This window comes from Podarcis pityusensis (assembly GCF_964106645.2).
Source record: "Podarcis pityusensis genome assembly, chromosome: 6".
NCBI lineage: Eukaryota > Metazoa > Chordata > Lepidosauria > Squamata > Lacertidae > Podarcis > Podarcis pityusensis.
In genome coordinates, this window is record NC_138030.1 from 82,340,112 (window position 1) to 82,482,505 (window position 142,394).

Consider the following 142,394-nt stretch of genomic DNA (forward strand, 5'->3'; position numbering starts at 1 on the left):
ATACCAGCAACTGGCAAATTTCATATTACCAGAAGCATGATACAAACTGTAAATTGGAATGGCGTTGCTATTTTCCAAGATACTAACGGTATAGATAATACTGAGGAAGAAGAGGAAGAAGCAGCAGCAGCAGCAGGAAATGGTGCTTCTGAATTAATGGGAAAAGACGAAAAGCCTGTTGAATCTGATAATTTGTTTGATGATTTAAAGTCACAGCCACCCGAGGGGAGGTTAGATTCTCTTGAGTTTTCTGTCCGTGAGCTTAGCCTACAGGCATCTCTTCAGTCTGACAATGGTGATTTACAACCTGAAACTAGTAGTTCACTTAGTCCCATTAAGTCTGAGGAGTCTGACTCTCCTTCCGGACTGAGACGTTCAGATAGAAAGAGACAGAAGTCACAATGTTTTGCAGATGAACATTTTAATACTGTGTATGCCAATAAGGCGGTTTTTGAGCCAAAAAGCTACAATGATGTTCAGAATTTACCTAAACACCAAGCTGTAAATTGGTACAAAGCTATGAACTCTGAGATAGCTTCTTTAAATGAGCATAACACTTGGTCTCTTGTACCACAAACCCCAGATATGAGACTTATTGATTCAAAATGGGTTTATAGAGTTAAAATGAATGACAAAAATGCAAATGGGAAGCAAACGCCTATGGTGTGTGGTTTCACCTTTACAGGTGAATAAGCCATTTCCTAACAAAACTTTGTATCGTTCTGCTATAGGCAAGCTGAATTTCATTCAAAGAATCTCAAGACCAGATATAACTTATGCCTTTCACTTTCTGGCAAAATTTGTGGAAAAGCCCACTACACAATGTTTCTCTGCTCTTAAGAGAGTGGCAATGTACCTTAAACATACCAAACATTATAGGTTGCAGTTTACATCAAGTATTGACAAAGGTTTTGAAATTTTCTGCGATGCATCTCATGCAGTGGAACAAAATAATTGCAGGGGTGTGTCTGGTATGGTGTTTTGTTATAACGGTTGTCCATTTGAATGGAAGTCCCAGACACAAACCATTATTTGTCTCTCCACAACAGAGAGTGAATTATGTGCATGCATTCAGGCCACTCGTGATGTAGAATGGTATCTGCAAGTATCTGCAGACCTACAGATGCAAGTAACACTACCAGTAAAAGTTTACCTTGATTCCCAGAGTGGACTCGCTGTCCTATCTTCAGGAACCAATACGCAGCACACTAGAGTCTTAAGATTACGTTTGCAGTTTGTAAAGAAACTAATTGCTGATGAAATGATTGTATTTCAATATGTTCCAGGTGACTATCAAATTGCGGACATTTTTACAAAAGCACTTCCAAAGGTTACACATGAAAGACATGTACAAAATATGCTTTATGTTTTTGTTCCACAATGATGAACCGCAGGGGAAATGTTGAATGGTTTCTTTAAATGTAAAGGTTCATCACTGTTCCACCCGATGTGTATGTCTTTAAGGGGCCAGAGCAAGGGCCAGAGCAAGATAACGAGACCCAGCTTTACAGCTGTGAAACATAGCAGGTGCTGCTGAGTTGTATTGATTAAGCTGTGTTGGCAATTGGGTGTCGTATATAAGGAGCAGCACCTAGCTCTCCCATTACCCTGGGGGATGGGTTGGTGGTTGGGTCTGGTTTGTTGTTGATGTATTTAGTGTTTAAGGAGTTTTTGTTTTTGTAATTAAAAACTTGTTTAAGCTATTCTTGAGTCCCTTTTTAATGCATGGTCTCCCCAGCAAGCTCTCTGCAGCGCTGCCATACTGCAAAAAGCCAACAGGCTTCAGTGCTGGTGTTGCTTCTCTGCCACTGGTGGAGCTGAGCTAGCTCTGCCTAGTAGTGCACATTGCTGTTTTGTTGTTGTTTAGTCGTTTAGTCGTTTCCGACTCTTTGTGACCCCATAGACCAGAGCACGCCAGGCACTCCTGTATTCCACTGCCTCCCGCAGTTTGGTCAAATTCATGCTGGTAGCTTCGAGAACCCTATCCAACCATCTCATCCTCTGTCGTCCCCTTCTCCTTGTGCCCTCCATCTTTCCCAACATCAGGGTCTTTTCCAGGGAGTCATCTCTTCTCATGAGGTGGCCAAAGTATTGGAGCCTCAGCTTCACGATCTGTCCTTCCAGTGAGCACTCAGGGCTGATTTCCTTAAGAATGGATACGTTTGAACTTCTTGCAGTCCATGGGACTCTCAAGAGTCTCCTCCAACACCATAATTCAAAAGCATCAATTCTTCGGTGATCAGCCTTCTTTTTGTTCTAGCTCTCACGTCCATACATCACTACTGGGAAAACCATAGCTTTAACTATACGGACCTTTGTTGGCAAGGTGATGTCTCTGCTTTTTAAGATGCTGTCTAGGTTTGTCATTGCTTTTCTCCCAAGAAGCAGGCATCTTTTAATTTCGTGGCTGCTGTACAGCTAAAAGGGCTTTCTCAGAAGTTTGCAACTTGGTAAGAAAGGTTTGTTGCTGTTCCGCCTAGCTGCCATCATCACACCAAGTGCTGTGCCAATGCAAATCTTTCGCAAACACTCCTTGTTGGTTTAAAAGTTCATGTTCCCCATTCCAGTAATCCTTCCTCCTCTCATGGCACAGAGCCATGAACCACCAGTGATTTTTTTTTGCAAGGACAGTCATTAGAAAAATTAGTTGTAGAAAGTGAGCATTCTGTGGTCCAGAGCAACAAGCAACGCTATGGAAAGCTGGCTGTTCTTCCATTTCTTCTGTGGACATGCTGTACTTCCCAAAATGGTGAGCCCACACTTTTTAATGTATGAAAAGCTCAACAGTATACTTAGCAGTAATGATTTTATTAATATACCAACTTGTAAATGCCCTCACATCAGATGTCCAAGGGATAAACAACTATCTGACACTTAGAAGACATCTGAAGGCAGCCCTGTTTAGGGAAGTTTTTAATGTGTGACATTTTAATGTATTTTTAATCTTTAATGGAAGCTGCCCAGAGTGGCTGGGGAAACCCAGCCAGATGGGCAGGGTACAAATAATAAATGATGATGATGATGATGATGATTATATTGTAAATGGTAGAGCATTTCAGCCTTATAAATGCTTATACTTGAAGATTACCAATATAGACAGTTATTTTGAAAAATATTGGATTTCAGATGCATTTATTTAACACATTTTTAATGTGTCTTTCAGAGTTCCAACCTTCAAAATGTGTTTTACCAGTTATAGTTAGTTCAAAAACTATAAGGCTATAACAGATAAATATTTTTTAAAAACTAAACGTTAACCTAACATTAAAATGATAGCATCAGCTTACCTTTTTTAAAAAAATAATGGAAAATATTTGACTTGTGTTTGGTTTCAAAGTACAGCTTTATTTATTTACTGTCAGGCTTCAGGGAATTGGCTTCCTTTCCCGTAGCCGTAGATAAGCAGAACAAAGGAAAAGAATTCTTCTTACTAGTTAGAAACTTTAGTAATCACAGAAAGAGAACTAAGAACCCATCTCTTAGTAATAGCGGTGCTCCCAATTAAATAGCCCACCCCCTTCGGTCCCTATGAACATAAGTCACTTCTACGTCTCGTAATCTGAGCTTGTCCCCTCTGTGCTTTCTGTTCTGTGACTTTCTGAGTCCTTCTAGCTTTGGGGAGGGCAGTGGAGGAATGCTGTCTAGAGACTGCGAATCTGTTAACCCTCTCCCTTCCAGTGTTTCTTCTTCTAGGTGTTCACCATCCAGTATATCCCAGCTTCTGCCTTCTGAACTTTGCCCCTCTGCAAACCACTGTTCCCAATCTATACTGTCCTCCTGGGAAAATTCAGGATCTGGATCAGGAGCGGGGGGCGGGGGGCAGGAGGAGGCTCCCACCATTCCTCCTCAGTGCAGTCCTCCACAGCATGGTCCCTGATATTTACTGTGCTTTCAGGAAAATGTGAGAATGTTGATATTGATGGTAAATATAATTGCAGTTTGTCTAGAACCACCTGACATTGATTTTGGGGAAATGATAAGTGATGAGAAGGCCAGATACTTGGAGGGTGACAGAACACAATACAAATGCAACCCTGGATATGTCTTGGAAGGCACTGAATGGATAACATGTCATGGGCAAAAGTGGACATCTGCACCCAGGTGCTTGGGTAAGGAGGCATCTTGACTTTCAATATTGCAAACTCTAAATCAAAATGTGGGGTGTCCAACATAGCCTCTGGAAACTCATCTGCATGCAAAGTTGCTTTCTCCATGTTTGAGGACTCAAACACTCTGTCAAGAATTGGGAACTGCTGGCCTTCTGGATTGTTGTTGGACAGCAACTCCCATCATGATATGAGGTATAATTCAATAATATTTGAGGGATCACAGATCCCTCTTCTTTACACTGTATGGCTACTTTAATTCTGCTAATATGGATCAATGGATTTGCATAATTGGGCAGAATGCTGTAATTTGAGGAAACTAGAGAATTCACATTCTGGATCAGAGTTATTTAGTGCAAACATCGATAGCCAGAGTTGCCATATTGTTTGAGAATTGGACCGGATCTGAATTCACATCCTACCTCCAGCATGGAATCAAGGTGTCACTTTGGGCCAGTTTGCATCTTGGAGCTTTTGTTCCTTTTCTCAAGACTGTGAGGGGGGAAAAAAGAAAAGAAGGGTCACAATCCAATGACATACAGGCCTGTAATCCTATACCCCATCCCAAGGATTAAGCCCATTGCACTGAATGGGAGTTACTTCTGAAGTGCATCTATAGGGTGGTGCTATTAAATACATCCCCATACATTTCAGTGGGTGGGAAGTTAGAGACTATTTTTACTCCCATGTTGACCTTAATGGGTTTTTTCAGGCCTTAAATGGAAGTTGACAGAAACCACAATGAATGACTAAGTGGGTGCAGCAAATGAGTCTGTCCCTATTGTGTGAGGTGATATGAGGTAACAGGTATGAGTTAACCTTGAAGCACAAAGAGGGCAAATGGAATAGGACACACAGAGAAATGAGTCCCAGTGATGATCCCCGCCTCCCTTCCCTTTCTTTCTTTTAGCACCTTGTGGTATCACAAAACAACAGCTAGATGCACAAGACCTGCTCCTGCCTGGGAAGCGAAGACGGTCCCAGGCGATTCAGCATAACCAGTTCCTGCAGTTCCTGTGCAAGGAAGGACATGTCATCACAGCTCCTTCAGTCAGGAAGTGTATTGATGGGCACATGGATTTGCCGTTGTGTATCTCTGGTAAACATGCTGTTCATATTGAAAAATTCCTCAGTGGTTATTTAAATGTTCAAATGGTCTATAACTACCTTGCTTTCCAGTTCAAAAGTGAACGCTTCCAGTGCTGTCTTTCTCATTGGTTCAGAGAGTCTCCAAATTATCTGAGTTGCTGCAGGGTCCCAGTGCTTGTTCTCTGTCCAGTGGACCATAGCTTGATTCTGCTAGAAATCTAGTTTTTATTCATATGACACTTGCACACAAGAACCATGTTCATCTGGGACCAGAGGTGGTGTGTCCAATTTTGCCACCTGAGGTGAAAAGGGAATGTGTAGTCCCTAGACCACCCACTGCACTGCACCCCTAACTTCCGCTGCTGTCAAAATGCCCCCCTCTTGCAAACGTAGCGAGAGCCATAGGTTTCCACAAGATATCCCCACTCATCTTCTCCACCCCAGGGTAAGGAAGACAAGCAGCAGTGCTGTCTGCAAGAACTCAGCCAGAGTCAGGGCACTGTGCAAGGTGTTGCCACTAGTCTTTTCCAACCATAGAGTGGAGAAGACAAAGGGCAACACCACGTCTTGAAATTCTTCCTTCAAAGCTTTGTATTCTGAGGGAATCAACTTGCAGCCAGGAGCTGATTACCTTGGTTGCATTATTTAGATGCCATGCTATTGCATCTGAGTTGGAACTGGCTTTTCCTCTGTTTCAAATAGAGTGGTACCTCAGCTTACAACCACCTTGGATTACAAACACTTTGGGTTGCAGACTCCGCTACACCGGAAGTAGTACCTCGGGTTAAGAACTTTATCTCAGGATGAGAACAGAAATTGCACAGTGGCACGCGGTGGCAGTGGTAGGCCCCATTAGCTAAAGTGGTACCTCCGGTTAAGAACAGTTTCAGGTTAAGAACAGACCTCCGGAACGAATTAAGTTCGTAACCCGAGGTACCACTGTATCTCAAGAGAGAGAGAAATACTCCATCTCGACATGCCTGATTTGAACAAAGGGATTTCAAAGTCCTTCATTTTTGACCTTTGGTAACTGTACTAAGTCACTGTTCTTATTACTTTATTATTTACCAGAAATGGGGAAAAACTGTAGTCACACACCCACTATTGAGAATGGAGACATTATCACCTTATCACAGAAGCAATATGCATCTGGCTCTTCAGTGGAATTCAAATGCCAAAAATATTATGCCATGGAAGGAGAAAATAGAACTTTTTGTAACAATGGGAACTGGACAAAAGTGCCCATTTGTCTAGGTAAGAACTTTCCCCCCTCTGTTTTGATAGAAATTCCATCTTCTGGCATGCACATAGGGTTGCTTCATTAATTTCTTTTATATGTGATATATTTGGGAAAGGTTCAAATAATTGTTTCTCCTTAGTAAAGCACCACCATGAAGCATGTGAGATATGGAGAGGGACAATCCTAGTTCATATCTTGCCTTCAGGCATTATCTTTAGCATGCCAGTATCCTCTCAGCTTCAGTCCCCATTCTGTAAAATATAGGTACTAATCATATGAAAATTAGTTGCTGGAACAACGTTTCCAAGCACAATTCAAAGTGTTGGTGTTGACCTTTAAAGTCCTAAACAGCATCAGCCCAGTATACATAAAGGAGTGCCTCCACCCCAATAATTTAGCCTGGACACTGAGGTCCAGCTCTGAGGGCCTTCTGGTGGTTCCCTCACTGTGAGAAGCAAAGCTACAGGGAGAGGGCCTTCTTGGTAATGGCACCTGCCCTGTGGACCGCCCTCCCATCTGATTCAAGGAAATGAACAGCTATCTGACTTTTAGAAAACATCTGAAGGCAGCCCTGTTTAGGGAACTTTTTAATATCTGATGTTTTATCGTGTTTTTAATATTCTGTTGGGAGCCACCCAGAGTGGCTGGGGGAACCCAGCTGGATGGGTGGGGTATAAATATTAAACTGTTGTTGTTATCTATTTGAAGTACTTTGGAAACTTAACAAGCACAGTGTCTGTGATTGGGAGAACCTGTGGCCTTCCAGATGTTGTTTGACTCCAACTCCCATCATCTCTAGTCAACACGGTCAAGGATGATGGGAGTTGTAGTCCAACAATATCTGCAAAGAGGCACCTTAGCAGAAGCAGAAGAGGAGTTTTACTTGGCCAGGCCTGGTAGACTACTTGCAATAGCCTGGCAGACCAGATTCTGCCTGCAGGCCATAGCTTCTCACATGACTTTAATGATAATTCTGCAAATGCTGTTTGTGTGTGTGAGAGAGAATTTGTTGCTTTTTTCAAATGCAATGGTATGTCAAAAAAATTGACTTGTGTTCCCAAGACTGATGTATATAAAATCTTCCTTTTTGTTTAAGTTTTCCAATATGGCAAATACATACTCTGGTTGCCTTCATGAACAGAATCTATTTGCATCTCATCACAGAGCCCTGTGCAATCTCACTGGCTGAAATGGAAAGCAAGAAAGTTGAGGTGGTGGGGCAATCGGATGAGCATCGTTTTCAAAACTTATATGTACAACGTGGTACTTCTGTTGAGCTTGCCTGTAAACCCGGGCATGCTCCTGCTGCAAATTATTCCCCGTCTGCTTTTGTAATCCGGTGCAATGGAGAAGCAATTGTGTATCCTGAATGTGAAGGTAATTCAATATGGCATTATTTTTTAAATAACAAAATTTATATACTGCTTGATTGTAAACAGAATAATCTCAATAATCACTGGTTAAAGAATACACCAAGTTCTCATTGGGCTGTTTTGTGTTATGTTTGCTTCCTTAGTTTGTTCTTCTAAATCTTTTTTTCCTGCTTCTGAAAACGTGGTGTTCTGTAGCCCTGCAATGGTTATGTGGGCTTCATAACTCAATCCCTGAAATTAAAATCATCATGCATGATGACCTGCGGTTTCTCTTTCCAACTTCTTCAGAACTCATGTCTTCAGTGAAACCTTTGTCTGAACTCCACACCCCTCATCCTTCGTCGAAACAATGACCACATAATAGGTGCATTTTCTCATATTCCTCTCCAGTGACACTTGTCTCTCCATTCCACTTCTTCCTTGTGTCATTGCTATCTTTGCCTTTCTTCTTTCTATCCTGTGCCCCTGTTGAAATTTAAATTGTCTGATTTGTCTTTTTTGCCCTGATACTACTAGATAAATAGATTGGCTTAAAACAACAACAGCTACAACTCTTCATATACAGAGAGAAAGCAGCGCTTCTAATCCAGGTGGTTTTGCCACTTGTTTTTCTGTTTCCATGTCACATGTTTACTTCATTGTTTTTTTAAATAGAAATTACATGTAACCCTCCAAAGGTGGCTCATGGCACTTTTAGACCTCGAAGGAATATATACCATGGTGAGGATCTAATTCAAATTCAGTGTGACAGTGGATTTCATCTAGCTGATGGACAAAATATAGCAGAATGCACAAGGAATGGATGGTCACCTCTACCACAGTGCAGCAGTAAGTGGAATCTGTAGGTCTTAGCACAATTATTGAAGGGTTGATGTACATTATAGTTGCTGGGTTTTTTAGTGGTCTGCATCAGTATGTATGTATATACATATGTATATACAGAGTGGCTTATCCACACCTCCCCTTGTTCTGCTGTTTCTGTCACCCCCTGGAAAGAAACTGCTCTTTAGTGCTCAATCGGAGCTAACAGGATTCTGGGTTTCCCCCAGATTGCCATTTGTTCTGATATATCACTAAAGAGTGGGTTTTCCCTTGGAAGGGAGGGGGGCGAGGGGAAAACTCCTTGGACCCATGCTTAGAAAGTGTGAGTCAACTGGGAAACTGCCAGGACTTGTGCTTTGTAGGCACAGCGTATGTGGATGAGCCATACACACACACACACACACACACACACACACACACACACACACAAAGGTAAAGGGACCCCTGACTATTAGGTCCAGTCGTGACCAACTCTGGGGTTGCGGTGCTCATCTCGCTTTATTGGCCGAGGAAGCCGGCGTACAGCTTCCGGGTCATGTAGCCAGCATGACAAAGCCGCTTCTGGCGAACCAGAGCAGCGCACAGAAACGCCGTTTACCTTCCTGCCAGAGTGGTATCTATTTATCTACTTGCACTTTGACATGCTTTCGAACTGCTAGGTTGGCAGGAGCAGGGACCGAGCAACAGGAGCTCACCCCGTCATGGGGATTTGAACTGCCGATCTTCTGATTGGCAAGTCCTAGGCTCTGTGGTTTAGCCCACAGCGCCACCCGTGTCCCATATATAAATATATATATTTTTAAATTAAATAATTGAGCTGAATTATAGAAATACTTGTGTGGACAGCCATATGTGTAATCCTAGTAAGTGCCATGTAATAGATTCCTTTTTCTGTTTCAATGCATCACGACAGATGCTGCGGGAAAATGTGGTCCTCCACCTCGTATTGAAAATGGAGACTTTCTGGGCACGGCAACTTCGGAATATATGCCAGGGGCGCAAGTACAGTATAAGTGTCAAGCTTTCCACAATATGCAAGGAAATCAATATGTACAATGTGTCAACGGGCATTGGACAGATACACCAACATGCATAGGTACAGGAAATTTCTGTAAATCTTTGCTTTTGCTGTTTCATTGAAGGATATTCTCTAAGTTCAAAAACCTGTGACTTGGTGGCACAAGTGTGATGTCAGCTGGCATTGTTCCATCCCAGATCCTCCCAGGAACTACAGATAGCATTCCCATAAGGCAAAATGATTGGAGTCATGAGTTCCAATTCCTCATTTAGTAATAATAATAATAATAATAATAATAATAATAATAATTTTATTATTTGTATGCTGCCCATCTGACTGGGTTTCCCCAACCACTCTGGGCTGCTCCCAACAGAATATTAAAAACACGATAAAATATCAAACATTAAAAACTTCCTTAAACAGGGCTGCCTTCAGATGTCTTCTAAAAGTCAGATAGTTGTTCATTTCCTTGACCTCTGAAGGGAGGGCGCTCCACAGGGCGAACGCCACTACCGAAAAGACCCTCTGCCACTTCCAGCCACCAGTCTGCATCCCACTAGATGCCAAGGAAATAAACAACTATCTGACTTTTAGAAGACATCTGAAGGCAGTCCTTTTTAGGGAAGTTTTTAATGTTTGATGCTTTATCATGTTTTAATATTCTGTTGGGAGCTGCCCAGAGTGGCTGGGGAAACCCAGCCAGATGGTTGTTTATTATTATTATTATTATTATTATTATTATTATTATTATAGCAAGGGGTTGGACTAGAAACAATTTCCAAGTCCCTTCCACCTCTGTATTTCTGCATCTCCAGTTCACTCTCTGGATCTGTGCACACAGCCAGGCAAATTAGAGTTGCTCTTTTGAGAATGGTCAGTGGCAATGAACATAATATGCCCGCAGAAGGGTCTGGTTTCAGTTAAAATAATCTCTGTGTGCATGGCTTGTAAAGACTTTAGCCTGAGAAGTTGAAGAAATAGTTCTTGGCCAAATGGATGAATAATATAAAAATCCTGCATATGTAGTCTGTCAATTTATTAGTCCATTTCATCACAAGCCATTCATACCCTACAAGCAAAGCATTGTATTCAACTAACTTTCACTTACCATATTTTTCGCTCTATAGGATGCACCAGACCACAAGATGCACTAGTTTTTGGAGGAGGAAAACAAGAAAAAAAAATATTCTGAATCTCAGAAGCCAGAACAGCAAGAGGGATCGCTGCGCAGTGAAAGCAGCAATCCCTCTTGCTGTTCTGGCTTCTGGGATAGTTGTGCAGCCTGCATTCGCTCCATAAGACGCACACACATTTCCCCTTACTTTTTAGGAGGGAAAAAGTGAGTCTTATAGAGCAAAAAGTACGGTAATAAAGATGCTTATTCAATAGATCAGTGGTTCCCAAACTCTGCTCCATGGAGCAGAGCTCCACAAAGCATCTCCAAGTGCTCTACGAAGAGATTGGAAAGGAAAATAAATAAATAAATATTTTTCTTTGGTATAAGGGTGGAGATAGTGCTCCATGGTGAATTTCTCTCCAAGAAGTTTGGGAGCTGCTGCAATAGAATGGCAGGAATTAGATGTAACACGAATGGCAGCTGATACCATAAGTAGCAACCAAGTGTCTGTTGTCCCCTACACAGCTGATGAAGCAAAATATATGATGTGATCTGATCTGATTGATTGATTGACTGTATATCCCACTCTTCTTTGCATACCCAGGCAGAATAATAAATAAATAAATAAATAAATAAATAAATTTCTTGTTTTTACCATGCCCATCTGGCTGGGTTTCCCTAGCCACTCTAGGCAACTTCCAAGAGAATATTGAAAACACGATAAATTATCAAACATTAAAAACTTCCCTAAACAGGGCTGCCTTCAGATGTCTTTTAAAAATCAGATAGCTATTTATTTCCTTGACATCTGATGGGAGGGCCTTCCATAGTCCGAACGCCACTACCAAGAAGGCCTTCTGCCTGGTTCCCTGTAATCTCACATATCAAAGCAATACTATAAGCCTCCAAATTTCTTTCTTCCCTGCCTCACTTTGTAAAGTGTGTTCTCCCGAAAATGAGAGCACGTGTTGCGGTGGGGTCTGCCAGGCCAACCCTCTGTTGCCAGGCAGGTAAAATGATGATGGCCTGGGGCGATGATTGGATGGTTGGGTTGCTGGGGCAAATTGCATGTAGCAAGTTGGTGGGTGGGACCAAAGGCTTTAAATATTGGGGCACTCAGCTTTTGCTTTCTCTTTTGCTGAGTGCATCGGATCACCCGCCCGACCGCCCTGGTTTCCAGTTCACCTTGCTAATGGCGGTGTGGAAGGGAATTCCGTTAAAGGAATCCTGGGACTTGCCACAATTTCGTCCAATCCCTGAAATGGGACCAGGGCCCGCAAGCCTTGGGGAGCAGATTGGGTGAGCGGTGAGGGACTGTCGCTCAGCTCAACTGATCCCCAATATTGTTTTCCCTTCACTGGCTTCCGAGGGAGTTCGGAAAGTCAGTTCTGTCCCAGGCGGGGGGACAGATAGTCATAACCAATGCCTAAGCAACCACTCACAGATTATGTATTTTAATAAAGCTGTGGCCAAAATTATGCCAAAAACCTTAAACAAAAATTATGTGTGATTTGTGAATTATTTTGAGGGGTGGCTTGGGGACCTCCACACGCAAACCGACTTTGAATTGGCTGCCTCTGAAACTTTCTACCAGATGAAAAAGGAGGGAGCAGTTCTGCATATAAAACACTCTGGAAATGTTTTTATGCCATTTAATTGTATTCATGAAGACCGCATGTTATATAACTCCCTTTCCAGATTCAAGATGTGGAGATCCCCCTGCAATTGCCCATGGTGAGGTAAATAATAGATCCCAGAGAAAGTATCTTTCTGGTGAAAGTGTGGAGTATCATTGCCATGAAGGTTTTGAACTTGGGGAATCAAGTACTTCAACATGCGAAAATAGGGAGTGGTCCCCACCGCCAACTTGCAGAGGTAAGAAAATACATTTATGATATAATAATAATAATTTATTATTTATACTCCACCCATCTGGCTGTGTTTCCCCAGCCACTCTGGGCAGCTCTCAACAGAATATTAAAAACACAATAAAACATCAAACATTAAAAACTTCCCTAAACAGGGTTGCCTTCAGATGTCTTCTAAAAGTCAGATAGTTGTTTATTTCCTAGACCCTCAGAGCTCGACCTCAGCTTCCATTCAAAAGTGGAGGGTAACTATATACCTTTCAACTGTGCACCAGGTCATGCTACAGAAGGACCACGGAATATTACATGCCACAAAGGAAAATGGTCGGAAGCTTCAACCTGTGAATGTATGTTGCATGTTTTGCCTGGGTAACAATTCTAAAGGTAGTTTGCTTCTGGGAACAGAGCAATTCAAGCACTGGTTTGAACAGCAAGGGGCATAGTGAACAAGAAAGTTCATCTCTGTAGATGTTTAGGCTCAGAAATGTGATTCTGCTTAAATCCTTTACAACTCCAGTTAAAATGATCTGGGGTAGAAAGGCTTGGAATGAACTCTGGCGATACCTTGGAGAGTTCTGCTGATCAGCTATGTCAATACAGTGCTACATCGGTTTACGAACTTAATCCGTTCTGGAAGTCCGTTCTTAAACCAAAGTGTTCTTAAACCAAGGTGTGCTTTCCCATAGAAAGTAATGGAAAATGGATTAATCTGTTCCAGACGATGATAAACAACCCGTAAAACAGCAATTGAACATGAATTTTACTATCTAACGAGACCACTGATCCATAAAATGAAGGCAATAATCAATGTACTGTACTATAAAATAAAATAAATAAGACAGTATTGTAGATGATAATTTTTTTTAAAAAAAAAATCCTTACCTACACTGATGATAGTCAATGTTTGGAGGGGGGGCTTTTATCCATGTCTGCAGTCACACAATCAACCAAGACCTGTACTGGGTTCCACACAGTCACAAAAATGAAGGCACCAGCCACAGTCACAAAAACAAAGTCACAAGCCACAGTCACAAGTCAGTCCCATAAAACGAAGAACAACAAGTCACAGTCAAAAAAATGTAAAAGCCACATAAACAAAAACGCAGAAATATAGCAAAAACAAAAGCTCCAAATGTCACCTCTGTATTGTGTGGGTGCTGGGGACTCAACAGGCAGCTTTACCTGCAGCAATTGCATGTTGATTGCCCTCTTAAAAGACAAAGTCCAGCAACTGGAGGAACGTGTAGCTACGCTCCAAAGAATTAGAGAGCTGGAGCTCTTCTTGGAAGCAACAGAGCACACCGTCTCCACCAAGGAGGAGACAGGGGACTCCCCTGAGAAGGACACTAGTTCACCAACACAGGAGCCAGATATATGGAGAAACGTGACTCAAAGAAGTAGGAGGCCCAGGGTTCGCTCTGATTGTTTAGAAATACACAATCGCTTTGAGGTCCTCTCCCCTAGCATGGAAGACGAAGAGCAGACTCCATTTGAGGATCTCTCCCTCATTACAGTTGATCAGGTATATGAAGACGAGCAGCAAAGTCAGTCCTCAGGGAATGTGCAGGCGACCTTGGAGCGGACAGCTCACGGAAGAACCCCGACCAAACCTAAGAGGAGGCGTGTAGTGGTGATAGGGGATTCCCTACTGAGGGGAACAGAAGCAGTGATCTGTGGGCCTGACAAGATGTCTCGGGAAGTGTGCTGTCTCCCCGGGGCTAAGATCCAAGATGTAACTGAACGACTGCAAGGAATCATAAAACCCACTGACAAATACCCCTTCCTCTTGGTTCATGTGGGAACCAATGACACTGCAAGCAATAGCCTCCAGAAGATCAAAAGAGACTACGAGGCTCTGGGCAGGAAATTGAAGCAATTAAATGCACAAATTGTGATCTCATCTGTCCTCCCAGTTGAACGACGTGGCCCAGGGAGAGAGGGGAAAATAGTGGAAGTGAACAGCTGGCTTCGCAAATGGTGTAAACAGGAACGGTTTGGATTCTTAGATCACGGACTGCAGTTTCTTGAAGATGGACTTCTGGCAAGCGATGGGCTGCACCTCACAATGGCTGGGAGAAATGTTTTTGCCAAAAATCTCAGAAACCTCATCAGGAGGGCTTTAAACTGACTAATGTGGGGGAGGAAGACAGTGCTCCTGAAGGTAGGAGTCTATCAATTGATGAAGATGATCATCCAAATGTCATAGACCAAATGGAGCAAACAGCACACAGACCTAGTGGTGGGAGGAAAAAATCCTTAAATAAGAGTCATGGGGGAATGATTAATGGACTTCAATGTCTGTACACTAATGCGCAAAGCATGGGAAATAAACAAGATGAGCTTGAGCTCTTGGTACAGCAAACTAAATATGACATAATAGGCATCACTGAAACCTGGTGGGATAAGTCCCACGATTGGAATGTAATAATGGGGGGATACAATCTATTTCAGAGAAACAGACCAGACAAGAAAGGAGGAGGAGTGGCGTTATATGTCAGGGATGTGTATACCTGTGAAGAGATCCAAGATTTAGAACCCCAAAGCCAAAGTGAGAGCATTTGGGTCAAAATTAAGGGAGAGAAGAATAACAGTGACCTCATTGTGGGAGTTTACTATAGATCCCCAAGCCAAACGGAGGACATAGATGATGCCTTCCTGGAACAGATGGCCAAGCATGCAAAAGGAAGGGAGATAGTAGTAATGGGAGACTTCAATTACCCGGATATTTGTTGGATGTCAAACTCAGCCAAGAGCATAAGGTCAAACAGATTCCTCACTGGCCTTGCAGACAACTTCATTGTCCAGAAAGTGGGAGAAGCAACAAGATGAACAGCCATTTTAGATCTGGTCCTAACCAATGTTGATGACCTGGTTAGTGGGGTAGAAGTGGAAGGATCATTAGGCGCGAGTGATCATGCTCTTCTGAAGTTTACTATACAGCGGAAAGGAGCAGCCAAGCATACTAGGACTCAATTTCTTGACTTTAAGAAAGCTGACTTCATAAAACTTAGGGAAGTGCTGGGTGAGATCCCATGGACAGTAATACTAAAAGGAAAGGGAGTTCATGATGGCTGGGAGTTTGTTAAGAGGGAGATACTAAAAGCACAACATCAGGCAATACCAATGAGACAGAAACATGGAAGGTGCCTAAAGAAGCCAGGGTGGCTATCTAAAGAACTTTTAACTGAGTTAAGATTAAAAAAGGATGTGTACAAAAAATGGAAAAGGGGGGAAACCACCAAAGAGGAATTCAAACAAATAGCCAGCACGTGTAGACACAAAGTCAGAAAAGCTAAAGCACAGAATGAACTCAGGCTTGCTAGAGAGGTTAAAAGCAACAAAAAAAGGCTTTTATGGGTATGTCCGTAGCAAAAGGAAGAACAAAGAAACAGTGGGGTCACTCAGAGGAGAAGATGGTGAAATGCAAACAGGGGACACAGAAAGAGCTGAACTCCTCAATGCCTTCTTTGCCTCAGTCTTCTCCGATAAAGAAAACAATGCCCGACCTGAAGAATTTGGAGCAAATGATTCAGCAAAGGAAACACAGCCCAGAATAACTAAGGAGATAGTACAAGAATACTTGGCTAGTTTAGATGTATTCAAGTCTCCAGGGCCAGATGAACTGCATCCAAGAGTATTAAAAGAACTGGCAGATGTGATCTCAGAACCACTGGCAGTCATCTTTGAGAATTCCTGGAGAACAGGCGAAGTCCCGGCAGACTGGAGGAGGGCAAATGTTGTCCCTATTTTCAAAAAGGGGAAAAGAGAGGACCCAAATAATTACCGCCCAGTCAGTCTGACATCAATAGCAGGGAAGATTCTGGAGCAGATCATTAAGCAAACAGTCTGTGAGCACCTAGAAAGGAATGCTGTGATCACCAATAGTCAGCATGGATTTCTGAAAAATAAGTCATGTCAGACTAACCTGATCTCGTTTTTTGACACAATTACAAGCCTGGTAGATGAAGGGAACGCAGTGGATGTAGCCTACCTTGATTTCAGCAAGGCATTTGACAAGGTGCCTCATGATATTCTTGTAAAGAAGCTGGTAAAATGTGGTCTTGACTATGCTACCACTCAGTGGATTTGTAACTGGCTGACTGACCGAACCCAAAGGGTGCTCATCAATGGTTCCTCTTCATCCTAGAGAAGAGTGACTAGTGGGGTGCCACAGGGTTCTGTCTTGGGCCCGGTCTTATTCAACATCTTTATCAACGACTTGGATGATGGACTCAAGGGCATCCTGATCAAATTTGCAGATGATACCAAATTGGGAGGGGTGGCTAACACCCCAGAGGACAGGATCACACTTCAAAACGACCTTGACAGATTAGAGAACTGGGCCAAAACAAACAAGATGAATTTTAACAGGGAGAAATGTAAAGTATTGCACTTGGGCATGAAAAAATGGTATCCCAAGTGTTAAGACATGCCTCTTTCCAGTCAGCCTCAGATGGGGAAGGGCAGCAATAGAGCATGGAAACTGTCTCTCAGACTGTGCATTTTGGGCTCAAAGAAGACTTGAATTGTATAGGAGAATTTCAATATTGTAATGTACTAGCAGGGATCGAAGATGGGTTTTGTATGCACAATGCGCCACGTTCAATCCCTGGCATCTCCAGGTGGAGGCTAGGACAAACCACTGCCTGAACTCCTGGAGAGCCTCTACCAATCCATATGGACCAGGGATGGGGAACTTGTGCCCCCCCGATGTTGTTGCACTTCCCATCATCTCTGACCATCAATCTTGCTGGCTGGGGATGATGGGAGATGTAGTCCAACAACATCTGGAGAGCCACAGGATCCCTGACACAGATAAAATTGATCTAGGTGGACCTCAGTGCTTTTTGTGTTCCAGGCAGCAGGGAAAAAGAGTTGCCATATGCACCTTCACTTACCCTTAAATGACCCAATACAGCTGCCATTTTCAGGGACTTTTCTTCCTGGAGTCATTTACAAAAGTGTAGCGTAGGTGGTTTCCCACGAGGCAAGACACAGTGATAACAACAAGAACCTTTATTGAACTAACGGAACTGGACAACAGGGGCAAAGGAACTGCTTATGTACATTTCTGAAGGTCTGGGCCACTCCCACTCCCAACGTGATTGGCTGCCTAAACTTCCAAGCTGTGAATTATGACTCAGAGTTTAAGGGCCAATGGCAGAGGCCTAAATCCTGAAATGTTCTGTGATTGGATATCATGTATTGAATCAGAACATAGGGGCTCAGAATTCTTAGTCCAGACTCAAGCTCAGGTAAACACAGACCACTGAATACATAACAGAAAGCACACACTTTTGACCTCTAACTTTTATAGCTAAGAATGACAGCACTGGGGTTGCAAATAGCCATAGCTGTCAACTTACAAATTTGAAAATAAGGGACCAGCAGTCTTGAAAATAAGGGACCAGCAGCCAAAATAAGGGACCTGCAGCTCACCTGTTCCAGGCACTCCAGTCTTCCTGTCCTCCTGCAGTCTGGTCAAACTCATGCTGGTAGAACACTGGAGAACGCTGTCCAACCAACTTTGTAACCAGAGGTTCAACTGAATAGAATCTGAATCCCATGCACCACAAGGCCTATGCAGCCTCAACTTAAGATGGCTCCCCAGACTGGCTTTGCACTGCAAAGTCTGCAGCAGCACGTGCAACAAAATGGTGTCCAGCATTCAAAAACCTCCTCAGCTTGCATTAACTAGCCACACACAAGGCATGCAAGCTCCACCCCCCATTCATTCTTAAACTTTTTATCGGGTGAGCAACACAGCCAAGCAACACAGTTGGAGCCTCCCTCCTCCCTGGCCGGCAGGGAGGGAGGGAGGGAGAGGAGCTGCTTCCTTTGAAATTTAAGGGACATCATTTAAGGGACATTTAAGGGACATCCATCAATAAGGGACAGCAGCAGGACATGGCGCTGGAATAAGGGACTGTCCCTTCAAATAAGGGACACTTGACAGCTATGCAAATAGCAGGCTTGAGGTTGCAAGCCCACAAGCATGTGCTCTTTTCTCAGCTTCCCCCGGTGCAGGTTTATTCTGCGTCAAACAGGGCTCTTTCCTAAGTCCACGTGTTTATGGTTACAGCTGGGTAGCTAGGAGCCTACACCCTCGATGGGGGTTGGAGACCAGCAATTCTCACAGTTAGGACAGTATCCTCTCTTATGACATCTTTTGTCCACTCTCAGAATGTTGGAACAAACTGGTAGGTGCTATTTTGTGGGAATAGAATGCATTTTCAAGGACTGAAGTTTTATCTATCATTTCAGATGTAACATGCCCTCCCCCACCCCGGGTTTCTAATGGTCAGATTATGACTGCTCTCAAGGAAAGGTACTTGCCTCTTGAGAAGGTGCGGTATCGCTGTCGCCAAGGGTACAGCCTTTTTGGAGCTTTTACAGTAAAGTGTGTGAACAAAGAATGGACAGAATCACCAAGATGCATAGGTATTTGGTGTCCAATTTTAAAAATACAGTGGTACCTCGGGTTACAGACATCTCGGGTTACAGAAACTTCAGGGTCCAGACTCCACTAACCCAGAAGTAGTACCTTGGGTTTTTGAACTTTTCCTTAGGATGAGAAGAGAAATTGCGTGGTGGTGGCAGTGGCAGTGGCAGTGTGGCAGCAGCGGGAGGCCCCATTAGCTAAAGTGGTACCTCAGGTTAAGAACAGTTTCAGGTTAAGAATGGACCACTGGAATGAATTAAGTTTGTGACCAGAGGTACCACTGTATTCTAAAAGAGAGGAATATAACATCCTTCCTTTTAAAAATAAAGTTGTATGTTAAATTTTGCACTGTGCGGATTCTTGCATAGGCTTGGACTGTCATTTATTATTTACCTTCTGCTAATCTCTGGGCTATGAGGAATATACCAGAGGAAGTCAAGACTGAAGTGTATACTATGGGAAAACGAAGTCGCGCAGCTCTCCCACTGCTAGCGGAGCGCTGCGCGAAGCCCAAAGCTTGGGGCGTGCTGAGCTCAGTGCGCCCCAAGCTTCTGGGTGCCGGCAATCTCTCCGCTAGCCGTGGGAGAGCTGCGTCTCCCACGCTAGCGGATAGCTTCCTGAAGCCTGGGGAGCCAGAGGGGTCGGTGCGCACCAACCCCCCTCGCTCTCCAGGCTTCAGCGAAAGCCTGCATTCACCCCATAGGACGCACACACATTTCCCCTTCATTTTTGGAGGGGGAAAAGTGTGTCCTACAGTGTGTGTTCTGCTCCCAACAGAATATTAAAAACACGATAAAATATCAAACATTAAAAGCTTCCTTAAACAGGGCTGCCTTCAGATGTCTTCTAAAAGTCAGATAGTTGTTCATTTCCTTGACCTCTGAAGGGAGGGTGCTCCACAGGGCGAACGCCACTACCGAAAAGACCCTCTGCCACTTCCAGCCACCAGTCTGCATCCCACTAGATGCCAAGGAAATAAACAACTATCTGACTTTTAGAAGACATCTGAAGGCAGTCCTTTTTAGGGAAGTTTTTAATGTTTGATGCTTTATCATGTTTTAATATTCTGTTGGGAGCTGCCCAGAGTGGCTGGGGAAACCCAGCCAGATGGTTGTTGTTGTTTTTTTTTATTATTATTATTATTATTATTATTATTATTATTATTATTATAGCAAGGGGTTGGACTAGAAACAATTTCCAAGTCCCTTCCACCTCTGTATTTCTGCATCTCCAGTTCACTCTCTGGATCTGTGCACACAGCCAGGCAAATTAGAGTTGCTCTTTTGAGAATGGTCAGTGGCAATGAACATAATATGCCCGCAGAAGGGTCTGGTTTCAGTTAAAATAATCTCTGTGTGCTTGGCTTGTAAAGACTTTAGCCTGAGAAGTTGAAGAAATAGTTCTTGGCCAAATGGATGAATAATATAAAAATCCTGCATATGTAGTCTGTCAATTTATTAGTCCATTTCATCACAAGCCATTCATACCCTACAAGCAAAGCATTGTATTCAACTAACTTTCACTTACCATATTTTTCGCTCTATAGGATGCATCAGACCACAAGATGCACCTAGTTTTTGGAGGAGGAAAACAAGAAAAAAAAATATTCTGAATCTCAGAAGCCAGAACAGCAAGAGGGATCGCTGCGCAGTGAAAGCAGCAATCCCTCTTGCTGTTCTGGCTTCTGGGATAGTTGTGCAGCCTGCATTCGCTCCATTGCTACCGTGGAGGGGCGAGGGAGGTATGGCGGTGGGGGCAGATGTTATAGGCGAAGGGGATCGAGATACGGATATGCTCGTACCCCTTCCAATCTGCGCCCCATCCCGAGAGACGAGGGTAGGGTGAGCAAGGAGTACTCACCTCCTTCACTGGTGCTGTGCAATGCCAGGTCTATAGGCAACAAAACCGCTACCCTGCGAGATTTCTTCACCTCGCAGGGGGTCGACCTGGCTTGTGTGACGGAGACCTGGGTGCGCGAAGGGGTAACTGTTACCTTACGAGAGATGGCGCCCCCGGGTTTCTCCGTCCTCCACCAGTCACGGACTGTGGGCCGGGGGGGAGGGGTGGCAGTATTAATCCGGGAAGATTGTTCTTTCAGGGCTCTACCTTCGCCATCGATCCCCGGCATTGAATGTGTTGGCCTAGTGTGGGGCTCCGAGGAGAGCTTGGCTGTCTGGCTGGTGTACCGGCCACCTAGCGCACCATCAGCCACCCTGTCAGGCCTGCTGGAGGCAGTGGCCGGCTGGGCCTTGGAGTTCCCTAACCTATTGGTATTGGGAGACTTCAACTTCCACGCTGATGCCACTCCCTCCTCACAGGCTCTGGACCTGGTGTCTTCCATGGCGACACTAGGGCTCTCCCAGTTTGTTTCGGGCCCCACACATCAAGCAGGCCACACGCTGGATTTGATCTTTGGCGCCGGTATAGATGTGATCATGTCTCCTTCGATGAAGGTGCCATGGTATGATCACTACGCTCTGAAAGCCAGGATTGACTTTCCACCCCCACCCTGCTTAGGTGGCGAGCCGATTTGGGCTCGCCCGCAGAGGCTGATGGACCCTGATAGATTCCGTCAAGCCTTGCGGGACCTTGCTCCCCCTGGCGACTCATTGACTGAGCTTGTTGAGGGCTGGAATACCCAGCTCCTGGCAGCCATCGATGAGATCGCACCTAAGCGCCCTCTGCGACCCCGCAGAAACCGGGCTCCCTGGTTTACCGAGGAGCTTCGGAAAATGAAGCGGGACCTCAGACGGCTAGAGCGAGTATGGCGGGGTGCCCGTGACGGAGCCTCAAGAACATCTTATAGGGTTTTTATGAAAACCTATGAGATGGCAGTGAAGGCCGCTAAGAAGTCTTACTTCTCGGCCTCCATTGCATCCGCTAGCTCTCGCCCGGCGCAATTATTTAGTATAATTCGGTCTTTAACGTCCCTTGAAGGACAGCCAAATTTAAATAACAATCTGACACACAGCTGTGAGGCATTTGTGAGCTTTTTTGAGGAAAAGGTCCTGTTGCTCCGCCATGACCTCCCTGCCAATTTGGACACAATAAAGGAACTGGAGGCCCCTCGACTGTCCTCGGGTCCAGTATTGGACCACTTTGACCGGATATCTCCAGCCGATGTGGACAGATTCCTCCAAGCTGGAAAGCCCACCACCTGTCCTCTTGACCCGTGCCCGTCATGGCTGATTAGAGCGTGTCCAGACGAGGTGCGGGCCCCCCTGGGGGATATTATCAATTTGTCCCTTGGCACCGGGACATTCCCAGGGGAACTGAAGGAGGCAGTGGTGCGTCCGCTCTTAAAGAAAACATCATTAGATCCCTCAGATCTATCCAATTACCGCCCGGTCTCGAATCTTCCATTCCTGGGTAAGGTGATTGAGAGAGCGGTTGCTGAACAGCTTGGTAGGTTTCTGGATGAAACATCTGCTTTGGATCCATTCCAGTCCGGCTTCCGCGCTGGTCATGGGACCGAGACGGCTCTGGTCGCCCTAACAGATGATCTCCGCAGGCAGCTGGATCGAGGTGGGTCGGGGCTGCTGATTCTTCTAGATCTGTCAGCAGCCTTTGACATGGTCGATCACGAACTCCTGGACCACCGCCTTGCCGACGTGGGGATCCAGGGCACAGTCCTTCAATGGCTGCGCTCGTTTCTCTCTGGTCGGGGACAGAGGGTGGCGCTTGGGGGGGAATTGTCATCGCGCCACTCCTTGGTGTGTGGAGTGCCTCAGGGTGCGATTCTCTCTCCGATGCTTTTTAACATCTTTATGCGCCCCCTCGCCCAGCTTGTCCGGAGTTTTGGGCTGGGTTGCCATCAGTATGCTGATGACACCCAACTCTATCTGTTGATGGATGGCCATCCTGACTCGGCCCCAGACACACTGACCAGATGTCTGGAAGCTGTGGCTGGATGGTTACGTGGGAGCCGGTTGAAGTTAAATCCTTCGAAGACAGAGGTCCTCTGGCTGGGTCGGGACGATATGGGATTGAGGGGGCAACTCCCATCTCTTGCGGGGGTGCAATTAGTGCCAGCACCGTCCGTTAAGAGTTTGGGTGTAATCTTCGATACCTCCCTTTCTATGGAGGCGCAGATTACAGCTATAACAAAGGCGGCATTTTTTCTCCGCCAAGCTAAGCAGTTGGCCCCTTATCTCTCTCGCCCTGACCTAGCCACTGTGATCCATGCGACGGTCACCTCCAGACTGGATTATTGTAACTCGCTCTACGTGGGGCTGCCCTTGAGACTGACCCAGAAACTCCAGCGGGTGCAGAATGCCGCGGCGAGACTCCTTATGGGGTCTTCGCTGCGAGATCACATTCATCCGGTACTATACCAGCTGCACTGGCTCCCGGTGGAGTACAGGATCAGGTTTAAGGTGCTGGTTTTAACCTTTAAAGCCCTATACGGCCTAGGACCCTCGTACCTACGGGACCGCCTCTCCTGGTATGCCCCACAGAGAAACCTACGGTCTGCAAATAATAACATCCTCAAGGTCCCAGGCCTCAGAGAGGTTAGGCTGGCCTCAACTAGAGCCAGGGCCTTCTCGGCTGCGGCTCCAATCTGGTGGAATGCTCTGTCACAAGAGACTAGGGCCCTGCGGGACTTGACATCTTTCCGCAGGGCCTGCAAGACAGAGTTGTTCCGCCAGGCCTTTGATCAGGGCGCAGCCTGACTCCCTCCTCTGGCAACCTGCACAGAACTTTGCTTAATTGGTTGCCATCAATTTGATTTAATTAATTTTTATAATGAAATATTTTTAGATTGTGTGATTATTTGATTTTTTGATTATTTGATTGTTGTTAGCCGCCCTGAGCCCGGCTTCGGCTGGGGAGGGCGGGATATAAATAAAATTTATTATTATTATTATTATTATAAGACGCACACACATTTCCCCTTACTTTTTAGGAGGGAAAAAGTGAGTCTTATAGAGCAAAAAGTACGGTAGTTTTTCTCAGAGGAGACTGATGGATGGGACTACATTATGAACCTCAATTGATTTCAATGGGTATGACTAACTTTGGGCACAACCCAAAAGTTTTATTTGTCAAGTGAACTCCTCATTGTCAAATTAATCTCTATGATGACATGATTTGTGCTTTTTTGCAGCTCCTTGTATAGGAACTGAAGAAGATATGAATCAGAACAATATCCGACTGAAGTGGAGATACAGTGCAAAATTATATACAGTATCTGGAGACGTGACAGAGTTTGCCTGCAAATTGGGCTTTTGGCCAGATCCAGCGTCTCCTCCCTTCAGAGCCTTATGCAGAGAGGGCAAATTGGACTATCCAAGATGTATCCCTCTACGTTAATTGCAGTTAAAGCACAATAACAAAAAATTCAGCACTCATAGGTGAGATTTTTGTCAATCTAGAGAAAGCACTGTGTATTACAAAAGAAGGTCTATACCAGTATTTAATGAATATTTTCAGTCCTGGCTCTGACCTTAAGTTGTATCATGGAAATCACTTTTCAATGTTTAACCATATATGTATTTTCCCCCCAAACGCTTTTTACTGAGATTTAAGAACACCAACACCAACCAACAAAAACATCACATCTTATTACATATATCCTACTTTATGCTCCATAGAGCCATTGACTTCCGTCCTTCCCTTCCACAAGTTTTCTTATTCCAATCTATAATTCACAGTTTCATGGGTTAAAAATTACACCGTGACATAAGATTTAATTCAATCCTGCCAACGTTTTCATATTTCTACAATTCTCACTTATATAAACCATAAATTTACTCCATTCTTTTTGGTACTTCGTCTCCTCCTGATTGCGAATTCTGTGTGTCAATTTTGCCATTTCAGCGTTTTCGACCAACTTTATCTGCCATTCCCTTACAGTCGGAATCTCCTGTGACTTCCACTTTTGGGCTATCAAAACTCTAGCTGCTGTTGTTGCATACAAATATAGTCTTTGGTCTGTCTTCTTAATATTTTCTCCCACCAAGCCTAGCAAAAATTCTTCCGGCTTTTTTGGAAAAGTATATGTAAACATCTTTTTTTAACTCATTATAGATCGATTCCCAAAACTCTTTTATTTTGTTACATGACCACCACATGTGGTGAAAATCACCGTCCTTTTCCTTGCCTTTCCAGCAAGTTTTGCTACTTGTCCTATAGATTTTTGCCAGTTTGGTGGGAGTGAGATACCAATGATAGACCATTTTCATAACATTCTCTTTTAAAGCAGAGCATGCAGTGAATTTTAGACTCTCGTTCCAAAGTTTAGTGTTTAACCATATATGTATGTTCATTTTTCTCATTTCCTCCCTGTGTTTTCCCCTCTGTTTTTTACCATCTCTTATTTTCTTCTACTCACTCTCTATCCTTTCACTCTTTTCATCTTCCTCTTTTAAAGTCCCCAACAGAATTAAAAAGATAAAAAGTGGTTCTGGTGACGCTAGTAAAACCCAGATTAAGCCATGGCACAGCACACCTAGGGGTTTTAACTCACAAGCAGGAAAAAAAATCTGATTCCTCACTCAGCCGTTGGAATAAATTCACCAGATCCATTTAAATTTCAGTGCTGCTAAGCACCAGTCATCACAACATGATTTTTTATATATATACCAAAATATTTGAAGCCTCCTAAAAGTGATGTCACTGCCACCAACCTGTCCAGTGTGGGAGTATGTCTGTGAGGTCAGGATTGCATTAGTGCACCCTCACAGCCCTGTTTCTTGCCACCTCCCTGGTCCCATACCAACCAGGTAAGCATCAGTGATGCTCCTATTGGAAGAGCAACTTTGCAACCCTGCTCCACTACCTAGCCACTCTTGCATATGAGTACATTTGGGAAACTGGCCTTAAGTTTTCATTATGTCAAATGCTAATGATAACTCCTATAAAATGATAGCTGGTATATGGACCCTGAAAGAATTCAAAAGACAACTGGAAACTTAGCTAATAAATGCTGGAAATGTAGAACGATCCACATTGGAAACTTTATTTATAGTGGCTTCGTCACAAAGCAAAGGGATTTTGGTCTCAAATAAGAAACAGAATAGGGAGATTAATATGCACACAATTAGATCTGGATCCTGTCTTTCTTTTTATTAAGCCATATTAAAAAGCTCCCAGTGCAACAAAGAGGATTAATATGCTATACACAGTAAGATTGTTTTATGCTAGATGCCAGGGAAAGGCGCAAATCAGAATGAGCAGAGAGGCTGTACAATTGTGCTGTTGTGGCAAAGCTTGCAAGGTATTTAAGAGGGAAAGGAGGAAGGCAGAACAAGCTGCATGACTACTTCCTGGACAACAAAGCACCACCCTCAGCACCTCTGCCTTATCAGGATAAAGCCTCTCTTTATTGTAGGGTTGCCATATTTTGAAGAGCAAAAAAAGAGGACACATTTAACTATGGCTCTCTCTGGAGAGTCTCATCATGAAAAAGAGGACTTGTCCTGGAAAAAGAGGACATATGGCAGCCCTACTATTGGCACCCATCCTGCCCATCAGTCAAACACTTTCCCAACATCTCTTGATTCTGATGGAATGGAATATGAGAGTTATCTGTATTCTGCATGAGACCATGCACCAAAATCCTGGATTGGTATCTCCCTGCAGTCTCATGGATGTTGACTATCATAGGGATACAGAATGGATTCTTACAGGACCTCACAGCGTAAAAGCCACAGAACAACGCAACCATCTCCTAGTACTGCATTTCGGTAGCAACCAGGCAGTTAAGAGCAGAACCATGTAATAATACCTGCTCAGCCATGCCCCCTCAGCAAGTTTTAGTAAGCTGTGAGCACCAAGGTTTGAGCAGACATGTTGCTATCTGCATCTCCATGAGGACCTTGTCTATGTCATTAAAGGTAAAGGTAAAGGGACCCCTGACCATTAGGTCCAGTCATGACTGACTCTGGGGTTGCGGTGCTCATCTCACTTTATTGGCCGAGGGAGCAGGCGTACAGCTTCTGGGTCATGTGGCCAGCATGACTAAGCCGCTTCTGGCAAACCAGAGCAGCGCATGGAAACACCGTTTACTTTCCCGCTGGAGCGGTGCCTATTTATCTACTTGCACTTTGATGTGCTTTTGAACTGCTAGGTTGGCAGGAGCAGGGACCGAGTGACGGGAGCTCACCCCGTCGCGGGGATTCGAACCGCCAACCTTCTGATCGGCAAGTCCTAAGCTCTGTGGTTTAACCCACAGCACCACCCGCATCCCTGTCTATGTCATTAGGCTGCATCAACTGAAAATGTCCCCAAGAAGTTGAAGCAGCATCTGGGCACCTCACTGGGGACTGTAGCAGGTGGGGATGTGGCACTGGGATTGCTAGAAAGCAGGTGGCACCTCCAGTTCTGGCACCTCGCAGGTGGATACCATTGCCATTAAAAGGGAGGCGTTCATGGTAGAAAAACAGTACTGCTAGAAAGGCAAGGGACTTTGCCCTCAAGTGCCTTGCAAACAATTCACAGTGGGTTTCCAAAAAGTCTTTAGTAAAAGAAATGGATACAGGAACAGTGTGCCACGTGACTATGATCTAACGTTCTTGTTTACGTTCTCCTTCCATTCTTCAGGACTGGCTTCTAGAATGCAGGTGGTTTGCTACTTAGTCTTCATTCTCTCTCTCTTTAGCTCCTGCAGCTCCTGCTCAAGCACAGCCATGCGCCTCTCGAGTGATCTTACTGTATAAAAAAACCAAAGGCGTATGAAATGGCAGCCGACCTGATGTGCATTTGTAAACCACAATCCTATGCTTTAGGGCTGCTAACTTACCTGCGGCATGGATAGTGTGTAAGAAATCTAAAAGGTCTCTGCTGCTAATGCCATCACTTGTCGCAGGAATGGGGTTGCTCTGGCTTCCAGGAGCAATGGGAAAGTCTGTGCTGTGCTGCCCGGTGACAGTTGATACATCTACAATGCAAAAACATGAAAATGGATGAAAATGCCAGTGCCTGTGCTCCTCTTACAAGGGATGCCAAATCTGGCATTGAACTTGGAAATATGGCCATACTGTGTTGCTTGCTTTATTTGGCGCTCTTTGCATGCCGAAGACTGTGTCCGCGGTTTGACTTTACTCTGAGCAGTGAGTGTGCCGTTAAAGCAAACACACAGAGATGGCCCCTTTGTTGCAAGCTGGTACTGATGCCAGTGTGCGCCAGTCAAGCATTCTGGAACCCAATGCCACATACAAAGCAAATGGCATCTATAAATCAGTCATTAAGCACCCTTGGCGAGTGAAATAAAGTCAAGTAACACAAAGGATGTCTTTGTTATGTTTTACATGGGTTGAAGCTTCTCACTTCCTCAATTGGAAGGGGCAGCCGCTGCCACAGTTTCATTGTTAGGAGAGAAAACGGGGGGATGGTGGCGGCATTTGTCTTTTGTTGCAGATACACATACTCAACATAAAAGACACACACCTAGACTGAGTAATGGTAAGGTAAGGTAAAGAAGCCCTGGACAGTTAAGTCTAGTCAAAGGCGACTATGGAGTTGCAGCGCTCATCTCGCTTTGAGGCTGAGGGAGCCAGCGTTTGTCCACAGACAGCTTTCTGGGTCATGTGGCCAGCAGGACTAAGCCGCTTCTGGTGCAACGGAACACCATGACGGAAACCAGAGCGCACGGAAACGCAGGTTACTTTCCCGCCGCAGCAGTACCTACCGTATTTTTTGCTCCATAAGGCGCACCTGACCATAAGGCGCACCTACTTTTGGGGGGGGGGTAATTCAAGGGAAAAAAATATATATTTAAAGGGAGCGCTGAGTGGAGCCTGTATGCATTCCAGGCTCTGCTCAGCGCTCCCTTTCGTGAGCTGCCTGGAGCGTGTGTGCGGCGTTTGCAGGCTTTTCCCCAAGCCCTCAAGAGCCACACACATGCTCTGCGCGGCTTTTTAAAGGGAGTGTGGCTCTTGGGGGCTTTTGCGGGAGGTGGGGGAAGTGAGAGAGCCTCACTCTGTGCCTCCCCCCACCTCCCGCAAAAGCCAGGGATAGCTGTGGGAAGTCTCCCCAGGGCTGCAGGATGAAGGCTCCCCGCTCCCCTGTGGAGGCTTCATGGGCTACCCCAGAGCTGCTCAGGAGCTTGGTGGGGCTGGCGGGGGAAGCCCGGGTCCCCCCCCAGCCCCAAAAAGCAGCTCAGGGAGCGGCTCCCAGAGCTTGTGGGGCTGGCGGGGGAAGTCTGGGTCCCCCCCCAGCTCCAAAGAGCAGCTTGTGGGGCTGGCAGTGGGGGAAGCCTGGCTCCCCCCCCCCCCAGCCCCAGGGACCACACATTCGCTCCATAAGACGCACAGACATTTCCCCTTAGATTTTAAGAGGAAAAAAGTGCGTCTTATGGAGCAAAAAATACGGTATTTATCTACTTGCACTGTGTGCTTTCGAACGGCTAGGTTGGCAGGAGCTGGGACAGAGCAACAGGAACTCACCCCGCCGCGGGGATTTGAACCACCGACCTTCCGATCAGCAAGCCCAAGAGGCTCAGTGGTTTAGACCACAGCGCTACCCGCGTCCCTGCAGTGTTGCTTTGGCAAAACAGAATGTAGCATGTGTGGCGATCACCGTCTATTGATCCCTGTGCCACCACTTTATTTCTCACTGCCACCACCCAGGCCCTATCTGGTACAATACTGAGTCCAGTCAGGGTTAAATTGGAACATAAACTTCTGTTTATTTATTGCAGTTTAACAAGCATGTGGTTTCATAAACGGTATCGGTCAATTACAATCATGGGGTACCTATCCAGTCCTATTACTTCCGCTACCTGCTCTCACGCACTAAACCACCTCTCAGTACATAGCCTATGTATTGTACACAGTACAATAGGCTATGTATTGTGGGCTATGTATTGTGAGTACTTATCTACTTTAAAAAATTTTCACTTATGATCTTTTTCTTTTACTTCTTTATTCTTTCTTTGTTCTTTTTCTGATATCTTATCTTTCATTTTACTGCTTTATTGTGAATAGCATTTTATAGAGGTATAAAAAACTGTAAATATGAAAAGAGACAAAATATTCTCTAATTCATTTTCCTTGGTTAGATGTATTTTCTTTTTCCTTTGCATTTTCTTTTGTTGCGAATATGTATGTTTTCTAATTTGTATTTAATAAAAATATTATATAATAAATTTTTTTAAAAATAAACCACCTCTCAGATATTTACTTGTCTTCCTAGCCCCCAACTATTTCTGACGCAGCTTATTTCACTACACTAACTCACCCTACCCACAAACTCTATCCCAATTCACTCCCACTCCAACCAACCACTCAGCTCCCAAATAACTCCTCCCTTTGCCCCTCCCAGAGCTGGTTTTATAGTCCCTCTGACTCCACCCCCCTGGGTCCTGATTGGGTAACCTGTTTAACTATTTCACCTCCAGCACTCTCATGTGTTAACATCACAGCATGCATCTTCATTTAATTTCCCCAAAGGCAAAATATTCAAGTAAGAGCATACTAACCAACACAGCGCGGGGGCAATTGCCACTTGCCATCCTCGCACGATATGTTCTGTGGCCCTTGAAGCACAAACAGCTTCTCACACAGGAAATTTATCTGTTCACCACTTTCGTAGGTTCTCGGCTCAGCTACATCAATGGCATTAGGAATCTGGGGTGGAGGCGGGCAGAGGTCTACAACGACAATGACAACAACAACATATCAAACATATGCTATTATTATTGTATTCATTTTATTGCTTTTTCCTCCAAGGAGCTCCCAGTGGTGGACATGGTTCTTCCCCACCTCATTTAATCACCACAACAACTCTGTGAGTTAGGTTAGTACCGTACTTTTTGCACCATAACACTCAGTTTCCCCCCCCTAAAAGGTAAAGGGAAATGTGTGTGCGCGTTATGGAGTGAATGCAGGCAGGAGGAGCCGCTCTGGCTGTTCGGCAGCCTCTCTTCCTCCGCTTGGCTCGCTGGGAAGCCGGCAACAGCTGAGCAACAGTTGAGTGTTGGGAGACAGCCTCTCTTCCTCCTGTCTGCCTGCTCTATGGCTTTTTGGCGAGGTGGGCGCTCGGAAGCCGGCAAGAGCTGCGCGCAGCGTGTAAAAGCCAAGGTGGGGAAAGGGAGACAGCCTCTCTTTCTCAGTGTCTGCCTGCTCTATGGCTCTCCCTTACACAAATGTAAGCGGCTCTTACTCTGCTTTCTTTACAATGAGCTGGAAGGAGGGACAAAGAGGGCATCCCCTTCCGTCCCTCCCCCAGCACCTCACCGGTAAATTCAAACAAAGCGGCTTACAAGGCTCGTGTCCCTGAGTCTCCTCCTCCTCTTTTTGCTCAGGTTCGAGGCAAGGCAGCTGCACAAATGTGAGTTCCCCCTCTCTCTTCCCTCCCTCCCTCCCTCCCTCTTCCAACTTCAAAAAATATTAGGGGGACAGCCGGGTAAGCCCCACTCACATACCACAATGGGGGGGGTGGGGGATGACTCCCTCAAATATTTAATGGGGGGGGTGAAGGCACCTAGGCCCATAGGAGTTGGCTGCTTTGCCTAGGACAAATGTGAGCTCTCCATCTCTCTTCCCTCCCTCCCTCCCTCCCTCTTCCAACTTCAATAAAATATTGGGGGGGGGGCAGGTACAGGTAAGCCCCATCTCACAGACTGCAATGATCTCAAGACAAAGTGCATGCACACTGGTACCTTATATGAACGGCAATGCCCATCAGCATGGGGGGAGGATGACTCCCTCAAATATTTAATGGGGGGGTGAAGGCACCTAGGCCTATAGGAGTTGGCTGCTTTGCCTAGGACAAGTGTGAGCTCCCCCCCTCTTCCTTCATCACTGTATTGGAGATACCATACATTACTGACAGTTCCTTCATTCACGTGGTTACAAAGCACGGATCCACATGGATCCTCAGGATTTTTACACTGGGTCACCCCAAATTCACCATCAGATCACATAGCATGTCCATGGCTACAGCTTGCACCAAAAAAATCACGCACCCACTGTTGCCTGGGGCCGCAGTGGTGCAAAAACGTGGTTACAAAGCACGGATCCACACGGATCCTCAGGATTTTTGCATTGGGCTACCCCAAACTCACCGTCAGATCACATGTTTGTGGCCACAGCATGAACCACAAAAATCATACATCCATTGTTTCGTTTAGAATATTTTTTTTCTTGTTTTCCTCCTCTAAAAACTATGTGCGTGTTATGGTTGGGAGCGTGTTATAGAGTGAAAAATACGGTATCCGACTCTCGAACTGCTATACCGCAATGTCTCTACTAAAGATTCAGAATAACACATTATTAAAATCGTTTTGTGTCATCGACATGAACGGGTTCACATTTATAAGTATAATTAGTTAATTGCACTTGCCACAATCCAAGAAATCATTCTATGGATTCCTGTATGCATTGGAGAACATTTTACGCCTTTTCCCGTGAGTTCCCCATGTTGCCTGAGAAATTCTCTCAAAACTCAATGTACCATAAGGGCGTCTAATGCAGTGCAATGAACTCCTGATGGAATGAATTTCCTCATTTTGTTTATTATGGAAATTATATTGTGCATATCAGTTTAGGGTTACCTCACAACCAAATGAAACTCTTTTTGAAAGAATAAAATAAATACAGAAACAGCAGGGCTGTTGCACCTAGAACACTGGTTCCAAACAGCCTGGACCAGTTCCAACCAGTCTGAACTGGTTCCAAGCGCCTTGGACCTGTTCCAACTGGTCGGGAGTGGTTCCAACCGGCTTCAACCTGTTCCAACCGGTTTGGACAGGTTCAAACCGGCTTGAACTAGTTCCAACCAGCTTGGGCCTGTTCCAACAGGTATGAAACAATACAAAGCAGTCTGGGTTGGTTCCAACAAGCCTGAACCTGTTTTTAACCGGCTTGAGCTGGTTCCAACTAGTTTAAACAGGTTCAAACCTGTCTGGACCAGTTCAAACAGGTCTGGGCCAGTTGGAACCGGCCTGGACCTGTCCCAACTGGTCTGGGCTGGTTCCAACCAGTTTCAACCAGTTAAAACTGGCTTGGACTGGTTCAAACTGGAGTGGAACAGTTCCAACTGGCTTGGACCTGTTCCAACCGGTCTGAGCTGGTTCCAACTGGTCTGGGCTGGTTCCAACCGGTCTGGTTCCAACTGGTCTGGGCTGGTTCCAACTGAGCTGGTTCCAACTGGTCTGGGCTGGTTCCAACTGGCCTAGACCTGCTCCAACTGACCTGGACAAGGTCCAACTGGCTTGGACCTGAGCCAGTTCCAACTGGTGTGGGCAGGTTCCAACCGGTTTGGACTGGTTCAAACCAGCTTGGACTAGTTCCAACCAGCTTGGACCTGTTCGAACCGGTATGAAATGGTTCGACTTGGTCTGGGCGGGTTCCAACAGGCATGAACCAGGCATGAATCGGCTTGAGCGGGTTCCAAGCAGCTTGAACAGGTTCCAACTGGCTTGGACAGGTTCCAACTGGCTTGGACAGGTTCCAGCCGGCTTGGACCGGTTCAAACCGGCTTGGACTAGTCCCAACCAACCAGTCTGAACCGGTTCCAACTAGTCTGAACCGGTTCCAACCAGGTTGGACTGGTTTCAACCGGGTTGGACCAATTCCAACCGGTCTGAAGACTTCCGGGTTGGCGCCATCGCCGAATGGCGGACTCCCTCCGAGCTCCGGAGGGAGTCGGCTCGGCAGGGGCTGGGTCCTACCGCGCCGGCGACGCGGGGACCCTTAAAAACCACGGGCACGGGGCCCGTGGACATGGGGACTCGGCTGGTACCGTCAGCGCCCTCCCGACTCGTGAAGGAGCCTTTTTAAAGGCTACGGATCGGGTGCCTGGGAGTGGCGTGGTACTTTGAGTCTATCGCTTCCCCTGCCGAGTGCAGCCGCATGCCATTCGTCGGAGAGCGCTGGCTTCTTCCATTTGAAATTCGGACATTTAACAAAAACCCGTGAGTAATTGGGTAACCGGGTACAAAAGGAGGGAAAAAAAAGGAATTTTTTTTTCGGATTCGGCACGAGCGGGGGGGATCTAAAAAGGAAGTCAGTCCCCTCCCTGATTGTAAACATGCTAAAACAAGGACTGAGAAACCAAGATCAATTCAGAAGTTTATTGCTGATTAAAAATACCAAATTCCACGATGGAATCATTACAAGAATTGTGCTGGAGGAGAGTCGAGGGTGAGAGGGAAAAGGCAACCCCCCCCCCCGGGAACCGGGGCGATTCAGAGAACCTGGCGGAGAGAGATGGAGAGTTTGACAGCTGTCAAAGTAGCTGTCAAATCTTGAGAATATAAAGAGGACTTTGCTACAAGTATTTTGCTGGTTAATTTTGATACAATTGGATATAAATATGGATACAAAATGTCGGGTGGAAAAAGAAACAACAATTTGACTTTTGGATGAGAGGACACAAAGTTATTGCAATCCCTCTAGAGGGGCTTTGGGACATTACAAGCGGCGTATATGGAAAACTACTCTGGGATGTGTACTACTGGTCTTAGCTCCTGGGAAAGTAGCAAAACTGAAATATTTGTTTTGTCTACAGAGGTGACAACACAATAGAATCTTTCTATTTAAGTAAGCTCCTGAATAACAAACCTCTGTAGAGATACTAGATTTCAGAATAAGAATGGTTTTGCAGCTGAACAAGACAGAAACCTGAGAAAGTAAGAAACAAAAGAGTAAAGGACCAACTACGCCACGGCAAGAACAATGGGAGGAGTAACAATGATCAAGGGAAATTAAAGGCCTCGATTAGACTGGACTTTTGAAATTAAACATCATCAAAACAAGTAAATTTAAAGAAAACCGGCAAGATGAATTGAGAAAGTTTGGCTGTGGACTTGAGACCTCCAGGCCGACAACATGCAGACTGATGGACATAGGGAATCTAAACCGGGGAAGGGAGGGGGAATTCTAGAATCCAAAGGCTATGTAATCAACTTCTGGAACCTTCTTCTATTTTCTATCTTTTAAATTTTTTTTTATATATAACTTTGGTATTTTGATTTAACAAGTTTTTGAAAAAAAAAGAAAAGGGGGAATTCGTGGAAGGAAGCGGGGTAGATTTTGGGGAAAAAAATCTTTGTTCTATTTTGTTAAAGGTGAGGAGTGATGTTAAGATTGTAATTTAAATTGGCTATTAGGCATAACATATTAGGTTAAATTGGGAATGAGAACTTGTGGAACCAACGTAGGGAAAGGGGAATACAGTCGGGAGGGGAAGGAGGGAGTCCCAGAAAGAAGGTTATGAAAATAAGGGTTTAAAATTGGTCTTTTTTCTTTCTTTTCTTTCTTTATCTTTTCTATCTTCTTTATTCTGTTATTATTGGAAATTTTAATAAATATGATTAAAAAAAAAAAAAAATTCCAACCGGTCTGAACTGGTTCCAACTGACATAGACCAGTTCAAACCAGCCTAGACTGGTTCAAACCAGCTTGGACCAGTTCTAACCGGTTTGAACTGGCTCCAACCAGCTTTGTCTGGTTCAAACCGGCTTGGACTAGTTCCAACCAGCATTAACCGGTTCCAACCAGCCTTAACCGCTTCCAACCAGTCTGAACTGGTTCCAACCAGGTTGGACCGGTTTCAACCGGGTTGGACCAATTCCAACCGGTCTGAACTGGTTCCAACTGCCATAGACCAGTTCAAACCGGCCTAGACCGGTTCAAACCAGCTTGGACCAGTTCTAACCGGTTTGAACTGGCTCCAACCGGCTTTGTCTGGTTCAAACTGGCTTGGAATAGTTTCAAACAGTCTGAACCGGTTCCAAACAGCCTGAACCAGTTCCAACCAGCCTGAACCGGTTCCAACCGGCTTGAACCAGTTCAAACTGGTTTGGACCGGTTCCAACCGCTCTGAACTGCTTCCAACCGGCTTGAACCGGTTCCAACCAGATTGGACCGGTTCCAACCGGATTGGACAAGTTCAAACTGGTCTGAACTGGTTCCAACCAGTCTGAATTGATTCCAACCAGTTTGAACCGGTTCCAACCAGTCTGAAACGGTTCCAACTAGCCTGAACCAGTTCCAAACAGTCTGAATCAGTTCCAAGCAGTCTGAACTGGTTCCAGCTGGCTTGGAACATTTCAAACCGGCTTGGACCGGTTCAAACAGGTCTGAACTGGTTCCAACCAGTCTGAATCGATTCCAACCAGTCTCAACTGGTTCCAACCGGCTTGGACCAGTTCAAACTGGCTTGCACCGGTTCAAACCAGTCTGAACTGGTTCCAACCGGCTTGGTCTGGTTCACACCAGTCTGAACCGGTTCTAACTGACATAGACCAGTTCAAACCGGTCTAGACCGGTTCAAACCGGCTTGGACCGGTTCCAACCAGTCTGAAACGGTTCCAACCAGCTTGAACAGTTTGGACCAGTTCTAACCGGTTTGAACTGGCTCTAACCGGCTTTGTCTGGTTCAAACTGGCTTGGACTAGTTTCAAACAGTCTGAACCGGTTCCAAACAGCCTGAACCGGTTCCAACCAGCCTGAACCGGTTCCAACCGGCTTGAACCAGTTCAAACTGGTTTGGACCGGTTCCAACCGCTCTGAACTGGTTCCAACCGGCTTGGACTGTTTCAAACCAGTCTGAACTGGTTCCCACCGGCTTGAACCGGTTCCAACCAGATTGGACCGGTTCCAACCGGATTGGACCGGTTCAAACCGGTCTGAACTGGTTCCAACCAGTCTGAATAGATTCCAACCAGTTTGAACCGGTTCCAACCATCGGAACCGGTTCCAACCAGCCTGAACCAGTTCCAAACAGTCTGAACTGGTTCCAGCTGGCTTGGAACATTTCAAACCGGCTTGGACCAGTTCAAACCGGTCTGAACTGGTTCCAACCAGTCTGAATCGATTCCAACCAGTCTGAACTGGTTCCAACCAGCTTGGACCAGTTCAAACTGGCTTGCACCGGTTCAAACCAGTCTGAACTGGTTCCAACCGGCTTGGACCGGTTCAAACCAGTCTGAACCGGTTCTAACTGACACAGACCAGTTCAAACCGCTCTAGACCGGTTCAAACCGGCTTGGACCGGTTCCAACCAGTCTGAAACGGTTCCAACCAGCTTGAACCGGTTCCAACCAGCCTGAACCGGTTCCAGCCGGTTTGAACCCGTTCCAACCAGTCTGAACTGGTTCCAACCGGCTTGGACCCGGTTCAGGCAGTTCAAAGTGGTTTGGACCGGTCCCGACCACTTTGAACCGGTTCCAACCAGTCTGAACCGGTTCCAACCAGTCTGAACCGGTTCCAAACAGGTTGGACCGGTTTCAACTGGGTTGGACCAATTCCAACCGGTCTGAACTGGTTCCAACTGACATAGACTAGTTAAAACCGGCCTAGACTGGTTCAAACCAGCTTGGACCAGTTCTAACTGGTTTGAACTGGCTCCAACCGGCTTTGTCTGGTTCAAACGGGCTTGGACTAGTTTCAAACAGTCTGAACCGGTTCCAAACAGCCTGAACTAGTTCCAACCAGCCTGAACCGGTTCCAACCGGCTTGAACCAGTTCAAACTGGTTTGGACCGGTTCCAACCGCTCTGAACTGGTTCCAACCGGCTTGAACCGGTTCCAACCAGATTGGACCGGTTCTAACTGGTCTGAACTGGTTCCAACCGGCTTGGACTGGTTCCAACTGGCTTGGACTAGTTCCAACCAGTCTGAACTGGTTCCAACTGGCTTGGACCAGTTCCAACCAGTCTGAAATGGTTCCAACCAGCTTGAACCCGTTCCAACCAGCCTGAACCGGTTCCAACCGGTTTGAACCCGTTCCAACCAGTCTGAACTGGTTCCAACCGGCTTGGACCCGGTTCAGGCAGTTCAAAGTGGTTTGGACCGGTCCAAACCACTTTGAACCGGTTCCAACCAGTCTGAACCGGTTCCAACCAGGTAGGACCGGTTTCAACTGGGTTGGACCAATTCCAACCGGTCTGAACTGGTTCCAAGTGACATAGACCAGTTAAAACCGGCCTAGACTGGTTCAAACCAGTTTGGACCAGTTCTCACCAGTTTGAACTGACTCTAACCAGCTTTGTCTGGTTCAAACTGGCTTGGACTAGTTTCAAACAGTCCGGTTCCAAACTGCCTGAACCCGATTCCAACCAGCCTGAACCGGTTCCAACCGGCTTGAACCAGTTCAAACTGGTTTGGACCGGTTCCAACCGCTCTGAACTGGTTCCAACCGGCTTGGACTGGTTCCAACCAGATTGGACCGGTTCCAACCGGATTGGACCGGTTCAAGCTGGTCTGAACTGGTTCCAACCAGTCTGCATCGATTCCAACCAGTTTGAACCGGTTCCAACCAGTCTGAACCGGTTCCAACCAGCCTGAACCAGTTCCAAACAGTCTGAATCAGTTCCAAACAGTCTGAACTGGTTCCAGCTGGCTTGGAACATTTCAAACCGGCTTGGACCGGTTCAAACCGGTCTGAATCGGTTCCAACCAGTCTCAACTGGTTCCAACCGGCTTGGACCAGTTCAAACTGGCTTGCACCGGTTCAAACCGGTTGGAACCGGTTCAGGCTGGTTGGAATGGGTTCAATCTGGTTGGAACCGTTTCAGACTGGTTGGAACTAGTCCAAGCCAGTTGGAACCAGGCTTGGACCGGTTCACACCAGTCTGAACCGGTTCTAACTGACATAGACCAGTTCAAACCGGTCTAGACCGGTTCCAACCGGCTTGGACTGGTTCCAACTGGCTTGGACTAGTTCCAACCAGTCTGAAACGGTTCCAACCAGCTTGAACCCGTTCCAACCAGCCTGAACCGGTTCCAACCGGCTAGGACCCGGTTCAGGCAGTTCAAAGTGGTTTGGACCGGTCCCAACCACTTTGAACCGGTTCCAACCAGTCTGAACCGGTTCCAACCAGGTTGGGCCGGTTTCAACTGGGTTGGACCAATTGCAGCCGGTCTGAACTGGTTCCAACTGACATAGACCAGTTAAAACCGACCTAGACTGGTTCAAACCAGTTTGGACCAGTTCTAAACGGTTTGAACTGGCTCTAACCGGCTTTGTCTGGTTCAAACGGGCTTGGACTAGTTTCAAACAGTCTGAACCGGTTCCAAACAGCCTGAACCGGTTCCAACCAGCCTGAACCGGTTCCAACCTGCTTGAACCAGTTCAAACTGGTTTGGACCGGTTCCAACCGCTCTGAACTGGTTCCAACCGGCTTGGACTGGTTCAAACCAGTCTGAACTGGTTCCAACCGGCTTGAACCGGTTCCAACCAGATTGGACCGGTTCCAACCGGATTGGACCGGTTCAAACCGGTCTGAACTGGTTCCAACCAGTCTGAATTGATTCCAACCAGTTTGAACCGGTTCCAACCAGTTCGGAACCGGTTCCAACCAGCCTGAACCAGTTCCAAACAGTCTGAAATGGTTCCAGCTGGCTTGGAACATTTCAAACCGGCTTGGACCAGTTCAAACCGGTCTGAACTGGTTCCAACCAGCTTGGACCAGTTCAAACTGGCTTGCACCGGTTCAAACCAGTCTGAACTGGTTCCAACCGGCTTGGACCGGTTCAAACCAGTCTGAACCGGTTCTAACTGACATAGACCAGTTCAAACCACTCTAGACCGGTTCAAACCGGCTTGGACCGGTTCTAACTGGTCTGAACTGGTTCCAACCGACTTGGACCGGTTCCAACCGGCTTGGACTAGTTCCAACCAGTCTGAACTGGTTCCAACTGGCTTGGACCGGTTCCAACCAGTCTGAAACGGTTCCAACCAGCTTGGACCGGTTCCAACCGGCTTGGACTAGTTCCAACTGGTTTGAACCCGTTCCAACCAGTCTGAACTGGTTCCAACCGGCTTGGACCCGGTTCAGGCAGTTCAAAGTGGTTTGGACCGGTCCCAACCACTTTGAACAGGTTCCAACCAGTCTGAACTGGTTCCAACCAGGTTGGACCGGTTTCAACTGGGTTGGACCAATTCCAACCGGTCTGAACTGGTTCCAAGTGACATAGACCAGTTCAAACCGGCCTAGACTGGTTCAAACCAGTTTGGACCAGTTCTCACCGGTTTGAACTGGCTCCAACCCGCTTTGTCTGGTTCAAACCGGCTTGGACTAGATTCAAACAGTCTGAACCGGTTCCAAACAGCCTTAACCGGTTCCCACCAGCCTGAACCGGTTCCAACCGGCTTGAACCAGTTCAAACTGGTTTGGACCGGTTCCAACCGCTCTAAACTGGTTCCAACCGGCTTGGACTGTTTCAAACCAGTCAGAACTGGTTCCAACCGGCTTGTACCGGTTCCAACTGGATTGACCAGTTCAAACCGGTCTGAACTGGTTCCAACCAGTCTGAATCGATTCCAACCAGTTTGAACCGGTTCCAACCAGCCTGAACCAGTTCCAAACAGTCTGAACTGGTTCCAGCTGGCTTGGAACATTTCAAACCGGCTTGGACCGGTTCAAACCGGTCTGAACTGGTTCCAACCAGTCTGAATCGATTCCAACCAGTCTGAACTGGTTCCAACCGGCTTGGACCGGTTCAAACCAGTCTGAACTGGTTCTAACTGACACAGACCAGTTCAAACCGGTCTAGACCGGTTCAAACCGGCTTGGACCGGTTCTAACCGGTCTGAACTGGTTCCAACCGGCTTGGACCGGTTCCAACCGGCTTGGACTAGTTCCAACCAGTCTGAACTGGTTCCAACTGGCTTGGACCGGTTCCAACCAGTCTGAATCGGTTCCAACCAGTCTGAAATGATTCCAACCAGTCTGAATCGGTTCCAACCAGTCTGAACTGGTTCCAACTGGCTTGGAACATTTCAAACTGGCTTGGACCAGTTCAAACCAGTCTGAACTGGTTCCAACTGACATAGACAAGTTCAAACCGGCCTAGATCGGTTCAAACTGGATTGTACCGGTCCAAGCCAGTTTGAAATGTTCCAAGCCGGTTGGAACCAGTTCCAACCAGTCTGAATCGGTTCCAGCCAGTCTGAACTGGTTCCAACCGGCTTTGAACATTTCAAACCGGCTTGGACAGGTTCTAACCGGTCTGAGCTGGTTCCAATCGGCTTGGACTAGTTCCAACCAGTTTGAACCTGTTCCAACCAGTCTGAACTAGTTCCAACCAGCCCAAACCGGTTCCAACCGCTTTGAACTGGTTCCAATAGGCCTGGACCGTTTCAAACCAGCTTGGACTAGTTCCAACAAGTCTGAACCGGTTCCAACCGGCTTGGAACAGTTCCAACCGGTCTGAACCGGTTCAAACTGGCAAACCGGTTCCAACAGACATCGACCAGTTCAAACCGGCCTAGACCGGTTCAAACCATCCTAGACCAGCTCAAACCGGCCTAAACCAGTTCCTTCTGGTCTAAACTGGTTCCAACCGGCTTGAACCTGTTCCAACCAGTCTGAACTGTTTCCAACTGGCTTGGACCTGTTCCAACCAGCTTGGACCGGTTCAAACCAGCCTAGACCTGTTCCAACCGGCTTGGACTGGAACGAATCGGCCTAGACTGGTTCAAACTGGCCTAGACCTCCTCAAACTGGCCTAGATCAGTTCAAACCAGTCTAGAACAGTTCAAACTGGCCTAGACCTGTTCAAACCAGCTTGGACCGGTTCAAACCGGCCTAGACCGGTTCAAACCAGCCTGGTCCTATTACAACCCGCTTAAACTGGTTCCAACCGACCAGCAACTGCTCCAAGTGGCCTGGATCTGTTACAACCAGTCTGGGCTGGTGTGAGGAAAGAGCCAGCTCCCAGTGAAGGTTTGCAGCCAGCTCCCAGTAAAGGGTTACAGCCAGCTCTCAGTGAAGGTTGCAGACAACTGAAGGAAGCAGCCAGGAATGGAAAGGGTTAACTTTCAAGCAGGATGAACAGTGGAGAGATCAGGAGGGAACAAAGACGGAAGTAGTTTGTCAGAAAGGGAGGAGGGGGGAGCTGATCCAATCCCTTCTCAGAGTCAACTCAGGGAAGGGCTGTTAGACAGGAAGCCATTATTCAAGAGGCTGGGTTCTATAGCCTCTCTCTGTAATATTGAAATAAAAAATTAGAGGCTATTAGTCACACAGCTCAAGCCTCACCAGGAGAGCCAATTCCGTCCCTAAATTAAGATATCAAAGAAGAAATAAAAATAATCTATGTTGTGGTTTCACTTGGTGGTGGTTTGTTTTTACAGCTGCTTTTGAGCCTCTGTTGTTGAGTTTTGTCTCGGCTTTGCGAAAGAAGCACGACCAACCTACAAATGCATTTGCAAACTGTTATTCTTCGGTATTTCCCCTCGTGAGTACATCAGTCAGGAGTAAGGGCTGGAGAAGTGAATAGGCGGAAATCTCACTCCCCTCAAAAGGAAACAAAATTCAAAATGGAAATACCTCCTTTCTGAGGATGCAACATGCCCCAATGTATATTGTATTTGCATTTTTCCTTCAGTTTTTGACTGCCAGCTATGTCAGTTACCTAAGTTAAGAAAGCAACGGAAAAAAGAACGTACCTTTACATTCCGGTTTGGGTAACCATTCTCCCTCAACACACTTAGCTTCACGAAGCCTGGAATCACAGATATAGCTGAGGACATCATTGTTGTCATACTGACTTTTCAGAGGAACAGCTGATGCAAAAGTTGCATTCTTAGGCATATTTGGACGTGCACATTTTGTTGAAAAATCTAATAATTCAAATATTGTTCAAGTGAGGTGGCTTAATAGCTAAGGCATACACATTTACATGAATTAATAAGCCTGAAAATGTCTGGATAAGTTCTCAAACTCTCTCTCTCTCTCTCTCTATATATATACATGTGGGATGCAGGTGGCACTGTGGGTTAAACCACAGAGCCTAGGACTTGCCGATCAGAAGGTCGGTGGTTCGAATCCCCATGATGGGGTGAGCTCCCATTGCTCAGTCCCTGCTCCTGCCAACCTAGCAGTTTGAAAGCACGTCAAAGTGCAAGTAGATAAATAGGTACCGCTCCGGCGGGAAGGTAAACGGCATTTCCGTGCACTGCTCTGGTTCGCCAGAAGTGGCTTAGTCATGCTGGCCACATGACCCGGAAACTGTATGCCAGCTCCCTCAGCCAATAAAGTGAGATGAGCACCGCAACCCTAGAGTCGTCCGCGACTGGACCTAATGGTCAGGAGTCCCTCTACCTTTACCTTTATATATATACACAGAGAGAGAGAATTTATGGAAATTAATCTTTGCGGCAAAGAGATCAAAATTATTCTCAATTTTACAGACAGCAAACTGAGGCTGAGATGCAATGACTTGCTCAAGGCTACATAGAATGTACTTGGAGGAGCATCATGTTGTTACTCTTCCATAGTCACAAAAATAAAATAAAATCCCATAATAAGTGCATTCACATATTGGGCCACTTTGTTGTGAAGGTTATTTTGCTTTATTGACCAACAAAAAATAATAATGTACAGTGGTACCTCGGGTTACATACGCTTCAGGTTACAGACTCCACTAACCCAGAAATAGTGCTTCAGGTTAAGAACTTTGCTTCAGGATAAGAACAGAAATTGGGCTCCGGCGGCGCGGCAGCAGCAGGAGGCCCCATTAGCTAAAGTGGTGCTTCAGGTTAAGAACAGTTTCAGGTTAAGAATGGACCTCCAGAACGAATTAAGTACTTAACCCAAGGTACCACTGTATGGGCTTCTTAGATATTGTATGGATTTATTTCAACCAAGACCAAGATGAGATGAATTTTGTAATTTGGGACATCCCTACACAAGTATGAGTTTTGGACACTTCATAATAGCGCAACCCCATAGATACTACGGTGAGAATCACAGCTTAGTAAACTATGAGCTCTGCTTACCTGCACATCTAGGTAATTCCCAAAGTCCATGAAGACACCTGGCTAAGCTGGTCTGAACGATGACAAAGTTTTCTTCACATTCATATTCCACATCCTCACCGTGAATATATTCTTCTCTGAGTGTTCCAGCTGCATGTCCATTTGGAATACTGGGTGGTGGACCACATTTCTTTTCCTCTACTGCAAAAGGCATAAAGGAATGTGAAAGAAAATACTCCAGATTGTGTTTAGACCCTGATCGGAAGGCAACTTTATTAATTGAAATAGGATCTTACTTAGTGTAGCAAATCCATTGTTCTCAGAAGTCAAGGACAGCTCTCTGTTCCTAACTCATATTCCAGGCACAAAGCGTTCACTGGCAGTGTCAGGTGAAAGGGTCAGTATATAAACTTTCAGGGTTCACCTTTTCATTGGAAATTAATTTGCCACATGCCATTGCAATTACTTAATGTGGTGCAAGAAATATCTGGTTGTTTTAAACCCGGTTGATACGTTTATGTTAGTATTATTGAAGCTGGGGAAAGGAGCCTGTACACAACATTTAAGATAATTTCAGAGCAGAGAAATCAGAAGAGAATATTTAAGATGTTCTCTTCCGCTTTCTCGGATACAGGAATCATTGGACTACATAGAATCATGGAAAATGATTACACACACAGAGTACACTGTGTACACACTTATTTTATACGGATTGCAACCATGGCTTACCTGTACAAGAAGGTACAGGTGTCCATTTCCCATCAACACACTCTATTATCTTTGATCCAGTCATCACAAATTTGATGTTACACTCATATTCCACTTGGTCACCATGGTGGTATTCTTCAAGAAGATCATCAATAATACTGCCATTCCTAATGTTGGCTGGTGCCTTACAGTGCTTGACTTGTTCTAGAAGTAAGCAAACATAATTCCTCACCTAATAAGGTTTGCACAACACTATTCACAGGTGACACAGATGGCACTGTGGTCTAAACCACTGATAGGAAAGGTCAGCGGTTTGAATCCCCATGGCGGAGTGAGCTCCTGTTGCTCTGTCCCAGCTCCTGCCAACCTAGCAGTTCGAAAGCATGCCAGTGCAAGTAGATAAATAGGTACCACTGCAGAGGGAAGGTAAATGGCGTTTCTGTGCGCTCTGGCTTCCATCACAGTGTTGCACCAGAAGTGGTTTAGTCCTGCTGGCCACATGACCAGGAAAGCTGTATGCAGACAAACGGCGGCTCCGTCAGCCTGAAAGAGAGGTGAGCTCTGCAACCCCATAGTCGCCTTTGACTGGACTTAACCATCCAGGTGCCCTTTATCTTTACCTTTACTATAGACAGGTATTTACACTAACAACATCATCAACAACAACAGATTTATTAGCCACTTGTTACCAAGATCTCCAGATGGCTTACATTTAAAACTGAATTACAGCCTAATGCCCAGTTTTCACAACTATTCCAGGCACTGCAGCTGCTCAGTTCCCTGAGTTTCAGCTAGGAGGGATGAGACAGTTGGGAGGAAAGGACCCAGCACCAACTATGGGTTCTAATCTCATCATTTTCATGAGCCTACTCATCCATTGGCATCAACTGGAGAGTCCCTTCTTCACACACCACAATAAATTATTGTTATTATTATTTATTTATCATAATTAATTTATACTTATACGGCTTAATTGGTAAGGTGGCTTCAAAGTGGTTTACAACTATAAAACCAATTATAAAATAGTACAAATTAAAATACACAAGAAAACAAATTTATCAAAACATGGAGGTAAACGGCCACAACGAAAAGGCTGTTGTCATCTTCCCTAGGATGAGCACTTTGCCTCCTCTCTGACTAACAAAGAACACAGGACAATGGTGCCTGACCAAATAAGGTACGCACACTTATAAGAACACAAAGCACATTTGTGACGGAACTTCCTTTAATAGTCTGTGGAGAAATAGGTACCTTTACAGCGGGGAGGCAGTGGAGACCAGCCAAAGGGATAACACTGGGCAGAAGCAGGACCAACTATTGTGAATCCTTCATGACAGAAAAATTGCAAAACATCGTTGGGTTGATACTGGTCTTTTCTCGGCTGAATATCCCCATGCTCCAACAGGAGACCTTCACATATTGCTGGACGAAATGTTGAGGAAAAGAGATTAATATAACTAAACACAGCTATTATTATTTTTAGCATCTTAGTTTTACTATGTTAGCTTGAAACTAATGTACTGGAGAGAGACTTGAAACCGAGGTACCACTGTATCGTGTCATTTGAAATGGAAAGAGATGTTTTATGAAAGAAAAGAAGGTGTCAGCATCAAATTATTAGAATGGTTTTGCTAGAGCAAATCCATCACTCTGTCTTGAGGACTGGCCATCCAGTTTTTGCTGAGGACCTTTTCAGTTGGTGCTCACAGGCAGTGCTGTATATCCACTCTGCATATAAAATCGCTGATCAAGAGCATTAGGTGCAATTCATCAACAATAATGTCAGCCCATTTATTGATTTACACAGTGTGACCAGATGTGGTCATGTTGTCTTTACACATATACCCAACCTCCCTTTTATAAACACTGCTGCCCAGGTTGGCTCCTACATTGTAATATAGTGTGGGAAGAGAAGGATTACATTTAACCCCACCCCCAATACAGGGATGCAAATCACAGCATTTACATTTAAACCCATAACGCTTCTAAGGAGAAAAGCTTTACTGGCCTCCTGGTAAACTACAAATAACAAGGACAAGCTGGCTAAGAAGACAGCAAGCAGAGGCAGGATAGAAAGCCTTGGAAACCCTATAGATTGGTGGACTGCAACATTTCAGTGCTTGATTGCACCAGCTATGAGACTGCAAAGCCCCCTTTTTTTCTGAACCTCGGTAGCTTCCTGGATTTTGACCATAGTTTCCTAGAGCCTCAAAAACCATCCTTCTGCCACTTGTGTTGCAACTATTCTTGTATTAATTCAAAAGGCCTTTAGCAACTTGGGCCCAGGATAGCTTAAGAACTGCCTGATTCATTCTATGTTTGCCCAATCACAGAGGTCTTCTATAGATTCACTGGCTGTGGTCCCCCATGGCTCAGATTCCACCACAGGAACAGTGTGTGCAGTTTTGTGGACACACTTTTATGGAACTCCCAGTTGAGGTCAGAGAGGGTTGACCTAAATATTGGATGGGGTGGACCTCTACTGAAGACTTGACCTACTGAAGACTTTTACTTCACTGGGCATTTTAACTGAATACTGATTTTATAGTTTTAACTCTCTTTTTTTTACCTTTACTCTTTTGAGTTACTTGTGCTTAGAGATGATTATAATTAAGCAGTATATAAATTGTACTCTGGAGCTGGGCCCAAGACAAAGGGCAACCAACTACAGTGGTACCTTGGGTTACATACGCTTCAGGTTACAGACTCCGCTAACCCAAAAATAGTACCTCGGGTTAAGAACTTTGCTTCAGGATGAGAAGAGAAATCGTGTGGTGGCGGTGCAGCAGCAGCAGCAGCAGGAGGTCCCATTAGCTAAAGTGGTGCTTCAGGTTAAGAACAGTTTCAGGTTAAGAACGGACCTCCGGAATGAATTAAGTACGTAACCAGAGGTACCACTGTACACTTTTCTACACTTCTTTCTCTGGGCTAGTGGTAGCAGCAACAAAAATGTCAAGAGGGATAGAGAGATTCTAAAGCAGGCATAGGCAAACTTGGCCCTCCAGATGTTTTGGGACTATAATTCCCATCATGCCTGATCACTGGTCCTGTTAGCTAGGGATCATGGGAGTTGTAGGCCAAAAACATCTGGAGGGCCGAGTTTGCCTATGCCTGTTCTAAAGAGCTGCAAGTTCTCCCAAGTTCAGCTCAATCCACCACGTGTGTGGTGCATACCCAGAGTGCTAGTGGTTGTTTTACCCTGTGAAGAGGATATAGAAGGGGTGGCTGCTGCCAATGCCTTCTTTCCTCTGCCACACATGGGATTTGTAAACATGCACAGTTTAAGCTTTAAGAAGTCAAAGAAAACCATGTAACCTGCTGTTTACAGCAGAACAGTTCCTCGGGTTCTATATTCTCAGATAAGATACCGCGAATAACACTCACTTTTCGTGTCGCAACGTGGAGCAGGCGACCAGCCATTTTTTGTGCACGTGGCTGTTCCTTTTGCATTTGGAGCATCATCGCCCTCATCACAAGAAAATGAAATTTCTTCACCTTCTCTGAAGGTCTGCTGATTTAGGAAAATGAATCTACCATGTGCAAATGGTAGTGAAGGGTCACATTGCTCTAGAGGCAAAAAGAGTAGTTAAGACAGCTTTGTCAGTAATGGGGCCCTGTCTCTGGAATGCTTTCCTCAAGGAAGCTTGTCTGGTGCCCACACGGATAACTTTTCTTGGCTACTACAGTGTGGTGCCTTTCTGGGGTTTACACAAAAAAGGGGGATGAAGAGGGATGGATAGTAACAAAAATACAGGATGGGTAGTTTTATTACTCCATCCTAGTGAAAAATTTGATTACATTTTTTAAATGTATTCCAAATTCAATTAATTTCAAAGGTGGGACTCCCCGTGTGCTGGATTAAAGGAGATAATGTCTTTTCTTTGTTTTCTGCTTTCTTGCTTGTTGATTTCCAGTTTCCTAATTCTGATTAGCTATCCTCATCTTTTCAGTCAACCAATCACCGGTATGTGACTCCCAATCTTGTTTTAACAGGTCTATAAGTCTGATTAGCACACGGGGGGCTTTTATTTCAATATTTTCTTTTGTTAAGTTATTTTAAAAGACAGTCCTGGAGGAAGTATGGTTGCAGTGGCAGAACCTCCTGTAAGCCATTACGCATGCACACTATTCCTAGCATGCACAGAAATCCAGAAATGCTACAAGTCAGTCAGTTGCTAGTTGCTAAAGAAAAACTCAGAAAACATACGTTATTGACCAGTACAGTCATACCTCTTGTTACGTTTGCTTCAAGTTAACTCCTTTCAAGTTGTGTCCCGCGGCGACCCGGAAGTAACAGAGTGGGTTACTTCCAGGTTTCACTGCTTGCATGTGTGCAGACGCTCAAAATGACGTCATGCGCATGCGCAGAAGTGGCGAATCGTGCCCCGCGCACACGCAGACATGGGTTGCATTCTGCTCAGGTTGCGAACGGGGCTCCGTAACAGATCCCATTCGCAACCAGAGGTACCACTGTAATTTCATCAATCTCACGTCATACCAGCTTTTAAAATACTTGTACCTGGTGCAACCCCATCTCATGTGGAGGTATGCACCAACTGTGCCACACCCTCTCCAAAACATACAAGAAAGATTAGGTTTTATCAGGGATAACTTCCTTGGTGTCAATTACTATCTATAGATGCAATATTTTCAGTAACAGCTCTCTAGCAATGATGGGTGTTGTTTTACGTAGTGTCTTTAATCACAGAGCACAATAAAAGATCACTGGAAACACAATAAAAGATCGAAGTTGTGTCTGTAGCATCCGACTGTGCTTTATATATTCTTACCAGTCTCACAAGGCCTCCACAGTTAATTTTTCTATTAGACTTATATTTCTATTTCTGAGCCAAGAGGAGAATGCAATAAACATCTACTTACTGAGGCATTTCGGTTCTGGATTCCATCCAAATTTGGTGCATGTAATTCTAGGCCATTCTTCTTTATTTGGGGTCAGGAAACCAGGATGGCAACTGTAGGAAATCACTTGTCCAATGCTGCTTGGAAAATAGTTGTTTTTAGAGTGTTCGTACTTGCTAGCTAGGAATCCATTCTCTATTCGGACGTAGGCACAGTTCTTTGCTTTGGAAAAGATAAAATAAAAAGGTAAGCCCAAAAAACCAAACCAGAATGTTCCACTCACTGCAAAGGGCAAAGGCTCAGATTCAGTCCCTGTGCCCATGTTGAAAGCACATCCAGACAAACACAAAGAGTTGGTAAGCGTTCAACTGCAGCATCTTGAAAAGCTGCTCTGTGGTTTCTCTGGCTTTCAGGAGGAGCTTTTCAGGGATATGGGGGCAGCAGTTGCTGCGAGAACAAGAGAGAGGGATGGGCAGGAGAAAACTGTGAGGAGACACCTAGTAAAAACTCAAGCAATTCTGCAGTACTTTGAGTCTCAGTCAAGATCTGTAGAGGTCCACTTACCTTCACAACGAGGGACCTCATTGCTCCATCCATCTGCACGACAATCACGGAAGTCTGTAGGACTGAGCATCTGAAACCTGCAAGTTTTTTTTTAAAATGAAACCGAAACATTTTAAAACCAAATAATTACATGACAGGAGCAGCTTTGGAATAACGTTGAAACACATTGAGACTCAAACAAATACTTCTAGAATAGCAGGATTATTTTCTAGGTTTTTTTTCTCTAGAGATGGCATGCGTGTTCACCACAGGTTAGCTCAGACTCAAATTGAATGGATTCAGGAGAGCTGGTCACTAAAGCGAGGTGAGTATTCAAATCCTCAGTTCCCCCATACTGGCTGAATGTTGAAAACTGAGTATCAGGGAGAGGAAGAAGAAGAAGAGTTTGGATTTGATATCTTGCTTTATCACTACCCGAAGGAGTCTCAAAGCGGCTAACATTCTCCTTTCCCTTCCTCCCCCACAACAAACACGCTGTGAGGTGAGTGGGGCTGAGAGACTTCAGAGAAGTGTGACTGGCACAAGGTCACCCAGCAGCTACATGTGGAGGAGCGCGGAAGCGAATCCGGTTCCCCAGATTACGAGTCCACTGCTCTTAACCACTACACCACACTGGCTCTCGCCAACTCCTTCCAATATACAACTCCTTCCAATATACAAACACACTCCTTCCTTGCTCACCTTGTTCTTAAGGCTAGGAGTTTTTTGCAGAAAGAAGGCAAATAGGGTAGAAGAGATTTCTCTCTCTCCTCATCCCTTCGGTCATTATAACCAGATTAGCACCACAATATGGCTAGACCCTGGGGATTGCAGAAGCCCTTGAACAAATCTTCCTCCCCAGTATCCATCACAGGGAGGATTACCAAGCCTTAAGAGGAGGGAAGCAGGCCAGAATGTGTCTGAGATCTGGGAGCTGGGAGCTGGCAGGAGTTTGCTTAGCATTGGTTCGAGGGCAACATAAATGGCAGAGGGGACACCTTCTGATCCCTCATAACATTTCTGGTTTAACCCCTGATTGGGGGAGTGGGAGCAATCTCAATAGAGTTTTCCCATTGCTTGTTGTTTCCCAGTTTTACGATTTATCTGTTACTGCATGACAGAAGCTCTGCTGGGTCCTTCTGAGTATTCACTTGGGTACTTGCATTATATACATTATATGCATTATATATATGCACATATAGTCAAAAAATAAAAGTAAAGAACCCCTGGACGGTTAAGTCCAGTCAAAGGTGACTATGGGGTTTCGGCGCTCATCTCGCTTTCAGACCGAGGGAGCTGGCGTTTGCCCACAGACAATTATCTGGGTCATGTGGCCAACATAACTAAACTGATTCTGGCACAACGAGACACTGTGATGGAAACCAGGAAACACTTCCTGCCTTCCTGCCACCACCTAATTATCTACTTGCACTGTTGTGCTTTCGAACTGCTAGGTTGGCAGGAGCTGGGACAGAGTAACAGGAGCTCACCCCATCGTGGGGACTCGAACTGCTGACCTTCTGATCAGCAAGCCCAAGAGGCTCAGTGGTTTAGACCACAATGCCACCCACATCCATTTATATATGTATATATATATAACAGCTGTCCTAAAGATACTACCATGACTAAATATCTGAAGAGGGGCGGGGGATATTTACCCTTCATTGCACCAACAGAGGGGATATTTACCCTTCATTGCACCGATACACGACACGAGCACCAAAGACAAATTCGTCTCCATTAACAAGTTCTAAAGAGCCAAATTTGATATGTCCAGGATGTCCACAAGGCCTTTCTGGAAATTAAGAAAATTAAGTGTAAAGCAAGATAACACTTATGGCTATAAGAATGTGCTTGAAAACGATGCTATGCTGTGAGAAATGTATGAAGGCTGCTAAGAAGATCAACCTCGAATCTCCTCTTCCTTTCTTTCCAGTAACATGAAGTAAAGGAAGACACGTGACATCATCATGCTCAGACTTTCCCCATCCCTGCTCTGATTCACTGGGTGCCTCTTATAGACAGATTTGTGGGGAAAGTCTTAACATGATGCTGTCATATCAAATGCCTTCTTTTATAAAGCTTAACGAGGGAGATGATGTTGTTCGTAGTGATAACTGTAGTGATGGGAGATGCTTAGAGCATCTCCCAGTCCCTTTCCAGCCCCACTGCTGCATAACATCCCTGAAATGTCTCCTACCTGGTATTTTATGTCCCCAGCTCTTTTTTTAAGTCAAAGCAACCCCAGAAATAACAGCTGGAGGACAAGTGTGCCTCCAGCTGATCCTTTGCAAGTTTTGCAGAGCTCTCCAGCCCTCTTTACCAGCAGGGACACAGATGGCGCTGTGGGTTAAACCACAGAGCCTGGGACTTGCCAATCAGAAGGTCGGCGGTTCGAATCCCCATGACGGGGTGAGCTCCTGTTGCTCGGTCCCTGCTCCTGCCAACCTAGCAGTTTGAAAGCGCATCAAAGTGCAAGTAGATAAATAGGTACTGCTCCGGCGGGAAGGTAAACGGCGTTTCCATGCGCTGCTCTGGTTCGCCAGAAGCGGCTTAGTCATGCTGGCCACATGACCCAGAAGCTGTCTGCGGACAAACGCCGGCTCCCTCGGCCAGTAATGCGAGATGAGCGCCGCAACCCCAGAGTCGGCCACGACTGGACCTAACGGTCAGGAGTCCCTTTACCTTTACCTTTACCAGCCCTCTGCTTATCCACAAGACTAGGGCACATTCTTGTCCTTACCAACTCTGGTGGTCTTAGACCTCCAATTATATGAAACCCAAAGTAAACAGAAAAAGGTTTAGTGGCTACAAAGTGAAATGCAATCTTTCATTGCCTTGTTGTTGCTGTTTTTTTTTTTTAAAAAAAATGGGCCATCCCAAGGCTTATCACAAGGAGAGAAAAAATAAACTGTTCAAATATTTCAATAGCTTGTGATTGTGAATTTTATAAAGTTATGTTTCTGCTTACTTCTGCATTGCACATGTGGTGTGGATTGTACCCATTTTCCATTGTTACACCGCAGTTTTATGCGCCCAAATTTTATATACCCAGGCTGGCAATTGTAAATGACTTCATCCCCGTGCGAATAGGACTTTTTGTCTGATATGTCTGCAAGGTCTTCATGGTCTCTTATTGGTGGTGGTCGGCAATCTTCAATTAAAATAACATCAGTAAAATCAACAATAGATGGCACCCTTTGACCTGTAAATTTTAAAGAATTTGAAGGAAGTGAAAAAGAACTGAGTTGGAATTATGCAATAAAAATGTTGGCCTCATAACTTTAATCTCCCTTCATTGCACCACAACTCAGATACTTACGCAGATAGCAGGTCTCTAGCTGTTTTTGGACTACAACTCCCAACATCCTTAGCTAGTGGTACCAGTCAGGGGTGATGGGAATTGTAGTTCAAAAACAGCTCGAGACCCAACTTTGGGAAACCCTGCCATAATGGAGGGGGGAATGCAGTTTCTGATTCCTACCTAGAGCTGCAAAATTTCAGGAAGCCATGAGAAAAAAAAATTTGAAGCCATGAGAAAACCCCCCCCCCCCATTTTTTCTGGAAAAACTGGAAATTTTGGAAAAATTGAAAAAAAGTTCAGTGTGGAGTAGTTTTGCAAATTGCGTGAAACACAGTGTAGAACAACGGTAGATAACCTAAGGCCCATGGGCCACTAGCGGCCCATGGGGGTCGTTTAACTGGCCCACAAGCCACCCCCAAACCGAGCCGCACGCTCAGTGAGTACCACACACTGCGCTAAAGCAGCGCAGCGTAGTATGGGGACACGCTTCCACGGCACTGAAAACCACACCTGCGCATGTGCAGACGCCAAAAATCATGTCTGCGCAGATGCAGATGTCGGAAATCGTGGGCAGGCGCGCTCACACATGCCCGCGATCTGGCCCACAGAGGGGGCTCCTCAGCAGTGAACCTTGATGACCCCTGGTGTAGATAAAAGTACAGTGGTACCTCGGGTTAAGTACTTAATGCGTTCTGGAGGTCCGTTCTTAACCTGAAACTGTTCTTAACCTGAAGCACCACTTTAGCTAATGGGGCCTCCTGCTGCTGCCGCGCCGCCGGAGCACAATTTCTGTTTTCATCCTGAAGCAAAGTTCTTAACCCGAGGTACTATTTCTGGGTTAGCGGAGTCTGTAACCTGAAGCGTATGTAACCTGAAGCATGTGTAACCCAAGGTACCACTGTATTATGCTTGCAATAAAACATGTAACCACCCCCTTTCCCTCAAAAGCAACAAAAAAAGCAAGAAACCATCAACATAAAAAATAATCAGATTTGCCCCTTAGCACCAACAGCAAATAAAATTACAGTAAATTCCACTTCAATATTTAAGCTCCATAGAAGGTCTACCCTTTGGGTAGTGCTTTAAAAGGAGAGAGAAGACACAACATATACATGTGGTTTATTCTATCTCATTTTCTGAACTACTGCTATCGTTTTCTATTTCTTCTTGCTCTTCCTCTTTGTAATTTTTCTCATGGATTTCTAAAAAACAGCTTTGGAAAAAAACAGGGGAAAACCTGTTTTCCCCCATTTTTCTGTCCCTGCCCTCGAGGCCTTTCCATATCTGCTTGAGGATAGCCAGGGCAAAGCATAATGCAAATTTTTTTGCATGCCAGGCCCAGAAGTAACCAACATCCAGTTACTGAATAGTATGTTGCACTAAGGCTCAAACTCTGTTTGAAAGGAAAAGGAGTGTGCGTGTGTGTGTTTAATTGAATTTGTTATTATATATTATAAACCGCATGATGGTAAGAGAGCTTTCTAAGCAGTTTACAAAAATATACAACAGAATATTAAAATGATTGATAAAACACAGTTAAAAGCAGGCATTTAAGAGTATTCAATAGATCAGCCTTTCTCAGCCTGTGGGTCCCCAGATGTTGTTGAACTACAACTCCCATCACACCTAGGTAGCAAGGCCAGAGCTCAGGGATGATGGGAGTTGTAGTCCAACAACATCTGGGGACCCCCCCCCAGGTTGAGAACCACTGCAATCGATGATTAAAGTCAGCAGTGGTTAAAAGGAAGTAAATTGCATGCAGCTTCTACATGTTTAGATGGGCTGGCCCTAACGAAAATGTTTTGAGCAGTTGCCAGGAAGAGTAGTGAGAGCAGCTGCCTGGTGTCAATCGGCAAGGAGCTCCAAAGTGTGGGTGCTGGAAGGCCTGGGAAAAAATGGAAAAATTGGGGGGAGGGAACAGGGTTTTTTTGGGTTTTTTCCAAAGCCTTTTTTCCCCCCAGGAAAAATTTGAAGAAAAAAAAAATAGTGTATGGAATATTCAAACTATATCAAAAAAATTTTTTTCATTTTTTCCGGGGAAAAACGGCTTCAGAAAAAAACGGGGGAAAACCTGTCCCTCCCCCCATTTTTTCCAGTTTTTTTTCCAGGCCTTCCCACCTCTATTCCTACCTGAAGTTTTAGTTCTACCATTCTGGTGAAACTAACTTTTTTTTTAAAGTGTTGGTTCCACACTAATGCCACAATCCTATGCACATTTTTCCAGGACTAAGTCCTGCTGGGGCTTTCTGAGTGGATATGTATAGGACTGTGTTATAGGTTATAGGTTAGTAGTATTTTAGTTGATAATGACTTAGGTTAGTAAAGGGTTTAAGTTGTTAGGGACTTGTTAATAACCTCTATTTTTCTCACACTGATTTCATTGGGCCCCAAGTACAATTGAGTTAGATCCAACCCATAAGGAATCTGGCAACATCCAACTTCCCTGGTAAAAAAATTTGTCAGCCACCTACACAACTTACCATTTGGGGAAGGACAAGATGTCAGAAGAAGAAATGGAATAAGAAAGACCAGCCAGCTCTTCATATTATTTCAGGAAGCTTGCAATGCTCAGTACTACAAAATTTTCACTTTCATCTGTCAACATATTCCAATGATCTGCAAATATCTTTTTCCTCTCTTTGGAACCACCAATTATTTTCTTTAGCCCTTTGCCATGTTTTAAAACTGCTTTTTGTGTTTGATAGACCAATCTGAAAAGAGCAAGAATTAGGGGAACGTGCAAGGTACTTTTGAACCCAACTCAGTTTATTTACACACGACCTGTGAGTTCTCTGATGCAATCCTGGCAGCAACAAAATATTTCTCTGTCTTTGGTTTCAACAGTTATTTTATTTTGCTCTGTTATCATAGTTTATTTCATGCTGCTTTGTTTGTCTGCTTGTTTGTTTTTGTCTCACAGTGCAACCTGTTAAGAGAAAGAATTACAGAAATGCCTGACACAGTTGAATTTTTAAGAGAATTAAGATTATTTGCAAAAGGTCTGTGAGTGTTGCAATTCTGACAGTAAACCAAAAGGGTAAAGTCCACTCATTAGTTGTTGACCAGAATGATTCTGCCAGCCTTGTTCTTGCACCTCTAAGAGCAGCTTGCTGTGAAGAAATCAGAAAATGAAAATGCTTGGGGGGGGCGGGGCGGTATAGGGAATTGATGTTAGCTATGACCCTATGTTTTGGGACGTGGGTGGAGCTGTGGGTTAAACCACAGAGCCTAAGACTTGCCAATCAGAAGGTTGGCGGTTCGAATCCCCACAACGGGGTGAGCTCCCTCCCGTTGCTCGGTCCCTGCTCCTGCCAACCTAGCAGTTTGAAAGCACATCAAAGTGCAAGTAGATAAATAGGTACTGCTCCGGTGGGAAGGTAAACGGCGTCCGTGCGCTGCTCTGGTACACCAGAAGCGGCTTAGTCATGCTGGCCACATGATCTGGAAGCTGTATGCCGGCTCCCTCGGCCAATAAAGCGAGATGAGCGCTGCAACCCCAGAGTTGGTCATGACTGTACCTAATGGTAAGGGGTCTCTTTACCTTTACCTTTTATGACCATATGTTTAATAGCAGCATGGCATGCATGCTGCTTTTACAAAGTACGGCTTTTGTGGCTAGTTGAAAAGGTTGCTAGAAAGCAGATTCTTTTTGAATTGTGAGGCACAATCCAAATGAATGAAGTCTGCTTAACTTCATTGGTCCAATGGATTTAAGTGCACCTCACCAGTGTTGAGTTGTGGATACCATGTGAAACGAAATTGTCGAAGTTGATGCTGAAAAATAACCACATTTACCATAAAAAAGCACTTGTTCTGGTGAACTTCAACACCCACACTGATGCTACCTAGTCAAGAGCAGCGGAGGACTTCAAGGCCACCACAATAACCATGGGGCTGTTTCAATACATCATGGACTCCAAACACGTTGTAGGTCAGGCCTTTAGGCCGGTATCTCCTGCAGAATTGGGATAGACTATGCCTTTTATCCCATGGGGTGGGAGACCTCCATGATCTGTCCATGGAGACTTATGGAATGTGATGCAGTCTTGCATGCTTTGGGGTATTTTCTAGGGGCATGACTAGAGTGCTGGCACAGATAGGGACATCAATACAATTGCTGCAAAACACACTCCCTAACACAGGAGACCCTGCTGGGCTCCTTGCTTTTCCAGAGAGCTGTGGGCAATGAAACAGGCTGGAGGATGGCTGGAGTGCAAATGGCAGAAGTCTTATAGCAAGTATGACCAATCCCAGATACACACACATCATTGCACTTGCATGATGGCACTGAAGAAAGTATACCTTTCTGGCACCATTGCACCCTTGGGCAGTGGTTTAAGAGTGCCTACTTAGAATTTGCAGGGTGGGTGGGTGCCCCCTGCCTTGCCCCTTCCATTGTCTGGCCCCAAAATCTTCCACGTGTGGGTGAACGGTGCTTGCCAAATCCCTGCATATAAAGGCTGATGCAGTACCTGCTACTATCAGAAGAGGACTGAGCTGTCAAATTCAAAAAACGACACATCATGTGATTTCATTTTGCTCAGCGTATGTGGGGGCTTTCTGGCACATGGCCCAATATTATACTGCCAGAGGGTTTAATATGGCTACAGTGGTACCTCAGGTTACATACGCTTCAAGGTTACAGACTCCACTAACCCAGAAATAGTACCTCGGGTTAAGAGCTTTGCTTCAGGATGAGAACAGAAATTGTGCTCCAGCGGGGCAGCGGCAGCAGGAGGCCCCATTAGCTAAAGTGGTGCTTCAGGTTAAGAACAGTTTCAGGTTAAGAACGGACCTCCAGAACGAATTAAGTACTTAACCCGAGGTACCACTGTATTTACTCTAAACCACACCCACCTGTCCATCAGCTGGCATCACTTATTGGTGGCAGCAGGAGGGTGGGTGGGTTCAGTTCTGTATTGCCTGCAGGTGCCTGGGTGTCAGGGACTGAACAGAGGAGGAGTGGTGGAGACTGCCTCCCCTTCCTGATCCTTCCAGGGAGGAGGACGAGGAAGATAGTATAGATTTACAACAGGGGGTTGAGGCAGGTTGCAGCTCAGAGGCAGATGAGGCGGAAAGTTGGGAAATCATGGGAGAACCAGAGCAACACCTGGCTACCTGGCTGACACATCATTAGAAAGCATTCCAGACCCCCCGTCTCCCAGAACCCGGTGAGCCTTAGAACTAGGAGACCAAAGAGCTCAAAGACAAAGGGCACTTAGGAGCACCCATGGAAGTGATGAATGAGGAAGTGGGAGAGACCAGGGTGGAGATTCACTCAGGACAATGTCATTATCCAAGTGGCAGGGTTCTATAGCCTCTCTCTGTAATATTTTTTTAAAAAAGGATGGTAAGAAACTTTTCCTTGTCTTTATACTTTCCTGGGCAACCAGCCAGGAGCTGCTGACAGCATCCTGACACTGGGTTTAGCAGTGCCTTCTAGTTACTCACTCTGCATTATTTTTGCTGTTTGCAATCTATGGGCTGGATTCAACTAAACAGTTCACCTAGCGGGAGCCAGCACTACTAATCCTGCTAGAGCAACTGAGTTCCCTTCCCCCTTCCCAGTGCATGCCCCAAATCAGCTGTGGGGATTGGACAATCTCCCCAAAACACTGAATGTGTGTGTGTGTGTGGGGGGGGAGATCCATCTGGAAAGCAGAAATGCTTCTGCTGATGTAATGAGTTTCAGGAATAAGCACTGCAACATTTGGTAGTGCCGTTTGTATACAAGTCAGCACCGAAATGATTCAATGAGGAGTTTCTACTGTGACCTATAAAAACAAAGCACGACACTTTTTATTTGTGTATAGTCCAGCAGTAGGGCACCCCAAAGACACCAGTAAGAAATAATAAGACAGAGCAGAGGAGAGATAGTTGTCCACATTTGATCAGTGATGATAGACATTATGACACATGGTTTTGTTGAAAACCACAAAAAGGAAACCACAGGTATTGATGGTAAGAATTTTGATGGTGTTAATATGTCCATAGTCAGAACATTGTATGAACAAATCCAAAATATCAATATAAATCGTATCAACATCTTTATTAATATAATCAAAACATTAAACTTTTTTGCAAGTTATTTTTAATTATATAATGATTTAAAAACATTTTTCTGGTGCCTGTTTTATTTTATTTTTTAAGGAACAGAAAATCACTGTAGTTTAAAAAAGAGCTTTGTTGCAATTATGCACCAGTCCATTATTTAGGCTGCACTCCTCACTAGGAGTTCAAACGTCTACAGCAAGAAATGTGTGTGCAAATATTTTGCACTAATGCTTCTTTGGGTATTGTCAGGGAACTGCCATCGGAAGGAAGGGAGGTGAAAGGGCTCACACAGGTTGAGAGAGACTCAGCAGCTGAAGAGGGAACCAGTAGGGGGAGAGGAGCTGAGCTGAGGGAAAGTGAGCTGGAGGGATGGCTCAGAGACACTTCCAGCGAAAACAGTGGGGAGGCTTCAGGACCTCCTGTAGGGACACCCACTCCTCGCCGGAAACTGTCACGCAGAGAGTCCAGAAGACGTGTTTCCGTTAAGGAGCTTTTATGTTGGAAGCGATTCCGAAAGCAACCACTGTCGGAATCTGCTAGTGACTAGAGGAGCCATGTCTGAGGGGCTCCGTCACAGACAGAGGTTTGTGGACTTGAACAAACTCTGAGGGGATACGATTTTACGCACAAGCAGCTCATCATCCCATCACAGCATTCCGACAGTCTTTGAAAGCAGCTTGTGCAGGAGAAGGCATCATGAGCAACCCAGCCGGAACCAGAGAAGCAGGAGCTGGAGCGGGTCCAAGCCTGGAAGAAAGGTACCGGGTGTTGGAGGTCCAGCTAGCGCTGCAGACGGCGAGGCTTGAGGAGAGGAGGGCTCAGGATGCAGACAAAAAGGGGAAAGCCACCCAGCTCGCCAGAAAGGTACCAGGATTGGTGCAGAAGTTTGGGGGGGGAGCCCAAAGACTATCATGGCTTTCGGACAGAGATGCAATATGCCCTCAATCTGCAGTTTGATGAATTCCCTGACGAGGAATCACGAGTGGCTTTCGTGATTGGGCATCTTGAAAAGGGGGCGAGAGACTGGGTTAGACCCCTGATGGCAGCGAATAGTGACGTCCTAAAGGACACGATGAAGTTCTTTCGCGCCATGGATCTGATGTTTTCCAGCGATATTGAACAGGGAGTGGTGCGCAGACAGTTAATGGCTTGCAAACAGGGGAGCCGATCTGTCCGTGAGTACTGGACTGAGTTCACCATGTTGATCCATAAATTGGGGTGGGATCTATCGGCGGAACCCATTCAAATGCTCTTTGAAGAAGGGCTTTCTTCGGCTGTGAAAGACGAACTTTCCCGGGCGCCCAGGGCGGAGTCTATGGACCAGCTGACCAAATCAGCGCTGACCATAGGAGCGCGCCAGGAGGCGAGAGCATTGGAGAGGCGGGAAGGGAAGGGGGAATGTTGGAAGGAGTTCCGCATTCCAGACATTCCAGAGCCAACTTTCCCGCCGGCAGAGCCGATGGAAATCGGAACAGCGCGCGCGCGCGCAGTTTCAAAGCCCAGTGAGGGGGGAAAGAAGGAGGGAAAAGGCGCCCGGAAATGCTATCTCTGCCAACAGCCAGGTCACTTTGCCAGAGTCTGCCCCCAGAGGAAGGAATGGCAAGGGATGGTAGGAGCTGTGGAGGGAAAAGAGGAAGAAATACCGGAGCAAGTAAAAGCCAACGCCTGGCTGCCACCGTCGGGGCACAGCAGCCAGGCCAAAGAGCAGTGAAAGTGCCCACGCCAGAACCTCCTAAACCCGCCCTAGTGATAGAAGTGGCGCTAGAGCTGCCAAACGGACACCCTCTAAAGATAAAGGCGCTGTTGGACTCAGGCAGCTCCTGCAATTTCATGAGCAAAGAGTTTGCAGCTGAACACCAGATACAGACGATCCCTTTAAGCAACCCCCTGCAGGTGACCACGATCGATGGCAGGGAGCTGTTGGGAGGAGAAGTCAGCTTGCAGACCGTCCCAATGATAATGAAGGTGGCAAGGCACACCGAACTGATAGCGTTTAATGTGGCCACCTTGGGAGGAGCTCCCATTATATTGGGGATGAGCTGGCTAGCGTTACATGATCCGCTGGTGGGCTGGCATCAGAGAGTGGTTTCTTTTGGTTCAGCACATTGCTTAGAACACTGCAAAGAGGGAAAGGGTTTGGCAGGGGCCCAAGCCACCCTAGCAGGGACTGAAGTAACGGAGAACGTGAAGGTACCACGACAATACGCAGATCTCCGCGACGTCTTCAGCGAAAGGGAAGCTGACCAACTACCCCCGCATAGACCCTTTGACTGTCAAATCAATTTACTCCCTGGGGCACAGCTCCCTGTAGGCAAGCTGTACGCCATGTCAGACAGAGAGATGCAGGAGCTAAGAGAGTTCATTGACAAGAACCTGAAGAGAGGGTTCATCAGAGAGTCCAGGGCGGTGGGGGGCAGCCCAGTGTTTTTTGTGGATAAAAAAAACATGAACAAGCCGAGGCTGGTGTGTGACTTCAGGGCCTTAAATGCAGTGTCAGAACCAGTGGCCTTCCCTATGCCCAGGATTGACGACATTTTGACAAGGGTGCGGAAGGGAAAGATTTTCACAAAGCTGGACCTAAGGGGGGTGTACAACCTGATACGAATAAGGAAGGGGGATGAATGGAAAACCACCATGTTCACCCCTTTAGGGGCATTTGAATATTTAGTTATGCCCTTCGGCCTACAAGCAGGCTCCGCATGCTTTCAATCGTTTATGAACCACGTCCTGGGGCCTTTGCTTTACAAGAATTGTGTGGCCTTCTTAGACGACGTGTTGGTGTATTCTGAGAATGAGGAGCAGCATGTGAGAGACGTCAGAGAAGTGTTGAGCAGGCTGCAAGCCAACCAGCTGTGGGTGAAACTGGAGAAGTGTCAGTTTCATACCAAGGAGGTGGAATTCCTGGGGTATCGCCTGTCAGACAAGGGATTGGCCATGGATCCCGGCAAGGTCCAGGCGGTGCTGGAATGGAAAACACCCAAAACAAGGAAGGATGTGCAGAGGTTCCTAGGATTTGGTAACTTCTATCGTAAGTTCATCCAAAACTTTGCCCACCTGACGGCGCCCATTACGGACTGTCTCAGCAGTAAGAAGAAGTTCGTTTGGACTGAGGAGGCGGAGCGAGCATTTGAGGAACTAAAAAGGGCCTTCGCCTCGGAACAACAACTCCTGCATGTGGATTTACAAAAACCGATGAGAGTGGAAACTGACGCATCAGACAGAGCGATTGGGGCGGTGCTTCTGCAGCCAGGGAAGGAGGAGTCAGAGTGGAGACCGTGTGCCTTTTTTTCGCGAAAGCTGAACAAATCCGAGAGGAACTACACGGTGTATGACCGAGAACTACTAGCCATTCATGAGGCGTTCCGGAGATGGAGGCACCTGCTAATTGGCGCACAACATAAGGTGCAAGTGTGCACTGACCACAAGAACCTAGAGTATTGGAGGACGGCACGAGTGCTCAACCAACGGCAAGTGAGATGGGCCCAGGAGTTCTCCAAATTTAACTTTGAGATTTGTTACGTGCCAGGCCCAGAGAACATTAGGGCGGACGCTCTCTCACGCAAACCTGAATATTTGGAGGGGGAGGGAGCACCCGAAGAGAGACATGTCATTCCAGAGGACCGCTGGGTGTGTGGGGCGGCATTGGTGGGACAAAGAGAACTGGTAGAGGAAACAGAGAATGATGAATACGCCCAGAATAAGCTCAGAGGTCTTAGGGGTGAGGGAGAGGAACCAGGGGGTTTCGAGGAAAGAAATGGAGCTTTGTATTACAAAGGGGCACTGTATATCCCTGAAGGAGACTTAAGGGGGAGGGTACTCAAGCAGTTGCACGACAGCCCCACGGCGGGGCATTTTGGACAACACAAAACCATGTGGTTGGTCACCAGGGAATTTTGGTGGCCTAAGGTGAGGGAAGATGTACGGGAGTATGTAAGAGGGTGCGAGCAATGCCAGCGAGCCAAAGGGGAGAGGCGGGCACCGGCGGGGCTATTAGAACCCTTACCAACCCCAGAACGACCTTGGGAGGCAGTGTCGATAGATTTTATGACTGATCTGCCGAAGTCCAAGGGGAAAACAGCCATCATGGTGGTGGTAGACCTACTAACAAAGATGTGCCACTTTGTAGCCTGCTCGCATGCAGTCACGGCGGAAGAGACAGCGAAGTTATTTGTAGAACACATTTTTAGGTTGCACGGGGTGCCATTGAGGGTGGTCTCAGACCGAGGAAAACAATTTACTTCCAGGTTCTGGAGGAAGCTCATGAGCTTACTGCAGGTGGAGGTCAACTTTTCGACTGCCCGGCACCCTGAAACCAACGGGCAGGCGGAAAGAGCAAACGGTGTCCTCCAGCAATACCTGAGGTGTTATGTCAATGACAGAGAGAATGACTGGGTAGAAAAGTTGGCGCTGGCGGAATTTGCCTACAACAATGCCGAGAATGTGTCCACAGGGATGAGCCCCTTCTTGGCTAATTATGGGTGTCATCCCAGGGCTTTCCCAGGGGGAGAAGGGGAGAGATGGAGCGTCCCGGCAGCCGAGCATTTTGTAGAAGAAATGGAAGCAATCCATCGTCAGCTCCAACTCAACTTAGAAAGGGCGAAGGAAGAATACAAGAGGCAGGCAGACAAGAACCGAAGGGAAGGTGAAACCATAAGGGTGGGAGATAGGGTGTGGCTGTCAACCCAAGGGTTGCCGTTCAAAGGAGGTTGTAAGAAATTAAGACCCAGGAGATTGGGTCCCTTTGAGGTCATTCAACAGGTCAACCCAGTGGCTTTCAGGCTCCGGTTACCCAACCACATGAAACTGCACCCAGTATTTCACAGGTCGTTACTGTCACCGTATGAGGGGGGACGAGAAGGGATGGCCACTCGGGGACCGGTCATAGAAGAAAGAGAATGCAGCAGCCATGTGGCAGAAATCCTCGACGCCAGGTGGAAGGGGGATCAGGTGGAGTATTTGGTAGCGTGGGAAGGAGAACCGGAGTCAGAAAACACTTGGGTAATGGCAGAAGATAACAATGACGAGGTATTGATAGAAACGTTCCATCAAAGGTTCCCAAGGAAACCTCAGCCTGTGGAGAGGTTCCGGAGGGAATACTTTGGGACCACCGATGATGAGGAGGAGTTGGAAGGATTCCCGGACTCGGAAGGGGAAGGGGAGATGGACTCTGAGGAGGAGGAGTACTTCGAGACCAGGAACCGCAACAGGTGGAGAGAAGTGTTCGAGACATCGGAAGATGAAGGAAGTTCATTCCGGGGTTTTGCCTACTCACCGCCCGTAGAGGAGGGGGCGAGAGGGGGTGAAGGGGGCCCTGGAGGGGAGGTGGATGTCAGGGAACTGCCATCGGAAGGAAGGGAGGTGAAAGGGCTCACACAGGTTGAGAGAGACTCAGCAGCTGAAGAGGGAACCAGTAGGGGGAGAGGAGCTGAGCTGAGGGAAAGTGAGCTGGAGGGATGGCTCAGAGACACTTCCAGCGAAAACAGTGGGGAGGCTTCAGGACCTCCTGTAGGGACACCCACTCCTCGCCGGAAACTGTCACGCAGAGAGTCCAGAAGACGTGTTTCCGTTAAGGAGCTTTTATGTTGGAAGCGATTCCGAAAGCAACCACTGTCGGAATCTGCTAGTGACTAGAGGAGCCATGTCTGAGGGGCTCCGTCACAGACAGAGGTTTGTGGACTTGAACAAACTCTGAGGGGATACGATTTTACGCACAAGCAGCTCATCATCCCATCACAGGTATATTTGCCCTTTGTTATATTTTAAACTTCTCATATTATAAACTGTATTTTATCAAAGTGGATCAGACCATTTGATATCCCTACCAGTGATAAAATTGCAGGTGTTGCTTCAATGAAGTACGGTAAGTTCCCAATTTTAGATCTATGATCTTTTCTGGGAAATATATATATATTTGGGGGGAGCCAGTATGATTTGATAACATTAAGCATTAAGGATAAGTTATGGATGACTTTTGAAGATCATAATGCTGGATAAAAATGTTGGCCATCCGCTTCATTCCATTTGTTCTGTTTCTGTTAAATATGAAACAAACAATGAAAATATAAGGTAACATGCATAGATTTTTGTGTTAAGCATGTATTGCATTTTAACTATGTTTTGTATTAACTATGATTTGTGTAGATACATCTTAATCGGCAACAGAATAGTCTTGAATCCACTGGATCCAGCTGCCTCCTCAATCCCCTGATAGTTCCCTGGATCTGCTGCCTTAAATATACCAGTCTCAAATTTGAGGCTCCCATTTCTTTCAGAGGTAAGGGACAGAATTATAAAATTGTCAGCAAGAGAAAAATAAACATGCAATCACAGCACCAGCTTCCTACCCTTGCCGGGCATGCTGGCAAAATTATGCACTGCTTAACTCCCCACAACCGCTTAGAATTGCAACAAATTCTTTCCCTGGCTAGATATTATTCAGTACATGGGTATGAGCATTCATTTATTATTTGTTAAAAACCAACAAAGCAGCTTACAAAAAAAGATAAAGCGCTCCCTCTGCGCTGTGGAGGCTTTGCATTGCTATCACTGAAGCCAAGGAGCCTGCATTCACCTCATAGGACGCACACACATTTCCACTTAATTTTGGGAGGGGGAAAAGTGTGTCATATAGAGCGAAAAATACGGTATTTGCACTCTGGTGTCATTGAGAAGGACATCATTCTACTTCTTTTTGGGTAGACATATTTGAACCAGGCCTAACCATCCAACTTCCTTTTCCCAGTCTGCTTTAAATCCATCCTATGCCCAACAAAACAATTACCCTCCCTACCTTTCCATTTTTCCTATCAGCTAAGGTCTTTTGGCCTATGCTTATCAGGCAGCAGAGTCCACTGAAAACCTCTGAGGCAATGGAGGTGGGCACCAAGTAGCTGACATTTGCTCAGCCCATGATGGAGGCAACACATAGTTGGGAAATCAGCTAATTTACCTGTTTTCCCTTTTTATTTCAATTTATCCAGACAACGCTATACACATTTCTGGTCATCAATTTGAAGCTCTTTTCTAATAGTAGAGGTCCTTGGAAGGGTATCAATCTACTACTTCTTCTTCTACAAATCAGCCTCAGATACTAAATATAAGAATTGCTAGGGGCAAAGGAGGCCAGTTGGGTGGGGAGAGGATTGGTTGGCTGGTACCTATTCTCCCCTCCCCTCGCATAGTTTATCCTTTAGTTTGTGACCTAAAGTCAACATAGATCAAGTTGTCCAGTAAATAGTTTTAAACTAACTGCAACACTTGACAAGAGCTATCTACAATGTGTACCTGCTTAATTCTGAGGGAGCCAAATATAATATGTATGTCCTCTGATCTTGGGGTCTCCTAGACCTCCTGCTACTTCCTCCAAGAGCAGAAAACGGCCACAAGCTCTACCATTCTCTGCAAGCTTCCCCTTTCACCCTGACATTCAAACTGCTGCCTCAGCACACCTAATAGCATTTTGGAGGATGAAAGCTATGGTGGGCATTGTCCCTCAGCTCAGCTGTCAAAGAAGCAGCAAACTTCATCACTCCTTCATCACTGTAAATCTTTGGGATGGAAACCATGAGACCATGAATGCATACTGCCCAACTATATCTTTTAAGCAGAATATCCTGGATTGACCGAAGCCTTTCTGGCTTCCAATCCCAATCCCACATGTCCCATTTTGCTCCCATGCTTTTGGCTGGGACCCAAAGGCAGGCGTTTTTGGGGCTCCCACACTGTGGCTCAAGTCAATTGTCTCACCCAATTGTGGGACCCAAAAAACAAACAAACAAACAAACAAACAAACAAACAAACAAACAGAAGCAAAGCCTATCTTGTCACTGTTCTCCTCCTTCCTTCCATCACAGCACTTGTGGATGGTGGCTTCTGGAAATAGGTCTATAGTACCAGAAGAGGAGGAAGCAGAAGATAGGACAGAGGAGGGAGGGTGGGTGAAGGAATACCAAGACTGGGGTGGTTGGTGCACCAAGAAGTATAGTGATGGGTAGGTAGAGAGTGCCAAGTTTGGGTGACTGGGGGAGTGGAGGAGCACAGATATGGGGCAGGGAGGATGGCATGTATGTGGGTGTCCCACTTTTCCCTCCTGGAATGTTGGAGTGTATGTAACTGATGATGGTGACTGGGAGGTGAGACATGGAAGGCAGTTCCTAGAGCTGACTCAGAATTAAACTCAGTTCTGCATAACTTTCCTTCTTGCTTATCATTTTGGTTGCTGCTGCCATCAACTAGGACAGTGCTGTTAGGGAGGGCCACAGCGGCTGGCATTTTACTCCGGAGCCGGGCCCAGGACAAAAGTCAACCAACGATGCTTTTCCATATCTTCCTTCTTTGGGCTGCCAGTAGCAGCTACAGGGATGGGCCAGGAGGAGGAGGAGGTTCTGAAGAGCTGCAATTGTTCCCAAGTTTAGTTCTTTCCATTTCACATGTTGCGCTTACACAGAGTGTTAATGATTGTGACGTCCTGTTGAAAGGACACGGTGGGTGCTACAAGGAGCTCTAGTCCTCTGCCACTCCTTGCAAATCATCATGGGATTTGCATACTTGCACATCCTTAAGCTTTCCTATAACTTTGTTTACAGAAGGACAGAGCAGCATCTAGTTCCTCTTGTTCCATATTGCCACACTTACTTTTCATGTCACAACGTGGAGCAGGTGACCAGCCATTTTTGGTGCACACGGCTTTAGCTTGTTGATTAGCAGGATCATATCCATTCTCACAGGAAAATGAAATTTCTTCACCTTCTATGTACTTCCGCCAAGTATGGGCATTGAATGTACCATGTGCAAGCTGTCTAGGAATATCACATTTTTCTAAAAGCAAAAAAGTAGATATGTTACATCATTGACAGACGCATATTTTGGCAATTGAAATACCATTATAACTCTTCTTTTTATACTTAGAGAATATATGTATTTTTAGGATTTTGTCTTTTAAAAATTTGCAGGCATTTGAAAGAAGGAATTAACAATGTGCTTGTTCTGAGGTGACAAGAACAAGACATTAATATGATTCAACCCACCCCTACTTCCATAGCCACCTGCCCAAATGCCAAGATCTTCCACTGATATCAGGGGGTGGTGATCACACAGAAATATTTTCCGTCAGCCCCCCCCCCACTTATGGAACACAATCGCCACTACCAAATGGGTCAGCCTGGTACTCAGCTTATTATATTTTTGGTGCCATATGAAAACATTTTCATATTAAATTTTAAAGTTTTCCACTCTGATTACTCACTGTCTAACCATGTTACACATTTTTCTTCCACATCTTTCGAAATAGGCATATTTTGTGTTTGCACATGGCCATTTCCATTTCTGATCAAAGTTGAGAATGCAAGGGAAATGTTAACTTACTGAAGCATTTTGGTTCTGGACTCCAGCCGAATTTGGTGCATGAACTTCTACCCCACGTTTCTTTATTTCTTGGTAGAAAACCATCACGGCAACGATAGTCAACTGTTTGTCCCACCCTTCTTGGAAAATAGTAGTCTTTCCAGCGTTCGTAGGAATCAGATAGTTGTCCATTCTCAATCCGAATATAGTCACAGTTCTTTGCTTTGGAGAAGATGAGAAAAAGGTTAAGCCAAACATAAATAAATCAGGATGTTCCACTTGCTATTTTCCTTGGCTGGCTGGTTTAATGGAGGTTGCACATTTGGCTCAAGTGTATCAGTGTCTGAATATTATCTGGGTTTCCTTCTTTGGTCTGTTTATGAAAACAGAAATAGATGACTGTGGCAGAAGATGCAGGTGGTCCCCAGACAAGGATGCAGGGTTACGGTGCAGGGAACTCTAATATTTTCGGATGCATTGAATGCTATCTGCTCATGTTTTGAAACTGCAAAGAGAAAGCTACTTACCACATATGGGTGGAGGAGACCACCCGGTCTCTGTACATGTGGAAGTGGCTTGGCGGCTCTGAAGCTGATACCCAGACTCACACTGTGTTTCGATTGTATCTTCATATTCATACTGAATCTGATTAGGCTGAAAGTTGCCATTTTCTACTTGTGGTGGGGAGCAGACAATTTCTATGAAGGAATGCAAGAAGGACATTTGGTCAACAACAGATCAAGCAACAAATTCTTTCCTTGGCTAGATATTATTCAGTACATTGGTAGGAGAATTCATTTATTATTTGTTAAAAACCAACAAATCTCAAAGCAGCTTACAAAAAAAGATAAAGCAATAAAATGATTGATAAGAAAGATTAGCAATAATTTAAAACTTAAACAGGAACAACAACCACTCAGTATCCTTCCATCTCTAACTTGAGTTACCAGTACCTTTGCATTCAGGATACACAACTGAATCTCCATTGCACTGGATTACAGAAACAGATTGCGAAGGATTTGTTGTAACCATGTAGCCCATTTTACAGGTGAACTCAACAGAACCACCACGTGGTACATAGATGTTTTCAGATATGTCTCCATCCAACTTCCTTTTAATTTCTATCTTCCGATTTTCCATTTCAGCCAAAGAGATTGCACAGGGTTCTGTGAGGAGAAAGAAAATAAATTCTGTTCATGAAGGCACCCAATATATATACAGTGGTGCCTCGCAAGACGAAAAGAATCCGTTCCGCGAGTCTCTTCGTCTTGCGGGTTTTTTCGTCTTGCGAAGCAAACCCATTAGCGGTTTAGCGGATTAGCGCTACAGTATTAGCAGCTTAGCGGGCTTAGCGGATCAGCTGATAAACGGCTTAGCGATCAGCTGTTAAGCGGCTTAACGATCAGCTGATAAGCGGCTTAGCGATCAGCAGTTAAGCGGCTTAGCCGATCAGCTGATAAGCGGTTTAGCGGCTTGGGAAAAAGGGGGGGAAAGGAAAAAAACCCCGCAGGAACTCGCAAGACATTTTCGTCTTGCGAAGCAAGCACATAGGAAATTCGTTTTGCGAAGCACCTCCAAAACGGAAAACCCTTTCGTCTAGCGGGCTTTCCGTCTTGCGAGGCATTCGTCTTGCGGGGCACCACTGTAGCTGCCATCCTACAGGCTGACAAGCCCATGGAAAGTCATCAGCTGCCATGGTTGAAGAGGAAGGATGAAAAACCAGACGCTTTCCTATTAGGAATTTTAGGTACAGAAATACCAATGAAGCAGAAAAGACTTTTTATGCACATGACAACAGCAGCACGGCTACTTTTGGACAGGAGATGGAAAGAAGATAAAGTCCCATCCAGAGAAGAATGGTTGATAAAGATGATGGACTACGCTGAAATGGCGAATATGACTGGGAAGATTAGAAACCAAGAAGACAGAAATTTTAATAAGGAATGGGGAAGAATTATAAATTACCTTGGAGAACACTGTAAAGAACTAAAAACTTTAGCAGGATTGTAACAAAACTTGTAATGTAACAAGTACTGTGGTAAAACATGGCATTTTAAGAAAAAAACTGAGAATAATATAAGATGCAGTTGAAAAAAGATTGACAGTGGGACCCATGGAGGGTGGAGGGAAGTCCAAAGATTAGATATGGGGTTGTAAATGTAAATTGTAAACTTGAATAAAAATATTTTAAAAAGAAGAAGAGGAAGGATGATCTTCCTGAGAAATCTTGCAGGCCCTACATCTCACGTGGCCTGGTGGAGTGTCAGGGAAAGGAGGGGTACCCCCTTTAAAATGGAATAACCATCATCTCACATAACCTTTTCCTTCTTCCTCATAGGGCAAAACTTTCCCACCCTCCAATCCTTCAGTTTAGAGGCTCCCACAGAGGCTTTTTGCAGTCACTGGTTTACACAGCCAGAAAAGATTTTTTCTCCCAACTACAGTTGGCCCTGGCTTGCTTAAAAGCAGTGCACTCAAAAAAAGATATGAATTAGGTATCTCCCATGCTTTATCTCACATCCTTTACCATGAATTTGCCCCATATGATTCAAACGTCACAGAGAACCGCTGTCTGTAATATTAATGAAACCGGAAGTCAGACAATACAAACAAACGACAGCAATGAATTTCCTTAAATGATATTCTAAACTCACTCATGCAAATAATATAAGCACTACCTTTGTTCTTACCTAAGCAAACAGGTGCTTTTGTCCAAGTCCCATTATCACAAAAAGTTCTGTTATCTCCTTCCAGAGAATAATATTTTTGGCATTTGAACTGAACTGAAGAGCCAGCCTTGTACTGCTTCTTTGATAAGGTAATAATGTCTCCATTCTCAATAGCAGGTGGGCGGCTACAGTTTTTCCCTCTTTCTGGTAAACAATAAAGCAATAAGAATGATGACTTAGTTCAGCAACCAAGGGCCAAGAGTGAAGAACAGCAAATACTCTCACTACCCTGGAATATTTATAGCAGGGGGGAAGTCACTTATGGCTCATGTGCAATAACATGGCCCGTAACTACCAAGGTCTGTTGGGGCTTTGACTGCACTAAAGAACTGTTGGGTTGAACCACCAAGACATTAATCTCATAACTGCAATTATGTGATTTGCTCAGAATCTGAAACATGCTAGTTCTTTTCCAGTATGTTTCATGGAACATGGCAGAAAATGTAGTACAAAGTGGTTGGGGAAATTAATCTTTTCTGTAGGTCATGCATGTTGGGAACGGTTTATCAAGGCTAATTTTTTTGGCCCAAACCAGGATTCCAAAGTAATTCACAAGAAACAATAACACAATTAACACAACTTTAAATGTTATGAACTACATCTAACAGCATGGGTTATGACATGTGTTAAGCATGACAACTCAGAGCTTTTTCCCCGGCCAGAACTGTGTTCCAGCATCTCTCAGGTGGGTTCCACTGCCTTTATGAGAGAAAAAGTGAGGTATTCATGGTGAGTTCCAGCACCTCTTTATCTAGAAAAATAGCACTGGATACACCGATCCTCATTGCCAGAGTGTCTGGGGCAGCCCAGTCATATGGAAGAGGTACAAATAATAATAACAAAACATTATGGACATGCCTCTGGTCCACATACATTCATACTAACTGGATACCCAGCACACGCAGGCCTATTTCTGATGCAACAGTCCTGGTCCAATCAAACCACAGTGCAGTGGACTGAAAACAACCACTACAGCCTTGTCTCCATGTGCTTATAGCAGGATACAACCAATTCTGTGGAGGGGGAGGGGTGGTGAAAATTTGTGAAGAAATGAGGAAGGCAGCCTTGGAACCTGTGGAACCAGTCAAAATGGAAAGTGTGGTGCCTACAAACCCTTCGGATATTTGAGTATCTGTTGAGCAATTTTTCAAGATGAACAATGTCTTTACCAGAGATACACGAGGGCAAATCCATGTGCCCATCAAGACACTTCCTGTCCATAGGCACCGTGAGGACATGCCCTTCCCTGCACTGGAACTGCAACATGTGATTATGTTGAATCAGTTGTGTCCGTACTCGGTTCCCAGACAGAAGCAGGTTTTTGGCCTCTAGTTGTTGTTTTGTGACAATACAAGGTGCTGAAAGACAAAAAGGTGGTGATGGGGACACAAGTCAGGGATAATCACTGGTGCTCATTTCTTCGTGTGCCCTATTCCGTTTGCCCTCTTTGTACTCTAAGGATTGGCTCACATTTGCCATTGTCTTCAGGGAGGGTGGCCATATCTTGATGAGCAAAGGAGAGGACAGCCATGGCTGCTGCCGTCCCAAGCTGGGGAAAGAGGCATGTTCCTCTTTTTCCATCTCGGGCTGGCAGCAACCGTGGCATGCGGAGCCTCATCCAGGAAAGCAAAAACATTCAAGGAGGGTGCAAAACAGGCTGGTGAGGGGCACAGCTGATGAAGGACTATTATCTAGGGAGAATACCGAGGCTCGGTTAGAGAGGCTGAAAAGACCATATTTGTCTCCTGGAGATGAGATTCTCACACTCTGCCTTCATGTTTCCAGCCTGCAAACACAGCTTTGCATGGAGAGAAGCTATCAAAGGTCCTGTTGGACAAGCCACAGTCTAATTTGAAGGTTGTAGTATTCAAAGAGGAGATGGCCTCTTACCCAAGCATTTTGGGGGTGGTGTCCACTTTTGTCCACTGCATGTTATCCACTCGGAGCCTTCCAATACAAATCCAGGGTTGCAGTTGTATTGCACTCTGTCACTTTCAACGTAAGCGGCCTTCTCACCACTTCTTATTTCCCCAAAATCAATGTCAGGTGGTTCTTCGCACACTGCAATCATATGTACCATCAAAACCAACTTAATAATAGTAATAATAATAATAATAATAATGATAAAGATTGTAGTAAACTTCTTAAATCAAATACAAGCCAACATTACCAACACTTTCCAAAGATATATTTTAAATTTAGTAAATTCTTTTTCCTAACATTTTTTGGATGGTAATTCATTAATTTCTATCAGTCAATTTGTGAATGGAATTACAAGGGATCAAATTAATGAACTTCTATTTATTGGACTCCTGATTATGTTAACCATACAGAAAAGGATGGTCATAACTGGAATGATCCATGTAGTAATATATCAGCTTCTTCAGCCAGTTAAGCAAAAAAAGCACCTAAAGGGTTAGTGCAATCACAAAGGCATGGATATTATTGCTACATTAAGCATAGTTGATTCCAACACCATCCTAATCCTCAAAGAATCTACCACTATCTTTTATTTTTTTTAAAATCAATTTTATTAAAGGTTTCCAACCTAACATAGCATAAAATCCCAACTAAACTAAAGAGAATAATGGAAAACAATATAGCATAAGAACAACTAAATACAAAAAGAAAACATATTAATAATCATCATATACATATGATGTGAATAATCATCACATACATATAATCCTCATAAGATACAAAATTAAAAATATATCTATGTAGCCCTGGGTCACCCTTTCATCTTGATTTTCACAGATACAGAGAGTTGAATCCCCCCACCTGAGAGAATTCCACTGCTACTATCAATTGCTCCTTCAGTCACTTCAACACAACGTTGCTTCTTCAATTAGCTGAGCAAAGACACTCTAACATTTATGTGCATGTAAGGGTGAAGGTGAAATATTCTGTCATTAATTAGTTAATATTAAAACCTTATTACATTGTTAGTGAAGTGTCTCTGGTAAACCTTCGAGAACTGCCAACACAAATGGACCAAAAAAATCACAGGTTAATACATAAAACAGTGCTGAATTAACTTACATCTTTCCACACCTGCTGAGTGCAAATATTTCTATTATTAATACTACAGTGACCATTTACCTTGGCAAAAGGTTGCCCTTTTCCACCATCACTCACCATTTTGGGAAGTACAGCATGTCCGCAGAAGAAATGGAAGAAGATAGACCAGCAAGTTCTTCATAGCAGTGCTTGTTGCTCACCTTCTTCTAATTTTTCTAATGACTGACCTTGTAAAAGTCACTTTTGGTTTCACCAGTGGTTCATGGCTCTGTGTTCATGAGAAGAGGAAGAATTACTGGAACGGGGAACATGAACTCTTTAACCCAGCAATGCATGTTTGCAGAAGGTGGGTCAGTTTTATGTTGCAATTCTGGCAACAGTGGTTGAAGCACTGGCCCAGCCTTTGGTATAGCCCTGGCAATGAGCCCAAAGAAGAAAGAGTCCTTCTTGCAAGTGTTGAAAAATTTTGGGCAAGCCCTTTTAGCCATCTGTTAAGCTAGTAAGGGATAAATTCAATTCACTTTGCATTTAAAGCCAAATATATCCAATTCTCATTTCACAAAACAACACAAGAACCAAAACACAGTTGTCCTTCAAAACTCATACAATTTTGTGAGGTGGTTCTCCAATCAAACTGAATACAAAAATGCATCTTTTAGGGCAAGTATGCAGGAAATGAACTGGTGAAAATAACATGCAAAATGCATTATATCAGCAGAAATTGCTGGCGAAAGAATGTGTGCCTTAGCCAGTACGCCATACAAAAAGGTATTCATTAGGAGACACTGGGGTTAAAATCTTCCTGTTCTCCTGAAAATATTATGGCAACAATAGGGTAGATTTGATTTTCTTAATTTAAAAATGTTATACTCTGCAGGAGTGCCATCTTGACCTCAGGTTTGCATGTGCCCGTCGCCACACATGGATATGCGATGTCACACGCACGCACCTGCACATACTGCATGTGATTTTACACAGCCAGTGAGGCACACTTTCTGCAGAGAGGGACTCGGACTCAGAGGCAGAGGCAGAGAGACTCTGCCTCTGCGACTGAGCCCTACCCCTCAGAAAAGGATGCCTCACTTTCTGGCACAGGAGAACGGATCCGAACGTCTTCTTTCCCTGCCGGTTTTTTCCATTGACTTTGTGGGTGCCGGACTCCCACAATTATATTATTGTGGGTGCCTGAGCACCCACAGTCCCCTGGATTTGGCTCCTGTGCTACTCTGCCTTTCCTCTGGAAAGCCCACAAGGCAGCTAGCAACAAGAATGAAACCCTGAGTTATCAATGTAAAGCAAATTTTACAATGGCTGGATCTACACTGACCTTTGCCCCCATATTAGAACGATATTAGAGATGTCATTTGAAAATGCCTCAGGGCCCAGCCTAACACTCTGCAGATTATTTCCCTTTAAAACCAAATTTAATCTCAATATTAGTACTTGCTGGTAAGAGATGTAGCTGTTTCATTCACATCTCTTCAACTCCACCTGGTGGAACATGAAGCATTTTTAAAAAAACGTGAATTAGTATTTGCTGCACCGTGGAGGCTGCTGCTCTTGAAACTATCAGTTTTATCACATTTTTAAGCCTTAAGAATATAGTTTTGCAAGTCTTGATTAAAAAACAGTAGTACTTTATTGACTGCACACATACTGGAAAAGGGAAATAATCACATTATATATGTGGATTTATTATATGGTGTCTTCCAGTTGTTTTCAACATGCATATAATACATAACGTGATTTTTCCAGTTCTGAAGATGTTGCAGTAAACAGGCCCACTGCAAAGTAAAACCTGTCTCTGGTGTTATATTTATAATAATTCACACACCTTCAGGTCAATTGACACAACCATTTGGCACCAATTTAGAGTGAATTGGAGAAATTCAGATTTTTGCTGAAATTGTGACCCCAGGGCTTAGGGATTTTCTCCAAAAGAATCTTTTTCTGCTGGTTAAGTTGTCAAGGGCTGATTTCTTTTCCTGTGATAAAAGCCTTCTGTTTTGACCGCCAAACCTTTCAGGGGAGCATTTGCAAACGTTTGGCACCATTTTTGAGTGAATTGCCGAAAGTCAGATTTTTTCTCAAATTGTGATCCCGGGGCTTAGGGATTTTTTCAAAAGAATCTTTTTCTGCCGGTTAAGTTGTTGAGGGCTGATTTCTTGTCCTGTGATAAATAGTCTTCTGTGTCCACCGCCAAACCTTTCAGGGGAGCATTTCCAAACGTTTGGCCCCGTTTTTGAGTGAATTGCTGAAAGTCAGATTTTTGCTGAAATTCTGACCCCGGGGCTTAGGGATTTTTTCAAAAGAATCCTTTTCCGCCGGTTAAGTAGTCGAGGGCTGATTTCTTGTCCTGTGATAAAAAGCCTTCTGTTTTGACCGCCAAACCTTTCAGGGGAGCATTTGCAAACGTTTGGCACCATTTTTGAGTGAATTGCCGAAAGTCAGTTTTTTTCTCAAATTGTGACCCCGGGGCTTAGGGATTTTTTCAAAAGAACAGGGGTAGATAACCTAAGGCCCATGGGCCACAAGCGGCCCACAGGGGTCGTTTAACTGGCCCACGAGCCACCCGCGAACCAAGCCGCACGCTCGGCGAGTCCCCCCACACTGCGCTAAAGCAGTGCAGTGCAGCGCACTGTGGGGACTCGCTTCTGCGGCACTGAAAATCACACCTGCGCATGCAGGAGTGTGTGTGTGTGTTTAATTGAATTTGTTATTAGATATTATAAACCAAATGATGGTAAGAGAGCTTTCTAAACAGTTTACAAAAATATACAACAGAATATTAAAATGATTGATAAAACACAGTTAAAAGCAGGCATTTAAGAGTATTCAACAGATGATTAAAGTCAGCAGTGGTTATAAGGAAGTAAATTGCATGCAGCTTCTACGTGTTCAGATGGGCTGGCCCTAACGAAAATGTTTTGAGCCGGAAAGATTACAGTGAGATCACTTGCCTGGTGTCAATCGGCAAGGAGCTCCAAAGTGTGGGTGCTGGAAGGCCTGGGAAAATTGTGGGGAGGGAACAGGTTTTTTCAGGTTTTTTCCAAAGCCTTTTGTTTTTCCAGGAAAAAATTGGGGGGGGGGGTGGAATAGTGTGTGGAATATCCAAACTATATCAAACTATTTTTTTCAATTTTTCTGGAAAAAAATGGTTTTGGTAAAAACCGGGGGGAAACCTTTCCCTCCCCCCATTTTTTCCAGTTTTTTTCCAGGCCTTCCCATCTCTATTCCTACCTGAAGTTCTAGTTCTACCATTCTGGTGAAACTAACTTTTTTTTTTTAGTGTTGGTTCCACACTAATGCCACAATCCTATGCACATTTTTCCAGGACTAAGTCCTGCTGGGGCTTTCTGAGTGGATATGTATAGGACTGTGTTATAGGTTATAGGTTAGTAGTATTTTAGTTAATAATGACTTAGGTTAGTAAATGATTTAAGTTGTTAGGGACTTGTTAATAACCTCTATTTTTTCACACTGATTTCATTGGGCCCCAAGTACAATTGAGTTAGATCCAACCCATAAGGAATCTGGCAACATCCAACTTCCCTGGTAAAAAAAATTGTCAGCCACCTACACAACTTACCATTTGGGGAAGGACAAGATGTCAGAAGAAGAAATGGAATAAGAAAGACCAGCCAGCTCTTCATATTATTTCAGGAAGCTTGCAATGCTCCGTACCACAAAATTTTCACTTTCAGCTGTCAACATATTCCAATGATCTGCAAATATCTTTTTCCTCTCTTTGGAACCACCAATTATTTTCTTTAGCCCTTTGCCATGTTTTAAAACTGCTTTTTGTGTTTGATAGACCAATCTGAAAAGAGCAAGAATTAGGGGAACGTGCAAGGTACTTTTGAACCCAACTCAGTTTATTTACACACGACCTGTGAGTTCTCTGATGCAATCCTGGCAGCAACAAAATATTTCTCTGTCTTTGGTTTCAACAGTTATTTTCTTTTCCTCTGTTATCATAGTTTATTTCATGCTGCTTTGTTTGTTTGCTTGTTTGTTTTTGTCTCACAGCGCAACCTGTCAAGAGGAAGAATTACAGAAATGCCTGACACAGTTGAATTTTTAAAACAATTAGGATTATTTGCAAAAGGTCTGTGAGTGTTGCAATTCTGACAGTAAACCAAAAGGGTAAAGTCCACTCATTAGTTGTTGACCAGAATGATTCTGCCAGCCTTGTTCTTGCACCTCTAAGAGCAGCTTGCTGTGAAGAAATCAGAGTATGAAAATGCTTGGGTGTGGGGCGGTATAGGGAATTCATGTTAACTATGACCATATGTTTAATAGCAGCATGGCATGCATGCTGCTTTTACAAAGTACGGCTTCTGTGGCTAGTTGGAAAGGTTGTTAGAAATTGTGAGGCACAATCCAAATGAATGAAGTCTGCTTAACTTCATTGGTCCAATGGATTTAAGAGCACCTCACCACTCTTGAGTTGTGGACACCATGTGAAACGAAATTTGTCAAAGTTGTTGCTGAAAAATAACCACGTTTACCATAAAAAAACACTTGTTCTGGTGAACTTCAACACCCACACTGATGCTACCTAGTCAAGAGCAGCGGAGGACTTCAAGGCCGCCACAGTAACCATGGGGCTGTCTCAATACATCATGGACTCCAAACATGTTGTCGGTCAGGCCTTTAGGCCAGTATCTCCTGCAGAATTGATAGGTCACTCCCTGCTTGGGTTTGGGATTGACAATGGCTTTAATCCCATGGGGTGGGAGACCTCCATGATCTGTCCATGGAGACTTATGCAATGTGATGCAGTCTTGCATGCTTTGGGGTATTTTCTAGGGGCATGACTAGAGGGACATCAATACAATTGCTGCAAAACACACTCCCTAGCACTGGAGACCCTGCTGGGCTCCTTGCTTTTCCAGAGAGCTGTGGGCAATGAAACAGGCTGGAGGATGGCTGGAGTGCAAATGGCAGAAGTCTTATAGCAAGTATGACCAATCCCAGATACACACACAGCATTGCACTTGCATGATGGCACTGAAGAAAGTTTACCTTTCTGGCACCATTGCACCCTTGGGCAGTGGTTTAAGAGTGCCTACTTAGAATTTGGAGGGTGGGTGGGTGCCCCCTGCCTTGCCCCTTCCATTGTCTGGCCCCAAGATCTTCCACGTGTGGGTGGACGGTGCTTGCCAAATTCCTGCATATAAAGGCTGATGCAATACCTACTACTATCAGAAGAGGATTAAGCTGTCAAATTCAAAAAACGACACTTCATGTGATTTCATTTTGCTCAGCGTGTGTGGGGGCTCTCTGGCACATGGTCCAATATTTTACTGCCAGAGGATTTACCGTATTTTTTGCTCTATAAGACTCACTTTTTCCCTCATAAAAAGTAAGGGGAAATGTGTGTGCATCTTATGGAGCGAATGCTGCCTGCGCAGCTATCCCAGAAGCCAGAACAGCAAGAGGGATTGCTGCTTTCACTGCGCAGCGATCCCTCTTGCTGTTCTGGCTTCTGAGATTCAGAATATTTTTTTTCTTGTTTTCCTCCTCCAAAAACTAGGTGCGTCTTGTGGTCTGGTGCGTCTTATAGAGCAAAGAATATGGTAATGTGGCTATTTACTCTAATCCACACCCATCTGTCCATTAACTGGCATCACTTGTTGGTGGCAGCAGGTGGGTGGGTGGGTTCAATTCTGTATTGGCTGCAGGCGCCTGGGTGTCAGGGACTGAGAAGAGGAGGGATGGTGGAGACCGCCTCCCTTTCCTGATCCTTCTAGGGAGGAGGACGAGGAAGACAGTATAGATTTACAACAAGGGGTTGAGGCAGGTCGCAGCTCAGAGGTAGATGAGGAGGAAAGTTGGGAAATCATGGGAGAGCCAGAGCAACACCTGGCTGACACATCATTTGAAAGCATTCCAGACCCCCCCATCTCCCAGAACCTGGTGAGCCTTAGAACTAGGAGAGCAAAGAGCTCAAAGACAAAAGGCACTTAGCAGCACCCATAGAAGTGATGAATGAGGAAGTAGGAGAGACTAGGGTGGAGATTCACTCAGGACAATGCCATTATTCAAGAGGCAGGGTTCTATAGCCTTTCTCTGTAATATTGAAATAAAAAAGGATGGTAAGAAACTTTTCCTTGTCTTTATACTTTCCTGGGCAACTGGCCAGGAGCTGCTGACAGCATCCTGACATTGGGTTTAGCAGGGATTTAACCCCTGGTTGAGAACTGAAGAGTATGGGGGCAGAGTCAAAGGCTCCTCACTTTGGCTACGCACTCTTCTTCTAAGCACCTATCAAATGAGGCTGATCCATGTATTTAAAAAAAAGGTTCCCCACTCTTGTTATTCAGTTTTCTTCTTCTGGTCATCAATAATGTGCCACACGGAAATTCTGTGATGATATCACACTGTTTTCTTTTACCAGGGATGTACTGACAGAAGGTTCAAGTTCACAACAGCCATGCTTCCCCTAGAATGGTTTCAAGCCAGAGAGAATAATCTCCAGGCATGCCTCTCTCATTTTGGTTGGTGCAGAAATATCCAAAAGAGGTTCATGGTCTTTCACTAGCCAACACTAGAATGAGAGCTAAGCTCTACTAACTGGCTTAAGTCAAAGGGCTTGACTTTATTTCAGCTGTTATTGCTTGTCCAGTGAAACCTCGGTTCTCAAACAAAATCCATTCCGGAAGCCCGTTCAGCTTCTGAAACGTTCGAAAACCGAGGCGCAGCTTCCCATTGGTTGCAAGAACTTCTTGCACTCAGCAGAAGCCGCATCACACGTTTGAGTTCCGAAAAACGTTAGAAAACGGAAGCATTTACTTCCGGGTTTTCGGCATTCGAGAACCGAAATGTAGGACATTGGAGGCATTCAGGAACTGAGGTTCCACTGTATTCTGGTTACTCACTCTGCATTATTTTTGCTGTTTGCAGTCTATGGGCTGGATTCAACTAAATAGTTCACCTAGCGGGAGCCAGCACTACTAATCCTGCTAGAGCGGGGGGGGGGAGAGATCCACCTAGAAAGCCGAAATGCTTCTGCTGATGTAATGAGTTTCAGGAATAAGCACTGCAACAAAGAATTTTGAAAGAAACTGCAAGCTTCTTAAGAAATGAGTAAGCGACTAGTTGCTGTTCCTCAATTTGTAACATTTTCGACACTGTAGGACATTCTGCAATGATGTACTTTATACTTTCCCCAGACGAATAAGGTTAGTTTACACCCCTATTTGCACTTGTTTCCTAATAAATATTCCATGTTGACATTTCTTAATATTATTAAAATGCATTTGGTTGAAATAATCTATTCTACAACAGACAGACTGGGGCTCACCTTAAAAAAATGTTAATTTATTACTGAAAGCATGCTTAAGACAGCTTTAAACACAAAAGATGAAGCAGAACTGAATAATTTAATTTAATCACATTTTTTAAAAAAATAATAATTAAATGAACACAATCATACAATAGCACATAATAAAGCAACAGGAGGAATATCTTAAAAGCAGACTTACATAATCAACAAGTAAAACTTTTGGAGAGACATTCTGTCTGTCCCCCACCTATCTAATAAAAATCCATTAAGTACCTCTGAGTAGATATGCATTGGAACTGCATTGCTAGGGTCTAGACCAGAGCTTTCCAAACTGTGTGTTGCAACAGTTTAGTGTGTTGGCTGCAGTGTGTAGTTGTGTCGCGTGAATGCTCCCTGCGCTCCTCCCAGGGCTGGAAAGCGGTTAGTTTAACCTCTGCTAGATTTGCACAGTTGAATTAAAGGTAAAAGGTAAAGGGACCCCTGACCATTAGGTCCAGTCATGACCGACTCTGGGGTTGCGGCGCTCATCTCGCTTTACTGGCCGAGGGAGCCGGCGTACAGCTTCCGGGTCATGTGGCCAGCATGACAAAGCCGCTTCTGGCGAACCAGAGCAGTGCACGGAAACACAGTTTACCTTCCCACTGGAGTTTACCTATTTATCTACTTGCACTTTGAGGTGCTTTCGAACTGCTAGGTTGGCAGGAGCTGGGACCGAGCAACGGGAGCTCACCCTGTCACAGGGATTCGAACCGCCGACCTTCTGATCGGCAAGTCCTAGGCTATGTGGTTTAACCCACAGTGCCACCCGCGTCCCAACAGTTGAATTACCACGTCACAAAATGTTGCATGTCTAAAATGTGTGTCACCAACATTAAAAGTCTGGGAGGTCTAGACAGGATCCAGCAAAGTGCTTCAACTAGTGTAATTTGTGCTTGCTTGATGGAGCTTCTCCACCCTCCCCTTTCCCTGCATGCCTACCATCTGTTCTGGAGGGTTGGGGGCACGTTTAGGGGACAGGCAGGGCCAGAAGAGTGAGGGGAAGTTCCATTTTGTCACTGAAACTCCATGCACTAGTGGAAGTGCTTTGCTGGGAACAGTATGCAAAATGTTCGTAGCAGCAGCAGCTCATCTAATGTCAGGTTTCGGGGAATCAGCTTCCTCCCCCGTGGCCGTAAATGAGCAGATCAAATGAAAAGAATTCGTACCAGTTAGTTTCTTTAATAAACACAGCGAAGGACAAAAGAAAGCGTCAACCCAAAATGGTGGTGCTCCCAATTAATCTTACACCCCCTCCGTCCCTATTAATCGACGTCAGTCCTTGTAATCTGAGCTCGTAACCTATATGCTTTCTGTTCTGCTACCTTATCAGCTCTTCTTGTCCTTGAGCTGGGCGGAGGAATGCTAGTGTGGTGTAGTGGTTAAGAGTGGTAGTCTCGTAATCTGGGGAACCGGGTTCGATTCCCCGCTCCTCCACATGCAGCTATTGGGTGACCTTGGGCCAGTCACACTTCTTTGAAGTCTCACAGAGTGTTTGTTGTGGGCGAGGAAGGGAAAGGAGAATGTTAGCCGCTTTGAGACTCCTTTGGGTAGTGATAAAGCGGGATATCAGATCCAAACTCTTCTTCTTCCCAGAGACTGTGAATCTGTTAACTCTCTCTTCTAGTGTTTCTTCTCAGGGCCGTCTTACACATAGGTGCTAGGGATGTGGGGCACCCAGGTGCTGGGCTCTCAGGGGTGCCAGGCTGAGAGTCTGGGGCCTGAGAGTTGAGTCCGGGGAGGAGCCTGCCTGTTGGTTGGAGCACAGAGGCAGGCTCTTCTGCTGCGGGCAGCTCTGCGCCGTGAGTTCAGGAGTGACCTGACGCTGAGGCAGCCAGCTGGCTCCGCCCTCCTGCATGCCAGGGATTGGGCAACCGGGGGGGGGGGGCGGATCTGTGCACCCTGGCACCGCATATGCTTAAGACAGCCCTGTTTCTTCTGCTAGCTGTTCCCCATCCAGTATTTCCCAGCTTCTGCCTTCTGAACTATGCCCCTCTGCAAACCACTGCTCCAAATCTATATTGTCCTCCTGTTCCTGGGAAGATTCAGGATCAAGATTGGAAGCAGGGGGAGGGGTGGCTTCCACCATTCCTCCTCAGTGCAGCCCTCCTCAGCATGGTCCCTGACATCTAATAGGATGCAGCCACAGCAAAAGCTTCCCAGCATTGCTGCTGCTGCTTACTGGGAGGTGCAAAATGGCAGCAAGATTAGAGATGCAGAGCTGCATCGGCTGAGCTTATCTGGGGCTCCTGCTGATGCACCCTTTTTTGCCAAATTGCACTGCAAAAGTTAGAGTGTGCATTAGATCAGATGGCGCATTTTACATTCGCCAGCAAATACCGTATTTTCCCCTCTATAACACGCAGATTTTTTCTCCTAAAAAGTAAGGGGCAATGTGTGCGCGTGTTATTGAGCGAATGTGTGGTCCCTGGAGCCGACAGGGGCGAGTGAGAAGGGAAGCCTTGAAAAGAGGAAGCTGCTGCTTTCCTGCATTCTGCCTCAGGGTCTTACTGCCCACCCGCTTCTGTTTGTTACTGTGTTTGCTCAAACGGAACAAAGAGCAGAGAAAACCCCTCCCCTCCAGGCAAGCAGAGGGGAAAGCAGAGCGTCCTTCCTTCTAATTCCTCTCCGTGCTCAGGTGCTGCAACATGCAGGTGGGGGGGGGGGAGAGAGAGCTGGCTGGCTTGGGTGGGTGCGTGGGGGGAACTTTTGCCTTCCTTTCCTCCCTCCAGTAAAATCCCTCTCCTGCATTCTTAGCCAGCTGCTTCTCCGCACACCCCTCTCGGTGCTCCTTGTCCCTCCTATGTTTTTCCTTCTCTCCCCACTTAAAACGTGGTTACAAAGCACGGATCCACATGGATCCTCAGGATCTTTGCATTGGATCACCCCAAATTCACCATCAGATCACATAGCAATGATCTGATGCAAAAACAGGGCTGCAGTGGTGCAAAAACGTGGTTACAAAGCACGGATCCACATGGATCCTCGGGATCTTTGCATAGGGTCACCCCAAATTCACCATCAGATCACATAGCATGTCCATGGCTACAGCCTGCACCAAAAAAATCACACACCCACTGTTGCCTGGGGCTGCAATGGTGCAAAAACGTGGTTACAAAGCACAGATCCACATGGATTCTCAGGATCTTTGCATTGGGCTACCCCAAACTCACCGTCAAATCACATGTCTGTGGCCACAGCATGAAGCACAAAAATGATACATCCACTGTTTCATTCAGAATTTTTTTTTCTTGTTTTCCTCCTCTAAAAACTATGTGCGTGTTATGGTCAGGTGCGTGTTATTGAGCGAAAAATACGGTACTTCTTTGGTTTTGAAAATTGAGGTGTGCATTAGATTCAATGGCACATTAGATTTGTGTAAATACGGTAATAATAATAATCCATTCAAATCAAGTATATACTGTATGTCAATAGCCATGAAACAAGTCCCCAGTTTAGGCTCAGTGTGATATTTTGTGAATAATTACGATTCATCTGGGTTCACATTTCCACTCAAGCGTGTGAAGCATCACCAGAGATGGAAGATTGTAACTGAAATGAAATAAATGGTTTATTGATACACACCAGAGAATACAGAAATGATAATGTGAGCAATGGTTACATAAATGGGAACATAAATGTGAATCACTCTGTACGGTGTAAAAAAAGAAGGCAATGCAATGTGAATAATGAGATATAGCCAATTAATTCTGTTTCAAGTAGATCTACTGAAATTAATTGATATGGCCAACATAGGTCCATTAATTTTAATGTGTCTACTTTGAGTATGACCAATTGACAAAATCACAATCGGCAAGTATGCACACACCCCACTTTGCTTTCTCTCTGTATATATCTATATATCCATAGATATATGGATCCATATATATCCATATATATATAGATATATAGATATACAATGGTACCTTGGGTTCTGGAGGTCCATTCTTAACCTGAAACTGTTCATAACCTGAGGTACACTTTAACTAATGGAGCCTCCCGCTGCCGCCGCGCCACCGCGTGATTTCTGTTCTCATCCTGAAGCAAAGTTCTTAACCTGAGGTACTATTTCTGGGTTAGCGGAGTCTGTAACCTGAAGCGTCTGTAACCCGAGGTACCACTCTGTGTGTGTGTGTGTATGTGTGTGTGTGTGTGTGTGTGTGTATGCATATATATGCAAGCTCTACAATTCATCCTTCTAATACTCCCCCCATCTTAACTTGTTTGAAAGCACCCTCTCCTTCCTAGCTGTTCACATTGCATAGTATCTTAGCATTACATTCAGCACAATGCAATTGTTATCAGTCTGGTATAATGGGATCCTCCCATCTCCAGTATTGCAGAAACAGAAGACCGGAAGAGAAAGGAAATGGGGGGGAAAGAAAAAAAATCAAGCAAGGCTAAGCCTCAGCAGAACCTAAGTGTGTGTATATGTGTGTGGAGATTATGGTGTTGAAGCCCAACTATACTGAGTGAACCTGAGTGAAGCACTCAAAGATGAGATGAGACCTTTATGACATGTTGGAACAGGTCAGCACCAGAACCTTTCTAATATGACAGGTCAGCACCAGAACCTTTCCTGGAGGAAATGTAACTGATGTCCCCACAAGTTGGTTTTGCTTCCACTGCCACACAAGACACTCAAGCTATGAGGGCCCATTCCATATCAGCATGTTGCAGTTTCACCATCTGCTGTGCTACCTGCATAAGGCCCTCTCAGTCTCTTATCAAGTATGTTTCCTTCATTGTTACGTTCAGGTTGCACAAAGACGGACTTTTCTGTTGCCATCATCCATTTTTGGTTTATCATGTCTGATCTGAGACTTTCTGCATTCATTGGTTCCTTGGGCCTAGCAGAGGTTGATGAACATAATAAGAAAAGATACATATATTTGCAAAAGCATATTGATACTATCAGGTTAGAAATAGGAGATCCATGACTTCTGATAAAACTCGTGGCTACAGAGTGCTTCTTCTTAACGCCCCTGTTAAATACAAAGTAAACAGTGAGAAGAGAAAGTTGTATGCATCTTATCTGCAGATAATAATAATAATAATAATAATAATAATAATAATAAATTTTGTTTATACCCCCACCCTGCCCAGGCAAGACCGGGCTCAGGGCGGCTAACAAATATAAAAACAATTGATTAGATACCTCATGGTCTGCAACAAAATACAGTACTGCTAAATATTTATGGTATTAGGTTGGTTCCATATGCAAACACCAGTAGAAACATGGATAATCTGTGGCACTCCAGAAATTGTTACACTCCATCAGCCTCAGACAGCATAACCAGTGCTCTGGAGGGTCACAGAGTCCTAAACCCTGCACTAGTCTGAGCCTGTTCACACATTACATTAAATGGTAGTTTAACGGCGCTGCAATATTTCTCTGGGGCCTATGAGTGTGTGACGATACAAAGCTGATAATGGCCGGAAAGGCAGAGGCATCAAATATCTCAGGAGCTATCCTGTGTATTCATGGAGATGCATGGGTTTTGAGGGGCAGACTTCTAAATACCGCCTTCGTTTTGTATGGTTGCATGTAGTAGGTGAGAATTGCTTCAGGCAGGGAAGATTTTGCAAATTAACATAGCATTTGCATATTTTCCACTCAGGCCCAGTATACACAGATGACAGAGACAGGCAAAGGTGGACAGGGGGGGAAATACTTTTTTAAAAGTTTACTGGAAACTTTTGACCTTAGGACTCAATACCAGTATAGCAGGTCTCATTAGTGATACCATCACTGTTACCTTATTTCCCTTTAATATTTTTAAAGAGAAGAATTATAGGGAGAATGAGACTGCAAGTGAGAAAGAGGCAGCGGCGGAGTGTGACTCCAACATACGCAGGGCGGGAGGGGGCTAGCACCTCCCCCTGCAAGGGGGCGGGGCAAACGAGGGTGGGGCAAAACGGCCTTGGTCCAGTATATCTGAAGGAGCATCTCCACCCCCATCGTTCTACCCAGACACTGAGGTCCTGCACCGAGGGCCTTCTGGTGGTTCCCTCACTGCGAGAAGCCAAGTTACAGGGAACCAGGTAGAGGGCCTTCTCGGTTGTGGTGCCCTCCCTGTGGAACGCCCTCCCATCAGATGTCAAAGAGAACAACAACTACCAGACTTTTAGAAGACATCTGAAGGCAGCCCTGTTTAGGGAAGCTTTTAATGTTTGATGCATTACAGTATTTTAATATTTTGTTGGAAGCCTCCCAGAGTGGCTGGGGAAGCCCAGCCAGATGGGCGGGGTATAAATAAATTATTATTATTATTATTATTATTATTATTATTATTATTATTATTACAACAAAGGCATTGTGCAGCCAACCCCCACTGCCACTGACCCCAGCCCGAGTGGAGGTTGTTGCCCCCTTCTGGCACACCCCTCCCCAGATCTGAGCCTTGCAAAGCTGCTCGGTGTGGGGACGTGGCGTAAACAAAAGTCACCTGGCTCAGTTGCTTTGCTTGTGTTTTGAAAGACACTCGCTGCTGCAGGCCACCTGTTTGTGTGTGTTGTGTTTTCCTGTGGAAGGTTCCACTTTTAGTTCACCCCCACCCCATATCTCCAGTGGGATGGAGTCAGGCTTCGCCCCCCCTCCCCACGGCTCCCCAAGCCGGTGACAGCCACTCCCAGTTCAGGGCGGTAGTGCCAGGAGGCGGGTGCACAGTGAGCTCAGAACTGAGCACTGGCACCGGGGAAGCAGTTGGCCATTTTGTCACCCCCCTCATTGATGACACCCGGGGCGGACCCCACACCTCACACACCCCTTCCTATGCCACTGAAAAGAGGCAGAGTATGAGGGGCAGAAAGGAAGAAGATCAGAAACAAAGAGAAAAGGAAATATTGATTATATGCAATGACAAATTAAAATTTGGTCTTATTTGAAAGCAGGGGCTAAATCTGACAAGGTTGAAGGTGACTGGTAATCACAAAATCAACCTATTTTGAATATACTTCCTTTCCTAAGGGCACTAAAAACCACAGTTACTGGGGGTGGGGGAAAACAACCACAATTTATGTATGGTAAATTCTCTACCCTTGTGATTGAGTTTCAATATATGTACCTTTATCACACAGAGAGGATACTCCAGGTTGCCTTCTGTGCAAAGCGCTCTGAAGGGAGGGGAGGACGGTTGTGGTATATAACCCGATTTACAGGAAAATTCAGCTGTGTCGCCAGATGCTGCATATATTTTTTGATTTCTTCTCCACTTTAGCTGGATATTATAATGATCCATATCTTCTGTAGTTATTATACATGGTTCTGCAGAAAGGCACAGGTCATTTCAGCTTTTAAAGATGAACTTGAGAGTGATACAAGAGCCACACTGCTTAAACTGTCAGCTTTCTATGAAACCTATTTGAAATAAATACATAATACAAAATTTTAAAAAATGAAGCTGCCTGATACTGTCTATGGCAACTGGTGGTGTCTCTATGAAGTCTGAGGCAGAGAGGTTTCCCCATATCTGCTCCCTGAAATCTTTTTTACTTGAAGATGCTAGGGGCTGAATTTTGGTCCTTCGGCATGAAAGCTCTAGTCCTTTCCCAGAGTTATAGTCTTCATTTATCAGGTCGATCATACACTTCCATGGGACTTGAGCTGGGGATTTTTTACACTGAAAGCAAGAATTAGATCAACATGTGGACTTTCTTGCCTATAGAAGGAAGGCAACTTGCTATCTATGCTCTAAGCACTAAGTTCAACATGGCCTCCAAAACTGGTGAATAGGATTGTTCCTAAAATACTGACTTTGCACATTTATTAGAAAGTGTAACCACATATATATGAATCAGAAGGCTTGATGAGTCTCCCTCTTCCACAATGCCATTGGTTAAATAGTTGATAGTTTATAATGTTCAAAAACATTCCAGCTGCTTTGCCTGAAAGGTACTGTTTGTGGGACATTCTTGAGATACTTATAATCGGTTGAGCTGCTGAAACAAGAGCAGAAAGTCTGTTGGAAAAATACCTTGGCTCACCCTGCCAAATAGGAGGACCACCAATGAGGTGGCTGCGATACCAGTTTGTAGCAATAAAGTTCACTCTAAAACATCCAGATGTTGTTGGGTGACAACTACCATCTTCCCTTGACCACTGGCCATGCTGGCTGGGGATAATTAGAGCAGAAGTCAAACAAAATCTAGAATGCACCAGGTTGAGGGAGCCTGCTTTAGGATCAACCCAACATCAGGATGCTGTTACAAACTTAACATGTACACTTTTCTAGGTGTATCGTTCAACAGAACAAGAATATAAAAGGTTATAGACTTCCCTCATACCTAGGCATACTGGTGCTTCCATCCAATTGCCGTTGTTGCAACTCACCACTGAAGAGCCTTTCATTACATAAAGGCGTTGGCATCTGTATTCCACTGTTGCACCCGACGCATATTGTATCAGGGGTGTGTTGATAATATCTCCATTTTCAATAGGAGGAGGCCGACCACATCCTTCTCCAGAACCTGCAATGATGCATTAGATTATGCATACATTGATGACAAAAATTGCTGTGTGCACTTAGATCCCAGCACACTTACTGAGGGAGGAACCTGATGGCAGATCCATATGCCTACCAACCCACTGCCTGAGCGAAGGATTTGTGAGGAATCCACAGGAATCCCAAGGATTGACCACTTAGAAGTAACTGCACATGGTTTTGGCTACCATACAAAAGCAGCTGTCTGGGGCAGTGCTGGATAAAACCCTGCAGAGGTCCCTAGGCAGTCGAAATCTCAGGGCTCCCCTCACAAATTATCTCTTAATACATTTTTTATTTTACCAATCAACAATTTTAATAAACCAATTATGATCCATTGTTGTGGGGCCCCTAAAAGGCATGATGCCTACTCTGCCTATTTGGTAATCCAACCCTGGTTTTGGGTCCTGCTTGTGGAAACCCATACAATGATTTCTGCCAGTGCAGCAGGACTTTCACCCATCTCCTACCCCTGTGCCATTGGCTCTGGAGGGAGTCAGGGAAATCCCTCAGAACAGCACATGGGGAAGATGAGAGGCAAGATGACTTCATCAACTGAGCAGACATGCTTGCACTGATAGAACATTTGGAAAAGCGTTACCGTATTTTTCGCTCTATAAGACGCACTTTTCCCCTCCTAAAAAGTAAGGGGAAATGTGTGTGCGTCTTATGGAGCGAATGCAGGCTGAGCGGCTATCCCAAAGCCAGAACAACTTCTAGCTTCTGGCTTAGCCACGCAAAGCCTCCGCAGGGCACAGGGAGCCTTCATCCCCGTGCCCTGCGGAGGCTTTGAGGGGCTATCTCTGGCTTTTGCAGGAAGTGGGGGAAGGGACAGAGTGCACAGTTCTGTCCCTCCCCCCACCTCCCAGAAAAGCCCTCAAGTGCGGCGCTCCTCGTGGCTCGTGAAAGGGAGAGCTAAGCAGAGCCTGGGAGGCATACAGCACTCTCTTTAAAGAATTTTTTTTCTTGCATTCCCCCTCTAAAAACTAGGTGCATCTTATGGAGCGAAAAATAAGGTATGTTGAATTCCTCCCACAACAAATAACTTAACATCCATTTCCCCATGTACTCCCCCCCCCCCGTCTCTTGACAAATAACTTACCACTTTGGAAGTATAGGAGAAATGGAGCAAAACAGATCAGCCAGATCTTCATGGCACTTTGGGGAAAGTATAGCTGCTGGTACCACAAAAGCTTCCCTTTCAACAACCTAAATACTGGAAACCGTCTTGCTGCAAGGATCTTTCTGCTTTTATAATATAAGCGATGACTCCTATGGTATAGTTCCTTTTATTTTTACGTGGTAAAGGAGGAACGACCAGAATCCCACCCAATGAGAAGGGATTGCAAAAGTTCTGTGAACAGCAATTGCAAGAATTTGAGGGAGGAGCTATTTTGGCAGCAGTATCTTGCTGCCAATTGGTCTGGAAAAAGTCAACAAGACTGCCTGGCCTGTTCTGGACAACCTTTGGGTTGAGGATTATAGGCAGCATTTGGTGGAATAAGTTCATGAGCAGAGCAACTTCCACTTCTGCAATGGGACTTTCCTTCCCCTCTTTCAACCCTGCACTGTCCCCGAATCTGGGTTTGGGGGAACCCTTACAAAGGAATTAGGGAGATCACAGGGGGAAGAGAGAGAGGAAAGTCCCATTGTGGTCCACTCATGCAATTATTTAATTGAATATCACCCTATGTCTGCATGTCAAGCTGCTGTTAAAAGTACAGCTACAATGGCCGCTTGAAAACACTACTTGGGCAGAAGGTGGAATCTTTTAAAATCATAGGCCGCCCACAACCAGTAGCATGGTGGGGGGAGGCACTTAGCAGATCTCCCAATGCTGACTGTGGCTTACAAGAAGGTAGAGGAGGAAGGTGGTGAGGTTGATGTGGTGTGAACACACTGGCATGAGCACCAGTTTTGCTGCACCGGTGTGTTTGCACTGTGTCAACCTTACTCAACCCCGCCAGCACCAGCAATGTCAGTAGTGGGAGGTCATGTAAGTGCCAGGACCTTACACTGCCAACCGTGCTAGGGGCAACCCAACATGGAAACCCTATGCATAATCCTACTAATACCATTTGGTTTAATAGCAGTATTCGGCTAGCAAGATCTTGTGATCTCACAAGATCTCAACAGAATCTGCCATTGTTGCTGCCAGGCACCGCTGCACAATCCAGGTAAGGGAGGCTTGGGCGGTGGTGAAATCTCGGCATGTTGTATGCTGAAAGAAAATTGTATGAAAATGATGTACAGGTGGTATTTGACTCCTAGTAAGCTAGCAAAAATGTATAAGAAAAGTGCAAATATCTGCTGGAAGTGTAAGGAAATGGAAGGCATCTTCTATCATATTTGGTGGACCTGTAAGGTTCTAAAAGCATTCTGGGAAATGATATATAATGAATTGAAAAAAATGTTTAAAATAACTTTTGTAAAAAAAACCCAGAAGCATTTTTATTAGGAATTGTAGGTATCAACATTCCAAAGGAACAGAAAAGACTTTTCACATATGCGACAACAGCCATGCAGAAGCTACTAGCCCAGAGATGGAAAGAAGAGAAAGTCCCTACCAGAGAGGAATGGCAAACCAGGAAGCAAGAAGACCAAATCTTCAACGAAGAATGGGAAAAATTTATAATTTATCTAGGAGACCACTGTAAGCAGATGAAAACCTTAGCAGGATTTTAGTAACACTTGTAATGTAGAGAATATTATGGATAATATGGAAAGATGTAAAATATGGACTATGAAATAATATGCAGTTGAGAAGATGGACAACGGGATCCATGAAGGGGAAGGTGGGAAGTCCAGAGATTTGGAGAAATCTCTAAATAGGGATATGTAATTTGGATTGTTATAATTCTATATTTGTAAAATCAAATAAAAATTATTATATATGTAAAAAGAGAGGATTGGATGGTGGTGAGTTGGGGCAGCACCTTCCCATTTCATATCGGGTGATGAAAGAGGATGGCACTGTCCTTGCCCATCCCTCAAAAATGTCATCTAAGAAGAGGAAAGGAATTCCTGCAGCAGGGCACTTTCCCTCCCCTCCCCTTCTTGAATGTACGCTCTGTAAAATGGAAGACACTGCAGTATGAGGAGCTCAGTCTTATAGCACACAGTCAACCCAAGTGGAGGTGACGATCTTCTTGTCATTGACCCAGTCCCATCCTTGAAACTACAGTCTGTAAAGAGGAACGAAGGAGACACTCTAAGCAGAACAGGAGAGAACTGCCTTCTACTGAGCTCATTCACAGAGCCGTCTTAAGCATATGTGGCGCCGGGGTGCAAAGATCCACCCGGCGCCCCTAGGTTGCCCAGAGTTGTGCCAGTACAGAACGGTGGGGAATGCAAGCGGCATCGGAGGCAACATCTCCGAACAGGATCAGTGCGCTCCTATTCTTTGGGTTTTGTTGCTGCCTTCGGTGCTGTCGGTGCTGCGGATCCCACCACAATGTTACAAAGCACTCCAGGCATGGCACTGAAACTGTTAGCTGCCATGAAGCTGGGGCAAGAGTCAACAGCCGAGCGAAGCCGAGCCTGTCAGAGAACCGCAGGATCTTCTGTGGCGGCGGCTCAGCATGGGATGGAAGGCATGAGTTGGAGTCCGGGGAAGAGCCCCTTGCAGCAGAAGAGTCTACAGTGCTCCGACGAGCTCTGCTCCGCTCGGCTGTCGGTGGCTCTTCCCCGGACTCCAACGCTCAGTCCCGGACTCTTGGCCTGGCACCCCTGAGAGCCCGGCACCCTGGTGCCATGCACCCATAGTGCCAATGGTTAAGATGGCCCTGCTCCAGTATAGGATATAGCACGGGCCTGATTTATGTATAGGCTATGTAGACTGAAGCCTAGGGCCTCTAAATCTAGGGGGTCTCACCAGCCTACCCGCTCCCCAGCAGGCAACCTCCCCTCTCCCAAAATTGCAAACCCAAGACTTCATGCAGGGCAGGGAAACTCAGAGCCAGCACCTAATAGACTCAGTGATGGCCAGAGGGGGCCCAATTTGAAGAAGTGGGGCCCAACTTTACACTTTTTTTGGTAGGGCCACAGTTCGCAGCCAAAGGCCTCAACACCTTAAACTGCAGAATTTTGTTTTTAAAAAAATCCCTAACCCTCGGGTCACAATTTCTCAAAAAATCTGACGTTCTCAAATTCACTCAAAAATGGTGCCAAACTGGTGCTAATTATGTGACCATGCGGCTTAGGGATTATTAAAAAAAAAAAGGTTTTCCGCAAGTTCAGTCGTCGAGGACTAATTCTTTTTCCGATGATAAAGACCCTTCTGTTTCCAACGAAAAACCTTTGAGAGGAGAATTTGCAACAACTGGGCACCAATTTTGAGTGAATTGCAGAAGATCAGATTTTTGCTGAAATTGTGCTGAAATTATGATTTTTCACTCAAAAAACACCATTTTTGAGTGAATTGCAGAATGTCAAATTTTTGCTGAAATTGTGGCCGCTCGGCTGAGGGATTATTTAAAAAAAAAAGGTTTTCCGCAGGCTAATTGTGGGGGGCTGATTTCTTGTCCTGTGATAAAAAACCTTATGTAGTCACTGAAAAACCTTTCAGGGGAGCATTTGCAACAGCTGGGATCCATTTTTGAGTGAATTGCAGAAGATCAGATTTTTGCTGAAATTGTGACCGCGCGGCTTAGGGATTTTTTTTAAAAAAAGGTTTTCTGCAAGCTCAGTCGTCGAGGGCTAATTCTGTTTCCGATGATAAAGACCCTTCTGTTTCCACCAAAAAACCTTTCAGGGGAGCATTTGCAACAGCTGGGCACCATTTTTGAGTGAATGGCAGAACGTCAGATTTGGCTGAAATTATGATTTTTCACTAAAAAATCACCATTTTTGAGTGAATTGCAGAACGTCAGATTTTTGCTGAAATTGTGACCGCGCGGCTTAGGGATCTTTTTTTAAAAAAAGTTTTCCCTCAGGTTAAATTGTGGAGGGCTGATTTATTGTCCTGTGATAAAAACCCTTCTGTTTCCACCGAAAAAACTTTCAGGGGAGCATTTGCAACAGCTAGGCTCCATTTTTGAGTCAATTGCAGAACGTCAGATTTTTACTGAAATTGTGGCCGCGCGGCTTAGGGATTTTTTTTAAAAAAATGTTTTTCTGCAATTTCAGTCGTTGAGGACTAATTCTGTTTCTGATGATAAAAAACCTTCTGAAAAACCTTTCAGGGGAGCATTTGCAACAGCTGGGCACCATTTTTGAGTGAATTGCAGAACGTCAGATTTTTGCTGAAATTGTGACCGCGCGGCTTAGGGATTTTTTCAAAAAAAAGTTTTTCTGCAGGTTAAATTTTGGAGGGCAGATTCCTGGTCCTGTGATAAAAAGCCTTCGGTTGACACTGAAAAACCTTTCAGGGGAGCATTTGCAACAGCTGGGCACCATTATTGAGCGAATTGCAGAACGTCAGATTTTTGCTGAAATTGTGACCGCGCGGCTTAGGGATTTTTTTTTTAAAAAGTTTCTGTGCAAGTTCAGTCGTCGAGGGCTAATTCTGTTTCTGATGATAAAAAACCTTCTGAAAAACCTTTCAGGGGAGCATTTGCAACAGCTGGGCACCATTTTTGAGTGAATTGCAGAACGTCAGATTTTTGCTGAAATTGTGCCCGCGCGGCTTAGGGATTTTTTCAAAAAAAAGTTTTTCCTCAAGTTCAGTCGTTGAGGACTAATTTTGTTTCCGATGATAAAAAACCTTCTGAAAAACCTTTCAGGGGAGCATTTGCAACAGCTGGGCACCATTTTTGAGTGAATTGCAGATTGTCAGATTTTTGCTGAAATTGTGACAGCGCGGCTTAGGGGTTTTTTCAAAAAAATGTTTTTCTGCAATTTCAGTCGTCGAGGGCTAATTCTGTTTCTGATGATAAAAAGCCTTCTGTTTCCACCAAAAAACCTTTCAGGGGAGCATTTGCAACAGCTGGGCACCATTTTTGAGTGAATTGCAGAACGTCAGATTTTTGCTGAAATTGTGCCCGCGCGGCTTAGGGATTTTTTCAAAAAAAAGTTTTTCCTCAAGTTCAGTCGTTGAGGACTAATTTTGTTTCCGATGATAAAAAACCTTCTGAAAAACCTTTCAGGGGAGCATTTGCAACAGCTGGGCACCATTTTTGAGTGAATTGCAGAATGTCAGATTTTTGCTGAAATTGTGACAGCGCGGCTTAGGGATTTTTTCAAAAAAAAGTTTTTCTGCAATTTCAGTCGTCGAGGGCTAATTCTGTTTCTGATGATAAAAAGCCTTCTGTTTCCACCAAAAAACCTTTCAGGGGAGCATTTGCAACAGCTGGGCACCATTTTTGAGTGAATTGCAGAACGTCAGCTTTTTGCTGAAATTGTGACCGCGCGGCTTAGGGATTTTTTCAAAAAAAAGTTTTTCTGCAGGTTAAATTTTGGAGGGCAGATTCCTGGTCCTGTGATAAAAAGCCTTCGGTTTCCACCGAAAAACCTTTCAGAGGAGCATTTGCAACAGCTGGGCACCATTATTGAGCGAATTGCAGAACGTCAGATTTTTGCTGAAATTGTGACCGCGCGGCTTAGGGATTTTTTTTAAAAAAAGTTTCTGTGCAAGTTCAGCCGTCGAGGGCTAATTCTGTTTCTGATGATAAAAAGCCTTCTGTTTCCACCAAAAAACCTTAAAGGGGAGCATTTGCAACATCTGGGCACCATTTTTGAGTGAATTGAAGAAAGTCAGATTTTTGCTGAAATTGTGACCGCGCGGCTTAGGGATTTTTTTTTAAAAAAGTTCTTCCTCAAGTTCAGTCGTTGAGGACTAATTCTGTTTCTGATTATGAAAAACCTTCTTAAAAACCTTTCAGGGGAGCATTTGCAACAGCTGGGCACCATTTTTGAGTGAATTGCAGAACGTCAGATTTTTGCTGAAATTGTGCCCGCGCGGCTTAGGGATTTTTTCAAAAAAAAGTTTTTCCTCAAGTTCAGTCATTGAGGACTAATTTTGTTTCCGATGATAAAAAACCTTCTGAAAAAACTTTCAGGGGAGCATTTGCAACAGCTGGGCACCATTTTTGAGTGAATTGCAGAACGTCAGATTTTTGCTGAAATTGTGACCGCACGGCTTAGGGATTTTTTCAAAAAAATGTTTTTCCGCAGGTTAAATTGTGGAGGGCAGATTTCTTGTCCTGTGATAAAAAGCCTTCTGTTTCCACCGAAAAACCTTTCAGGGGAGCATTTGCAACAGCTGGGCACCATTTTTGAGTGAATTGCAGAATGTCAGATTTTTGCTGAAATTGTGACCGCGCGGCTTAGGGATTTTTTCAAAAAAAAGTTTTTCTGCAAGTTCAGTCGTCGAGGGCTAATTGTGTTTCTGATGATAAAAAGGCTTCTGTTTCGACCAAAAAACCTTACAGGGGAGCATTTGCAACAGCTGGGCACCATTTTTGAGTGAATTGCAGAACGTCAGATTTCTGCTGAACTTGTGACCGCGCGGCTTAGGGATTTTTTCAAAAAAAGTTTTTCCTCAAGTTCAGTCGTTGAGGACTAATTCTGTTTCTGATGATAAAAAACCTTCTGAAAAACCTTTCAGGGGAGCATTTGCAACAGCTGGGCACCATTTTTGAGTGAATTGCAGAACGTCAGCTTTTTGCTGAAATTGTGACCGCGCGGCTTAGGGATTTTTTCAAAAAAAAGTTTCTCTGCAATTTCAGTCGTCGAGGGCTAATTCTGTTTCTGATGATAAAAAGCCTTCTGTTTCCACCAAAAAACCTTTCAGGGGAGCATTTGCAACAGCATGGCACCATTTTTGAGTGAATTGCAGAACGTCAGATTTTTGCTGAAATTGTGACCGCGCGGCTTAGAGATTTTTTCAAAAAAAAGTTTTTCCGCAAGTTCAGTCGTCGAGGGCAAATTCTGTTTCTGATGATAAAAAGCCTTCTGTTTCCACCAAAAAACCTTTCAGGGGAGCATTTGCAACATCTGGGCACCATTTTTGAGTGAATTGCAGAACGTCAGATTTTTGCTGAAATTGTGACCGCGCGGCTTAGGGAGTTTTTCAAAAAAAAGTTTTTCCTCAAGTTCAGTCGTTGAGGACTTATTCTGTTTCTGATGATAAAAAAACCTTCTGAAAAAACTTTCAGGGGAGCATTTGCAGCAGCTGGTCACCATTTTTGAGTGAATTGCAGAACGTCAGATTTTTGCTGAAATTGTGACCGCGCGGCTTAGGGATTTTTTCAAAAAAAACTTTTTCCTCATGTTCAGTCGTTGAGGACTAATTATGTTTCCGATGATAAAAAACCTTCTGAAAAAACTTTCAGGGGAGCATTTGCAACAGCTGGGCACCATTTTTGAGTGAATTGCAGAACGTCAGCTTTTTGCTGAAATTGTGACCGCGCGGCTTAGGGATTTTTTCAAAAAAAAGTTTTTCCGCAAGTTCAGTCGTCGAGGGCAAATTCTGTTTCTGATGATAAAAAGCCTTCTGTTTCCACCAAAAAACCTTTCAGGGGAGCATTTGCAACATCTGGGCACCATTTTTGAGTGAATTGCAGAAAGTCAGATTTTTGCTGAAATTGTGACCGCGCGGCTTAGGGATTTTTTCAAAAAAACCTTTTTCCTCATGTTCAGTCGTTGAGGACTAATTATGTTTCCGATGATAAAAAACCTTCTGAAAAAACTTTCAGGGGAGCATTTGCAACAGCTGGGCACCATTTTTGAGTGAATTGCAGAACGTCAGATTTTTGCTGAAATTGTGACCGCGCGGCTTAGGGATTTTTTCAAAAAAAGGTTTTTCCTCAAGTTCAGTCGTTGAGGACTTATTCTGTTTCTGATGATAAAAAAACCTTCTGAAAAAACTTTCAGGGGAGCATTTGCAGCAGCTGGTCACCATTTTTGAGTGAATTGCAGAACGTCAGATTTTTGCTGAAATTGTGACTGCGCGGCTTAGGGATTTTTTCAAAAAAAAGTTTCTGTGCAAGTTCAGTCGTCGAGGGCTAATTCTGTTTCTGATGATAAAAAGCCTTCTGTTTCCACCAAAAAACCTTTCAGGGGAGCATTTGCAACATCTGGGCACCATTTTTGAGTGAATTGCAGAACGTCAAATTTTTTCTGAAATTGTGACCGCGCGGCTTAGGGATTTTTTCAAAAAAAGTTTTTCCGCAAGTTCAGTCGTCGAGGGCTAATTCTGTTTCTGATGATAAAAAGCCTTCTGTTTCCACCAAAAAACCTTTCAGGGGAGCATTTGCAACATCTGGGCACCATTTTTGAGTGAATTGCAGAACGTCAGATTTTTGCTGAAATTGTGACCGCGCGACTTAGGGATTTTTTCAAAAAAAAGTTTTTCCTCAAGTTCAGTCGTTGAGGACTTATTCTGTTTCTGATGATAAAAAAACCTTCTGAAAAAACTTTCAGGGGAGCATTTGCAGCAGCTGGTCACCATTTTTGAGTGAATTGCAGAACGTCAGATTTTTTCTGAAATTGTGACCGCGCGGCTTAGGGATTTTTTCAAAAAAAAGTTTCTGTGCAAGTTCAGTCGTCGAGGGCTAATTCTGTTTCTGATGATAAAAAGCCTTCTGTTTCCACGTAAAAACCTTTCAGGGGAGCATTTGCAACATCTGGGCACCATTTTTGAGTGAATTGCAGAACGTCAAATTTTTTCTGAAATTGTGACCGCGCGGCTTAGGGATTTTTTCAAAAAAAGTTTTTCCTCAAGTTAAGTCGTTGAAGAATAATTCTGTTTCTGATGATAAAAAACCATTTGAAAAACCTTTCAGGGGAGCATTTGCAACAGCTGGGCACCATTTTTGAGTGAATTGCAGAACGTCAGATTTTTGCTGAAATTGTGACCGCGCGGCTTAGGGATTTTTTCAAAAAAAACTTTTTCCTCATGTTCAGTCGTTGAGGACTAATTATGTTTCCGATGATAAAAAACCTTCTGAAAAAACTTTCAGGGGAGCATTTGCAACAGCAGGGCACCATTTTTGAGTGAATTGCAGAACGTCAGCTTTTTGCTGAAATTGTGACCGCGCGGCTTAGGGATTTTTTCAAAAAAAAGTTTTTCCGCAAGTTCAGTCGTCGAGGGCTAATTCTGTTTCTGATGATAAAAAGCCTTCTGTTTCCACCAAAAAACCTTTCAGGGGAGCATTTGCAACATCTGGGCACCATTTTTGAGTGAATTGCAGAAAGTCAGATTTTTGCTGAAATTGTGACCGCGCGGCTTAGGGATTTTTTCAAAAAAACCTTTTTCCTCATGTTCAGTCGTTGAGGACTAATTATGTTTCCGATGATAAAAAACCTTCTGAAAAAACTTTCAGGGGAGCATTTGCAACAGCTGGGCACCATTTTTGAGTGAATTGCAGAACGTCAGATTTTTGCTGAAATTGTGCCCGCGCGGCTTAGGGATTTTTTCAAAAAAAAGTTTTTCCGCAAGTTCAGTCGTCGAGGGCTAATTCTGTTTCTGATGATAAAAAGCCTTCTGTTTCCACCAAAAAACCTTTCAGGGGAGCATTTGCAACATCTGGGCACCATTTTTGAGTGAATTGCAGAACGTCAGATTTTTGCTGAAATTGTGACCGCGCGGCTTAGGGATTTTTTCAAAAAAAAGTTTTTCCTCAAGTTCAGTCGTTGAGGACTTATTCTGTTTCTGATGATAAAAAAACCTTCTGAAAAAACTTTCAGGGGAGCATTTGCAGCAGCTGGTCACCATTTTTGAGTGAATTGCAGAACGTCAGATTTTTGCTGAAATTGTGACTGCGCGGCTTAGGGATTTTTTCAAAAAAAAGTTTCTGTGCAAGTTCAGTCGTCGAGGGCTAATTCTGTTTCTGATGATAAAAAGCCTTCTGTTTCCACCAAAAAACCTTTCAGGGGAGCATTTGCAACATCTGGGCACCATTTTTGAGTGAATTGCAGAACGTCAAATTTTTTCTGAAATTGTGACCGCGCGGCTTAGGGATTTTTTCAAAAAAAGTTTTTCCGCAAGTTCAGTCGTCGAGGGCTAATTCTGTTTCTGATGATAAAAAGCCTTCTGTTTCCACCAAAAAACCTTTCAGGGGAGCATTTGCAACATCTGGGCACCATTTTTGAGTGAATTGCAGAACGTCAGATTTTTGCTGAAATTGTGACCGCGCGACTTAGGGATTTTTTCAAAAAAAAGTTTTTCCTCAAGTTCAGTCGTTGAGGACTTATTCTGTTTCTGATGATAAAAAAACCTTCTGAAAAAACTTTCAGGGGAGCATTTGCAGCAGCTGGTCACCATTTTTGAGTGAATTGCAGAACGTCAGATTTTTTCTGAAATTGTGACCGCGCGGCTTAGGGATTTTTTCAAAAAAAAGTTTCTGTGCAAGTTCAGTCGTCGAGGGCTAATTCTGTTTCTGATGATAAAAAGCCTTCTGTTTCCACGTAAAAACCTTTCAGGGGAGCATTTGCAACATCTGGGCACCATTTTTGAGTGAATTGCAGAACGTCAAATTTTTTCTGAAATTGTGACCGCGCGGCTTAGGGATTTTTTCAAAAAAAGTTTTTCCTCAAGTTAAGTCGTTGAAGAATAATTCTGTTTCTGATGATAAAAAACCATTTGAAAAACCTTTCAGGGGAGCATTTGCAACAGCTGGGCACCATTTTTGAGTGAATTGCAGAACGTCAGATTTTTGCTGAAATTGTGACCGCGCGGCTTAGGGATTTTTTCAAAAAAAACTTTTTCCTCATGTTCAGTCGTTGAGGACTAATTATGTTTCCGATGATAAAAAACCTTCTGAAAAAACTTTCAGGGGAGCATTTGCAACAGCAGGGCACCATTTTTGAGTGAATTGCAGAACGTCAGCTTTTTGCTGAAATTGTGACCGCGCGGCTTAGGGATTTTTTCAAAAAAAAGTTTTTCCGCAAGTTCAGTCGTCGAGGGCTAATTCTGTTTCTGATGATAAAAAGCCTTCTGTTTCCACCAAAAAACCTTTCAGGGGAGCATTTGCAACATCTGGGCACCATTTTTGAGTGAATTGCAGAAAGTCAGATTTTTGCTGAAATTGTGACCGCGCGGCTTAGGGATTTTTTCAAAAAAACCTTTTTCCTCATGTTCAGTCGTTGAGGACTAATTATGTTTCCGATGATAAAAAACCTTCTGAAAAAACTTTCAGGGGAGCATTTGCAACAGCTGGGCACCATTTTTGAGTGAATTGCAGAACGTCAGATTTTTGCTGAAATTGTGCCCGCGCGGCTTAGGGATTTTTTCAAAAAAAAGTTTTTCCGCAAGTTCAGTCGTCGAGGGCTAATTCTGTTTCTGATGATAAAAAGCCTTCTGTTTCCACCAAAAAACCTTTCAGGGGAGCATTTGCAACATCTGGGCACCATTTTTGAGTGAATTGCAGAACGTCAGATTTTTGCTGAAATTGTGACCGCGCGGCTTAGGGATTTTTTCAAAAAAAAGTTTTTCCTCAAGTTCAGTCGTTGAGGACTTATTCTGTTTCTGATGATAAAAAAACCTTCTGAAAAAACTTTCAGGGGAGCATTTGCAGCAGCTGGTCACCATTTTTGAGTGAATTGCAGAACGTCAGATTTTTGCTGAAATTGTGACCGCGCGGCTTAGGGATTTTTTCAAAAAAAAGTTTCTGTGCAAGTTCAGTCGTCGAGGGCTAATTCTGTTTCTGATGATAAAAAGCCTTCTGTTTCCACGTAAAAACGTTTCAGGGGAGCATTTGCAACATCTGGGCACCATTTTTGAGTGAATTGCAGAACGTCAAATTTTTTCTGAAATTGTGACCGCGCGGCTTAGGGATTTTTTCAAAAAAAGTTTTTCCTCAAGTTAAGTCGTTGAAGAATAATTCTGTTTCTGATGATAAAAAACCATTTGAAAAACCTTTCAGGGGAGCATTTGCAACAGCTGGGCACCATTTTTGAGTGAATTGCAGAACGTCAGATTTTTGCTGAAATTGTGACCGCGCGGCTTAGGGATTTTTTCAAAAAAAACTTTTTCCTCATGTTCAGTCGTTGAGGACTAATTATGTTTCCGATGATAAAAAACCTTCTGAAAAAACTTTCAGGGGAGCATTTGCAACAGCAGGGCACCATTTTTGAGTGAATTGCAGAACGTCAGCTTTTTGCTGAAATTGTGACCGCGCGGCTTAGGGATTTTTTCAAAAAAAAGTTTTTCCGCAAGTTCAGTCGTCGAGGGCTAATTCTGTTTCTGATGATAAAAAGCCTTCTGTTTCCACCAAAAAACCTTTCAGGGGAGCATTTGCAACATCTGGGCACCATTTTTGAGTGAATTGCAGAAAGTCAGATTTTTGCTGAAATTGTGACCGCGCGGCTTAGGGATTTTTTCAAAAAAACCTTTTTCCTCATGTTCAGTCGTTGAGGACTAATTATGTTTCCGATGATAAAAAACCTTCTGAAAAAACTTTCAGGGGAGCATTTGCAACAGCTGGGCACCATTTTTGAGTGAATTGCAGAACGTCAGATTTTTGCTGAAATTGTGCCCGCGCGGCTTAGGGATTTTTTCAAAAAAAAGTTTTTCCGCAAGTTCAGTCGTCGAGGGCTAATTCTGTTTCTGATGATAAAAAGCCTTCTGTTTCCACCAAAAAACCTTTCAGGGGAGCATTTGCAACATCTGGGCACCATTTTTGAGTGAATTGCAGAACGTCAGATTTTTGCTGAAATTGTGACCGCGCGGCTTAGGGATTTTTTCAAAAAAAAGTTTTTCCTCAAGTTCAGTCGTTGAGGACTTATTCTGTTTCTGATGATAAAAAAACCTTCTGAAAAAACTTTCAGGGGAGCATTTGCAGCAGCTGGTCACCATTTTTGAGTGAATTGCAGAACGTCAGATTTTTGCTGAAATTGTGACCGCGCGGCTTAGGGATTTTTTCAAAAAAAAGTTTCTGTGCAAGTTCAGTCGTCGAGGGCTAATTCTGTTTCTGATGATAAAAAGCCTTCTGTTTCCACGTAAAAACGTTTCAGGGGAGCATTTGCAACATCTGGGCACCATTTTTGAGTGAATTGCAGAACGTCAATTTTTTTCTGAAATTGTGACCGCGCGGCTTAGGGATTTTTTCAAAAAAAGTTTTTCCTCAAGTTAAGTCGTTGAAGACTAATTCTGTTTCTGATGATAAAAAACCATTTGAAAAACCTTTCAGGGGAGCATTTGCAACAGCTGGGCACCATTTTTGAGTGAATTGCAGAACGTCAGATTTTTGCTGAAATTGTGACCGCGCGGCTTAGGGATTTTTTCAAAAAAAACTTTTTCCTCATGTTCAGTCGTTGAGGACTAATTATGTTTCCGATGATAAAAAACCTTCTGAAAAAACTTTCAGGGGAGCATTTGCAACAGCAGGGGACCATTTTTGAGTGAATTGCAGAACGTCAGCTTTTTGCTGAAATTGTGACCGCGCGGCTTAGGGATTTTTTCAAAAAAAAGTTTTTCCGCAAGTTCAGTCGTCGAGGGCTAATTCTGTTTCTGATGATAAAAAGCCTTCTGTTTCCACCAAAAAAACCTTTCAGGGGAGCATTTGCAACATCTGGGCACCATTTTTGAGTGAATTGCAGAAAGTCAGATTTTTGCTGAAATTGTGACCGCGCGGCTTAGGGATTTTTTCAAAAAAACCTTTTTCCTCATGTTCAGTCGTTGAGGACTAATTATGTTTCCGATGATAAAAAACCTTCTGAAAAAACTTTCAGGGGAGCATTTGCAACAGCTGGGCACCATTTTTGAGTGAATTGCAGAACGTCAGATTTTTGCTGAAATTGTGCCCGCGCGGCTTAGGGATTTTTTCAAAAAAAAGTTTTTCCGCAAGTTCAGTCGTCGAGGGCTAATTCTGTTTCTGATGATAAAAAGCCTTCTGTTTCCACCAAAAAACCTTTCAGGGGAGCATTTGCAACATCTGGGCACCATTTTTGAGTGAATTGCAGAACGTCAGATTTTTGCTGAAATTGTGACCGCGCGGCTTAGGGATTTTTTCAAAAAAAAGTTTTTCCTCAAGTTCAGTCGTTGAGGACTTATTCTGTTTCTGATGAAAAAAAAAACCTTCTGAAAAAACTTTCAGGGGAGCATTTGCAGCAGCTGGTCACCATTTTTGAGTGAATTGCAGAACGTCAGATTTTTGCTGAAATTGTGACCGCGCGGCTTAGGGATTTTTTCAAAAAAAAGTTTCTGTGCAAGTTCAGTCGTCGAGGGCTAATTCTGTTTCTGATGATAAAAAGCCTTCTGTTTCCACGTAAAAACGTTTCAGGGGAGCATTTGCAACATCTGGGCACCATTTTTGAGTGAATTGCAGAACGTCAAATTTTTTCTGAAATTGTGACCGCGCGGCTTAGGGATTTTTTCAAAAAAAGTTTTTCCTCAAGTTAAGTCGTTGAAGACTAATTCTGTTTCTGATGATAAAAAACCATTTGAAAAACCTTTCAGGGGAGCATTTGCAACAGCTGGGCACCATTTTTGAGTGAATTGCAGAACGTCAGATTTTTGCTGAAATTGTGACCGCGCGGCTTAGGGATTTTTTCAAAAAAAACTTTTTCCTCATGTTCAGTCGTTGAGGACTAATTATGTTTCCGATGATAAAAAACCTTCTGAAAAAACTTTCAGGGGAGCATTTGCAACAGCAGGGGACCATTTTTGAGTGAATTGCAGAACGTCAGCTTTTTGCTGAAATTGTGATGGCGCAGCTTAGGGATTTTTTCAAAAAAAGTTTTTCCTCAAGTTCAGTCGTTGAGGACTAATTCTGTTTCCGATGATGAAAACCTTCTGAAAAACCTTTCAGGGGAGCATTTGCAAGAGCTGGGCACCATTTTTGAGTGAATTGCAGAACGTCAGATTTTTGCTGAAATTGTGACCGCGCGGCTTAGAGATTTTTTCACAAAAAAGTTTTTCCGCAAGTTCAGTCGTCGAGGGCTAATTCTGTTTCTGATGATAAAAAGCCTTCTGTTTCCACCAAAAAACCTTTCAGGGGAGCATTTGCAACATCTGGGCACCATTTTTGAGTGAATTGCAGAAAGTCAGATTTTTGCTGAAATTGTGACCGCGCGGCTTAGGGATTTTTTCAAAAAAACCTTTTTCCTCATGTTCAGTCGTTGAGGACTAATTATGTTTCCGATGATAAAAAACCTTCTGAAAAAACTTTCAGGGGAGCATTTGCAACAGCTGGGCACCATTTTTGAGTGAATTGCAGAACGTCAGCTTTTTGCTGAAATTGTGACCGCGCGGCTTAGGGATTTTTTCAAAAAAATGTTTTTCCGCAAGTTCAGTCGTTGAGGACTTATTCTGTTTCTGATGATAAAAAGCCTTCGGTTTCCACCGAAAAACCTTTCAGGGGAGCATTTGCAACAGCTGGGCACCATTTTTGAGTGAATTGCAGAACGTCAGATTTTTGCTGAAATTGTGACCGCGCGGCTTAGGGATTTTTTCAAAAAAAAGTTTCTGTGCAAGTTCAGTCGTCGAGGGCTAATTCTGTTTCTGATGATAAAAAGCCTTCTGTTTCCACCAAAAAACCTTTCAGGGGAGCATTTGCAACAGCATGGCACCATTTTTGAGTGAATTGCAGAACGTCAAATTTTTTCTGAAATTGTGACCGCGCGGCTTAGGGATTTTTTCAAAAAAAGTTTTTCCTCAAGTTAAGTCGTTGAAGACTAATTCTGTTTCTGATGATAAAAAACCATTTGAAAAACCTTTCAGGGGAGCATTTGCAACAGCTGGGCACCATTTTTGAGTGAATTGCAGAACGTCAGATTTTTGCTGAAATTGTGACCGCGCGGCTTAGGGATTTTTTCAAAAAAAACTTTTTCCTCATGTTCAGTCGTTGAGGACTAATTATGTTTCCGATGATAAAAAACCTTCTGAAAAACCTTTCAGGGGAGCATTTGCAACAGCTGGGCACCATTTTTGAGTGAATTGCAGAACGTCAGATTTTTGCTGAAATTGTGATGGCGCAGCTTAGGGATATTTTCAAAAAAAAGTTTTTCCGCAGGTTAAATTGTGGAGGGCAGATTCCTTGTCCTGTGATAAAAAACCTTCTGTTTCCACCGAAAAACCTTTCAGGGGAGCATTTGCAACAGCTGGGCACCGTTTTTGAGTGAATTGCAGAACGTCAGATTTTTGCTGAAATTGTGATGGTGCAGCTTAGGGATTTTTTCAAAAAAAAGTTTTTCCGCAGGTTAAATTGTGGAGGGCAGATTCCTTGTCCTGTGATAAAAAACCTTCTGTTTCCACCGAAAAACCTTTCAGGGGAGCATTTGCAGCAGCTGGTCACCATTTTTGAGTGAATTGCAGAACGTCAGATTTTTGCTGAAATTGTGACCGCGCGGCTTAGGGATTTTTTCAAAAAAAAGTTTTTCCGCAGGTTAAATTGTGGAGGGCAGATTCCTTGTCCTGTGATAAAAAACCTTCTGTTTCCACCGAAAAACCTTTCAGGGGAGCATTTGCAACAGCTGGGCACCGTTTTTGAGTGAATTGCAGAACGTCAGATTTTTGCTGAAATTGTGATGGTGCAGCTTAGGGATTTTTTCAAAAAAAGTTTTTCCTCAAGTTCAGTCGTTGAGGACTAATTCTATTTCCGATGATAAAACCTTCTGAAAAACCTTTCAGGGGAGCATTTGCAACAGCTGGGCACCATTTTTGAGTGAATTGCAGAACGTCAGATTTTTGCTGAAATTGTGACCGCGCGGCTTAGGGATTTTTTCAAAAACAAGTTTTTCTGCAGGTTAAATTTTGGAGGGCAGATTCCTGGTCCTGTGATAAAAAGCCTTCTGTTTCCACCGAAAAACCTTTCAGGGGAGCATTTGCAACATCTGGGCACCATTTTTGAGTGAATTGCAGAAAGTCAGATTTTGTTTCCGATGATAAAAAAACCTTCTGAGAAAACTTTCAGGGGAGCATTTGCAGCAGCTGGTCACCATTTTTGAGTGAATTGCAGAATGTCAGATTTTTGCTGAAATTGTGACCGCGCGGCTTAGGGATTTTTTCAAAAAAAAGTTTCTGTGCAAGTTCAGTCGTCGAGGGCTAATTCTGTTTCTGATGATAAAAAGCCTTCTGTTTCCACCAAAAAACCTTTCAGGGGAGCATTTGCAACATCTGGGCACCATTTTTGAGTGAATTGCAGAAAGTCAGATTTCTGCTGAAATTGTGACCGCGCGGCTTAGGGATTTTTTCAAAAAAAGTTTTTCCTCAAGTTCAGTCGTTGAAGACTAATTCTGTTTCCGATGATAAAAAACCTTTTGAAAAACCTTTCAGGGGTGCATTTGCAACAGCTGGGCACCATTTTTGAGTGAATTGCAGAACGTCAGATTTTTGCTGAAATTGTGACCGCGCGGCTTAGGGATTTTTTCAAAAAAAACTTTTTCCTCAAGTTCAGTCGTTGAGGACTAATTCTGTTTCCGATGATAAAAAACCTTCTGAAAAAACTTTCAGGGGAGCATTTGCAGCAGCTGGTCACCATTTTTGAGTGAATTGCAGAACGTCAGATTTTTGCTGAAATTGTGATGGTGCAGCTTAGGGATTTTTTCAAAAAAAAGTTTTTCCGCAGGTTAAATTGTGGAGGGCAGATTCCTTGTCCTGTGATAAAAAACCTTCTGTTTCCACCGAAAAACCTTTCAGGGGAGCATTTGCAACAGCTGGGCACCGTTTTTGAGTGAATTGCAGAACGTCAGATTTTTGCTGAAATTGTGATGGTGCAGCTTAGGGATTTTTTCAAAAAAAAGTTTTTCCGCAGGTTAAATTGTGGAGGGCAGATTCCTTGTCCTGTGATAAAAAACCTTCTGTTTCCACCGAAAAACCTTTCAGGGGAGCATTTGCAGCAGCTGGTCACCATTTTTGAGTGAATTGCAGAACGTCAGATTTTTGCTGAAATTGTGACCGCGCGGCTTAGGGATTTTTTCAAAAAAAAGTTTTTCCGCAGGTTAAATTGTGGAGGGCAGATTCCTTGTCCTGTGATAAAAAACCTTCTGTTTCCACCGAAAAACCTTTCAGGGGAGCATTTGCAACAGCTGGGCACCGTTTTTGAGTGAATTGCAGAACGTCAGATTTTTGCTGAAATTGTGATGGTGCAGCTTAGGGATTTTTTCAAAAAAAGTTTTTCCTCAAGTTCAGTCGTTGAGGACTAATTCTATTTCCGATGATAAAACCTTCTGAAAAACCTTTCAGGGGAGCATTTGCAACAGCTGGGCACCATTTTTGAGTGAATTGCAGAACGTCAGATTTTTGCTGAAATTGTGACCGCGCGGCTTAGGGATTTTTTCAAAAACAAGTTTTTCTGCAGGTTAAATTTTGGAGGGCAGATTCCTGGTCCTTTGATAAAAAGCCTTCTGTTTCCACCGAAAAACCTTTCAGGGGAGCATTTGCAACAGCTGGGCACCATTATTGAGCGAATTGCAGAACGTCAGATTTTTGCTGAAATTGTGACCGCGCGGCTTAGGGATTTTTTCAAAAAAAAGTTTCTGTGCAAGTTCAGTCGTCGAGGGCTAATTCTGTTTCTGATGATAAAAAGCCTTCTGTTTCCACCAAAAAACCTTTCAGGGGAGCATTTGCAACATCTGGGCACCATTTTTGAGTGAATTGCAGAAATTCAGATTTTTGCTGAAATTGTGACCGCGCGGCTTAGGGATTTTTTCAAAAAGTTTTTCCTCAAGTTCAGTCGTTGAGGACTAATTCTGTTTCTGATGATAAAAAACCTTTTGAAAAACCTTTCAGGGGTGCATTTGCAACAGCTGGGCACCATTTTTGAGTGAATTGCAGAACGTCAGCTTTTTGCTGAAATTGTGACCGCGCGGCTTAGGGATTTTTTCAAAAAAATGTTTTTCCGCAAGTTCAGTCGTCGAGGGCTAATTGTTTTTCTGATGATAAAAAGCCTTCGGTTTCCACCGAAAAACCTTTCAGGGGGGCATTTGCAACAGCTGGGCACCATTTTTGAGTGAATTGCAGAACGTCAGATTTTTGCTGAAATTGTGACCGCGCGGCTTAGGGATTTTTTCAAAAAAAAGTTTCTCTGCAAGTTCAGTCGTCGAGGGCTAATTCTGTTTCTGATGATAAAAAGCCTTCTGTTTCCACCAAAAAACCTTTCAGGGTAGCATTTGCAACATCTGGGCACCATTTTTGAGTGAATTGCAGAAAGTCAGATTTTTGCTGAAATTGTGACCGCGCGGCTTAGGGATTTTTTCAAAAAAAGTTTTTCCTCAAGTTCAGTCGTTGAAGAATAATTCTATTTCTGATGATAAAAACCTTTTGAAAAACCTTTCAGGGGAGCATTTGCAACAGCTGGGCACCATTTTTGAGTGAATTGCAGAACGTCAGATTTTTGCTGAAATTGTGACCACGCGCTTTAGGGATTTTTTCAAAAAAAGTTTTTCCTCAAGTTCAGTCGTTGAAGACTAATTCTGTTTCTGATGATAAAAAACCTTTTGAAAAACCTTTCAGGGGAGCATTTGCAACAGCTGGGCACCATTTTTGAGTGAATTGCAGAACGTCAGATTTTTGCTGAAATTGTGACCGCGCGGCTTAGGGATTTTTTCAAAAAAATGTTTTTCCGCAGGTTAAATTGTGGAGGGCAGATTCCTTGTCCTGTGATAAAAAGCCTTCTGTTTCCACCGAAAAACCTTTCAGGGGAGCATTTGCAACAGCTGGGCACCATTTTTGAGTGAATTGCAGAACGTCAGATTTTTGCTGAAATTGTGACCGCGCGCTTTAGGGATTTTTTCAAAAAAAAGTTCTTCCTCAAGTTCAGTAGTTGAGGACTAATTCTGTTTCTGATGATGAAAAACCTTCTGTTTCCACCAAAAAACCTTTCAGGGGAGCATTTGCAACATCTGGGCACCATTTTTGAGTGAATTGCAGAAAGTCAGATTTTTGCTTAAATTGTGACCGCGCGGCTTAGGGATTTTTTCAAAAAAAGTTTTTCCTCAAGTTCAGTCGTTGAAGACTAATTCTGTTTCTGATGATAAAAAACCATTTGAAAAACCTTTCAGGGGAGCATTTGCAACAGCTGGGCACCATTTTTGAGTGAATTGCAGAACGTCAGATTTTTGCTGAAATTGTGACCGCGCGGCTTAGGGATTTTTTCAAAAAAAACTTTTTCCTCATGTTCAGTCGTTGAGGACTAATTATGTTTCCGATGATAAAAAACCTTCTGAAAAACCTTTCAGGGGAGCATTTGCAACAGCTGGGCACCATTTTTGAGTGAATTGCAGAACGTCAGCTTTTTGCTGAAATTGTGACCGCGCGGCTTAGGGATTTTTTCAAAAAAATGTTTTTCCGCAAGTTCAGTCGTCGAGGGCTAATTGTGTTTCTGATGATAAAAAGCCTTCTGTTTCCACCAAAAAACCTTTCAGGGGAGCATTTGCAACAGCTGGGCACCATTATTGAGTGAATTGCAGAACGTCAGATTTTTGCTGAAATTGTGACCGCGCGGCTTAGGGATTTTTTCAAAAAAAAGTTTCTCTGCATTTTCAATCGTCGAGGGCTAATTCTGTTTCTGATGATAAAAAGCCTTCTGTTTCCACCAAAAAACCTTTCAGGGGAGCATTTGCAACAGCTGGGCACCATTTTTGAGTGAATTGCAGAAGGTCAGATTTTTGCTGAAATTTTGACCGCGCGGCTTAGGGATTTTTTCAAAAAAAGTTTTTCCTCAAGTTCAGTCGTTGAGGACTAATTCTGTTTCTGATGATAAAAAACCTTTTGAAAAACCTTTCAGGGGTGCATTTGCAACAGCTGGGCACCATTTTTGAGTGAATTGCAGAACGTCAAATTTTTTCTGAAATTGTGACCGCGCGGCTTAGGGATTTTTTCAAAAAAAAGTTTTTCCTCATGTTCAGTCGTTGAGGACTAATTATGTTTCCGATGATAAAAAACCTTCTGAAAAAACTTTCAGGGGAGCATTTGCAGCAGCTGGTCACCATTTTTGAGTGAATTGCAGAACGTCAGATTTTTGCTGAAATTGTGACCGCGCGGCTTAGGGATTTTTTCAAAAAAATGTTTTTCCGCAGGTTAAATTGTGGAGGGCAGATTCCTTGTCCTGTGATAAAAAGCCTTCTGTTTCCACCGAAAAACCTTTCAGGGGAGCATTTGCAACAGCTGGGCACCATTTTTGAGTGAATTGCAGAACGTCAGATTTTTGCTGAAATTGTGACCGCGCGCTTTAGGGATTTTTTCAAAAAAAAGTTCTTCCTCAAGTTCAGTAGTTGAGGACTAATTCTGTTTCTGATGATGAAAAACCTTCTGTTTCCACCAAAAAACCTTTCAGGGGAGCATTTGCAACATCTGGGCACCATTTTTGAGTGAATTGCAGAAAGTCAGATTTTTGCTTAAATTGTGACCGCGCGGCTTAGGGATTTTTTCAAAAAAAGTTTTTCCTCAAGTTCAGTCGTTGAAGACTAATTCTGTTTCTGATGATAAAAAACCATTTGAAAAACCTTTCAGGGGAGCATTTGCAACAGCTGGGCACCATTTTTGAGTGAATTGCAGAACGTCAGATTTTTGCTGAAATTGTGACCGCGCGGCTTAGGGATTTTTTCAAAAAAAACTTTTTCCTCATGTTCAGTCGTTGAGGACTAATTATGTTTCCGATGATAAAAAACCTTCTGAAAAACCTTTCAGGGGAGCATTTGCAACAGCTGGGCACCATTTTTGAGTGAATTGCAGAACGTCAGCTTTTTGCTGAAATTGTGACCGCGCGGCTTAGGGATTTTTTCAAAAAAATGTTTTTCCGCAAGTTCAGTCGTCGAGGGCTAATTGTGTTTCTGATGATAAAAAGCCTTCTGTTTCCACCAAAAAACCTTTCAGGGGAGCATTTGCAACAGCTGGGCACCATTATTGAGTGAATTGCAGAACGTCAGATTTTTGCTGAAATTGTGACCGCGCGGCTTAGGGATTTTTTCAAAAAAAAGTTTCTCTGCATTTTCAATCGTCGAGGGCTAATTCTGTTTCTGATGATAAAAAGCCTTCTGTTTCCACCAAAAAACCTTTCAGGGGAGCATTTGCAACAGCTGGGCACCATTTTTGAGTGAATTGCAGAAGGTCAGATTTTTGCTGAAATTTTGACCGCGCGGCTTAGGGATTTTTTCAAAAAAAGTTTTTCCTCAAGTTCAGTCGTTGAGGACTAATTCTGTTTCTGATGATAAAAAACCTTTTGAAAAACCTTTCAGGGGTGCATTTGCAACAGCTGGGCACCATTTTTGAGTGAATTGCAGAACGTCAAATTTTTTCTGAAATTGTGACCGCGCGGCTTAGGGATTTTTTCAAAAAAAAGTTTTTCCTCATGTTCAGTCGTTGAGGACTAATTATGTTTCCGATGATAAAAAACCTTCTGAAAAAACTTTCAGGGGAGCATTTGCAGCAGCTGGTCACCATTTTTGAGTGAATTGCAGAACGTCAGATTTTTGCTGAAATTGTGACCGCGCGGCTTAGGGATTTTTTCAAAAAAAAGTTTTTCCGCAGGTTAAATTGTGGAGGGCAGATTCCTTGTCCTGTGATAAAAAACCTTCTGTTTCCACCGAAAAACCTTTCAGGGGAGCATTTGCAACAGCTGGGCACCGTTTTTGAGTGAATTGCAGAACGTCAGATTTTTGCTGAAATTGTGATGGCGCAGCTTAGGGATTTTTTCAAAAAAAGTTTTTCCTCAAGTTCAGTCGTTGAGGACTAATTCTATTTCCGATGATAAAACCTTCTGAAAAACCTTTCAGAGGAGCATTTGCAACAGCTGGGCACCATTTTTGAGTGAATTGCAGAACGTCAGATTTTTGCTGAAATTGTGACCGCGCGGCTTAGGGATTTTTTCAAAAACAAGTTTTTCTGCAGGTTAAATTTTGGAGGGCAGATTCCTGGTCCTGTGATAAAAAGCCTTCTGTTTCCACCGAAAAACCTTTCAGGGGAGCATTTGCAACAGCTGGGCACCATTATTGAGCGAATTGCAGAACGTCAGATTTTTGTTGAAATTGTGACCGCGCGGCTTAGGGATTTTTTCAAAAAAAAGTTTCTGTGCAAGTTCAGTCGTCGAGGGCTAATTCTGTTTCTGATGATAAAAAGCCTTCTGTTTCCACCAAAAAACCTTTCAGGGGAGCATTTGCAACATCTGGGCACCATATTTGAGTGAATTGCAGAAAGTCAGATTTTTGCTGAAATTGTGACCGCGCGGCTTAGGGATTTTTTCAAAAAGTTTTTCCTCAAGTTCAGTTGTTGAAGACTAATTCTGTTTCTGATGATAAAAAACCTTTTGAAAAACCTTTCAGGGGTGCATTTGCAACAGCTGGGCACCATTTTTGAGTGAATTGCAGAACGTCAGCTTTTTGCTGAAATTGTGACCGCGCGGCTTAGGGATTTTTTCAAAAAAATGTTTTTCCGCAAGTTCAGTCGTCGAGGGCTAATTGTTTTTCTGATGATAAAAAGCCTTCGGTTTCCACCGAAAAACCTTTCAGGGGGGCATTTGCAACAGCTGGGCACCATTTTTGAGTGAATTGCAGAACGTCAGATTTTTGCTGAAATTGTGACCGCGCGGCTTAGGGATTTTTTCAAAAAAAAGTTTCTGTGCAAGTTCAGTCGTCGAGGGCTAATTCTGTTTCTGATGATAAAAAGCCTTCTGTTTCCACCAAAAAACCTTTCAGGGGAGCATTTGCAACATCTGGGCACCATATTTGAGTGAATTGCAGAAAGTCAGATTTTTGCTGAAATTGTGACCGCGCGGCTTAGGGATTTTTTCAAAAAAAGTTTTTCCTCAAGTTCAGTCGTTGAAGAATAATTCTATTTCTGATGATAAAAACCTTTTGAAAAACCTTTCAGGGGAGCATTTGCAACAGCTGGGCACCATTTTTGAGTGAATTGCAGAACGTCAGATTTTTGCTGAAATTGTGACCGCGCGGCTTAGGGATTTTTTCAAAAAAATGTTTTTCCGCAGGTTAAATTGTGGAGGGCAGATTCCTTGTCCTGTGATAAAAAGCCTTCTGTTTCCACCGAAAAACCTTTCAGGGGAGCATTTGCAACAGCTGGGCACCATTTTTGAGTGAATTGCAGAACGTCAGATTTTTGCTGAAATTGTGACCGCGCGCTTTAGGGATTTTTTCAAAAAAAAGTTCTTCCTCAAGTTCAGTAGTTGAGGACTAATTCTGTTTCTGATGATGAAAAACCTTCTGTTTCCACCAAAAAACCTTTCAGGGGAGCATTTGCAACATCTGGGCACCATTTTTGAGTGAATTGCAGAAAGTCAGATTTTTGCTTAAATTGTGACCGCGCGGCTTAGGGATTTTTTCAAAAAAAGTTTTTCCTCAAGTTCAGTCGTTGAAGACTAATTCTGTTTCTGATGATAAAAAACCATTTGAAAAACCTTTCAGGGGAGCATTTGCAACAGCTGGGCACCATTTTTGAGTGAATTGCAGAACGTCAGATTTTTGCTGAAATTGTGACCGCGCGGCTTAGGGATTTTTTCAAAAAAAACTTTTTCCTCATGTTCAGTCGTTGAGGACTAATTATGTTTCCAATGATAAAAAACCTTCTGAAAAACCTTTCAGGGGAGCATTTGCAACAGCTGGGCACCATTTTTGAGTGAATTGCAGAACGTCAGCTTTTTGCTGAAATTGTGACCGCGCGGCTTAGGGATTTTTTCAAAAAAAGTTTTTCCTCAAGTTCAGTCGTTGAAGAATAATTCTATTTCTGATGATAAAAACCTTTTGAAAAACCTTTCAGGGGAGCATTTGCAACAGCTGGGCACCATTTTTGAGTGAATTGCAGAACGTCAGATTTTTGCTGAAATTGTGACCGCGCGGCTTAGGGATTTTTTCAAAAAAATGTTTTTCCGCAGGTTAAATTGTGGAGGGCAGATTCCTTGTCCTGTGATAAAAAGCCTTCTGTTTCCACCGAAAAACCTTTCAGGGGAGCATTTGCAACAGCTGGGCACCATTTTTGAGTGAATTGCAGAACGTCAGATTTTTGCTGAAATTGTGACCGCGCGCTTTAGGGATTTTTTCAAAAAAAAGTTCTTCCTCAAGTTCAGTAGTTGAGGACTAATTCTGTTTCTGATGATGAAAAACCTTCTGTTTCCACCAAAAAACCTTTCAGGGGAGCATTTGCAACATCTGGGCACCATTTTTGAGTGAATTGCAGAACGTCAGATTTTTGCTGAAATTGTGATGGCGCAGCTTAGGGATTTTTTCAAAAAAAAGTTTCTGTGCAAGTTCAGTCGTCGAGGGCTAATTCTGTTTCTGATGATAAAAAGCCTTCTGTTTCCACCAAAAAACCTTTCAGGGGAGCATTTGCAACATCTGGGCACCATATTTGAGTGAATTGCAGAAAGTCAGATTTTTGCTGAAATTGTGACCGCGCGGCTTAGGGATTTTTTCAAAAAGTTTTTCCTCAAGTTCAGTTGTTGAAGACTAATTCTGTTTCTGATGATAAAAAACCTTTTGAAAAACCTTTCAGGGGTGCATTTGCAACAGCTGGGCAATATTTTTGAGTGAATTGCAGAACGTCAGCTTTTTGCAGAAATTGTGACCGCGCGGCTTAGGGATTTTTTCAAAAAAAAGTTTTTCTGCAAGTTCAGTCGTCGAGGGGTAATTCTGTTTCTGATGATAAAAAGCCTTCGTTTTCCACCGAAAAACCTTTCAGGGGAACATTTGCAACAGCTGGGCACCATTTTTGAGTGAACTGCAGAATGTCAGATTTTTGCTGAAATTGTGACCGCGCGGCTTAGGGATTTTTTCAAAAAAAACTTTTTCCTCATGTTCAGTCGTTGAAGACTAATTCTGTTTCTGATGATAAAAAACCATTTGAAAAACCTTTCAGGGGAGCATTTGCAACAGCTGGGCACCATTTTTGAGTGAATTGCAGAACGTCAGATTTTTGCTGAAATTGTGACCGCGCGGCTTAGGGATTTTTTCAAAAAAAACTTTTTCCTCATGTTCAGTCGTTGAGGACTAATTATGTTTCCAATGATAAAAAACCTTCTGAAAAACCTTTCAGGGGAGCATTTGCAACAGCTGGGCACCATTTTTGAGTGAATTGCAGAACGTCAGCTTTTTGCTGAAATTGTGACCGCGCGGCTTAGGGATTTTTTCAAAAAAATGTTTTTCCGCAAGTTCAGTCGTCGAGGGCTAATTGTGTTTCTGATGATAAAAAGCCTTCTGTTTCCACCAAAAAACCTTTCAGGGGAGCATTTGCAACAGCTGGGCACCATTATTGAGTGAATTGCAGAACGTCAGATTTTTGCTGAAATTGTGACCGCGCGGCTTAGGGATTTTTTCAAAAAAAAGTTTCTCTGCATTTTCAATCGTCGAGGGCTAATTCTGTTTCTGATGATAAAAAGCCTTCTGTTTCCACCAAAAAACCTTTCAGGGGAGCATTTGCAACAGCTGGGCACCATTTTTGAGTGAATTGCAGAAAGTCAGATTTTTGCTGAAATTTTGACCGCGCGGCTTAGGGATTTTTTCAAAAAAAGTTTTTCCTCAAGTTCAGTCGTTGAGGACTAATTCTGTTTCTGATGATAAAAAACCTTTTGAAAAACCTTTCAGGGGTGCATTTGCAACAGCTGGGCACCATTTTTGAGTGAATTGCAGAACGTCAAATTTTTTCTGAAATTGTGACTGCGCGGCTTAGGGATTTTTTCAAAAAAAAGTTTTTCCTCATGTTCAGTCGTTGAGGACTAATTATGTTTCCGATGATAAAAAACCTTCTGAAAAAACTTTCAGGGGAGCATTTGCAGCAGCTGGTCACCATTTTTGAGTGAATTGCAGAACGTCAGATTTTTGCTGAAATTGTGACCGCGCGGCTTAGGGATTTTTTCAAAAAAAAGTTTTTCCGCAGGTTAAATTGTGGAGGGCAGATTCCTTGTCCTGTGATAAAAAACCTTCTGTTTCCACCGAAAAACCTTTCAGGGGAGCATTTGCAACAGCTGGGCACCGTTTTTGAGTGAATTGCAGAACGTCAGATTTTTGCTGAAATTGTGATGGCGCAGCTTAGGGATTTTTTCAAAAAAAAGTTTCTGTGCAAGTTCAGTCGTCGAGGGCTAATTCTGTTTCTGATGATAAAAAGCCTTCTGTTTCCACCAAAAAACCTTTCAGGGGAGCATTTGCAACATCTGGGCACCATATTTGAGTGAATTGCAGAAAGTCAGATTTTTGCTGAAATTGTGACCGCGCGGCTTAGGGATTTTTTCAAAAAGTTTTTCCTCAAGTTCAGTTGTTGAAGACTAATTCTGTTTCTGATGATAAAAAACCTTTTGAAAAACCTTTCAGGGGTGCATTTGCAACAGCTGGGCAATATTTTTGAGTGAATTGCAGAACGTCAGCTTTTTGCAGAAATTGTGACCGCGCGGCTTAGGGATTTTTTCAAAAAAATGTTTTTCCGCAAGTTCAGTCGTCGAGGGCTAATTGTTTTTCTGATGATAAAAAGCCTTCGGTTTCCACCGAAAAACCTTTCAGGGGGGCATTTGCAACAGCTGGGCACCATTTTTGAGTGAATTGCAGAACGTCAGATTTTTGCTGAAATTGTGACCGCGCGGCTTAGGGATTTTTTCAAAAAAAAGTTTCTGTGCAAGTTCAGTCGTCGAGGGCTAATTCTGTTTCTGATGATAAAAAGCCTTCTGTTTCCACCAAAAAACCTTTCAGGGGAGCATTTGCAACATCTGGGTACCATATTTGAGTGAATTGCAGAAAGTCAGATTTTTGCTGAAATTGTGACCGCGCGGCTTAGGGATTTTTTCAAAAAAAGTTTTTCCTCAAGTTCAGTCGTTGAAGAATAATTCTATTTCTGATGATAAAAACCTTTTGAAAAACCTTTCAGGGGAGCATTTGCAACAGCTGGGCACCATTTTTGAGTGAATTGCAGAACGTCAGATTTTTGCTGAAATTGTGACCGCGCGCTTTAGGGATTTTTTCAAAAAAAAGTTCTTCCTCAAGTTCAGTAGTTGAGGACTAATTCTGTTTCTGATGATGAAAAACCTTCTGTTTCCACCAAAAAACCTTTCAGGGGAGCATTTGCAACATCTGGGCACCATTTTTGAGTGAATTGCAGAAAGTCAGATTTTTGCTTAAATTGTGACCGCGCGGCTTAGGGATTTTTTCAAAAAAAGTTTTTCCTCAAGTTCAGTCGTTGAAGACTAATTCTGTTTCTGATGATAAAAAATCTTTTGAAAAACCTTTCAGGGGAGCATTTGCAACAGCTGGGCACCATTTTTGAGTGAATTGCAGAACGTCAGATTTTTGCTGAAATTGTGACCGCGCGGCTTAGGGATTTTTTCAAAAAAATGTTTTTCCACAGGTTAAATTGTGGAGGGCAGATTCCTTGTCCTGTGATAAAAACCCTTCTGTTTCCACCGAAAAACCTTTCAGGGGAGCATTTGCAACAGCTGGGCACCATTTTTGAGTGAATTGCAGAACGTCAGATTTTTGCTGAAATTGTGACCGCGCGGCTTAGGGATTTTTTCAAAAGAAGTTTTTCCTCAAGTTCAGTCGTTGAGGACTAATTCTGTTTCCGATGATAAAAAAACCTTCTGAAAAACCTTTCAGAGGAGCATTTGCAACAGCTGGGCACCATTTTTGATTGAATTGCAGAACGTCAGATTTTTGCTGAAATTGTGACCGCGCGGCTTAGGGATTTTTTCAAAAAAATGTTTTTCCGCAGGTTAAATTGTGGAGGGCAGATTCCTTGTCCTGTGATAAAAAGCCTTCTGTTTCCACCGAAAAACCTTTCAGGGGAGCATTTGCAACAGCTGGGCACCATTTTTGAGTGAATTGCAGAACGTCAGATTTTTGCTGAAATTGTGACCGCGCGCTTTAGGGATTTTTTCAAAAAAAAGTTCTTCCTCAAGTTCAGTAGTTGAGGACTAATTCTGTTTCTGATGATGAAAAACCTTCTGAAATACCTTTCAGAGGAGTATTTGCAACAGCTGGGCACCATTTTTGAGTGAATTGCAGAACGTCAGATTTTTGCTGAAATTGTAACCGCGCGGCTTAGAGATTTTTTCAAAAAAAAGTTTTTCCGCAAGTTCAGTCGTTGAGGGCTAATTCTGTTTCTGATGATAAAAAGCCTTCTGTTTCCACCAAAAAACCTTTCAGGGGAGCATTTGTAACATCTGGGCACCATTTTTGAGTGAATTGCAGAAAGTCAGATTTTTGCTGAAATTGTGACCGCGCGGCTTAGGGATTTTTTCAAAAAAAAGTTTCTGTGCAAGTTCAGTCGTCGAGGGCTAATTCTGTTTCCGATGATAAAAAACCTTCTGAAAAACCTTTCAGGGGAGCATTTGCAACAGCTGGGCACCATTTTTGAGTGAATTGCAGAACGTCAGATTTTTGCTGAAATTGTGACCACGCGGCTTAGGGATTTTTTCAAAAAAATGTTTTTCCGCAGGTTAAATTGTAGAGGGCAGATTCCTTGTCCTGTGATAAAAACCCTTCTGTTTCCACCGAAAAACCTTTCAAGGGAGCATTTGCAACAGCTGGGCACCATTTTTGAGTGAATTGCAGAACGTCAGATTTTTGCTGAAATTGTGACCGCGAGCTTTAGGGATTTTTTCAAAAAAAAAACTTTTTCCTCATGTTCAGTCGTTGAGGACTAATTCTGTTTCTGATGATAAAAAAACCTTCTGAAAAACCTTTCAGGGGAGCATTTGCAACAGCTGGGCACCATTTTTGAGTGAATTGCAGAACGTCAGATTTTTGCTGAAATTGTGACCGCGCGCTTTAGGGATTTTTTCAAAAAAAAAACTTTTTCCTATGTTCAGTCGTTGAGGACTAATTCTGTTTCTGATGATAAAAAACCTTCTGAAAAACCTTTCAGGGGAGCATTTGCAACAGCTGGGCACCATTTTTGAGTGAATTGCAGAACGTCAGATTTTTGCTGAAATTGTGACCGCGCGGCTTAGGGATTTTTTCAAAAGAAGTTTTTCCTCAAGTTCAGTCGTTGAGGACTAATTCTGTTTCCGATGATAAAAAAACCTTCTGAAAAACCTTTCAGAGGAGCATTTGCAACAGCTGGGCACCATTTTTGAGTGAATTGCAGAACGTCAGATTTTTGCTGAAATTGTGACCGCGCGCTTTAGGGATTTTTTTAAAAAAAAAAACTTTTTCCTCAAGTTCAGTAGTTGAGGACTAATTCTGTTTCTGATGATGAAAAACCTTCTGAAATACCTTTCAGGGGAGCATTTGCAACATCTGGGCACCATTTTTGAGTGAATTGCAGAAAGTCAGATTTTTGCTGAAATTGTGACCGCGCGGCTTAGGGATTTTTTCAAAAAAAGTTTCTGTGCAAGTTCAGTCGTCGAGGGCTAATTCTGTTTCCGATGATAAAAAAACCTTCTGAAAAACCTTTCAGGGGAGCATTTGCAACAGCTGGGCACCATTTTTGAGTGAATTGCAGAACGTCAGATTTTTGCTGAAATTGTGACCGCGCGGCTTAGGGATTTTTTTTCAAAAAAATGTTTTTCCGCAGGTTAAATTGTGGAGGGCAGATTCCTTGTCCTGTGATAAAAACCCTTCTGTTTCCACCGAAACACCTTTCAGGGGAGCATTTGCAACAGCTGGGCACCATTTTTGAGTGAATTGCAGAACGTCAGATTTTTGCTGAAATTGTGACCGCGCGGCTTAGGGATTTTTTCAAAAAAAGTTTTTCTGCAGGTTAAATTGTGGAGGGCAGATTCCTTGTCCTGTGATAAAAAGCCTTCTGAAAAACCTTTCAGGGGAGCATTTGCAACAGCTGGGCACCATTTTTGAGTGAATTGCAGAACGTCAGATTTTTGCTGAAATTGTGACCGCGCGCTTTAGGGATTTTTTCAAAAAAAAGTTCTTCCTCAAGTTCAGTAGTTGAGGACTAATTCTGTTTCTGATGATGAAAAACCTTCTGAAAAACCTTTCAGGGGAGCATTTGCAACAGCTGGGCACCATTTTTGAGTGAATTGCAGAACGTCAGATTTTTGCTGAAATTGTGACCGTGCGGCTTAGGGATTTTTTCAAAAAAAAGTTTTTCCGCAAGTTCAGTCGTCGAGGGCTAATTGTGTTTCTGATGATAAAAAGCCTTCTATTTCCACCAAAAAAACCTTTCAGGGGAGCATTTGCAACAGCTGGGCACCATTTTTGAGTGAATTGCAGAACGTCAGATTTTTGCTGAAATTGTCACCGCGCGCTTTAGGGATTTTTTCAAAAAAAGTTTTTCCTCAAGTTCAGTCGTTGAGGACTAATTCTGTTTTTGATGATGAAAAACCTTCTGAAAAACCTTTCAGGGGAGCATTTGCAACAGCATGGCACCATTTTTGAGTGAATTGCAGAACGTCAGATTTTCGCTGAAATTGTGACCGCGCGGCTTAGGGATTTTTTCAAAAAAAGTTTTTCCTCAAGTTCAGTCGTTGAGGACAAATTCTATTTCTGATGATAAAAAACCTTCTGAAAAACCTTTCAGGGGAGCATTTGCAACAGCTGGGCACCATTTTTGAGTGAATTGCAGAATGTCAGATTTTTGCTGAAATTGTGACCGCGCGGCTTAGGGATTTTTTCAAAAAAAAATTTTTCCGCAGGTTAAATTGTGGAGGGCAGATTCCTGGTCCTGTGATAAAAAGCCTTCTGTTTCCACCAAAAAACCTTTCAGGGGAGCATTTGCAACACCTGGGCACCATTTTTGAGTGAATTGCAGAATGTCAGATTTTTGCTGAAATTGTGACCGCGCGCTTTAGGGATTTTTTCAAAAAAAAGTTTTTCCTCAAGTTCAGTCGTTGAGGACTAATTCTGTATCTGATGATGAAAAACCTTCTGAAAAACCTTTCAGGGGAGCATTTGCAACAGCTGGGCACCATTTTTGAGTGAATTGCAGAACGTCAGATTTTTGCTGAAATGGTGACCGCGCGGCTTAGGGATTTTTTTTTTAAAAAGTTTTTCTGCAGGTTAAATTGTGGAGGGCAGATTCCTGGTCCTGTGATAAATAGCCTTCTGTTTCCACCGAAAAACCTTCCAGGGGAACATTTGCAACAGCTGGGCACCATTTTTGAGTGAATTGCAGAACGTCAGATTTTTGCTGAAATTGTGACCGCGCGCTTTAGGGATTTTTTCAAAAAAAGTTTTTCCTCAAGTTCAGTCGTTGAGGACTAATTCTGTTTCTGATGATAAAAAACCTTCTGAAAAACCTTTCAGGGGAGCATTTGCAACAGCTGGGCACGATTTTTGAGTGAATTGCAGAACGTCAGATTTTTGCTGAAATTGTGACCGCGCGGCTTAGGGATTTTTTCAAAAAAAAGTTTTTCCTCAAGTTCAGTCGTCGAGGGCTAATTGTGTTTCTGATGATAAAAAGCCTTCTGTTTCCACCAAAAAACCTTTCAGGGGAGCATTTGCAACAGCTGGGCACCAATATTGAGTGAATTGCAGAACGTCAGATTTTTGCTGAAATTGCGACCGCGCCGCTTAGGGATTTTTTCAAAAAAAAGTTTTTCCTGAAGTTCAGTCGTCGAGGGCTAATTGTGTTTCTGATTATAAAAAGCCTTCTGTTTCCACCGAAAAACCTTTCAGGGGAGCATTTGCAACACCTGGGCACCATTTTTGAGTGAATTGCAGAATGTCAGATTTTTGCTGAAATTGTGACCGCGCGCTTTAGGGATTTTTTCAAAAAAAAGTTTTTCCTCAAGTTCAGTCGTTGAGGACTAATTCTGTATCTGATGATGAAAAACCTTCTGAAACACCTTTCAGGGGAGCATTTGCAACAGCTGGGCACCATTTTTGAGTGAATTGCAGAACGTCAGATTTTCGCTGAAATTGTGACCGCGCGGCTTAGGGATTTTTTCAAAAAAAGTTGTTCCTCAAGTTCAGTCGTTGAGGACTAATTCTGTTTCTGATGATAAAAAACCTTCTGAAAAACCTTTCAGGGGAGCATTTGCAACAGCTGGGCACCATTTTTGAGTGAATTGCAGAACGTCAGATTTTTGCTGAAATGGTGACCGCGCGGCTTAGGGATTTTTTTTTAAAAAAGTTTTTCTGCAGGTTAAATTGTGGAGGGCAGATTCCTGGTCCTGTGATAAATAGCCTTCTGTTTCCACCGAAAAACCTTCCAGGGGAACATTTGCAACAGCTGGGCACCATTTTTGAGTGAATTGCAGAACGTCAGATTTTTGCTGAAATTGTGACCGCGCGCTTTAGGGATTTTTTCAAAAAAAGTTTTTCCTCAAGTTCAGTCGTTGAGGACTAATTCTGTTTCTGATGATAAAAAACCTTCTGAAAAACCTTTCAGGGGAGCATTTGCAACAGCTGGGCACGATTTTTGAGTGAATTGCAGAACGTCAGATTTTTGCTGAAATTGTGACCGCGCGGCTTAGGGATTTTTTCAAAAAAAAGTTTTTCCTCAAGTTCAGTCGTCGAGGGCTAATTGTGTTTCTGATGATAAAAAGCCTTCTGTTTCCACCAAAAAACCTTTCAGGGGAGCATTTGCAACAGCTGGGCACCAATATTGACTGAATTGCAGAATGTCAGATTTTTGCTGAAATTATGACCGCGCGGCTTAGGGATTTTTTCAAAAAAAAGTTTTTCCGCAGGTTAAATTGTGGAGGGCAGATTCCAGGTCCTGTGATAAAAAGCTTTCTGTTTCCATCGAAAAACCTTTCAGGGGAGCATTTGCAACAGCTGGGCACCATTTTTGAATGAATTGCAGAACGTCAGATTTTTGCTTAAATTGTGTCCGCGCGGCTTAGGGATTTTTTCAAAAAAAGTTTTTCCTCAGGTTCAGTCTTTGAGGACTAATTCTGTTTCCGATGATAAAAACCTTCTGAAAAACCTTTCAGGGGGGCATTTGCAACAGCTGGGCACCATTTTTGAGTGAATTGCAGAACGTCAGATTTTTGCTGAAATTTTGACCGCGCGGCTTAGGGTTTTTTTCAAAAATGTTTTTCCGCAAGTTCAGTCGTCGAGGACTAATTCTGTTTCTGATGATAAAAAACCTTCTGAAAAACCTTTCAGGGGAGCATTTGCAACAGCTGGGCACCATTTTTGAGTGAATTGCAGAACTTTAGATTTTTGCTGAAATTGTGACCGCGCGGCTTAGGGATTTTTTCAAAAAAAAGTTTTTCTGCAAGTTCAGTCGTCGAGGACTAATTCTGTTTCTGATGATAAAAATCCTTCCGAAAAACCTTTCAGGGGAGCATTTGCAACAGCTGGGCACCATTTTTGAGTGAATTGCAGAACGTCAGATTTTTGCTGAAATTGTGACCGCGCGGCTTAGGGATTTTTTCAAAAAAAAGTTTTTCCACAGGTTAAATTGTGGAGGGCAGATTCCTGGTCCTGTGACAGAAAGCCTTCTGTTTCCACCAAAAAATCTTTCAGGGGAGCATTTGCAACAGCTGGGCACCATTATTGAGTGAATTGTAGAACGTCAGATTTTTGCTGAAATTATGACCGCGCGGCTTAGGGATTTTTTCAAAAAAAAGTTTTTCCGCAGGTTAAATTGTGGAGGGCAGATTCCAGGTCCTGTGATAAAAAGCTTTCTGTTTCCATCGAAAAACCTTTCAGGGGAGCATTTGCAACAGCTGGGCACCATTTTTGAATGAATTGCAGAACGTCAGATTTTTGCTTAAATTGTGTCCGCGCGGCTTAGGGATTTTTTCAAAAAAAGTTTTTCCTCAGGTTCAGTCTTTGAGGACTAATTCTGTTTCCGATGATAAAAACCTTCTGAAAAACCTTTCAGGGGAGCATTTGCAACAGCTGGGCACCATTATTGAGTGAATTGCAGAACGTCAGATTTTTGCTGAAATTTTGACCGCGCGGCTTAGGGATTTTTTCAAAAAAAAGTTTTTCTGCAAGTTCAGTCGTCGAGGACTAATTCTGTTTCTGATGATAAAAAACCTTCTGAAAAACCTTTCAGGGGAGCATTTGCAACAGCTGGGCACCATTTTTGAGTGAATTGCAGAACGTTAGATTTTTGCTGAAATTGTGACCGCGCGGCTTAGGGATTTTTTCAAAAAAAAGTTTTTCTGCAAGTTCAGTCGTCGAGGACTAATTCTGTTTCTGATGATAAAAATCCTTCCGAAAAACCTTTCAGGGGAGCATTTGCAACAGCTGGGCACCATTTTTGAGTGAATTGCAGAACGTCAGATTTTTGCTGAAATTGTGACCGCGCGGCTTAGGGATTTTTTCAAAAAAAAGTTTTTCCGCAAGTTCATTCGTCGAGGGCTAATTCTGTTTCTGATGATAAAAAGCCTTCGTTTTCCACCGAAAAACCTTTCAGGGGAACATTTGCAACAGCTGGGCACCATTTTTGAGTGAACTGCAGAATGTCAGATTTTTGCTGAAATTGTGACTTAGGGATTTTTTTTAAAAAAAGTTTTTCCGCAAGTTCAGTCGTCGAGGGCTAATTGTGTTTCTGATGATAAAAAGGCTTCTGTTTCCTCAAAAAAACCTTTCAGGGGAGCATTTGCAACAGCTGGGCACCATTTTTGAGTGAATTGCAGAACGTCAGATTTTTGCTGAAATTGTGACCGCGCGGCTTAGGGATTTTTTTCCAAAAAAAGTTTTTCCTCAAGTTCAGTCGTTGAGGACTAATTCTGTTTCCGATGATAAAAAACCTTCTGAAAAACCTTTCATGGGGGCATTTGCAACAGCTGGGCACCATTTTTGAGTGAATTGCAGAACGTCATATTTTTTCTGAAATTGTGACCGCGCGGCTTAGGGATTTTTTTAAAAAAAAATTTTTCTGCAAGTACAGTCGTGGAGGGCTAATTTTGTTTCTGATGATAAAAAACCTTATGAAAAACCTTTCAGAGGAGCATTTGCAACAGCTGGGCACCATTTTTGAGTGAAGTGCAGAACGTTAGATTTTTTCTGAAATTGTGACCGCGCGGCTTAGGGATTTTTTCAACAAAAATTTTTTTCCGCAAGTTCAGTCGTTGAGGACTAATTCTGTTTCCGATAATAAAAACCTTCTGAAAAACCTTTCAGGGGAGCATTTGCAACATCTGGGCACCATTTTTAGTGAATTGCAGTATGTCAGATTTTTGCTGAAATTGTGACCGCGCGGCTCAGGGATTTTTTCAAAAATAGTTTTTCCTCAAGTTCAGTCGTCGAGGACTAATTCTGTTTCTGATGATAAAAATCCTTCCGAAAAACCTTTCAGGGGAGCATTTGCAACAGCTGGGCACCATTTTTGAGTGAATTGCAGAACGTCAGATTTTTGCTGAAATTGTGACCGCGCGGCTTAGGGATTTTTTCAAAAAAAAGTTTTTCTGCAAGTTCAGTCGTCGAGGACTAATTCTGTTTCTGATGATAAAAACCCTTCCGAAAAACCTTTCAGGGGAGCATTTGCAACAGCTGGGCACCATTTTTGAGTGAATTGCAGAACGTCAGATTTTTGCTGAAATTGTGACCGCGCCGCTTAGGGATTTTTTCAAAAAAAAGTTTTTCTGCAAGTTCAGTCGTCGAGGGTTAATTCTGTTTCTGATGATAAAAAGCATTCGTTTTCCACCGAAAAACCTTTCAGGGGAACATTTGCAACAGCTGGGCACCATTTTTGAGTGAACTGCAGAACGTCAGATTTTTGCTGAAATTGTGACCGCGCGGCTTAGGGATTTTTTCAAAAAAAGTTTTTCCTCAAGTTCAGTCGTTGAGGACTAATTCTGTTTCTGATGATAAAAAACCTTCTGAAAAACCTTTCAGGGGAGCATTTGCAACAGCTGGGCACCATTTTTGAGTGAATTGCAAAACGTCAGATTTTTCCTGAAATTGTGATCGCGCGGCTTAGGGATTTTTTTTAAAAAAAGTTTTCCCGCAAGTTCAGTCGTCGAGGGCTAATTGTGTTTCTGATGATAAAAAGGCTTCTGTTTCCTGCAAAAAACCTTTCAGGGGAGCATTTGCAACAGCTGGGCACCATTTTTGAGTGAATTGCAGAACGTCATATTTTTGCTGAAATTGTGACCGCGCGGCTTAGGGATTTTTTCAACAAATTTTTTTTTCTCGCAAGTTCAATCGTTGAGGACTAATTCTGTTTCCGATGATAAAAACCTTCTGAAAAACCTTTCAGGGGAGCATTTGCAACAGCTGGGCACCATTTTTGAGTGATTTGCTGAACGTCAGATTTTTGCTGAAATTGTGACCGCGCGGATTAGGGATTTTTTTCAAAAAAAGTTTTTCCTCAAGTTCAGTCGTTGAGGACTAATTCTGTTTCTAATGATTAAAAACCTTCTGAAAAACCTTTCAGGGGGGCATTTGCAACAGCTGGACACCATTTTTGAGTGAATTGCAGAACGTCAGATTTTTGCTGAATTTGTGACCGCGCGGCTTAGGGATTTTTTCAAAACAAGTTTTTCCTCAAGTTCAGTCGTCGAGGACTAATTCTGTTTCCGATGATAAAAAACCTTTTGAAAAACTTTCAGGGGAGCATTTGCAACAGCTGGGCACTATTTTTGAGTGAATTGCAGACCGTCAGATTTTTGCTGAAATTGTGACCGCGCGGCTTAGGGATTTTTTCAAAAAAAAGTTTTTCCGCAAGTTCAGTCATCGAGGGCTAATTGTGTTTCTGATGATAAAAATCCTTCTGTTTCCACAAAAAAACCTTTCAGGGGAGCATTTGCAACAGCTGGGCACCATTTTTGAGTGAATTGCAGAACGTCAGATTTTTGCTGAAATTGTGACCGCGCGGCTTAGGGATTTTTTCAAAAAAAAGTTTTTCCACAGGTTAAATTGTGGAGGGCAGATTCCTGGTCCTGTGACAGAAAGCCTTCTGTTTCCACCAAAAAATCTTTCAGGGGAGCATTTGCAACAGCTGGGCACCATTTTTGAGTGAATTGCAGAACGTTAGATTTTTGCTGAAATTGTGACCGCGCGGCATAGGGATTTTTTCAAAAAAAAGTTTTTCTGCAAGTTCAGTCGTCGAGGACTAATTCTGTTTCTGATGATAAAAATCCTTCCGAAAAACCTTTCAGGGGAGCATTTGCAACAGCTGGGCACCATTTTTGAGTGAATTGCAGAACGTCAGATTTTTGCTGAAATTGTGACCGCGCGGCTTAGGGATTTTTTCAAAAAAAGTTTTTCCTCAAGTTCAGTCGTTGAGGACTAATTCTGTTTCCGATGATAAAAAACCTTCTGAAAAACCTTTCATGGGGGCATTTGCAACAGCTGGGCACCATTTTTGAGTGAATTGCAGAACGTCATATTTTTTCTGAAATTGTGACCGCGCGGCTTAGGGATTTTTTTAAAAAAAAAATTTTCTGCAAGTACAGTCGTGGAGGGCTAATTTTGTTTCTGATGATAAAAAACCTTATGAAAAACCTTTCAGAGGAGCATTTGCAACAGCTGGGCACCATTTTTGAGTGAAGTGCAGAACGTTAGATTTTTTCTGAAATTGTGACCGCGCGGCTTAGGGATTTTTTTTTTAAAAAAAGTTTTTCCGCAAGTTCAGTCGTCGAGGACTAATTCTGCTTCTGATGATAAAAATCCTTCTGAAAAACCTTTCAGGGGAGCATTTGCAACATCTGGGCACCATTTTTAGTGAATTGCAGTATGTCAGATTTTTGCTGAAATTGTGACCGCGCGGCTTAGGGATTTTTTCAAAAATAGTTTTTCCTCAAGTTCAGTCGTCGAGGACTAATTCTGTTTCTGATGATAAAAATCCTTCCGAAAAACCTTTCAGGGGAGCATTTGCAACAGCTGGGCACCATTTTTGAGTGAATTGCAGAACGTCAGATTTTTGCTGAAATTGTGACCGCGCGGCTTAGGGATTTTTTCAAAAAAAAGTTTTTCTGCAAGTTCAGTCGTCGAGGACTAATTCTGTTTCTGATGATAAAAACCCTTCCGAAAAACCTTTCAGGGGAGCATTTGCAACAGCTGGGCACCATTTTTGAGTGAATTGCAGAACGTCAGATTTTTGCTGAAATTGTGACCGCGCCGCTTAGGGATTTTTTCAAAAAAAAGTTTTTCTGCAAGTTCAGTCGTCGAGGGGTAATTCTGTTTCTGATGATAAAAAGCCTTCGTTTTCCACCGAAAAACCTTTCAGGGGAACATTTGCAACAGCTGGGCACCATTTTTGAGTGAACTGCAGAATGTCAGATTTTTGCTGAAATTGTGACCGCGCGGCTTAGGGATTTTTTCAAAAAATTTTTTCCTCAAGTTCAGTCGTTGAGGACTAATTCTGTTTCTAATGATTAAAAACCTTCTGAAAAACCTTTCAGGGGGGCATTTGCAACAGCTGGACACCATTTTTGAGTGAATTGCAGAACGTCAGATTTTTGCTGAATTTGTGACCGCGCGGCTTAGGGATTTTTTCAAAACAAGTTTTTCCTCAAGTTCAGTCGTCGAGGACTAATTCTGTTTCCGATGATAAAAAACCTTTTGAAAAACTTTCAGGGGAGCATTTGCAACAGCTGGGCACTATTTTTGAGTGAATTGCAGACCGTCAGATTTTTGCTGAAATTGTGACCGCGCGGCTTAGGGATTTTTTCAAAAAAAAGTTTTTCCGCAAGTTCAGTCATCGAGGGCTAATTGTGTTTCTGATGATAAAAATACTTCTGTTTCCACAAAAAAACCTTTCAGGGGAGCATTTGCAACAGCTGGGCACCATTATTGAGTGAATTGCAGAACGTCAGATTTCTGCTGAAATTGTGACCGCGCGGCATAGGGATTTTTTCAAAAAAAGTTTTTCCTCAAGTTCAGTCGTTGAGGACTAATTCTGTTTCTGATGATAAAAAACCTTCTGAAAAACCTTTCAGGGGAGGATTTGCAACAGCTGGGCACCATTTTTGAGTGAACTGCAGAATGTCAGATTTTTGCTGAAACTGTGACCGCGCGGCTTAGGGATTTTTTCAAAAAAAGTTTTTCCTCAAGTTCAGTCGTTGAGGACTAATTCTGTTTCTGATGATAAAAAACCTTCTGAAAAACCTTTCAGGGGAGCATTTGCAACAGCTGGGCACCATTTTTGAGTGAATTGCAGAACGTCAGATTTTTGCTGAAATTGTGACCGCGCGGCTTAGGGATTTTTTCAAAAAAAAGCTTTTCTGCAAGTTCAGTCGTCGAGGACTAATTCTGTTTCTGATGATAAAAACCCTTCCGAAAAACCTTTCAGGGGAGCATTTGCAACAGCTGGGCACCATTTTTGAGTGAATTGCAGAACGTCAGATTTTTGCTGAAATTGTGACCGCGCCGCTTAGGGATTTTTTCAAAAAAAAGTTTTTCTGCAAGTTCAGTCGTCGAGGGTTAATTCTGTTTCTGATGATAAAAAGCATTCGTTTTCCACCGAAAAACCTTTCAGGGGAACATTTGCAACAGCTGGGCACCATTTTTGAGTGAACTGCAGAACGTCAGATTTTTGCTGAAATTGTGACCGCGCGGCTTAGGGATTTTTTCAAAAAAAGTTTTTCCTCAAGTTCAGTCGTTGAGGACTAATTCTGTTTCTGATGATAAAAAACCTTCTGAAAAACCTTTCAGGGGAGCATTTGCAACAGCTGGGCACCATTTTTGAGTGAATTGCAAAACGTCAGATTTTTCCTGAAATTGTGATCGCGCGGCTTAGGGATTTTTTTTAAAAAAAGTTTTCCCGCAAGTTCAGTCGTCGAGGGCTAATTGTGTTTCTGATGATAAAAAGGCTTCTGTTTCCTGCAAAAAACCTTTCAGGGGAGCATTTGCAACAGCTGGGCACCATTTTTGAGTGAATTGCAGAACGTCATATTTTTGCTGAAATTGTGACCGCGCGGCTTAGGGATTTTTTCAACAAATTTTTTTTTCTCGCAAGTTCAATCGTTGAGGACTAATTCTGTTTCCGATGATAAAAACCTTCTGAAAAACCTTTCAGGGGAGCATTTGCAACAGCTGGGCACCATTTTTGAGTGATTTGCTGAACGTCAGATTTTTGCTGAAATTGTGACCGCGCGGATTAGGGATTTTTTTCAAAAAAAGTTTTTCCTCAAGTTCAGTCGTTGAGGACTAATTCTGTTTCTAATGATTAAAAACCTTCTGAAAAACCTTTCAGGGGGGCATTTGCAACAGCTGGACACCATTTTTGAGTGAATTGCAGAACGTCAGATTTTTGCTGAATTTGTGACCGCGCGGCTTAGGGATTTTTTCAAAACAAGTTTTTCCTCAAGTTCAGTCGTCGAGGACTAATTCTGTTTCCGATGATAAAAAACCTTTTGAAAAACTTTCAGGGGAGCATTTGCAACAGCTGGGCACTATTTTTGAGTGAATTGCAGACCGTCAGATTTTTGCTGAAATTGTGACCGCGCGGCTTAGGGATTTTTTCAAAAAAAAGTTTTTCCGCAAGTTCAGTCATCGAGGGCTAATTGTGTTTCTGATGATAAAAATCCTTCTGTTTCCACAAAAAAACCTTTCAGGGGAGCATTTGCAACAGCTGGGCACCATTTTTGAGTGAATTGCAGAACGTCAGATTTTTGCTGAAATTGTGACCGCGCGGCTTAGGGATTTTTTCAAAAAAAAGTTTTTCCACAGGTTAAATTGTGGAGGGCAGATTCCTGGTCCTGTGACAGAAAGCCTTCTGTTTCCACCAAAAAATCTTTCAGGGGAGCATTTGCAACAGCTGGGCACCATTTTTGAGTGAATTGCAGAACGTTAGATTTTTGCTGAAATTGTGACCGCGCGGCATAGGGATTTTTTCAAAAAAAAGTTTTTCTGCAAGTTCAGTCGTCGAGGACTAATTCTGTTTCTGATGATAAAAATCCTTCCGAAAAACCTTTCAGGGGAGCATTTGCAACAGCTGGGCACCATTTTTGAGTGAATTGCAGAACGTCAGATTTTTGCTGAAATTGTGACCGCGCGGCTTAGGGATTTTTTCAAAAAAAGTTTTTCCTCAAGTTCAGTCGTTGAGGACTAATTCTGTTTCCGATGATAAAAAACCTTCTGAAAAACCTTTCATGGGGGCATTTGCAACAGCTGGGCACCATTTTTGAGTGAATTGCAGAACGTCATATTTTTTCTGAAATTGTGACCGCGCGGCTTAGGGATTTTTTAAAAAAAAAAATTTTCTGCAAGTACAGTCGTGGAGGGCTAATTTTGTTTCTGATGATAAAAAACCTTATGAAAAACCTTTCAGAGGAGCATTTGCAACAGCTGGGCACCATTTTTGAGTGAAGTGCAGAACGTTAGATTTTTTCTGAAATTGTGACCGCGCGGCTTAGGGATTTTTTTTTTTAAAAAAGTTTTTCCGCAAGTTCAGTCGTCGAGGACTAATTCTGCTTCTGATGATAAAAATCCTTCTGAAAAACCTTTCAGGGGAGCATTTGCAACATCTGGGCACCATTTTTAGTGAATTGCAGTATGTCAGATTTTTGCTGAAATTGTGACCGCGCGGCTTAGGGATTTTTTCAAAAATAGTTTTTCCTCAAGTTCAGTCGTCGAGGACTAATTCTGTTTCTGATGATAAAAATCCTTCCGAAAAACCTTTCAGGGGAGCATTTGCAACAGCTGGGCACCATTTTTGAGTGAATTGCAGAACGTCAGATTTTTGCTGAAATTGTGACCGCGCGGCTTAGGGATTTTTTCAAAAAAAAGTTTTTCTGCAAGTTCAGTCGTCGAGGACTAATTCTGTTTCTGATGATAAAAACCCTTCCGAAAAACCTTTCAGGGGAGCATTTGCAACAGCTGGGCACCATTTTTGAGTGAATTGCAGAACGTCAGATTTTTGCTGAAATTGTGACCGCGCCGCTTAGGGATTTTTTCAAAAAAAAGTTTTTCTGCAAGTTCAGTCGTCGAGGGGTAATTCTGTTTCTGATGATAAAAAGCCTTCGTTTTCCACCGAAAAACCTTTCAGGGGAACATTTGCAACAGCTGGGCACCATTTTTGAGTGAACTGCAGAATGTCAGATTTTTGCTGAAATTGTGACCGCGCGGCTTAGGGATTTTTTCAAAAAAAGTTTTTCCTCAAGTTCAGTCGTTGAGGACTAATTCTGTTTCTAATGATTAAAAACCTTCTGAAAAACCTTTCAGGGGGGCATTTGCAACAGCTGGACACCATTTTTGAGTGAATTGCAGAACGTCAGATTTTTGCTGAATTTGTGACCGCGCGGCTTAGGGATTTTTTCAAAACAAGTTTTTCCTCAAGTTCAGTCGTCGAGGACTAATTCTGTTTCCGATGATAAAAAACCTTTTGAAAAACTTTCAGGGGAGCATTTGCAACAGCTGGGCACTATTTTTGAGTGAATTGCAGACCGTCAGATTTTTGCTGAAATTGTGACCGCGCGGCTTAGGGATTTTTTCAAAAAAAAGTTTTTCCGCAAGTTCAGTCATCGAGGGCTAATTGTGTTTCTGATGATAAAAATACTTCTGTTTCCACAAAAAAACCTTTCAGGGGAGCATTTGCAACAGCTGGGCACCATTATTGAGTGAATTGCAGAACGTCAGATTTCTGCTGAAATTGTGACCGCGCGGCTTAGGGATTTTTTCAAAAAAAAGTTTCTCTGCAATTTCAGTCGTCGAGGGCTAATTCTGTTTCTGATGATAAAAAGCCTTCTGTTTCCACCAAAAAACCTTTCAGGGGAGCATTTGCAACAGCATGGCACCATTTTTGAGTGAATTGCAGAACGTCAGATTTTTGCTGAAATTGTGACCGCGCGGCTTAGAGATTTTTTCAAAAAAAAGTTTTTCCGCAAGTTCAGTCGTCGAGGGCAAATTCTGTTTCTGATGATAAAAAGCCTTCTGTTTCCACCAAAAAACCTTTCAGGGGAGCATTTGCAACATCTGGGCACCATTTTTGAGTGAATTGCAGAACGTCAGATTTTTGCTGAAATTGTGACCGCGCGGCTTAGGGAGTTTTTCAAAAAAAAGTTTTTCCTCAAGTTCAGTCGTTGAGGACTAATTCTGTTTCTAATGATTAAAAACCTTCTGAAAAACCTTTCAGGGGGGCATTTGCAACAGCTGGACACCATTTTTGAGTGAATTGCAGAACGTCAGATTTTTGCTGAATTTGTGACCGCGCGGCTTAGGGATTTTTTCAAAACAAGTTTTTCCTCAAGTTCAGTCGTCGAGGACTAATTCTGTTTCCGATGATAAAAAACCTTTTGAAAAACTTTCAGGGGAGCATTTGCAACAGCTGGGCACTATTTTTGAGTGAATTGCAGACCGTCAGATTTTTGCTGAAATTGTGACCGCGCGGCTTAGGGATTTTTTCAAAAAAAAGTTTTTCCGCAAGTTCAGTCATCGAGGGCTAATTGTGTTTCTGATGATAAAAATACTTCTGTTTCCACAAAAAAAGCCTTTCAGGGGAGCATTTGCAACAGCTGGGCACCATTATTGAGTGAATTGCAGAACGTCAGATTTCTGCTGAAATTGTGACCGCGCGGCATAGGGATTTTTTCAAAAAAAGTTTTTCCTCAAGTTCAGTCGTTGAGGACTAATTCTGTTTCTGATGATAAAAAACCTTCTGAAAAACCTTTCAGGGGAGGATTTGCAACAGCTGGGCACCATTTTTGAGTGAACTGCAGAATGTCAGATTTTTGCTGAAACTGTGACCGCGCGGCTTAGGGATTTTTTCAAAAAAAGTTTTTCCTCAAGTTCAGTCGTTGAGGACTAATTCTGTTTCTGATGATAAAAAACCTTCTGAAAAACCTTTCAGGGGAGCATTTGCAACAGCTGGGCACCATTTTTGAGTGAATTGCAAAACGTCAGATTTTTGCTGAAATTGTGACCGCGCGGCTTAGGGATTTTTTTTTTAAAAAAGTTTTTCGGCAAGTTCAGTTGTCGAGGGCTAATTGTGTTTCTGATGATAAAAAGGCTTCTGTTTCCACCAAAAAACCTTACAGGGGAGCATTTGCAACAGCTGGGCACCATTTTTGAGTGAATTACAGAACGTCATATTTTTGCTGAAATTGTGACCGCGCGGCTTAGGGATTTTTTCAAAAAAAAAGTTTTTCTGCAAGTTCAGTCGTGGAGGGCTAATTTTGATTCTGATGATAAAAAGCCTTATGAAAAACCTTTCAGGGGAGCATTTGCAACAGCTGGGCACCATTTTTGAGTGAATTGCAGAACATTAGATTTTTGCTGAAATTGTGACCGCGCGGCTTAGGGATTTTTTCAACAATTTTTTTCCCCCGCAAGTTCAATCGTTGAGGACTAATTCTGTTTCCGATGATAAAAACCTTCTGAAAAACCTTTCAGGGGAGCATTTGCAACAGCTGGGCACCATTTTTGAGTGATTTGCTGAACGTCAGATTTTTGCTGAAATTTAGACCGCGCGGCTTAGGGATTTTTTTAAAAAAATTTTTTTCTGCAAGTACAGTCGTTGAGGACTAATTCTGTTTCCGATAATAAAAACCTTCTGAAAAACCTTTCAGGGGAGCATTTGCAACAGCTGGGCACCATTTTTGAGTGATTTGCAGAACGTCAGATTTTTGCTGAAATTGTGACCGCGCGGCATAGGGATTTTTTTTTTTAAAAAAGTTTTTCCGCAAGTTCAGTCGTCGAGGACTAATTCTGCTTCTGATGATAAAAATCCTTCTGAAAAACCTTTCAGGGGAGCATTTGCAACATCTGGGCACCATTTTTAGTGAATTGCAGTATGTCAGATTTTTGCTGAAATTGTGACCGCGCGGCTTAGGGATTTTTTCAAAAATAGTTTTTCCTCAAGTTCAGTCGTCGAGGACTAATTCTGTTTCTGATGATAAAAACCCTTCCGAAAAACCTTTCAGGGGAGCATTTGCAACAGCTGGGCACCATTTTTGAGTGAATTGCAGAACGTCAGATTTTTGCTGAAATTGTGACCGCGCGGCTTAGGGATTTTTTCAAAAAAAAGTTTTTCTGCAAGTTCAGTCGTCGAGGGGTAATTCTGCTTCTGATGATAAAAAGCCTTCGTTTTCCACCGAAAAACCTTTCAGGGGAAAATTTGCAACAGCTGGGCACCATTTTTGAGTGAACTGCAGAACGTCATATTTTTGCTGAAATTGTGACCGCGCGGCTTAGGGATTTTTTCAAAAAAAAAGTTTTTCTGCAAGTTCAGTCGTGGAGGGCTAATTTTGATTCTGATGATAAAAAGCCTTATGAAAAACCTTTCAGGGGAGCATTTGCAACAGCTGGGCACCATTTTTGAGTGAATTGCAGAACATTAGATTTTTGCTGAAATTGTGACCGCGCGGCTTAGGGATTTTTTCAACAATTTTTTTCCCCCGCAAGTTGAATCGTTGAGGACTAATTCTGTTTCCGATGATAAAAACCTTCTGAAAAACCTTTCAGGGGAGCATTTGCAACAGCTGGGCACCATTTTTGAGTGATTTGCTGAACGTCAGATTTTTGCTGAAATTTAGACCGCGTGGCTTAGGGATTTTTTTAAAAAAAATTTTTCCGCAAGTTCAGTCGTCGAGGACTAATTCTGTTTCTGATGATAAAAAACCTTTTGAAAAACCTTTCAGGGGAGCATTTGCAACAGCTGGGCACCATTTTTGAGTGAATTGCAGAACGTTAGATTTTTGCTGAAATTGTGACCGCGCGGCTTAGGGATTTTTTCAACAAAATTCTTTTTCCGCAAGTTCAGTCGTTGAGGACTAATTCTCTTTCCGATGATAAAAACCTTCTGAAAAACCTTTCAGGGGAGCATTTGCAACAGCTGGGCACCATTTTTGAGTGAATTGCAGAACGTCAGATTTTTGCTAAAATTGTGACCGCGCAGCTTAGGGATTTTTTCAAAAAAAGTTTTTCCTCAAGTTCAGTCGTTGAGGACTAATTCTGTTTCCGATGATAAAAAACCTTCTGAAAAACCTTTCAGGGGGGCATTTGCAACAGCTGGGCACCATTTTTGAGTGAATTGCAGAACGTCATATTTTTGCTGAAATTGTGGCCGCGCGGCTTAGGGATTTTTTTTTTAAAAAGTTTTTCTGCAAGTTCAGCGTGGAGGGCTAATTTTGTTTCTGATGATAAAAAACCTTATGAAAAACCTTTCAGGGGAACATTTGCAACAGCTGGGCACTATTTTGGAGTGAATTGCAGAACGTTAGATTTTTTCTGAAATTGTGACCGCGCGGCTTAGGGATTTTTTCAACAAAAATTTTTTTCGCAACTTCAGTCGTTGAGGACTAATTCTGTTTCCGATGATAAAAACCTTCTGAAAAACCTTTCAGGGGAGCATTTGCAACAGCTGGGCACCATTTTTGAGTGAATTGCAGAACGTCAGATTTTTGCTGAAATTGTGACCGCGCGGCTTAGGGATTTTTTCAAAAAAAAGTTTTTCCGCAAGTTCAGTCGTCGAGGACTAATTCTGTTTCTGATGATAAAAAACCTTCTGAAAAACCTTTCAGGGGAGCATTTGCAACAGCTGGGCACCATTTTTGAGTGAATTGCAGAACGTTAGATTTTTGCTGAAATTGTGACCGCGCGGCTTAGGGATTTTTTCAAAAAAAAGTTTTTCTGCAAGTTCAGTCGTCGAGGACTAATTCTGTTTCTGATGATAAAAATCCTTCCGAAAAACCTTTCAGGGGAGCATTTGCAACAGCTGGGCACCATTTTTGAGTGAATTGCAGAACGTCAGATTTTTGCTGAAATTGTGACCGCGCGGCTTAGGGATTTTTTCAAAAAAAAATTTTTCCGCAAGTTCATTCGTCGAGGGCTAATTCTGTTTCTGATGATAAGAAGCCTTCGTTTTCCACCGAAAAACCTTTCAGGGGAACATTTGCAACAGCTGGGCACCATTTTTGAGTGAACTGCAGAATGTCAGATTTTTGCTGAAATTGTGACTTAGGGATTTTTTTTAAAAAAAGTTTTTCCGCAAGTTCAGTCGTCGAGGGCTAATTGTGTTTCTGATGATAAAAAGGCTTCTGTTTCATCAAAAATACCTTTCAGGGGAGCATTTGCAACAGCTGGGCACCATTTTTGAGTGAATTGCAGAACGTTAGATTTTTGCTGAAATTGTGACCGCGCGGCTTAGGGATTTTTTCAAAAAAAGTTTTTCCTCAAGTTCAGTCGTTGAGGACTAATTCTGTTTCCGATGATAAAAAACCTTCTGAAAAACCTTTCATGGGGGCATTTGCAACAGCTGGGCACCATTTTTGAGTGAATTGCAGAACGTCATATTTTTTCTGAAATTGTGACCGCGCGGCATAGGGATTTTTTTTTTAAAAAAAGTTTTTCCGCAAGTTCAGTCGTCGAGGACTAATTCTGCTTCTGATGATAAAAATCCGTCTGAAAAACCTTTCAGGGGAGCATTTGCAACATCTGGGCACCATTTTTAGTGAATTGCAGTATGTCAGATTTTTGCTGAAATTGTGACCGCGCGGCTTAGGGATTTTTTCAAAAAAAGTTTTTCCTCAAGTTCAGTCGTCGAGGACTAATTCTGTTTCTGATGATAAAAATCCTTCCGAAAAACCTTTCAGGGGAGCATTTGCAACAGCTGGGCACCATTTTTGAGTGAATTGCAGAACGTCAGATTTTTGCTGAAATTGTGACCGCGCGGCTTAGGGATTTTTTCAAAAAAAAGTTTTTCTGCAAGTTCAGTCGTCGAGGACTAATTCTGTTTCTGATGATAAAAACCCTTCCGAAAAACCTTTCAGGGGAGCATTTGCAACAGCTGGGCACCATTTTTGAGTGAATTGCAGAACGTCAGATTTTTGCTGAAATTGTGACCGCGCCGCTTAGGGATTTTTTCAAAAAAAAGTTTTTCTGCAAGTTCAGTAGTCGAGGGGTAATTCTGCTTCTGATGATAAAAAGCCTTCGTTTTCCACCGAAAAACCTTTCAGGGGAACATTTGCAACAGCTGGGCACCATTTTTGAGTGAACTGCAGAATGTCAGATTTTTGCTGAAATTGTGACCGCGCGGCTTAGGGATTTTTTCAAAAAAAGTTTTTCCTCAAGTTCAGTCGTTGAGGACTAATTCTGTTTCTGATGATAAAAAACCTTCTGAAAAACCTTTCAGGGGAGCATTTGCAACAGCTGGGCACCATTTTTGAGTGAATTGCAAAACGTCAGATTTTTCCTGAAATTGTGATCGCGCGGCTTAGGGATTTTTTTTAAAAAAAGTTTTCCCGCAAGTTCAGTCGTCGAGGGCTAATTGTGTTTCTGATGATAAAAAGGCTTCTGTTTCCTCCAAAAAACCTTTCAGGGGAGCATTTGCAACAGCTGGGCACCATTTTTGAGTGAATTGCAGAACGTCAGATTTTTGCTGAAATTGTGACCGCGCGGCTTAGGGATTTTTTCAACAAATTTTTTTTTCTCGCAAGTTCAATCGTTGAGGACTAATTCTGTTTCCGATGATAAAAACCTTCTGAAAAACCTTTCAGGGGAGCATTTGCAACAGCTGGGCACCATTTTTGAGTGATTTGCTGAACGTCAGATTTTTGCTGAAATTGTGACCGCGCGGATTAGGGATTTTTTTCAAAAAAAGTTTTTCCTCAAGTTCAGTCGTTGAGGACTAATTCTGTTTCTAATGATTAAAAACCTTCTGAAAAACCTTTCAGGGGGGCATTTGCAACAGCTGGACACCATTTTTGAGTGAATTGCAGAACGTCAGATTTTTGCTGAATTTGTGACCGCGCGGCTTAGGGATTTTTTCAAAACAAGTTTTTCCTCAAGTTCAGTCGTCGAGGACTAATTCTGTTTCCGATGATAAAAAACCTTTTGAAAAACTTTCAGGGGAGTATTTGCAACAGCTGGGCACTATTTTTGAGTGAATTGCAGACCGTCAGATTTTTGCTGAAATTGTGACCGCGCGGCTTAGGGATTTTTTCAAAAAAAAGTTTTTCCGCAAGTTCAGTCATCGAGGGCTAATTGTGTTTCTGATGATAAAAATCCTTCTGTTTCCACAAAAAAACCTTTCAGGGGAGCATTTGCAACAGCTGGGCACCATTATTGAGTGAATTGCAGAACGTCAGATTTCTGCTGAAATTGTGACCGCGCGGCTTAGGGATTTTTTCAAAAAAAGTTTTTCCTCAAGTTCAGTCGTTGAGGACTAATTCTGTTTCTGATGATAAAAAACCTTCTGAAAAACCTTTCAGGGGAGGATTTGCAACAGCTGGGCACCATTTTTGAGTGAACTGCAGAATGTCAGATTTTTGCTGAAATTGTGACCGCGCGGCTTAGGGATTTTTTCAACAAATTTTTTTTTCTCGCAAGTTCAATCGTTGAGGACTAATTCTGTTTCCGATGATAAAAACCTTCTGAAAAACCTTTCAGGGGAGCATTTGCAACAGCTGGGCACCATTTTTGAGTGATTTGCTGAACGTCAGATTTTTGCTGAAATTGTGACCGCGCGGATTAGGGATTTTTTTCAAAAAAAGTTTTTCCTCAAGTTCAGTCGTTGAGGACTAATTCTGTTTCTAATGATTAAAAACCTTCTGAAAAACCTTTCAGGGGGGCATTTGCAACAGCTGGACACCATTTTTGAGTGAATTGCAGAACGTCAGATTTTTGCTGAATTTGTGACCGCGCGGCTTAGGGATTTTTTCAAAACAAGTTTTTCCTCAAGTTCAGTCGTCGAGGACTAATTCTGTTTCCGATGATAAAAAACCTTTTGAAAAACTTTCAGGGGAGTATTTGCAACAGCTGGGCACTATTTTTGAGTGAATTGCAGACCGTCAGATTTTTGCTGAAATTGTGACCGCGCGGCTTAGGGATTTTTTCAAAAAAAAGTTTTTCCGCAAGTTCAGTCATCGAGGGCTAATTGTGTTTCTGATGATAAAAATCCTTCTGTTTCCACAAAAAAACCTTTCAGGGGAGCATTTGCAACAGCTGGGCACCATTATTGAGTGAATTGCAGAACGTCAGATTTCTGCTGAAATTGTGACCGCGCGGCTTAGGGATTTTTTCAAAAAAAGTTTTTCCTCAAGTTCAGTCGTTGAGGACTAATTCTGTTTCTGATGATAAAAAACCTTCTGAAAAACCTTTCAGGGGAGGATTTGCAACAGCTGGGCACCATTTTTGAGTGAACTGCAGAATGTCAGATTTTTGCTGAAACTGTGACCGCGCGGCTTAGGGATTTTTTCAAAAAAAGTTTTTCCTCAAGTTCAGTCGTTGAGGACTAATTCTGTTTCTGATGATAAAAAACCTTCTGAAAAACCTTTCAGGGGAGCATTTGCAACAGCTGGGCACCATTTTTGAGTGAATTGCAAAACGTCAGATTTTTGCTGAAATTGTGACCGCGCGGCTTAGGGATTTTTTTTTAAAAAAGTTTTTCCGCAAGTTCAGTTGTCGAGGGCTAATTGTGTTTCTGATGATAAAAAGGCTTCTGTTTCCACCAAAAAACCTTTCAGGGGAGCATTTGCAACAGCTGGGCACCATTTTTGAGTGAATTGCAGAACGTCATATTTTTGCTGAAATTGTGACCGCGCGGCTTAGGGATTTTTTCAAAAAAAAAGTTTTTCTGCAAGTTCAGTCGTGGAGGGCTAATTTTGATTCTGATGATAAAAAGCCTTATGAAAAACCTTTCAGGGGAGCATTTGCAACAGCTGGGCAACATTTTTGAGTGAATTGCAGAACGTTAGATTTTTGCTGAAATTGTGACCGCGCGGCTTAGGGATTTTTTC

General features: G+C 43.5%; 4 protein-coding genes and 1 long non-coding RNA gene across 6 annotated transcripts; 1 reads left to right on the forward strand and 4 right to left on the reverse strand.

The window, feature by feature from the left end:
- The first annotated feature begins 2,609 nt into the window (after positions 1-2,609).
- LOC308479773 (complement factor H-like) lies at positions 2,610-19,416 on the forward strand. Its single transcript, XM_081010627.1, has 9 exons — positions 2,610-2,749; positions 3,939-4,109; positions 5,017-5,205; positions 6,267-6,449; positions 7,600-7,812; positions 8,463-8,636; positions 9,544-9,726; positions 12,464-12,640; positions 18,898-19,416. Exons 2-9 carry the CDS (start codon positions 3,974-3,976, stop codon positions 19,161-19,163), a joined length of 1,521 nt encoding a protein of 506 aa, XP_080866753.1. The 5' UTR covers positions 2,610-2,749; positions 3,939-3,973; the 3' UTR covers positions 19,164-19,416.
- Positions 19,417-25,989: 6,573 nt separating this feature from the next.
- LOC308479772 (complement factor H-related protein 5-like) lies at positions 25,990-55,898 on the reverse strand. 2 transcript variants are annotated; one of them, XM_081010625.1, is made up of 13 exons: positions 55,627-55,898; positions 52,814-53,047; positions 51,532-51,637; positions 49,864-49,940; positions 49,321-49,521; positions 47,824-48,006; positions 45,691-45,861; positions 44,461-44,643; positions 43,753-43,932; positions 42,421-42,594; positions 30,498-30,668; positions 27,819-27,956; positions 25,990-27,727 (listed from the first exon to the last, which is right to left on the reverse strand). In XM_081010625.1, exons 1-13 carry the CDS (start codon positions 55,688-55,690, stop codon positions 27,648-27,650), a joined length of 1,962 nt encoding a protein of 653 aa, XP_080866751.1. In that variant the 5' UTR covers positions 55,691-55,898; the 3' UTR covers positions 25,990-27,647. The 2 variants fall into 2 exon arrangements, with proteins under 2 accessions (XP_080866751.1, XP_080866752.1); XM_081010626.1 differs by lacking the exon at positions 52,814-53,047 and having other exon boundaries at positions 55,627-55,897.
- A 9,162-nt stretch (positions 55,899-65,060) lies between these two features.
- LOC308479547 (complement factor H-related protein 3-like) lies at positions 65,061-68,864 on the reverse strand (the record flags this gene model as incomplete). Its single annotated transcript, XM_081010250.1, has 4 exons — positions 65,061-65,232; positions 67,835-68,017; positions 68,564-68,764; positions 68,861-68,864. The coding sequence occupies 4 exons, from the start codon at positions 68,862-68,864 to the stop codon at positions 65,213-65,215; spliced, it is 408 nt and encodes a 135-aa protein (XP_080866376.1). The 3' UTR covers positions 65,061-65,212.
- Positions 68,865-69,046: 182 nt separating this feature from the next.
- On the reverse strand, positions 69,047-78,128 carry LOC308478948 (coagulation factor XIII B chain-like). The gene is made up of 7 exons (XM_081009144.1): positions 77,882-78,128; positions 74,410-74,560; positions 73,162-73,332; positions 72,441-72,629; positions 71,233-71,415; positions 69,496-69,708; positions 69,047-69,240 (listed from the first exon to the last, which is right to left on the reverse strand). Exons 2-7 carry the CDS (start codon positions 74,471-74,473, stop codon positions 69,062-69,064), a joined length of 999 nt encoding a protein of 332 aa, XP_080865270.1. The 5' UTR covers positions 74,474-74,560; positions 77,882-78,128; the 3' UTR covers positions 69,047-69,061.
- Positions 78,129-85,695: 7,567 nt separating this feature from the next.
- On the reverse strand, positions 85,696-91,448 carry LOC308479898. Its single transcript, XR_013987884.1, has 4 exons — positions 91,205-91,448; positions 89,906-90,088; positions 88,687-88,886; positions 85,696-86,604 (listed from the first exon to the last, which is right to left on the reverse strand). It is a non-coding gene; the product is annotated as an uncharacterized lncRNA (long non-coding RNA).
- Between the last annotated feature and the right edge of the window lie 50,946 nt (positions 91,449-142,394).

Excerpts from the sequence above, each read along its gene's own strand:
- LOC308479773 (XM_081010627.1), top strand. The coding sequence starts at position 3,974 with ATGATAAGTGATGAGAAGGCCAGATACTTGGAGGGTGACAGAACACAA. Across the intron at positions 5,206-6,266 it reads TTTGCCGTTGTGTATCTCTG|AAATGGGGAAAAACTGTAGT; the intron begins GTAAACATGCTG and ends ATTATTTACCAG. Across the intron at positions 9,727-12,463 it reads AGATACACCAACATGCATAG|ATTCAAGATGTGGAGATCCC; the intron begins GTACAGGAAATT and ends CTCCCTTTCCAG.
- LOC308479772 (XM_081010625.1), bottom strand. The coding sequence starts at position 55,690 with ATGAAGAGCTGGCTGGTCTTTCTTATTCCATTTCTTCTTCTGACATCT. Across the intron at positions 51,638-52,813 it reads ACCACATGTGCAATGCAGAA|AAAGGCCTTGTGGACATCCT; the intron begins GTAAGCAGAAAC and ends CTTAATTTCCAG. Across the intron at positions 42,595-43,752 it reads GGAATTACCTAGATGTGCAG|ATTTTTCAACAAAATGTGCA; the intron begins GTAAGCAGAGCT and ends TTGAATTATTAG.
- LOC308478948 (XM_081009144.1), bottom strand. The coding sequence starts at position 74,473 with ATGAAGAACTTGCTGGTCTATCTTCTTCCATTTCTTCTGCGGACATGC. Across the intron at positions 73,333-74,409 it reads ATGCTGTACTTCCCAAAATG|TGTGCGAAGAACCACCTGAC; the intron begins GTGAGTGATGGT and ends ATATGATTGCAG. Across the intron at positions 72,630-73,161 it reads ACCACCCCCAAAATGCTTGG|CACCTTGTATTGTCACAAAA; the intron begins GTAAGAGGCCAT and ends TTTGTCTTTCAG.